This window comes from Pagrus major, chromosome 23 (assembly GCF_040436345.1).
Source record: "Pagrus major chromosome 23, Pma_NU_1.0".
NCBI lineage: Eukaryota > Metazoa > Chordata > Actinopteri > Spariformes > Sparidae > Pagrus > Pagrus major.
In genome coordinates, this window is record NC_133237.1 from 19,826,243 (window position 1) to 19,969,975 (window position 143,733).

The 143,733-nt window shown below is 41.2% G+C and overlaps 8 protein-coding genes across 14 annotated transcripts in view; 1 reads left to right on the top strand and 7 right to left on the bottom strand.

Annotated features, from left to right (window-relative positions):
* Window positions 1-31,762: 31,762 nt before the first annotated feature.
* On the bottom strand, window positions 31,763-60,550 carry mrc2 (mannose receptor, C-type 2). Its single transcript, XM_073494597.1, has 29 exons — window positions 60,378-60,550; window positions 53,546-53,956; window positions 50,985-51,158; window positions 50,665-50,829; window positions 49,129-49,242; window positions 48,726-48,869; window positions 48,422-48,613; window positions 46,322-46,476; window positions 46,059-46,163; window positions 43,594-43,709; window positions 43,358-43,506; window positions 41,400-41,617; window positions 39,822-39,964; window positions 39,646-39,742; window positions 39,425-39,554; window positions 39,166-39,198; window positions 38,872-39,038; window positions 38,496-38,664; window positions 38,268-38,410; window positions 37,691-37,799; window positions 37,254-37,420; window positions 37,058-37,166; window positions 36,732-36,970; window positions 36,446-36,608; window positions 36,163-36,312; window positions 35,791-35,904; window positions 35,137-35,316; window positions 34,293-34,316; window positions 31,763-34,195 (listed from the first exon to the last, which is right to left on the bottom strand). The coding sequence occupies exons 1-29, from the start codon at window positions 60,508-60,510 to the stop codon at window positions 33,975-33,977; spliced, it is 4,434 nt and encodes a 1,477-aa protein (XP_073350698.1). The 5' UTR covers window positions 60,511-60,550; the 3' UTR covers window positions 31,763-33,974.
* A 2,888-nt stretch (window positions 60,551-63,438) lies between these two features.
* On the bottom strand, window positions 63,439-75,066 carry tlk2 (tousled-like kinase 2). Of its 4 annotated transcripts, XM_073494316.1 has the most exons (21): window positions 74,325-75,066; window positions 73,143-73,225; window positions 71,547-71,624; window positions 71,381-71,450; window positions 71,254-71,297; window positions 70,975-71,073; window positions 70,275-70,376; window positions 70,013-70,105; window positions 69,707-69,817; window positions 69,416-69,552; window positions 68,835-68,987; window positions 68,663-68,729; window positions 68,464-68,561; window positions 68,282-68,363; window positions 67,757-67,848; window positions 67,547-67,636; window positions 67,221-67,390; window positions 66,611-66,749; window positions 65,406-65,517; window positions 64,959-65,066; window positions 63,439-64,697 (listed from the first exon to the last, which is right to left on the bottom strand). In XM_073494316.1, the coding sequence occupies exons 2-21, from the start codon at window positions 73,221-73,223 to the stop codon at window positions 64,524-64,526; spliced, it is 2,100 nt and encodes a 699-aa protein (XP_073350417.1). In that variant the 5' UTR covers window positions 73,224-73,225; window positions 74,325-75,066; the 3' UTR covers window positions 63,439-64,523. The 4 variants fall into 4 exon arrangements, with proteins under 4 accessions (XP_073350417.1, XP_073350418.1, XP_073350415.1 ...); XM_073494317.1 differs by lacking the exon at window positions 70,975-71,073 and having other exon boundaries at window positions 74,325-74,979; XM_073494314.1 differs by having other exon boundaries at window positions 64,435-64,697; window positions 68,663-68,987; window positions 74,325-74,415.
* A 227-nt stretch (window positions 75,067-75,293) lies between these two features.
* Window positions 75,294-79,362, bottom strand: mettl2a (methyltransferase 2A, methylcytidine). The gene is made up of 9 exons (XM_073494342.1): window positions 79,192-79,362; window positions 78,237-78,325; window positions 77,615-77,883; window positions 76,798-76,847; window positions 76,652-76,712; window positions 76,415-76,554; window positions 76,207-76,313; window positions 75,899-75,964; window positions 75,294-75,812 (listed from the first exon to the last, which is right to left on the bottom strand). Exons 1-9 carry the CDS (start codon window positions 79,341-79,343, stop codon window positions 75,649-75,651), a joined length of 1,098 nt encoding a protein of 365 aa, XP_073350443.1. The 5' UTR covers window positions 79,344-79,362; the 3' UTR covers window positions 75,294-75,648.
* A 3,302-nt stretch (window positions 79,363-82,664) lies between these two features.
* Window positions 82,665-94,898, bottom strand: itgb3a (integrin beta 3a). Its single transcript, XM_073495350.1, has 15 exons — window positions 94,832-94,898; window positions 93,170-93,255; window positions 92,614-92,818; window positions 91,470-91,722; window positions 91,186-91,348; window positions 90,918-91,079; window positions 90,710-90,805; window positions 90,526-90,615; window positions 90,289-90,423; window positions 89,781-90,210; window positions 85,788-86,016; window positions 84,304-84,404; window positions 84,039-84,158; window positions 83,494-83,660; window positions 82,665-83,281 (listed from the first exon to the last, which is right to left on the bottom strand). The coding sequence occupies exons 1-15, from the start codon at window positions 94,896-94,898 to the stop codon at window positions 83,216-83,218; spliced, it is 2,370 nt and encodes a 789-aa protein (XP_073351451.1). The 3' UTR covers window positions 82,665-83,215.
* A 7,360-nt stretch (window positions 94,899-102,258) lies between these two features.
* On the top strand, window positions 102,259-102,594 carry rprml (reprimo-like). The gene has a single exon (XM_073495352.1). It carries the CDS (start codon window positions 102,259-102,261, stop codon window positions 102,592-102,594), a length of 336 nt encoding a protein of 111 aa, XP_073351453.1.
* Window positions 102,595-124,107: 21,513 nt separating this feature from the next.
* Window positions 124,108-124,864, bottom strand: tcap (titin-cap (telethonin)). The gene is made up of 2 exons (XM_073493753.1): window positions 124,716-124,864; window positions 124,108-124,495 (listed from the first exon to the last, which is right to left on the bottom strand). Exons 1-2 carry the CDS (start codon window positions 124,862-124,864, stop codon window positions 124,108-124,110), a joined length of 537 nt encoding a protein of 178 aa, XP_073349854.1.
* Window positions 124,865-129,901: 5,037 nt separating this feature from the next.
* On the bottom strand, window positions 129,902-132,986 carry mreg (melanoregulin). Its single transcript, XM_073495009.1, has 5 exons — window positions 132,892-132,986; window positions 132,540-132,702; window positions 132,193-132,283; window positions 131,943-132,106; window positions 129,902-130,117 (listed from the first exon to the last, which is right to left on the bottom strand). Exons 1-5 carry the CDS (start codon window positions 132,984-132,986, stop codon window positions 129,902-129,904), a joined length of 729 nt encoding a protein of 242 aa, XP_073351110.1.
* Window positions 132,987-134,604: 1,618 nt separating this feature from the next.
* The window catches only part of stard3 (StAR related lipid transfer domain containing 3), a 10,083-nt gene continuing 954 nt past the window's right edge, over window positions 134,605-143,733 (bottom strand). For 3 of the 4 annotated variants that reach the window (XM_073494479.1, XM_073494481.1, XM_073494482.1), the window contains exons 2-15: window positions 142,448-142,686; window positions 142,262-142,339; window positions 141,026-141,103; window positions 140,852-140,905; window positions 140,438-140,555; window positions 140,250-140,351; window positions 140,067-140,122; window positions 139,878-139,970; window positions 139,002-139,064; window positions 137,835-137,930; window positions 137,661-137,740; window positions 137,416-137,520; window positions 137,179-137,272; window positions 134,605-136,661 (exon numbers count right to left, since the gene is read on the bottom strand). In XM_073494479.1, the coding sequence (XP_073350580.1) occupies window positions 136,539-136,661; window positions 137,179-137,272; window positions 137,416-137,520; window positions 137,661-137,740; window positions 137,835-137,930; window positions 139,002-139,064; window positions 139,878-139,970; window positions 140,067-140,122; window positions 140,250-140,351; window positions 140,438-140,555; window positions 140,852-140,905; window positions 141,026-141,103; window positions 142,262-142,339; window positions 142,448-142,660 (1,353 nt within the window). In that variant the 5' untranslated portion in view covers window positions 142,661-142,686 and the 3' untranslated portion in view covers window positions 134,605-136,538. Of the gene's footprint in view, window positions 136,662-137,178; window positions 137,273-137,415; window positions 137,521-137,660; window positions 137,741-137,834; window positions 137,931-139,001; window positions 139,065-139,877; window positions 139,971-140,066; window positions 140,123-140,249; window positions 140,352-140,437; window positions 140,556-140,851; window positions 140,906-141,025; window positions 141,104-142,261; window positions 142,340-142,447; window positions 142,687-143,241; window positions 143,468-143,733 lie in introns of those variants that run through there. The other variant, XM_073494480.1, reaches the window with a different exon arrangement.

Sequence of the window (143,733 nt, forward strand, 5' to 3'; positions counted from 1 at the left end):
AAATTATTGTACAAATACGATAAGGCAACAGATCCGGGCTCAGCAGCCTCCCACTGAAAGCCAGATCAGGAGCAAACACTGCCAAATACCAGTTTGATGACATGGAATACAGCACTGAGAGGAATTACAGTGATTTTCAGCCTATTTGATGAAGCTGGCAAACCAACCACCTGCCAGCAGCCAGCCAAATAATGTGCTAAATAACTACAGTGGAAAGTTTTAGGTGAAATACTTTGTCACCTTGCAAGCAGCTGTTCAGTATTGGGGGACAACTGAGCAGACTGCTTGAGTTTTCTTGTTTACGCCACTCAAGTTTGAGGCGGAGAGGTGATCAGTCTGCTGTGCCGCATGTTGTATAACATCACCATGGAAACTGACGCAGCTGATCTGATGGACGTGTTTATGTGGCTCCTTATAGACTGAAAATTAAATAATGATAAATTAAAGTGCTTTACATAGTTATACCAAGAACATTTCAGGGCTGCAATAATTCAAATGTCAGAATATTAATTAAATTCACAAAGATAATAATAACAGTAAACAGATGAGAAATGTTGGAAATAAAACAGTGAACTAGTGTTTATGCAAAGCTTTTATAGGGTTTTGAGAGGTTGTCACTGATTCTGCAAGTCTCTCAATCTGTTATAATTGAAATGTAGCAGATTAATGGTTTATTTAAACAGTCTCTCATCTTTTTGTGTTGCTCGGGGTCAGTCAATAAATCCCAACATCACCCACCCAGCCGCTCAGCCACTTGGGTTGGACTTCTCATAATTGCTGCAGGGCGTCTGCCATTTACATAGTCACACATTAGGGAGATACCCTTTAAGTTGTTCACTGTTTGGCCGCCGAGCAGCTCGACTGGAGCAGTCGGGGGTTTAGTGCCTTAATAAAGGGCACGTCACTGTCAGCCACAGAGGGAGGGGAGAATATTATCTATTCGCTGCTGCCAGCCGGGTGAGATCATTTCACCTATTGCTGTTACAGTTTGACCTGCTGTGAGAACGCTTTTAAAATCATTTTCAAAGAAAATTCATATCTTGAAGTATGTCAGGGAACCAAGGTAAATGTCATTTGGTTAAAAAAAGATAAAGTTCATTTCCATTAGAAACCTGAAATGATTACTTTTGAGGAAAAAAGACTAATTTTTTATTTTTTCCAGTTTTACCCTGTGCATTGTGGAGCTATTTTGTGGTTCATAGATAGGATTGGATAATAATTGGATAGATAATTGGGTGGAACTGAATTTAAATACCTACCTGATCAATTACATTCTCTTAACATACTTATCTAGAGCAGAAGCAATTATAGTAAGTTGGAGGGTTGCAATACTACATGAAGAGTGTCTCAACTTCAACTTGAACTTTGTTGTCCTGAAGGGAAATTGGTCTTGCACCAGAGGACACATGGACCAGAATCTACAATAAATAAGACAAAAGAAAACACATGAAACGTATAATAAAAAGCTGATATTAAATCAAACCGGTGTCGTCAATCTGTGCATAATTTTTATCCATAGGCTTTGGACGCATCTTTTGCCACAGAACTTAAAGGTCACGTTGATAATATTTTTATGCCAGCAAATTCTTTAAAAGAAAATAATACACCTACATAGCTTGTGGAAAGGTGCACATAAAAGTATCTGCTTTCCTTATTATGATTGTTAATCAATACATTTACAATGTTTGTCGAGTCCAAAATGACTTTTTAGTTTATCTCTGTGTAAGAATTCTGACTGTTGACTCCAGCTTCTAACAACGTTTGTCAGCCAATAGTATAACACCATTAGCTAGCTCGCATTAGCAATGTTAATCTTAGCTAGCTAGCGATGGCAACGTAAGGTATTACAACAAACTGGCAACCACTTGAGGGGTACATGATTTGAACAACAGCGGTGTTGTGGCCTGAAGGCAATGAAGGAGATGGAATGCCACATTTATGACGATTAAATAATGTTCATCAAGTTACAGCATGAACAGTACATCCTGCCATCAACATCTAACCTAATTAAACATCACCACCATCACCACCCATCAATGGTGGTCTTCTGGAAGAGTGATCGTCAGCTGGCTCACCATGAGCATAGATGTTGCAGTCATCTAGCTAAATAAAAACGTTCTCGGTCAACCGGATAGCAGTTGTTTGCTATAGTGATAAACTTACACATTAAGAGAACATTATGTATGAGGTAGAAAAATAAGCTCAGAGGATCTTTTACAACATTACTGTTGTAAGTTGTTGTCAGCCAAAAGCTACCCAGAGCAATATGAAGCTGAGCAGGCAGCAGTTCCCACCACAGTAAATTTGCCAGTTTGAACACTCAACAAATGCAGATAAAATTACCATATTTTTAACCAAACAGTCGCAGATCTCAGGCTGAAGACGCTGTAATTGACATAATTGGGCGCTTTAAACAATAAACAACTTATCACGCTGCTTTGTGTAATGCAATCACTCAGCTTGATATCGAAATTGTGTAATTTCTTGCATGTAACACCATGTACCATGAGCATGAGGACAGCACTTTAGATAATTATAATCTTGCTCCACCACTAGATATGAGAATAAGCAACCCCGACTGTCCAAATATAATGTCAGCGAGGAGACGGGCTCATCATCCCTCGTCTCTCTGGGGAGGAAAGTGTCTCAGCCTCTCGCCGGCTCAGTCGAGGTGATTATAGAGTAATAAAACCCATGTCCACTTGTGTATATCGCAGAGCAGGTTTGTCAGGCTGCTAATCTCATGCTGAAAATCCTCCTCCTGCTCACATGAGCTAGCAGGCGTTCTGATACAATATGACTCCGGTTTGGACAATTAAACACACATTAGGGAGCCAGTCAGGTGTTTTGTCACCTTGCACTGCAGTCGGATTTTCTTCCCATACTTGTTCCCTGCAGGTGTTGCAGAATATTCATCACCAACAGCACAGGACAACAATTCTGCTTATTATGAGAATATATCAAGAATTATTCAGAGTGTGATGTCTGACAAGCTGACGGGATGAATGGTAACGTGATCGTGGCAGAATGTGAATTTGACCCTGATCCCCGAATGAGTTTCCACAGAGACACTGACGTCACGGCAGCCGTGGCAGTGATGCCTCTGAATCTTAATGAGCTCACTGAAGTCCAAGGCATGTTGTCAGTCACCAGGTGGAGGTGAGTCACCCCAAAGTACACAGAGCCCAAACACGGCAGGAAAACAAAAAGTACAGCGTGTTTGGAGGAAATAGCCAAAGAGGTGGCCGGAGAAATACAAGAGTGAGGGAGAAGGAGAGAGAGGGGGAGGAAACGTTGATGCGGGTGGTTTATTGGTACAGAAAGAGCCACTGAGCCGTTCTTAATCAGACCTGTGTAGCCCTGAGCACACACTCCAGGATGACGCAAAGGGTGGAGTGTGTTAAGCTGGCTGCCCACCTCCTCTCCCCTCATCCTGCCTTGTCTGGCTCTGCATTATGAAAGGTCACTAATGTTGTTGGTTGCTCAGGACATGATTGCATCCACCAAAACTCCACAGACTTTGAAAAGTTTTTCACAATTTCTATTTTTTGTTTTGACCTTAATGCCTGTTTTTGTTCTTTTCATATGCTAGCCATTTCCCCCAGCCTTTTAGTCTGGAGCCAGTTCCTCGTAATGGCCAAGGAAACTAAAAAAGAAGGAAGGGTCATTGCGTCACTGAATCGTGCTTTGGTGCCAGACTGGGGTGCCAGCTGTATTGAAGTCTATGGGAGATGCATGGAGAAACACACTAAAACCCAATGTATGACTTCTGATGAAGAAATGCCTCCAGAAACTGAAAGAACACACTTCAGAGAGTAGGTTAACAAATATTTTTTTTTATCGACACATTGTTTGTTCCTTGATTTCATTTGGGAAAGGCTCCTGTTCTCAGTGTTTCTTCATGATTGATTATTATAAGCCCTGTCAATCATTTGAGAAAAAAAAAATCAGTAGTTAATCTCTGAAGTGTGTTCTTTCACTTTCTGAAGGCATTTCATCACAAGTCATACGACGTAGATACGTTGAGTTTTGGTGTGTTTCTCTGACTTTCTTTTCAGTTGCAAGAAGGATCAAGACCAGGTATTGGTCTCCTACATGCACAGTTCCTCCCAAAAGTCCCAGGTATAAGACAAGATCGAGATTAATTTTTAATTGTCCACTTAATGTGTGCACACTGGCTTGCCTCTTCTTTCTGTTTACCAGCAATGTTATCTGCTTTCTTTGTCAGCAGTTGTCAGCAACTCTTCATTCAGTTGTCTTTCACATTAAGACTTGCAAAACTTTTCCACTTTAAGCAGAGATGCATCGCCGCTCCGAGACAGGCTTCGGTCATTTGCTGTCGTCTGTGTGGATTTACACGTGTGTGCCCTGTGGCCACAAACATATGCTTACTGTTCACACATACTTGTCTCTGTATATTATACTGAGCTTTGCATTGGCTTTGCAAGCACAGCTGTGTATTATTCTGTGAGCATGTGTAGTTTATAGGAGGGGGGGATATATTGGCTGCGGTCCAGCCCTAGCCTTCATCGTTGCCAGTTTTGGATGGCATATCACCAAGTTGGCAGCAACTGCTCTAACACTCAGAGGCCAGAGCAAGAAACAGAGTGGCAACTTTGTTATGTGAACTGCTGCTGTGGACTTGGCTGTTGTATGTTGTCTGTGCAGTTAAATGGCTGCAGTATGAAGCTCGCCGGCTCTGACTTGCCGCTGGTGAGATTGACACCTCAAGACCATGACCACAAATTTATGCATGTTGTTATCGTGCTCTTACATGCATAAAATCAGCACTGTTATTTCCAGTTCTGCTCCACTTTGTCATGAACAACAATTGCATCCATCAGTCTGTGTCTTTCAGATAAGATAAGGAACATAGACCTCATTAATTCAAAAGAAACATATTGTTGAGAAACAATCTGCTTAAAAATAAAAACTAATTAGTATGTTTCCTCATAGCATACTGCACATAGGGTTGCTAATCTTTATAAACTCCGGGGCCATTTCTGTTTGCTTGTGTGAGTGTGTTTAAATATGCTTATTTACAGTGTGATCTGGTTCGCTTGTTTTGCACTGCATGTGTATGTGTGGATGTGTGTGTCCATGTTTATTTATGCTCCGTGGCAATGCATACATTTCTTGCTGGGCGAAGAGGAACAGATGAACAAACAGCGAGCGAAGGAGGGCCGGCCCGGAGGCTTTTGTGTGTGTGTGTTTGTGTGCGTATACCAGAGAGTGAGAGGTAATAACAAAAGCGTACTTTATGTCCTGTTTTGGTCCACCTTCAGAGTTTGCTTTGTGGTTTTGGGTGGACGTAACTCCTCTTGATGGCTTGAGTTGTGTCAGCAAGATGTGTAGCCTCCCTCCTGCACGACACATAAATCACTGCCTCCCCCACTGAGTGACTTTACACCACACAAACCCATCACCCAGAAACAGCACCGCGCCCTGCAAAGAAACATCCAACAAAGTATTTCCTTACCCAACCTTTTACATACTTCTTTGAAATCTATAACAGAATAAATATTCACGAAACATCCTGTATTTACTCTGTGGTGTGAAACAACGATCATCCCACAGAGTGTTGAAGCTCTCTGAATACAAATGACACCCCTATACTCCTTATTACGTACTTTGAAATCATGTATATTTAGGCACTTACAATATATTCCCCACCCTTATGCTGCAGTAAATGTGTTTGTTCCATCCCTAGCTCTTTGATATTCTCTCCTCTCCCCTCTTGAACCACAGAGGGTTGATACGCCTTTCTCTATTCTCATTCCTGTAACATGCAAGCTGCAGCTGGTGGCTTTTCTAATGAAATTTTCAAACTTCTCAGAAACCAACCGAGCTGGTAACAAGAAGGCATCCAACACCAGAATGTCATCCTGGCTCATAAATGAGTGCCGCGCCCCCGGGGCAGCCCTGGAGCCAGGGTCAGGGTCTGGCACCTCGGAGGGAAGTTATAGCTCGTCAGAGTCAGGAGACCTCGCTGAATGCTCAGAGCTGGCCGCTGCAGCCACGCAAGCGTAAACGCATCGCACACCGGGGAGATTTCCTGCGGCGAAACAAGTGCACGTTAAGCTTTGTTGACTTGGCGAAAGCTGGCAGCCACGAGGATGTGTGATTTTGTTCGAAGTGCAGGTACACAGCCGACAACTGGTTGGCTGAAAGAAATACTCATGACTTTTTTACCTCAGTGGTTTATTTCCCTTGCTGCACTGGTGTTTTCCATTTTGCACAAACCATTTCTCCATATGGCTTTCTTGTAGAGACAGGCTCTTTTTGTGAAGTAATAACAACGCCGTCTCTGAAAATCTACTGTTAGCAGCTTAATGCCTTTCTCTTCATATTCTCTCGGAGTGAAATAAAAGTGTACAGTCACCACTCTCAACAAAAACAGCATTTTTATGAAATATTTTCCAGCCAGGAGCTTCACATCCAGTGTTTTTTCTTCAATAAACAAGAATATTAATTTCAGCAAATAAAGCAAACACTTCATGTTGATGGATGGTGCTTATCTTTCAATGTTTGAAGCGGTTTGACGTCTGCATATGCTAAGATGTATAGCTTGACTGCCTGTGAAGAAGAAAAATGAAAGAGATAACACAAAAACAAAGAAAGCTTCAAAACATGTAAATATTAACACCGAGCCTCCCAGAAACAAAGACAACTTCAGATTATTTTCAGTGTGATGTTTTCAAGTACAGACGTGTCCATGATTGACAAAGCTTCACTAGGACATTACAGTAATGGCTTTAGTGCCTCCAGCTCTCCTCAATGTCTTAGCTTGACAGCGAATGGTAGTGAAGAAAGAGCACAGAGAGTACCCGCCAAGGAAAATGGCAGTATTTAAAAATAGATTGCCTGTTTAAACAGCATGTAAAATTAAGCAGATTATAGATGTATACATCTAACCACTTGCAGTCACAGAGAGCCTCTCTGTATTTCTCCATCAGCCTCCCATTCTCTCCACCTCTCTTTTTTCCCTCTTCTCTCCTACTATGATTCAGTTTTTATCTCTCTCACGCTGATTACTTCTTTTGCTAAGACAATGACACAGGCTCACTCTAAATGGCCAGTTATGAGGAGAGATGTGCTCACACCGTGCCATCACCAAGGAAATTAGCCTGTGTTTGTGATTTAATTTCAGATTTTCAAGACTTAATTACTTGTGTGTGTGTTGCTGGATGTGTGCTTGCAGATATTTGTATGTGTGACATTGTGTGGCAGTGGTGTGTACAGTAGAGCACACGCGTGGGCACCAGTAACAATGGCACCGTAACGACGAAGCTGAAAATTTAAGACAGCTTGACTTAGGTCTGTCTCCTGGAAACAAGAAACGAGAGCTTTCTGGAATTAGCATCTTTGAAATGAATTCTTGTGTAGGTAAATGAAAAAAAGTCGTGACAGACAAGTCTGAACAGAAGAGAAGATCATAAGAACATTTCGTTTTTGCTCACCTCCAGGGGTTTAACTTCAGCGTGCTGTAGTGGTGTGAAATTGTACTTCAGGGTGCTGCATGGTGTGGTTACTTCAAACCTCACTTAGACAGGTCAGTGAAAGAAACAATTTCATTAAGTTACTGTTTAGTGTTAGAGGAACATTTGGTTAAGGCGTGTCCACCTTGCTACATAAAGTGCAATTGTCCAATTGTGACCTTTTCATTTTGGGCTAAGCACAATGTGCATGTAGGAGTGTTCCTTAAAGGGCTTAAACGATCCCGTGAGTAGGAGCCATGTGTCTTTATCTTCATACTAACATGCGCACGGGGGCTTTAACGCTGGTTTGCTTTGAATTGTTGTTGAAATCTGTAAAAATAAATAAATAAATAAATAAATTTTATTTAAAGATTCTCTATGTGACATTCAATGCCACCATCTCAGAACAAAACACGTTAAAGACACCTTATTCAAATTCGACAGAAACAAGATACAAATCATCAAAACCATCTTGCTCATTCGTCCCATTGTTCCAAAAATCACTAACTCTGGTTTGGTGGAACTGAACCCTCAAAATATTCTGGCTCCACAAGCTGTTTTCCCTCACTGTACATTTGTAACGTCTGCCGAGTGACCTGTTGCTAGCTGTCCTGCTAACACAAGCTACCTAAATTGTCTCGTAAATTTTCTTTAGGTAGCAGAAGCATAATGGTTCCAATTGAATGTGAATGCTTTCTGCTAAATGCTTCAAATCACACCGATCCATCTCACTTTTACACTGACTCGTTTTGCTACCAAGACAAAGAGTAGAGAAGCTCAGACACACACACAGTCTGACTTTTAAACTGGACGCCATTACTCTGCTTTATCCTTACACAGATAAATAGATGTTTGCTGCCGTATTGATGTACAAAATGTCATATATTCAACACAAAAACAGAAGATACCCTGTGCACAGCAGTACTTCTCTCCTGGGTGCTGCTGGTACAGGGCAAACCACAGTAGACCAAAAAAATCAATATTTCAGTGCAACACAAGATGTGATGGACACTAGTTTATCAACAAATACATTTTCTGTGACAGAGCGAGTCTGATAAAGAAAATTGCACTGTTGTTTTGATTGTAATTGTTAATAAAATAGTCCTGGTGTGCACTGCAATACTGATTTTATTTTGGTCATATTTTGAACCTTTAACCCATTTTTATGAATTTTAAAAAAACATACACACACCAAACATACGCACACAAACACACACTCTGTCTCTCTGTGTCATTCACAGCCTCAACACTAATTATTTACAGAGGTGAATGATGGACATGGTGCTGAGCACAGGACTGTCCTTCCACCATCTGCTCAGGGCTCAGCAGCAGCAGGCACGCACGCACACACACACACACACACACACACACACACACACACACACACACACACACACACGTATGCTCCTCCAGAATGAGGATTAGGTCACTGAATTTCACAGAGGAGGTCACAGCAGCAGTCGAAGACTCAGCCGGTCTCTTGGTGACACTGAGGATTGTCTTGAGTGACAGGCGAGTGTTTTACATCAAACATTGCCAAGCTGAAATAATTCTGTTGCCATACAAAGAAGAATAATAGCGAAAATCCTGATCTGTGCAACTCCATCGTGGGTAAACGCGATTCTTTAAGCTTTCCCAAAACACTTACTCTTACGTCACCGTCAGAAAAGGAAAGACACACACACTTGACACACAAATCTGCGTCAACACACACTTTCAAAATCACTTTTCAGAAACAGAGTGAGAGAGATGACAAAGCATTTACGATACAAGTGAGCCTACAGCTCAACATCAATATCTCCTATTGATTTCCCTATTGTCCTGACACAGACAAACGCACAATTTCACAACAATAGACTGTCCCGTTCAGTCCCCTGCTCTTATCTCTCTTCATTTTCCTCTACAGACTTTTATTGCCAGGGCTGGAAATAATGACATATTGTTGTAGTGCTTCTTTGCGGGCTGCAGATCAGGATCAGTGGCAGTCAGAGGTGGAGGGGATTTCTATTTCCTCTGGGTGATTTCCTCTTCCTGGGTCATCGCCCTCCGGAGTCAGGGGTCATTCAGGGTAAAGGAGAAAAGTCTAAGAGAGGAGAACCGAGGAGGGAACGGGGCATTGAGTGAATCACTCCTCCCTGTTGACTGAGTCAGTTCTCTCTGGTAGAAAGGAAAAACATGCATTAATAAAGACATAACTTCATAACCCTTGGATATATATTAATGAAAGTGTAATCTCACTGTGACCTCAGGCACGTGGTCAAAAGCCACAGTAACAAGGCTATTAAATATGCATTTGCACTTTAGCTCTTGCTTTTTCTTTACAAATGAGGCCGGCTCTGGTGTTTTGACAACACTAGCTTTTCTGACTTATCCTTATCCTTTATTTACTTCGACCGATCCTTCAAAAACACGTGAGTATGATATACATGGGCAGAAGCAGCAGTCTGTCCAGATGGCTCTGCTGGCCTACAAGTGTACACTTGAAAGACACAAGATGAGGAGGCGGACGCTCTTGGCTCGGGGTTTTATGAGTGTTTAGTCTGTACTGGTGGGTGTTTGATTGGTATTCTAACAGCAAAGGCTCGACACTGACCGGCCACCCCTAGAGAGATGAGAGATGTGTGAATAAAATCAAATCAGCGAAAAAACAAAGAGACATCCGCTGAAAAGCAGCCACGGCTATGGCGACTGGCAAGCGGACAAAACCACTCCCACCGGCTCTCCTGAGAGGAAGAGCCAAGCCCCCCTCTCCCCATGTGGTCACAACACAAACAAGCCAGAACCAAAGACTTCAAAGCAGCCACACACAAACGCCACACACAGGGTCTGTCTCAGACATCTCCGGTCATGTGACTCAAGGCCAGGTGCACTCAGACTGGGTCCTTGGCAAAGTAACGTGGTCCCTACCCCTGTCAGTTTTGATCGGCAGCCAATCAGAGGCTCCCCCTCCTTTGAGGTGGCCATTTTGGGGGCTCAGACCACCTCCCAGATTGGCTGAGCACCTGCTGCTCTCCAATATGCCCACCCGCTCCCCACAGTGTCACAACAGGCCTCTCATTCACACTCCTGCAACCCCTCCTCCCTCTATCTCCCCCTGCCAGGTGGGACCAAACACATGCCCGCTGTCTCGTAAACACAAAGACGTGCCAGCGTTGCCCGGTTAGCTGCGAGGACTCCTGAGAGACGTCCAACTATCGCACAGACTTGTGGCAGAGCCAGACAGGCAATAAAAGGAACAAATCCCACAAAACTTTAAAACACAGCAGCACAAAAGCAGCTGACAGATGAGCAGCACACACACACATTCAAAATTAATCAGACAATAGAAAGAACAAGGCAACAAAAGCGAAGGAAGACAGAAAAATGGCAAACAGTCGTCTTCAAAGCAAAGGCCTAATAAAAGATTTTCAGCATGAATAAACACAATATAGCAAATCTTCACAGCACATTTATAGGATGGAAGAAGGAAAGGGAAGCCAAATAAGAAATTGCCTTTCCCCCTCTGTTCGTTCATTTCCTCCAAAGAGGCAATGATGACCAATATGGCTGACCATCAAACCACAGTGCTTTCCTGCAAATAGCCATGTAATGTAGGCAGGAGTTGCATTAGGAGCTGGAGCCGAGCTCCTGGCCGGCTGATAGAGCCAGACCTGCTCCCCAATGATGACAGGCACACAGGGGAAATCAAGCCAATCACTCCTCCACCCTCACACATCCGCATGCTCCTCTCCCTCCCTTTACCTCTAAATAACCACACTCCTGCTCTTTTCTTTTCTCTCTGCCCGTATCGCTCTCTCAGCCTCCTCCACCGTTGATCTATTAACCCGCCCCCCTCAGCAGAGGAACCGGGGCAATCTCAGTCTGGCAAAACCAATTCAACAGACAGTGTAATGCTCTCCACTTCAGCTAAGCTCCGATTGGAGCTCTTGAACTGGAAATTACATTTTCACAGCTTGCTAACACCGAATTAATGCCAATTATAACGGGTGTTTGAGATGACAACGTGGTGAAAACAGCGGCTATTTTTTAAGCCCGAGGAGCGAGTTTGTCTGAAATGTTAATATCACTTGGTTTAAGTTTTTAAGAGCTGCAATTTGTATTCAAAGCAACGGACAACACTTGCAGCGTATTCCCACCTCTTCTCTTTAACACTCTCACTTTCTCTATCCCTGTCTTCTCATCCCGGTGAAGTGGTGTTGGATATAGTCAGAACGGCAGCCAATAATAATGGAGATCAGGGGCAACAGCAACATTACCTGCACATCCTTTTCAAAATGAGAGACTTTAAACAGCGGGGGGAAGACTAAAGAAGACAGAGGAGCAGGAAGACAGAGTGCTCTTGTGTCTAGAACAGAGAGAGACAATAAATGGAGAAAAAATGATGGCACTTGGGAGGGAAGTTAATAGTGATAAAGTACTCCGCTAGAAGAAAGTCCCCTCAAATCCATACAACTTTAGCTGCTCAACTGCCATGAAGAGATGCGAATCTAAACTGTTATTTTGCCAGAGTTGACAGACAACACAGCTTTTGAAAACGACCCATAGTCACACACACACACACAAACAAAGCATTTGTCAGACTTAATGCTTTGAACACAGTCTCAATGTTTCCTAATCAAAAGGAAAAACGACTTTCAAACATTCAGCTGCAAAATTCTAAACAAAGCATTGAAACTCCGAGATAGCGAACATGCATTAACAGTAGGGAAGTCCAAAAATGCAAATATATTATTTTTATGTGTGCATAATATATGAAAAGCTCCAAATTTTAAAAGCTGATTTTGTTCCAATGTTTATGTTTGTATGTAGCCCACTGTGTTGCTTTGTTAGCATCTTTTATTTTTCATTCTTTTAATTTAATTTGTTTATTTGATAAGAACAGAACAAGTTAATGAACATCAGTGTAAAATACACAATGTAAAAATGCCAGATTTGGCAAGAATGCCAGTCTACATCTGTAGTCTCCAGGCAGGAAACAGAAACAGTAACATTTCAATGTACATACATCCAATACACAATACAAAAATACATGAAATACATTAAACATGTCCATGGTCTCCAAACTAACGTAAATGAAAGTGTTGCTATTAATGAGATATTAATGAGATGTATACACCTTCAAATAACATCATGGAAAATGGAATTGTATGTAAGCTAGTGCGTGATGCCAGAAGTTATTGTAAACAAACATGGTTTCTGATTTTATAAATGTTTATGTTCTCAATAGCATAAGACTGCCATTCTGATCATGAGATTAAATGTCAAATGGGCATTTCATTTTCAGATTGGCACAGATGTGTAACCTAAACAATGATGTGCACATTTGCAACTTGAAATACATTCTCATTATAGCTGATTTGCAGTGAAAATGAAGTGTAAGTGGCCTCTTCATGCTTATTTGAGTAATGAAAGGATTCTCGAAGGCCTCTTTTGTGAAATTAACCATCAGTGATTCCAATTGGCACTAATCAGACAACATCATTCCACTGATTTAGTTCCTGACCTGGGTTGCCATGTCTGCCTCACAGACATAAAGTTGGGCTTGTTTTTCCAAGCCCATTTCAAGAGTGCAATGTAATATTGACAGCTTTGAGATTTAGTTTGCAGCCATTTTCAATGGTTTAAAAGAAATATCTGAAAATATGAAATAAAGGAAGCTGGCAGCATTTAATTCCCACGTTTACAAAGATGATTTAAATAATTTAAAAAATGTGAATTTGAAGAATCCTTAATTTTTCATTTAACAAGCTGATGTTTTTTATGCTTTAAATCGCAGTATTTTCAGCCCATCTACGGTACAAAAGTTGGCTGCCTGCGAACTTATGTTGCTCCTGTCGGCTTCAAAAGCCATTCATGTTCGAGGCTCCACTTTTCATGTGGTGTGATGTGTAGCTGAAATTAGAGCTGAAATATCACACATCGTGCAGTCAGAGTATCACAAGAGTAGCGTAATTCCCAATGATGATCACACCTGTCACTGACACCATCTGGAGCTTCGACGTTTCTCTCTCAGATGCAACGCTCGCTTTCGTTCCTCTCTCCCTGCTTGCATCTCTCTGTGTCCACAACCCGTACCTCACTGATTGTGTGTGCTTTTGATAAATCATTTATCAACCGAGTCAAGCAGGTCATGCATCATAGCCTTCTCTGATGATGGAGACGCCGCATATTTCGCCTGCAAAATATCCAGCTGGTGTATGCTGATCGAATGGCAATGGAGCAGATATGGTGTTGCCATGAAGCCCTTAGGTTGCTATGAATGATGTGATAAAAAAGCTTTCTGCGAACAGTGCCTGACATAGTAACATTAATTGTCATGGCCCAAACTTAGCAGATTTACAAAAATAATGTTGTTTTATTTAAAGACATTACCAGGGCATTAGAGAACACTGGAGAAAATGAGGCCTTGTTGTGTGATGGCTCATCTCTGGAGGCTGTGCTGTGGATGTACACAGCTCATTAAAATGAGCCGCGATAATGGGAACAAGCTTGATTATCTAGCTAATGACATGTTGTCTCATAAAGAAACCAGGGAACTACAGCACAGGGATTATCTAGCTAGTGTACAACACTGCATAGCCTAAAATATTTTAGTTATGCTGTCAGATCCTGAGTGTTGCACTGTGAGCAGATGACCGGTGCTAATATACTGTATGTAGAGTAAACAGAAGCCAGGGTCAGAGGTGGGTTAAAGTGTCAGTACACCAGTGCTTCATTTGTAAATCAGGAGGTCTCTGAGCACAGAGAGGGTGCTTTTCCAGCGGGAGACACCGAACACATCAAAAATCCACAGTGCCTCAGGCACATTAGACAACATAAGCTGCTAAAACTAACCCAAAATTGTCGTCACAAACAAAGCTTCATTTGTTTTTAAACTTATTAATTACAATAATCACTCAAAATCAGCAGGGAGAGGCGCATAGAAACAGCTGTTTACAGTTAGTCTATGTAGAGTGCGACAATGGGGAAAATGTAATTAGGACTGAAAGTTTTATTAACCACAAAAGCAAACAGGCTGAGAAACTGAACTAAGTGACAAATGCTTTCTGTCTGTCTGTCTGTCTGTCTGTCTGTCTGTCTGTCTCCTCAGCTCTCTTTGCAATAATATGAACAGCTCCGCACCTACGTATGCCCACTCTGAGCCATTCACTCATTTCACAACACAAACGTCCACTTGTGTGTGCGGTTTACAGTCATCATATGCAAAAATATATAGACACCAAAAAGTATCAAGCCACATACATTAAGCCCTGCAGTTCACCCAAATCACTCAAAAACTGGATTCTCTCAGTGATATTTTCACTTGCACATGGTCTTTTGAGTTATCCAAAATAATGGAGGTGAGTGGGACTCCATTTGTGGTGCTCACAGCATCACTTATCAAGTTATAACAATTCATCCTGTGCCAAATTTCATGAGAACCCATCTATCATTGCTGAGATATTTCACTAAAAATGAAAAAAGTCAAACTTCTGGTAGCACTAGAGGGAATCTCCAAAACCAATGGGCTTCATCCTCTTGGGACAATGAAATTTGATGCAATCGATCCCATACTTGCTGAGATAGCGTGGCTACAAACAGCGAATCTTTCCTGAAACAATGTCCTGGATAATCCTTGCAGCACAGGAAAAGTCTCCTGCTGACTTTGTGTTGACTGTGTAAAAAACTTGCTGACTCAAAATGGTGTTTTTTGGGAGGTAATTTGAACAACTCTTAAAAAAAAAGAGAAAAACAGGGCTGTATCTCACGCAACCTTTGGCTAATTTTGCTTTGGCCTGCATGTGGAACAGTAACAGGTTTCTGCAGCAGGTTCCTGTTGGAGGAGGCACAATGCCCGTCTATTGAGTGAGAGGCTGCAGTGGGCCAGTCAGTGGCTGTCTGCCCAGGAGCAGAGGGATGTTTTTGTGTGTGTTTTTGTGTGAGTGTGTGCGCCCATTTGCTCTTTTCCTCACACACAGAACCTCTATTGTGATGTTTCTGGCACTGTGCAGTAACATTTGACTGGGGGCCTCTGCCAGTTCCCCCGTCTGGCTCTCTCTCTTGGGAGCTAAAGAAGAAAGACAGGTGAGAAAACCTGAATTATTTTTCCTGTAAAGGGTGAAACAGAATGATAGTCTGAGGAGGGCAAAATCTACAAAAATGTAGGGATTCACATTATGGCAAATCTGATTTTTCCCCCAGATTTGCACACCTTAAAGCATTTAAGGCATTAATAACCAGGCATTTCCGATGTGATGCCATCTTATCTGAAAGTCTCCAAATGCCTTTAAAATGTCAGATTTTTCTGCTTTCTTTTTGAACTGCAGCATCAGCAAGCAGAAGTCTCGTTGTCATCATCACATCAGTGGTGCGATAGAGCTGTTGACATTTGGGACGCTTCAGCCGTCAGACTATTTTGTTTGGAGGGCGCTGAGCTGTGGGATCAAGTGTCAGGCCAGGTGACTGCCTCCCCCTTTCCTCTCTGTGGTTCACCCATCTCCTGCCCAGCACAGGAGCCCTCCTCACCTGCCAGTCATCCTCCTTCCCGCTGAGTGACAGCTCTGTCAGCTAGTGGGGAGAGAGGGGAGACTGAGCGAGTCCAGCCACATCTGTTGTTTTACAGGCAGCCTGCGTTCAGCCCCAGGGATCTCATTATAACCCGGCCTGTCGAGAGAATCGCTCATGAAGCACTCAGCCTCGCAATGATACATACACGCAAACAAGACGACATGCTTATAGAGAAAATGCAGGCATATGTCGCTCATGTTCGCTCAATACGAGCATGTAAGCTTAACCAACCTGCCCACCCACATGGACATATAGAGGCAAATTGCATCAAAGGATGATGATGTTTCAGTGAAGCACACGACATGCAAAACAGTAAGTGACACTCTCAGTATTCAGTGCTTGTGTTCAGCTGCACAGCTGTCGATCTGGGATTAAACTCTGCCTGCAAACAGACACTAAAGGTGAGCAAACGCAGCCTTCAAAGTCAAAAAGGTGGCACTCATGAGGCGGAGGGGGGGCTGCTGCAGACTGCCCACTGGCTCAGCGTCGTCCCTTGATGAGACAGGAGGCTGATTTGCGTCACGTTCCTGATTCTCACTGGCATGACGGACACAGTGCTCCATGCACCGTTGGTGTCTGTTTGTGTGTGTGTGTGTGTGTGTGTGTGTGTGTGTGTGCATGGCTTGTGTGTGTGGAAGAGGAAGGAGAAAAGAGTGAGCGAGTGATGAGAGAGTGGGGAAAGGGGGAGGAGGAGTGTGAGGGATAGCATGGATAAAAAACAGCGTGCATGCTGGGATATGTATGTAGATGCAAGCCATCGTGTCACTCCTGCTCTCTGTGAAGGCAGGTCGCCCATTTACTCCCCACTGTTAATTACATCCTCCACACACACACATACACACACACACACACACACACACACACACACACACACACACACACACACACACACACACACACACTGCCCTGTCAGTAGCTGCGCCCTTCATTCAAATAACTACTATGGTGCTTTTTTCCTGTTTAACAAAATAACAATAACAATTTATGGGACATTTCCAGTTTCTTCAAAATGTCACCGTGTTTACTGGTTTTTATAGGACTGTACTCACCAAGGTAATTGCTGAGATTTGGGAACATAAATGCAGCATCATTGTAATTTATTTGGAGGTAAAACCAAGACTGATTTACATAATCTTGGTAATAATCCTGCATTACACAATAACAAAATGTGCGTCCAGCTACAGTAGATCAAAGATAAAGCCACAATTTGTTTTCAAAGTCTGGTCTGTATGACTGTTTGTGCGAGCTGACATGTTTCCAGTAGAGCATCGATACCCGACCTGAACCCATCGAGACCCGAAGGGTGGTTCGGACAAAATCATTTCTGGGTTTGGTCAGATCAGTTGACTAAAGTTATATGGTGCATTCAAGTTCTTTTCGGATTAATAGTATGAAAATAACTAAATAAAGTGTAAAAACAAGTGAAAACTGATAAGAAGTGATGGTCCTACCGACTGTAGGGGCTATGTTATATATACTTAAAACTCACAAGAAAACTCCTCGACACAGACCTCAAGAAACAAAAGTGTAGTAAAGTAGTTTGACTCCCTGACGAAGGCTTGATGCCCGAACTTGTTTGTTTTAAAGAACTAACATGACAATACCATGACAATGAAATGAAACACATTTCTTTAGTACAACCTTTTTAAGTCCACATTTATCTCTATCCAAAGAGCACCTCCAACAAACTCAATATGAGTCTGGGAAGCCCTCCTACTCTTTTATTTTTTGATGTCCCTTTCTGTGCTGTGGTTTGTTATTTTTTTTCAACGCTTTGAATGCAACATAGAGGCTTTTTGTTAGTTTCCAGGTGGCAAACATTCATGTGGGATTCAGTGCTTCAGCTTACAATAACTGTGTCAGGCTGGAGCCAGGTTCTGATTTATAAAAACTGAACGCCTGTCAAGTCGGGGTCGGGCTTGGTTACTACTCTCTTGGACTCAGTAGCGGCAGGACAGAAAAAAGCACTCTAGTTCCCAGATCAATGCAATTCATTTGGTGACTGCATCCTTATTATAATGGCCAAAAAAAAAATCTAAATATACGACTCAATTTTCATTAAACCAGATCTATCCTTACAGATAAGTGGAAGGGAATATGTAACTTGTAAAATAGCTTTTCTTTTTTTTACTGAGCGACGAACCAGAAACCTTGAAAATAATCCATATGTCCATTTTACTGAGAAGCAAACTCACCACACATACAATCTCAGCTTCTCTGACTCCATCCTCTTTTACCACTCTCCCTCTCAATGTCCATTTAATAATTTAGGACGCTCCTCACTTTTAGTGAACACCACCGACCCATGATCCCATGTCTCTGTTTTACTGGGACACCGTGCCCATGCTGTGAAAGTATGTCAGTTTTTTCTAGCGTTTGAGCTTTTCGGTCTAGCTGGTGGGTCAAGATCAGGAGTGCACATTAAAATTCATAAAGGAGGGTTTTAAAACCAAAGGCACATCGGTGGTCCAGGGTGGGGATGAGATGATAAACACACAGGCCTAGGGTTGACATGCACAGACAACAAGCCCCAGGCCAAAGCAAGGCCATCATCTTCTGAGTCAACTCACCTGGGCTCGCCAGGGGCACTTCTGTCCACACGGACTAGTCGACCTGCATTGCAGAAGACTTAAAATGAGACATCTCACAACATTGAAGCTACTCAGGGTGATGCAGACAGTCCTAGGATTGGTTTGGTTTTGATGTTCTGCATCATAAAGGCAGAGAGCAGTTTCTGATGGCTGTTGTGCTCCAGCTACAACATGATTACTCTGCTTGTCCAAGTGGAGAGGAAAAGAAACTTCAAACAAAAAAAAATCCTACTTTAAAAGAATTTTATTCCAGAAGCTCTCTTAATAGTGTACAGGCTGAAACTGTCCTTGATCTGATGCATAGCTGCGAGGCGAGCTCCACCACAGTTTCCTATTTATAATATAATCTCTCGCCAAAGGCTACTCACCAGCTTAGACAATCCTTTCTAACCAGCGTCTTATCCCACTTCTTGTCCACCCTGCTCTCTCCGTACTCCGCTCATAAGGAAATTTTCTGTATTTTTTGCTGCCTTTAGGGAAAATATTACCTCCATTTATAGGGACAGAGATGATTTTTACGGTATGTGCATGCAGAATCCAAGAGAAGTACGTAGAAGGATTACTGTAAGATGAAACGTTATCTATATCCGTCAGAAAATTTCAGAAAAGAAGTGTTTTCGTATGATTAATAATCTCCCATAGAGGGTTCTTACGTACAGAAGTGATCTGTATTTGTGTAAATGTATGCTGTGACTTCACATATTCAAATTAAAGATGCAGATAAAATGTACATAGTTTTTTTATATTTCGATATGAGTGCTGCTACATGTTCAACTCCAGATGGAGGAGACATATTTACATAAAATGTGACAGTGTGTGCATTGATGTATGCTATCATTATCTCAGTTGCAATCAACTGTGCAAGAAGAAAGAAATGTTGGAACACATATAAAGTCACATATATATATATAGTAATATAGTGTGTATATACAGTGATCAGTGGAAAAACACAGCGCAGGCACAGAATATACTCAGTCAGGAGCAAAGATGTGAGGACCGAGACAGAGAATATTATGTGTTGATGTGCTGCTGTAGAGATGACAGTGAAACGCCTGATCAGTTCAATTCATATTCACCTTCATATTCTCAAACTTTCAGAAAAAGAGGGGCAAGAGTGCTGCGCTATCTGCCGCACTAAACAAGCTATTCGATTGAAAATTTCTGCTTCAATCAAATCTTAAAATAAAGCCTTCACCTTTCTCTTTCCCAATCTTCTTTTGAAAGTTTTAATGGCCCGTGAATCGATCGCTCATGCATTTTTGCAACAAATTGAACAGTGCAGAAGGATACAATAAGTGGAGAAATAAGCCGGGTACTTTGGCGCCGCGTGAGGCAGGGCTGTGGAGAAATTACCTTTATTAAGTCTACAACGACCCTATTGATTTTGTGTTGTGTGCCTGCCATAATAATGAAGATGGCTGATGTCAATGCAGCCACAGTGTAATCAGTGTATGCTCTGACAGCTTCTCCCCCAAGTGATGAAGAGGAGAAAGGCCAAGCTGTGACATGTAGCTGCCTGGCAGGCCCCAAAAGATTACCACTGATGTGACCACTGAGTGAAACAAATTAGTTTTTAATGTGGAAATACAGATCGAATGATCTTTAAAGTGCACATTTGAACACATACACAGCATCTGTTGTTGAAGATTAAAGGCCAAATCATTGTTTTTCTTACATGTAAATCTGAGATGCATACATATATAATTACATTATAACTAAGGATTTTTCTAAATGAACATTGTGTGTGTTTCTCAGCTAATCATAACTAAACTCATGGACTTGTTTTCCAGTTTCCATGTGACATTATATTATTTTCACTTGTTAAATTTTTAGTTAATGTGAAATGATAATGTACTTTGTGTGATTCCATGTGCCATGTTTTGATCCTAATCCACATTTGAAGAAAAAGGCAGACCACTTATGAATTTATGTAGTTAACACGTGAATATGTAGATCGACAGATTGCCCTGATAATATGTGAAATTATTTTTTTTCCATATGCTAAAATGACATTTTAGCAAGGGCAGTTATGAAAACATTTTACTCTCCAGGGTAATTTATTGACATTGCTACAGCAAACTCTGTAAACAAGCCATCTGTTTAAACAGATTATCTTAACCTCTTTATTTGAAGGTAAAAACTAGTGATATGAGCACATTCTGAAATGTGTGGACAGGAAAATTGTTTGCTTGCACGACAACTACCATAAAGTTCAACCAGGAACTCAGTCTGTGTGGGTTATGCATCAAAAGCCTGTTTGATCATCCGACTGCTTATGTTTTCGCCCTTGCCCTGTTTGACACGTTCCCATATCTCAGCCACTGCACATATTTCTTCCCTTTTTTCAGACGTTTTCAGGGAAATCTTGTTGATAGTGTGATCATACCTCTGCCTGCCTATGGTACCACTACGGACAGAGTATTTAACTAATTTATTAATTCCCTTTGTTCAGATGAAGTGATGAACAATCTAAGAGGGACTGACTTTGCTTGTCTAACTAAAAGCAAACATCAAGCCGAGTCACAGCAACATCATTTGGCTAATGCTAAGCTAACTTAGCTTGTGACTGCTATCTGTGGCCTCTTCTTTAGGATCTCCTCTCATCCTTTGGTAGTATATTCAGTTGTTTGTTTCATCGTTCCTGTTTGTTTCTTGGGTTTTTTTTGTGTCGATTTATTTAATTACTTAATCACAATTAAGTCTAAGGCTTTGATTTACCACAACTGATCCTAAATAAACAATAAATTAAGAAAGATATAGGCCACAGGTATAAACACATTTTCCCATCAAAGCAAGGTATCATGGGCCTCTGTAACTTCACCCTCAGACTTTCCAGTAATGGAAAAAAAATCCTCAAAAACATTCGAATAAAAGTGATGTGGTGAGAATAGCATTCATCTTTTCTCATACATGCGCCCACATGTGTGCTACCTACTCATACCCGAACACATTCAGAGGCGACGAGTGTCAGGCAGACACAGATACATGCCCACACAATCCCAAATTGTAGGCTCTGATTTGACTCCTTACACATTCATATCTGGGGCCATTTCTATGTAAATTGGCAGCTCTTCTGTATCCCTTGACGTTGTCATTCACCGCTCAGGCAACACTAGCCACAGGACAAATTTTGGAGCAGCGGAGGAGACTTTGATCCTGCTGAATACAAATGATGACACGGCTCAACAAAGAGGCCTTTCACACGCACTCCTCTGTCATGCCAGGCCGTTGCCTTGAAGGCACGTGGTGGTCAGATTAGCCACACTTGAACCTGCTAAACCACTAAGAGATGCTCAGCCATGGAAAGATATGCAGCAGTACTGTCTGTCAGCCTTCAGCGATGAAACGATCAGACGTTGGATCGATTTGTTGACGGTCACACATTTAACCAAACAAAATTGTGTCTGACTTTGCGTGACTAGTTTATCATATACATTTCAAACATTTGCTGCTTTTATGTTCTCCAGAATGAGAATTTGCTGCTTTCTTCAATTACAAAAATATTGTAAATTCAATATATTTTGCATTTGTGCTGTTGATCAGATGAAACAAGACATTTGAGGATGTGACATTGCTCTCTTGGAAATTGTGAAGGCTGTTTGCTGACTTGAAAATTAAACTTTAATAGATCAATCAGCGACTGACAAATAGACGGATTATTTCATAACGACAGTGGTGAAAATAAATAACAGTTGCAGCCCTACTTGCCTCCAGCTTTGCTATTCTTTCAGTAGCAGATGGAAGAGAGTTAGCACCTCTAAGGGAGATAAAAACAGTGACCTGTTCTTAGAGAGAGAAAAGTTGTCATACATCATCTTTAAACTTAATCAACAGTGCACTCTGTCCTTTGTCTCAAAGTTCCCTGCAGATAAGGGATGAGACGGGCAGACTTATAGAGGCCGGTTGGACACAGCGTGTGAAGGTTCAGAGAGGGGTGATATATATTCGCTGAGATGTTGGCTCTCTGTAACTTATTGCTCCTCTAAAGCCTTTTTTATGTAGCGAGAAATCTTCATGTCTTCCACCTTGATGTGCAGAGTGCCGGCTCTCTGCGAGATGATGGACAGTCAGTCTGTGCACTACAGGCAGTCCTCTCTGTTCTGTCTCAGCTTCTCGGTTTCATTATTCGCCTCTTCAGCTCTCTGCAAGATGGAAGTAACCTTGCTCTCACTGTTACCTTCCTCGCTGGTGCCGGCTGAGCATGCAGGATTTTTTGTGCGGTTGCTCTCAGTGTGTTGAGCATCCAGAAATTTAGATTTGTTTACTTAGATTGATTACGTATTTAGACCCACTTTGTATTTCTTCAGTATTTTCATTAGATTAAACCCAATAGTCATTCTTCTTTTAGCTTTGTTTTGGTGTTACATCTCCTGAGGGAAAAACTGTCTTTCTTAGCCAGACTCTAACTTTTCTTTCAATAAACAGTTGCAAACTGTCGGTTTTTAGAGCTAAAAACAGTAGGATGCCACCAAAAATAATGCTGTTAGAGTGGTAAGAGTGAACTAAACAATAAAGTTACAGGCTAGAAGACAAAAGAAATGAGCTAAATGTTGCTAAAAAGCTCCATGGAAACAGTAAGGTGATAATTCATCACTAGGCGCAGCTCTTTTCACATGAAAGTGGTCATTTAAAGTAATATTAGGTCATTTTGCATATTTGGATCACCAATTATCTCTCTCACTTTCCAATAGATTTATAGCTGAAACTATGTCAGTCAGTCCTCTAGCTGATGAACTGAAAATGATCTGATCGAAGTTTGTTGATAAATTACTTTTTGAATTTAGAAATATCGACTAAAAATGAATTATTTGCTTGTTTACCTCCAAAACCATGAATACTTTCTTGTTTTTTTGTTGTTTAATCGGTGTGGGCTTTGGGATATGTTGATTTCTATCATTATTTTAAAAAAACAAAACATTTTATGAGCTAAAAGGAACATTTCACCCAGAAATAAAACCTCAGTCATTATCTAATCACCCCTATGCCCATGGAAACGCTAGTTAAGTTTTGTAATCCTCAAAACATTTCAGGTGATTAAACACTAATAAACTAATTTTTGCCAATGGATCCTCCTAAATTCCCCTTAATCCTAACCACTGGAGAAGAAAAAGAAGTAAAAGATAAGTTCTTGTAATCGTTAATGTACACAATTGTTCCAGATGGATCTAGATGGGTCATATTTCTCCACATACTGCGGCAGCTTACTCCATTGTGCAGTGTCGTATCCGGTGGAGTGCGAGCCGATGTTCTTTCACCCCATCGGAGAACATCAACTCATGAGTGTAATCTGCTGTCAGATCATAGCCTGATAACTTTGTGCCTGTGTGTAACTCGAATCACTACCAACACCATGAGTAAGCCCCGTTTTTCCACCTCCTCTCACTCACTCTCCTCTCCACCTCACGGCCCGGCCCACCCCTCACTCTCAGACAGAGAAACTCATTATAGCTAAGGATTAGATTGATCAGCATGAGGGGGGAGATGCCCAGTGGAGAGGCAGCATGCCTGGGCCAAGCAATTTATGCCAACAATGGAGCTCATCTCTGCATATCCTGGCTGCTTCACAGAGGAAAACACTCAGTGGCAAACCACTGGCTGAAGCACACAAACACAAACTCATCCACAGTAAGACACAATCATACGTGCTGGTCATTTATTTTAACTCAGCTTATTTCAAGCAGTTTTAAGGTTTATAATTAATAGCAGAAATTACAAAAATCTGCCGATGGTTACTGAGATGTGACTAAGAGTAAGCCTAGAAACTTGTGTCACACACACACGCACACACACATATGCAGTCTATACAGTTGCATTCTGCTGCACAGAGAGAAAAAGCTCCCAGTAATGGAACATTTCCCCCCCACACAACAATTCATTTTCAAGGCCAAAATTTCCTCCTCTAAGTGGGTTTGCCTCTACAGGAAAGAGAGAGCCTCTTGCCATTGCCCTGGAAACCAGAGAGAGTAAATACAAGTGGGATTGGGTTGGTGCTCTGCTGCACGTCTTCACAGTAGCCTCATCTCGCTCCTTCTGCACCCTTGGCCTATCTATATTTCCCAGCGGGGGAAATATTGGCTTCAGTACCTGCCTCCCCTGACTCAGGAATCCTCAGCTGCTCAAGGTATGTGTTCATGAGTAAGCGTACATGTTCATGTGTGTGCGCCTAATGTTGCGGAGGTTAATAACGGATTAAGCATCAAAGTGGTGAGCGCTGGAACCACCGAGTATTTCCATAAATTAACTTCACCTTTTGTCTCTATTTCTTCCTTATTTGTACCTCCTTATCATTATTTTGGGGTGGAAATCCATGCAAATGAGACTATGTCTAATCCTGTCCCTGGTTAGGGGTGATAATGGATCCTTTTGTTGTTTACAGTAAGGAATTATCAACAGGCAGGTGGAGAAGTGGGCACCTCATGGAGATCCTGTCACTGCTATTTCACTTCATTTTGTGTTTTTCTGGCTGAAGTGTGCTCCTGTTGAAGCTCCATAATAGCTCAGAAAATTGTGTCTCAGCTGTGGAAAATGGGAATACACACAAGAGATCAAGAATCTTAACATTATGGAAACAAATGAGGGTTGTTTTTCGGTGAGACACATTTTCTCGCCATATCTCAGCTCCCTTATCGATTTGTCATCTGTACATAAAAGCTTTTGAAATGAGCCCAAACTGTGCAGGCCCTAATTAGACCCATTAAGGATGCTAATTACATACCTGAAAAATGGTCAACAAATAAAGACAACCAAGTGCAGATCCCGGCTTCCCCGAAGGCAGACACTGGGAACAGTGTGCCCATAATCCCTTTCACCACACAGATGCTGTCCTTGGCCTGAGACAGAGCAGCATCCCGCAGGCAAAGACTTGTTCTATCTGCACAGAGGAGATAACTGCACCACACCCAGCCTCGAGTCTTCCAACGCCCCCACTCCACCACCACCAACCTGCTTCTGCACACCATCCATCCTCTTGGCCTTCCAAATTTCCTCACTGTCCATTGCAGCACACACACACACGCTCAAACTGAAACACAATGCGACTGCAAACTCACTAGAAAGAAGAAAGACTGGAGTTAAAAATGAGTTTGAACAGCAAAGTGAAGGCAAAGCTTTTTTTATTCCCCTCTCCTCCTGCTCTGTTGTTGGCAGTCTGTATCTCCGCTGATCCAGTCACTTTGAAGTGAGCAGCCTTTGATTTGGACAAAGATTAGGGAATTTGATCCCCATTTTAAAGACGCTGGCACACAGGGGTTGTTTTCATGGCCATGAAAAAAAATCATTTTGACTAAAAATCAATGGCCGATTCCAGATGGGGCCTTCTTGCCTGTGAGTGGAGTGCATCCCTGGGTGTGTCAGTGTGTCTGCAAAGTGTTATCAGGCAACCCACTGGCAAAGGAGATTATTATATTGACTCCACGCTCACAGTTCAGTGGTGCTCGCCAATGACAAGTATCTAGCTGCGACAACAGGTGGATAGAGAGCTGTCATACTGCACGATGACACACCAGAAGCAATCTCAGCCAAGAGCCCTTACCAGCGTAGATAACAGGGACATCATCATCTCTGTGGTGCTTCGATATAAAATGAAGCAGCGTACTCATGCTGCAACCACTTAAAAAGCATCATAGTTGAACTACTCCTCTTGTAAAAGAGTCCCAGTGTTCAGATAGATTAGAGGTTGTTTTCAGGCAAATGATGAGGTTTTGACAGATCTGTCACTGAGATTTTAAGTCTTTGTTTGGTAGGTAGTAGACTTCACAAACGTCATCTTGCAATGCTTTGAGCACTATCAGCAACATTTCATTCACTTTTATAATTCTGTATGAAGTTTCACCAGAAAAAGTGTTGGCAATGTACATTTCTGCAAACTCTGGATGATATGTTTAAATTTTACATTTCTTTCAGTTAAATTTTCTATTCTATTTGTGACACAGTGCCTATGATCTGCTAAGGTTTAGGCACAAAAACCATTTGGCTAGGGTTAGGAAACCATCATGTTTTGCCTGAAAGTACCTTGTTTTGTGGCCACAAACACGGCTGGAAAGTCTTGAACCGCGGCAGCGTTCTTGCCTGTAACTCCACCACCGTCCCCTCCGTCTCCCCTGGTCATAGACATGTGATGTTAGCATTATATGACACGTTTTGTAGAAATGTCATGATGGTACATAGCCTACGACATGTACAAACATGAATATATCAGTGATTTGCAGCAATGTTAACTGCCAACATTTTTATCATGGTGATTGGGCTGCGATCCCTTTAATGTCTCTTGTTGTATTAGGCCACTGTGAGCATTGTTGGAAAGCAGGACTGATTTATAGCAATATTGGATTAAAAAGAATATTTCATAAATGTGATGAATTAACTTGACAGGGAGTCAATTTACTGGATTAGCCAAAAACAGACCTCCCCATCTGGTTGTTTGACTTTGAGACTGCTTCTCTATTAAATCTCCACAAAAATGATACATTGTATTTCGATATTGAGAAATGAAGACATACATTGTGAAAGATCTTCTTCAATATTTCCGACCTACACGTACTACCGAAACTATCTGCATGACTATGTTTACCTCTAGGAGCCATCGTTAAGGCTTAATTGAACAGAGAATTGAACAGAGAACTGACCTGATGAAGACTCATCATAAGGTCAGTCTTCCCTCACTATTTATTGTCACAAAGATGATGATACAGAGTGACAAGTACCTGAAAACTAACACCTGCAGGTGGTTAAGATTACATCTATGTCCACTTTCATTACTGGTATTAAACTACATTTTTGTTGCATCCCGTGGACCTTAATCAGAACACATTGCTTCGTAAATGGGAACTTAATGAAAGTACCATGTGGGTGTCAGCATGAGCTATAAGCTGTGTAGTCAGTCTCATTGGACGGGAAGCATTAAATGCAATTGATTATATGAGCCCCTGGCAATTGTGAGTGCAGAGCAAGTTTTTATTATGCAGCTTCCTTTCAAAAGAGCCCATTCCACTGCTGGTGTTCAGAGAGAAGAGTGCACGATCCTATTCCTTTCAAAACTCTTTATCTCTCTTTCTGAATTCACTGTTTTCCTCTCCTCTCTGTCTCTCACTCCCTGTGTCTCGCTCTCTGTCTCTCTCCTCCATTGCCAGTCCAACAGCTGCTTCTCCTCTGGCCAGCCTCCAAATGGATGACTGAGGAGAGTGAATGGGTTTTTAATTTCACTTGTTAATGCTGGTTTCCCTCCCTCGACCTGCGGTGCCAACACCGCCAGATAGGAAGAAAACTTGGAGTGGGAGAAGGGGGAATAAAACAGCAGTCTGAGAACAACACGATCTGAACGTCAAACCTTCAAATTAAGAGTCTATTGATTAGACACGAGTCAAGCTATCTGAAGAGTTTCATTCTCCTTTCTCTACTATTTTGTTGGTTAATTAATCATGAAAGGTTTTAATCAAGTATCTCAGAGGAGACGTGGAGGAACAGTGACATTGTTGCGTTACTCCCAGAGCAGAGACGTCTGTCACTGCCGCCTGTCTGTTTTTAAAACTCTGAATGAAACCCCAGACAGGTGCATACAGATGCCTCAGGCAAGATGGCTGCTGCACATGTGCAGAGAGACGACCACAAACCACCGTGAAATCCACTTCATGATTCGACACTTTTCACCTCATACCAACACTTTTACACTGCCCACATGACCTGTCAGTGAACCGTTTCTGCGTCATCAAATGAATAAGTAAATCAGAATCAGAATCAGAAATACTTTATTGATCCCTGAGGGGAAATTGCTTGTGTTACAGCTGCTCCCAGAAAAATAAAACTATATAGGGGCCAAATGTGGAAAGTTGAAAAACATCTCAGGTGGATAGTTCTGATCTTCTCAGGATGACACACAGTAGACACAAACATACTTTAACTTTTTGGGATGTTTTTGAGCAGTTACAGAGACTTATATTAATTTATTGGAAAACTAACCCTAATCCTCACCAAGGTCCAATTTGTAAGAGAGTTGATTATTGAGTTTCATTCTCAACTCATCAAAGACTGATGCACAAATTGGCCGGCCCAATCTACTGGCAGTGCAACCTACAAATTAGACCTTTAAACCCGAGTAGATCTCCGCAGACTTTATTCTCAGTCAATGACATGAATGGCTTGAGTGTATTTATTTCTGGCCTTTTAAATTTAACCCTTTACTGAAGACCTCTCAGTAGGCTTTAAGTTGTATGAGCTTGGGTTGTCTCAATTCGATGCCACTTTCATGCCGCTTTCCAAGTCCTTGGACTATGATTTGTTGCTCTGAAGAGCCAGAGAAACAAATCTATGATGCTATGATGTCATGAGTTTTGTTTGTGTTAAGTACCTACATTACATCTGAGGGATTTGTATGTGTGACAGTGGTGTTGCACACCAAATCGCACAAAATGCCAATTTCTACATAATGTCCTTGTCTTCTTTCGCAGCCCTAACCTTCAGACTTTATATTGCCTGAACTTAACCTTGGTCTTAGATGAGTATTTCCCTTCTCCTCCCCCTGTCCTCTTTCTTTTATTAGTTTTGTTCTTTTGGTTTGGGCTTCAGTGCATTAGGGAGTTGCCACCAATACAAGAAAGAACAAGTATAATGTGGACAAAAGTTCCGAGCAAGTACAAGTTCATCACTCATAGAGTGCTGATGTTAGTCCCTTATCCAAACCTTAACCCAATTGGATTGGCCTCCGTCTCAAATTGCACCATCCGTCCCCAATTAAAGAGGCTGAGATGTGCTCCTGAAAGTAGCCTAAGACTCCCTCTGTCTCTCTCTCTCTCTCTCTCTCTCTCTCTCTTTCTCTCTCTCTCACACACACACTCACACATCAAACTGCTGTACATAACACTTTAAACTTCCTCCAGCTGTTGCCAGGGAAACATTTCAATTAAATGTGTTCCTCTGCCGTCTTGGCACCTAGCGAGTCTCATGATAACTGGTGAAGACAATAAAGTACTAAAACATAAAGTTACAATGATCAATACAATGTGACAATGTATTTAGACTACGAGTTGCAGGTTCAGCATGCAAATAAGGCGAATGTCAGAGATGTTAAACACAGCTGGAGCTGAGTCTGAATTCAACAGACAGAAAAAATGTATCGTGTTTAAAGAGTAAACAAAGGTTCCATACACCAGAGACACATTCGAAATGACAGGTGACGCGGCTGTGAAACTTATAAACAGTACATAACCCCTTTAAACCTAGTGCCTGTGGCATGCAGCTGGATGAGTTGTGACATTGGTCCTAAGTGAGATGGATTACAGAGAGCCTGTTTGATTTGAATAACAAGCAATTTAGTGGCTCAGATGTGATGCTGCAGAGGGGCAGGTCTTTGGCAGGAGGAGGCCACAAGCTCCCAGTACAGCAGGTGCTGGGTTTAAAAGATCCACTTGTCTTGTGTTGGTCTACCTGTTGCAGCGTACTCCAGCTGGGGGATAGAAGGGTGGAGTATGGTTTACAGCGGCTACTCTTTACTCTTTAACTAACTACCCCAGCAGCTTGTTAGCAAGCAGACTCACCATCACATAATTGCAAGAAAGAGGTGGGAAGAAACAAAGCACAAATACGTTGTTACTGTACTTAAGTCGATTTTTCTTGAGTATTTATTTTTCTGACCACTTTTTACTTTTACTCCCTACATTTTTACACAAATATCTGTACTTTTGACACCTTACATTTTCAAAACAGGTTTAGGCTACTTTAGTTTTAATGCATTTGAAGAGGATTATCAATTATTTTTATTTTTGCATCACTGCACACTGCATTTCCAGCATCACAAGGATGATTTCAACCTATCAGTGCATCACTCAGGGCAGACGTAGCGAGACAAAACCGTAGCAAGGCGGAAACAGACATAGAGGGAGACTCGAATGGGGAGAAAACTTGTGTAAGTGTCTCGAATCTGCAGAGACCCTGCAGCCTTCTGCCTGGATTTACTTATTTTCTCAGTAAGTTCCTGTGCTTTGGGCGCTTTACCAGCCCAAAATGTCAGTATTTGACGTCCTGGAATGAGACTCAACAGTCAAATGTGTTTCTGGTGCGTTTATGATCAGCTTGGATGAATCCTACTGATCTGCCTTTATGTTTATATTAATATGTCGAGGTTCAGTTGACTACTTGTCACAGACAGGGCCAGTAGAAATGTCCTTCAGAGGGAGAGACATGTTTTCTTAGTTTTTTGACTTTATCACTTTTACTTGAGTGAAGACATCTGTTTTTATACAAGTATCTGTACTACTTGAGTGAAGAATGTGTGCTTTTACCTCCTCTGCACAAAGCAAAAGACATTCAACACAAAAATGCTAATTGTAGCTCTGTAGAGGCATGATGATATAGAAAAGACACAATGAAAGACCATCAGTGAATAAAGTGACAAAATGATTACACAACAAAAAAAGAGAGCTAAAAATAAAAAAGGAAAAAAGATAATTTCACTTGCAAAGAAACACTGAAGTTGGTCATGTCTTGAAGAAAGTCAGCTCTGATAATGTTTTAAGGTTTGAAATAAGTTTCTGGATCAACTTACTTGAGATCAGACTATTTAGTGAAATACATTTAATATTATCCAAATAATTCTTCATTTATTTGCGTTCTTGATTTTCAGCACACTGAACAAAAGGAGGGCAAATGTTGTTTCTTGAAACAGTTTTTTCTTCAGTGAAAGAAGTAACTTCACTCCTTCTAATGTAGCTTTTCTTGACTAATTGAGACATAAAAGACAAATTCATGAACAATTTAAGAAGACACCAGGAATTCAAAGATACAAACTAGCAAATATCTTGTAAAACAAGCCAAGTAACTTTTAAATGTAAGATTTTAATTCTTGGCATGCACAGAACTTTTTGCAGTGTGGGAGGACGTGTCCCATGCAGCAGGCAAGGTGTGCCCTCTTGTGGAAAAAACTCAACATCGCAGTCAGCAATGTAATAATCAATTCCTTGATTAATTTACCAGCTCAGTGACTTGCAAAGCTCACAGCAGGGATATGTATGAACAGGTTAGAGACACATGGAGAGAATACTTCTTCAATCCATTTCTGAGAGTAAACTGGTCACAATTTCACATGAGGATTTTCTCCATAATGACACTAATCCATAAAAATCAACAAAAAATAATAAAATAACCAAAAGCAGAAGCTTTGAGAACATAGACTTTATTCATTTCATATAAAAATGACACAAAAACTCAATGAAAGTTGAACAGGTGCTTCAGGTAATCTTCACAGGGACAAGAGCCAGCCTGCATCATAAACATGATCTGATGGGGAACACACACACGCGGAGGGTCGTCGCACCTTCACATCGTCACCTCAATCGCTTCACATCGACTGCTTATGAAGACAAACCTGTACAGTAAACCACCAGCAGAGGCCGGGGTAAGCCTGGGACAAACCGCTGCATCCTTCCCAATCCTCTTTCCCTGCTTTCCTCTCTTCCTACATCCCCGACTCCTCCTCACACTCCCCCTTTTTTCCCCTTTTTCTCCTTCGCCTAGTTTTCCTTTTTTCACTCTTCTTTCTGACCCTTCATGTCCCTGAGCCCTCCTTCTCTGATTGGTTCCAGACGTACCACTGAGCTCTTCTTGCCGACTCAACATTCCACAGCTGGAGACTGCACACACACACACCACACACACACACACACACACACACACACACACACATACACACTTCAACTTACTCCCTCTCCTCCTCCCTTCCCCCTCTATCTTAGTCCAACTCATGGAGCTGCTGTTTTTTTTTTCACAGCAGCTCAGTGAAACACCAAAAGCCTCAGACTGAAACTGCTCCAAAGCATTCCTCCGAGCTAGAAGACAGAAATGCACTCAGAGGCAAGAGCTGAGGGCAAAAGAAAAATGTTTGAGGAGTCAAAGGAAACTCTGAAAAATGTGATCACCGCGCTGCATAAATGTAAAATCTCAGAATGACGCAGAAAGGAGGTTTTCTCATGTAGGGAATTCACTTTTAAAACATTCTTTGGCTCTCATATATACAAAGGTGTCATTCACAAGAGGGATGTTTTCCTTTGTGGGGCAATGAGAGGTTCAAGTGTTGGCAATCATCCAATAAAAGTTTGAAAGTTCCCAAATGTCTTAGACAGTCGTACATGTACTGAAGTCAAAACACTCATTTAAACCTGCATCCTAAAAAAGAAAAACAGCGGAAAACAACCTTGTGATAAAACATACAGAAAAGTGAACTGTGGTCCGTAAACATGATGAATCAGACAAATATCAAATTGCAAACCCTTTATCATGGTGCATACAAAGAGAATTATGTCCTTCAAAGTTGCCGAATCCAGATGGTGGCATGAGGAGCCAAAACATACAGAAGTTTGGAATCACAGAGCAGCAGCCGTGATTTAAGGATAATGAATAATAAAGGCAAGTGGATGACTAATATTTGAATTAGCTGAAGGTAAAAGCAGAAAGTGCCAAAATGTACACAGAGCAACGGAAACTGAAAGTCTGGTCATTCGATGACAACCTTTAGTCCCGCAGTAACAAAAAGACAACGTAGTCTATTTAAGTTCTCCACAGAACTTTAGTAATGTGCACAAATCGAGTGACGGTTTGAGGTCACCAACAATAATGGTCCCTGTCACCTTCCACACATTCACATTTGGACTTCTCCCTCCTCGGCTCATCGGACAGCTGGTGCTGACGTGTCAGATCAGAGAGGAGGCGAGAGGCAGGCTCACGAAAAAACCACACACGCATCATCAGTGACAGTTCTCTACAGCTGCACGGATAATGACAAATCAATGGAAAGGACATGAACGCAATGAAACAACGAAAACACACGTCAAGTTCAGGTAAATACTGTCATGGCAGAAGAGAAAAAAAACTCAAAATAAAAAAATGAATTTGGTCCTGAAGAAGACTGTGGCTGTGAGACAACGGTTTCATTTAAGAGTCGATCTGTGGCTGTGATTTTTTCGCTTTGTTTTCAATCGAAATGGGAACAAGAAAGGAAATATACACAGAGCAAAAACTGACTTTGGCACCAAGGAGGACAGCGAGGAGTCATTTCATAAAACCGATTTTCCAGCTGCGACCAAACTTGACTCCCAGTAGATTCATTTATGGCCTTCATGAATGCTGTACACATGGAGGGATCTGATTTGTCTGGAGAGAAATTGCTCAAACTGTTAAGTCTTGGCAAAAGAGGATTGATGAGGCGGGGGTTCAATTTAAAAAAAATTAAACATCTGCTGCGCTCTACACAGCCTTTCAGCACTTTAAAAATCTTTTTTGGTTTCAAAAGAGGCGACAAAAAAAGCATAAATGCCACATTGAAATCAGCCTGTCCAGTTTCAGGTTGGGTCCAGTCCTGGGTGGTGCGGCTCTGCTACTCTGGCTGCTCGTTCAGCTCCATGTCGGACACCAGGATGTTCTTCTCCGTCTGCTCCGCCAGGCTGGAGTTGGTGCGGCTGTAGCGGGCGCCTTCATAGGACCCGTGGGACCCAACAACTCGCCGACGGTACAAGTAGATCACACCGACAATCAGCGCCACCAGCACCAGGCCCGTCACCATGACAACAATCAGAGTGGGCAGATGGTCACCATCCGCTAGAGTCGAGGTAGAAGATGGAGGTCAGGATTAGTATAAATAATTCACTTTCTGATGTAAAAGTCACATGCTAAGTGACATGGCAGATGTACTTACATTGCACATGTGAGTCTTCAGCACCTGCAAATGGAAGAGTGGACAGTTAGTAAAAATGTGCTTCTTCAGTATTTGGCACTCAACTCAACTCGTTTGACTACTACTGGCTGATTTCTAAGGTTGTTCCACCGTAACTACAAACTTAGAAACATTGATTATTTTTTTTCCAGCTGCTGCTTCATTGTTCATTAATTCTCGCTCCTCACTACAACCAATTAAAGAGATGGCACTTCACAGAGTTTATGCAGCTTTCAAAAAGGTAAATTTAGACTTCTTAAGACCACTATGAAGGCGACGAAGGCTGACTCGGCCAAAAACCTGCACTTGAATGCACCGCAAAGACTACGACCAACAGGCAACTAGCTGGTACGCTTCTTTTTAACCTTTCTCTCCTCGTGCCCTGATTAACTTAGCTGAACAGCCAATCAGAGTGATTCCTCTCATCAATGCCTCTGCCGCTGATTCAACACGCTCAATCAGCCAAAAAGCCTCTGACAAAGGCTGACCAGTGCCAACAGGGCAAGGGCAAACTGATGGGGGCCACAGATGCTCACCAACGTCAGGGCCCTGATGTGTGTGTACAGAAGAAGCTAGATCTCACTGAACTTGCACAGATTTCTGACCTATTACTTCTGGAAATAGCTAATATTTTGATGGGAGGAGACGCCCACACACCACATTTATTGGTTTTACTGGCTGGTTTGATGTTACAGAACACTGTTAAATTTAAAATGATTCAATTTGCTCTGATCTGATTTGCTTTGATCTCGCACTCAACTGACTCAACTCGACCTGGTTCTGAGAGTGACTTCCCCTTGGCTGAAGTGTTCTTGTGTGTGCTTACTGCGAGGCTGCTTGCAGATGACTCCGTGTGTGCGGTTTCTGCAGGAGCCCGGCTTCCACAGGCCACTGTTGCTCTGGATCCAGAAGCAGGAGTTTGGAGAGAGAACAGAGAAGGCGACATCATGGGCCTCCCAGTTGGTGTACGACATCTCTGTGTCCTCGCTCCACACTAGACCTCTACCTGCAGCAGGGACACATATACACACACTCAGAGGAGCTTCAAACACACTCAAGCAGAACTTAAGGAGAGCTAATTTTTCATATCACGTTTCGTCTGACAACTCTGTTCAGTCACAGAGCTTCTTCCCATTAGCTTAACAAGCATATTTCAGGGCATTTCACTCAAATTATATAATTGCACTGACAGATAATGATGCAGTAACTTTCCCAAGGTAATTCACCTTGCTTTAGCGTATTTATTTGACATGAGAGAACCTAATCAGGTTTCTTCTAGCTAATTAATTGTTTCATAATTATTTTACTAGAGACATCCTAATCAATCAGATAAAATTATCTGCAAGCAGAGTAGGAAATCATGACTAAAAGTAGTCTAAAATTAATAAACTTGGATTTAAATAACTTTTAGAAAATGTGAAGGTTAACAAGTCCACTGCGGTAGAGCTGGAAGAGGCTATTTGAGGTAACATTGCTCGACCTTTCACGCTGATGCCCAGCCAAGCGCCATGTGCCTGTTCTGCATAGCCCTGGATGTGTTCCGATATGAATCCATTCTCTGTCTCATCCAGGATAGAGAGAAGTTCTGCTCCCACTAGAGGAGAGAAAAAGGGAGAAAGACACAGAGATGAAAACAACAGAGAAAAGGGAATCGATCATGTTTGGAGATTTAACATTGGTGCAGCCGGCTCAATGGATTACACTTCTAAATTTAGACATATCGATGCATTTTGTCAATTATGTTTGCAGCGGAGAAGGTCAGACGAGTTGCACTTCAATTCAGTATCATGAGCAATAGAGTGTGAGCAGCACAGCAGGAGTCAGGATGGTGGAGATGTGAGGGGTTCCCTACCTTTTTTACAGGACATGCGTGCATCCTGCTGCAGTCTAAGACTTTGCAAGTTGAAGGCGTAACAGTGGTTTCTGAAGGGCACCCACGCCCACGCTCCCAGAGAGTGGGGGCACTTGCCGGGGTAGACCCACTGGTGGCTCACAGGCTCATCTGGCAAGAAGAAAAACAAAGATTTGAATTTAAAGTTAGTTCATGCTTATTCATTCCTGGAAAATGACAGGTAAGGCATAATTCTGGTGATTTGTTGATGGATATTTATTGCTGTTACATTACACACACACACCACTTATTTGACATATAGCAGCCTCCAGTTTAGCGTCACAAGGTGTCGTAATCCAGTGCCCAGTAGTGGACATGTGACCGCATCCACCAATCTGATTGGGCTCCCCGTCTTTCCAGTTTGAATATGTAGCTTCTTCTTCACCCAGCCAGGTGTAGCTCCGTCCCTGAGAACATAAAAGAGTACGTTGCAGTTCACAGCAGCTTCCCTCAGCGTGGAAAACATGGTTGTACTTGTGTGACTCCAGTGATGTTTTATAATAAGATATAAAGTAGGTTTATAGGCTCACCCCATAGCCGTAGAGAGCGATCCAGGCCGGCCGGCGCAGGCTGTTGATCAGCAACGTGAGGTAACCCTGCTGGTAGGGATCCTTCACTGTGGCCAGGGTCCCATTCAAAGATTCACAGATGTGCAGAGCACCGGTCCAGTCCAAACGCTTCTCCACGACCCGATAAGTCACTCCACCAAGCTCCACAGGCTTTGACAGGGAGACAGGAATAAGAGCCGGGGCCGGAGAAATATCTGAATCTGAAGAAACAACAAGGACACACAGGGTTATTTAAGTCGACACACTTCTATCTGTGGTGCAAATATTATTATTACTCGATATCATACCTTGTGGCCTTTGACAGATGAAGCCATTACTTTCCATCTCACAGGCTCGGGAAGCCCACATGCCGCTGTTCTTCGGTGGGTTCCCATGAATCATCACCACACAACTTCCCTGAGGGTTGACAGTAAAAACTCAGAGCAGGAACACACCGGGGACAAAACCAAGACATGTGTTCTGATAGGTGAGTGTTGTGAGTACCGGCGTCCTGTTGTGGTGCGGTCCGCTGTTGTCGAGGGGCTCTCCAGGACCCCAGTTGGTGTAGCTGAGCAGGCCGGCCTTGGGCCACTGGAAATGACCTTTAGAGTCTGAAGTTAGACCCACCCAAAGGTCAACACTGGCATTGTTAAGTAGGGTGGTGACGAAGGCTGTGAGGGGGAGGATCGATTGCATCAGTGTATGTGTGTGATGAAACTCGTATGAGAGATTTACGATCCAAACAGTGATAAATATTTGGATAAACACACAAAGGAATATCTTAACAGGCAGTTGATTCCTCTGAAATGGATTCTTATAATGTATAAAACACTTCTGCTCAGAATGAAAAAGTGAATAATCTACATTCAGGTAGGGAGGTAAGTTTATTAACTTCAGTCCCTGCTTGTTCATTAAAGGCGGTTATATTCTGCTGTGATTACCTTGCTCCAAATGGTTGGTCACCATGGCCAGTACACCTCTCTGCGTTTCACATTTCAACTTGGCTGCAGACCATGTGACTCGGGGTGACTGATCAAATACTCTGAAACACTACAGAAACACCAGGTGTAAATGCACACAATAAAGAGAAGGATTGCTTAGATTAGGTTTGGTTGGGCTGAGTGAGGAGAGGAGCAGGTGCATGAAACATTTGGCACAACCCCGCTTCCAAAAAAGTTGGGATGCTGTGTAAAACATAAATAAAAGAGAATGTAACAATTTGTTAATCCTTTATGAAATATGACCAATTGAAAAGAGCACAAAGACAATATATCTAATGTTTTACCCAATCAACTTTATAGATTTATGTAAATATATGCTTATTCTGCTGCAGCAATGTGTTTTAAACAAGTTGAGACAGGGGCAACAAAAGACTGAGAAAGTTTGGGATTCAAAAACCACCGTTAATCATCAGCTGTTAAGCAGGTTAATTGGTAACAGGTGGTATCATGACTGGGACCCCTTTGTGAAACATACGATTGTCTCAAGAATATTACTACATAGACTCAAGAGCTCTACCTTATGCTGATAGGAAGACCATCCGTCAGGACAGCCAGCAGGTGGGTGGGGAGTTGACGGAGTTGGAGGAATGGTGCCTGTGACATTCACTCTCTTACAGATGTAGGGCAGGTCAGAGTGGCACTTCTGATCGGCCCAGTTCGCTATTCAGGGACAAAAAACACAAGCTCATGTATGTGTACTGATTTTGATTTAGTGTCTCGAGGTCTTTCACTCTCACTGTCTTACATTTAGTGGCGGACATGTAGACGCATCTGCGATCACGGCTCAGTGGGTATGGCCTCCCAAGGGCCCAGGACACATAATTGAGCACAGAGTGGTCAGACCAGCGGAAACGGCCATCGTATTCGTAGGTGTGGAGCCCCAGCCACCAGTTGTCTCCCTCCACTTTCGACATCTGAAGGTGAAGAGAATAGAGTAGTGAAAAGGCATGTCGAGGCCATTGAGAATATGAATCATCATGCAGAAGTAATTACACAGGCTTGTACTTGTACAAAGTACTTCTCAGGTTTTTTACCCTGCCTGCTAAAAGACTAGTAATAGATTGCATATTTGGATCAACTCATAGAAACAGTGATGAACTTTTTGATAAAGTGAGCAGTGCCTTGGCTAAAGTGTCGGACAGAAAAGCTTCTTCCTCAAATGAGTGGATGGAAGCCAGTGAGGAGTCAAACCAGGAGCAAATCCTCCGGGCTTGGTCCCAAGTGGTCCGGTGGTCAAAAAATTTATACTCAGCCTCCTGGAAGCCAATCCACTCTGGAGAACTAGTGCCTGACAGATGAGGGAAGAGAGAAGAAGGAAAGACAGGCATGAAACAGAAAAGGGAAGAGAAATAAGCCCCTGAGGAAGTAATTTCAGTATGCTGGGAGAAGTTCAAAGCTAAGAAAATAAGACTGACCTTCAGAGACTTCTGGTTCCTTCTCAATGCTACCTAAAAACACACACACACACACACACAAGGGAAAAGTTTATTCATGACATACAAAATGTCAGAGGCCCAAAAGGCAATGAATAAAAAGAGGGAAGAAATCTTGAGACATTCAAGTCAGAGAGTGATGCCGCCACAATAGGAGCTGAAGGTGGAAAAAGGTATTCCTAAAGATGAATAAAAAATGTGCAACATGAAAGAGAATACAGACAGTCCGGTGCTGTTGTACCTCTGGGGATCTTACAGATCCAGTCTAACTCAGAGTCACAGTGCATGGCCAGCCAGGTCATAGAGCCCAAGTCTGCAGCAGCACATTGTCGGATGTTGTAATAGTATCGGCCGAAGTTCTGGTACGTAAACTGAGACACAAGAAAAGAGTAAACAGATTGTGTTTTAAACATTTTTTTACTTAGCAACTGTTTAGTTTAGTTGCATCTTGTCTTCACTCACAGCGAGCCCATCGCTCCATTTCCAGCTGCCGTTGTCCATGGGGTTTCTGCGGTTCAGTCCGATCCAAAACCAGTGCTGCTCATGTTCCTCTGACTCCCTGTGGGCCACATCATCGTCACCATCACCATTATCATCACATTACATCACATGTAACCTGGTCAGAGGTGCACACCCACCCGAAGGCCTCGTGGAGGACCTGCAGAACGAACTGCTCCTCCTCAGGGCTGCCGATACTCAGCAGGTTGGCTCCGTGTCTCCGGCAGTGCAGGTGAGCCTGCAGCCAGCTCAGCTTCTGCTCCAGCTGGGAGGAGTGAAACACCTGCAAACAAGTGATAAAGGTCAAATTACAGTTTAATTAAAACGCAATACTGATGTAAAACAAGAAGTCAGCAGTAGTATTACTTCGACTCCTAATGTAACCACTCCTTCCTATGGCTGGTATCTACAAACTTGTTGATGAGGACTGACTGATTTGTTTTCATACGACTTTACAGTAAAAACTGTGAAGAACTGAAAGTTGTTACTGGTCATTGGTCAGATTCTCAGTGCTGTTTACTTACATTTCATTAAAAACTGTAATGATATGAAATATAGTTTTGGTTGTACAGTTTCAAACACCATTAACCAATAATGCATTGTAAAGACATGCAGTTTTTTGTTATGGTCATAGCTAAGTGGGATTGTTTTGGTATTGGCACTGACTCACAACTCAGTGATCATATCAGCAACACAAATGAAAATACTGTAAAAGTAATAGATCTATACATATGTTTGGTGAATGTTATATACATACTATAATTGATGTAAAAATACATTTTCAGATATGCTAAATGTTCTAAAAATCCAGTTTCCTCTAGACTTTTGTACATCTAAGATATGTGTATTCATTCCAGTTATGAGCTACAGCATTTTGTTTTGTTTTAGCATTTCATGCCAAAGGGGTTTTCACCCATGTCTGTTTGTTGTTTGTTGGTTGCTGGTTGTTGGTTGGTTTGTCAGCAGGATTACACAAAAACTATTGAAGGGGTTTTCCCAAAACATGGATAGAGGATGGGTTTCAGCCATTAACTTTTGGTGCAGATCTGGATAAAGGCACGGATCCAAGGACAGGGACAGGAACATTGCAGGATAGGGCGTTTTTTGACATTTTCATTAAATTTTCAGGGAATAATGCATGGATCATGATGAAAAAAAAATCAGGTGTATTTAGGTAGCTGGTATCTATGAGTGACTACAAAAGATGGACTGTGGTGGAGGTATGCACTCCACTTAGTGCCATTCTAGAGAAAAAATTAGTTCAGAGTTATGATTAAACACAAACTCACTGACATGGCAACAATGGTAATAGGAGAACACACAATAAATCCTAAAGTCTATGGATGTGTAGGTCTCTAGATGTCTAGATTAATCTAATCTATATGAAATACAATTTAAATGCTATTATTTTGGGTATACTGGACAAGACACTTGAAAAGCACACAGCTAATTTTCTTTTACTCTAAAGAAGTCCAGCTTGTGTTTCTAAATCACCTTGAAAACATTTGTCATCCTACTTTGATCATATCAAAATCTACAAGGACACATAACACACTCAGAGGCCTCAGCATTGAAATGAGAAAAAATGTTATTAATTATTCAAATATTAGCCGAGGCCATATCAGTCCAAGGCAGAATGAAACTAATTAACGAAACCCAAAGTGTGACTGAAATTAAAACACTTCAAGGAGAGTACTGATGGTGTAACAGTACTGAACCTTGTAACAGTAGCGCAGGTTGCTGTTGCTCTTCCAGCCGCTGGGACAGGAGCCGCTGAGGCTCGGGGTGGGCTGAGGGACCGGGGGCTCAGGGCTCAGAGACGTGTCCTGGTTCTGGCGGCAGATGAATTTCGCCTTCGATGACGCACACTCCCTCACCTCCCACAGACCTGTTGCGAAGCCCGTCGCCATGGAAACGCAGCCGCCGCGGACGTTGACTGAAATAGATACAGGGTGAAACGTAGGTGAGAGAAGAGGGTGTGATGATGAAACATGTGGAAATAGAGGGATGATTTGGAGGAAAAAAAAACTGAGTGGAAAATGTGAATATACATTTATTATAAGACCATTATGAGTGTTGATGCTGCATTAAACTTTACTCAAAACGAGGGTGACATTTCCTGTAAACCGCGTCTCTCTGCCTGGGCTCTATCTCTTTATTCACCCTTACGGATCATCCTTGCATGTAGGAACTTCAGATCCTTTAATAATTTACTTCTACTTTTTTTATTGGTGAGCATTGTTTTGTTTTCCTAACATGAATTTCTGCACACCATCATATGTGATACTCTCTGTGTCACATAAAAAATCCTTTTACCCGCCGAGTCTAGTAAAGCAACAGATTGCAGCTCTAGTCAGTGCAAAGGTCAGACAGTTCGTATCACTGGATCGCTCAGTGACTCTAAAGCCAGAGATCTCGCCCACGCTTGTGTTTTGCGCCTCCAGGTCTGGTTTAGAAATTATGGCCGTGGTGAATCCACAATCCATCATAGCCTTAATTTTACAAGCAGAATTCCGCCCTGTTTTAGGGCTGCGATGATGCAAACAACGTTTAAGATTTCATCAGCAAACCGAACTGGACCAATTTTGATACATTAAATTTAAATCAGAACATACGCCTGCTGGCTGGTAGTAACTGCTGATGATAATCGTCTTAGATAGGCAGATTGTAAGGTCGTCATTGCTGGACGTAGTTCTGAATTTGTATTTTGTCTAAAGAAAGAACACCTGGGAACAATCCAGTCTTCTTTGTAGATTAAATTCAAAATTGGCTCTGGTAGAGAATGGAGCTTGTGTTTAGGCAGCTGAAAATCTCCAGATATACTGTGGATCAGATGGAAAGTTGATGAACCCCCCCAGGAAAGTGAACCCAACACAGCAACCGAAAAAAAGGGTAGAAAAAAGGAAAGCTGTTGGACTGTACTAGCTGATTCTTAAGATGGACATTCGCTCCAGTGCATCAGTCAGAATGTATTTGTCACGTACATGCACTCTATTAACTCGATTTCAAGGAACAGGAAAGGCGTAGGGCTTATCCAGAATGGGGAACTTAGGAAAGCGATGTGAGCCTGTGTCTCTGTAAACAGAAATGACATTACAGATCTGACAGCACTGTAACAACTCCCCCATTCTTGCCACAAGAAAAACACAATGAAAATATAAAATCAGATATAAAAGACTAGAGCTGAAACAATTAGTTGATAAAAAAGAAAATTAATTTGCAATTCATTTCTGGAATTAATTTTTTTGATGACCGATTATCATTCCAGTCATCTTTAAACGGAATTTCCAATAACTCTTCTCACATCCTCTTTTCTTTATTTCACATCGAGCTAAAATTAACTAAAAATTTCCAAAGAAATATGTAAGACTTTTAGAGGTTTAGAAATTAGTTTTACATTAAAGGATAGACCAAAGAAAAACAAAGTCCATGTGCACAGAACCTGTATGCAAAATAAAATATGCATTAAGACCTATTAAGAAGTAAAATAGATCCACCTGCAATAATATGTCTTTTAGCAATGCAGCATGAAAACTGATTTCTTTCGAACATCACTTAATCTTTAATTATTTAAATCTCTGCTTCATTACGTTCTATTTTCGACCAGTAAGATATTATCCAATGTCTGTAAATCATTCACACGCTCATTCAACATGACATACTGTATGTGACCTACCTGGCTGGTCTCGATTCCAGTTGGTGAAGGACACTTCATCCCCGCTGAGCCAGTGGAAGGAGCCGGGGCTGCCCTGGTCATGGAGGCCGATCCAGAAGGAATCACCAGAGCGACCGTACACCAGGCTGTTGGCGAAGGCCTGCTCGAACCTTTGAAGATACAGGGGGAATCGGCACTGACGAAACATACTGTGATGTCCTTTAAATCACTGTGAGGGAGTATGCCGCCGTACGTACCTATTGGTAATGGTAACAAGGGCGGCTCCGTTGTCCTCACAAGACTTCCTTGCCTCATCAAAAGTAAGCAGATCTTCTCCCACCCAGTAACAAGCTGGACTGTGCCACTTCCAGCCCTGAGAGGAAAGAAGAGGAGAGGAGAGTTAAAATGGGACCTTTAAATCCAGAAATAACAAAAAGCCATGTGAGTCATTCCAAAGAGCACAAACATCTTGCTGTGCAACTCTGCATCATTAACATCTGGTTCTGGATGTGCATCAAAATACACATGAACACAGTCACTGAGTCAGAATCACGACTAAGACTGTCAATGTGTGTTTTTTCAATAGCACCTACAACTTAGACAAAAGTGTCTGAAGGCATATTAGACTAGTAAATGACAAACTGGAGCAAAGGAAAGATTATTGTCGAATAACACAGAACTGACATGGAGGGGGTAAAATAGATGTTTTAGACCAAGAAACTCACAAACGGATGTCAAGTAAACCAGATCTAAAACATATCCTCCTTTGCGGAAGTAAAAAAAATATATGATGTAATAATTTTAACAGTGAAAGCAGAAATGGCTCCACTTATACCAGTCAAGTGTATCCCAAATTAAGAACATAAAGAACAAGTCTGTAGTTGTGGACGTGTACAGATGCAGAGTGCAGCCAACTCGCAGGAGGTGAAAAGAGGTGACATCTTGGGCGAGATTGATAGTGAGGGACAGTTTGTAGACAGCTATGCGTGAAAAAGCCCAACCTCAGGCTCTTTTCTCAACCACATTTGGCATCTGGACCCAAACCCCAAAGATTATAGCTTCAGAGAGGCTTGATCTGTTGAAGCTCATGTCTCCTTTACACTCATTCCTTTCATTCCTTTCCATGTCTTACAGTAACAACACGCATGTATACACAGCTGCTTACTGTGGCTAAAACAAAGTTATGGGAGCGGTGAGAGTGATCCAAAACAGTAAACAGTACACAGTTGAAACTTGTTATGAAGCTCTGTGTAGCCGAGAGGAGCTGCAGATTCAGGTGATAATTCTTTCTCACTACGAGCGACCCCCTTCACATCGTCATTTAATAATTTATGGTCTCTGTAAGATGAATTTTCTGATTTTGCTGTCATACCTCCAGAATTTATTTGCTATAATTTATGCTAACTGTCAAATAATCAGAAAAAATGGACCAAAAGACCTCAGATTTCAATTATTATAGGACCCCCTGGTGACTGATGGGCCCTAAGCAGCTGCTTACGAGTCATCCCGATAATAAAGTCACTATCTTTGGAAGTATAAAGTAGAAATGCAACGCTAGTGTAACAACTGAGTAAGTAAAACAGCACCATTACAGTAATGAGCAATCCATTTGAGTAATGAGCCCAGAGCTAGTTGGGGTATATGGTTTGAGGCTCATGTGGTGTAATGCTGCTGAAGCGATCAGCAGGCTTTCTGTCATTGTTGTTTCACATGTTGCGTGAAGTGAGCTCATCTGCTGGAGACAAACGGCATCACCGCGGGGCTTGTGCCATGCCAAATGACCCCCGTCACATTACCACCCATGATGACTTGCTCCCCAGGGAGAGGAGTGAAGATCTATTACAGCGAATAAATAGTCCATCCACAGAAAGATCTTTGTTGAATATAACAGCTGAAAAACAGCACGGCTCTCGACTTCAAGATCGCTTACATCGTAAATCAACACTTAGCAGAAATATAACATCGCTGGAGGGCAGGAAGATACACAAATGCTCACTTTTATATCTCATTGTGCTGAGCCGCTATGTTGCACATTACTGAAAAACGCAAAAAAACTACGTACGCAGCAGTGGTCAGGTAGGGGAAGTCAGGTATGAGAGGCTTAACGTCTCATATGGAGAGAATTATGGACTATGAAATCAAAGACAGATGTACACGGACACTCCAGATGGGATTTAATTCACCATGTGGGAACAAGTGGTGGGCATGAATCTGTTGTGTGCACGTACAAACAACATGTCCCAATTTCAATGACTTAAAAACTGTATGTATTATGATTAGATTTTTTTGGGTCAATGTAAAAGTTAAGTATGTGTTAAGCCAAGGGGAGAGTGTGTGTGGCTGGGGTTTAGTATGTCTGGGTAAACTTAACAAAAGTAGTGGTTTATACTACAGTTACAGACTGGGGGCGGACTAATCAACCAGTGGAAGGGCGAGAGATGGAAAGGAACTCTGGGGAAAAGGGTCAAAGGTGAAGGAAAGGCTGAAATATTCAGAATAATAATCATGCTGCCAGCAACCCTGCTGGAATCAGAGCACTGACACGCTGCAGAAGAGTCTTTAAGGAGTAAAACTGAGAGACAACAGCAAAGACAACAAACAGAAAGTTCTTATCTAGTCCAGAACGGGAAAAAACTTTCAATAATCTGAAGCATAAACAGTAAATGTCATGCGGAAAATGAAAAATGTAGCACCGAATGCAGAGAGAGTAAAAGAGCAATACTTGTTTGCAGTCTTGGTGCTGTGGCTTCCCATCAGTCTTTGTTCCCAGTTTCTTACAGATGGAGGGCAGAGTCAGATTACAAGGGCTGTCATCCCAGCGGCCCTCCTGCACACGCAAGCAAGACACAAACAGGGAGAGAGAGAACACAGCTGTTCAGTATATACAAACGGAGGACACTCGCTGACAGTGAGAGTCCGTTTCTTTGAGGATGATTAAGGCCCCAGACTTCGGGGGTCAGCGTGAGGGCGGAAGGGGTCACTCACAGCTCCCCAGATGGAGACGCAATCTTCTTGAGTGTTGCGGAAGTTGTTGGGTTCAAACGGGTGCCAGTAGGTGAAGATGACGGGCGTGTGGTCAGTCCATTGGAAGTCCATTTGCATATCAGTGTCATGGAGGCCGATCCACAGCTGGTCAATGTCTGGCAGAAGACACAGACAAATCATTGAGTTATAAAGACAATTGAAGGGGAATTCCGGTGTGTGCAAATGATTTCATACTTACCAAAATATTTGGTTTTGGTTCAGTAGATTGCTTCAGTTGGCTGCTCCTCCGACTATCAGAGTTAAGTCCACTAACAGGCTGACATAGTTTCTCTGAGTGTCTGACAACATTACCGAAATGATCCCTTCAGAGAGAGACCTTTCTTTTAAAGAATAACATGTTTTTTGTAACCAGAAGCACAAGTCTCACTCAAAAACAAGTCTTGCTCTGAAATCTTGCGAGAGGTGAGTTGTTGCAGGAAGATGTTAGAAGTGATGGTAGAAATGTTGGTTGAAGAGATGAGTTTGGAGTTTATCTACAGGTATTCTTCCCAAAACCCCAGATTCTCCTGAGAGACTTGTGTTTTTATTGCCCTCTCCTGCTTTCCTCCAGGGTCACAATTTCTCCCAATTTCTGACAATTTTTCACACTTTTTTACCCTTTTAGTTAAAATAACCTCTTTCTGGCACTGTACAACGTGAAGTCTGCTGCCCTGGAGAGAAGAATTCCTGTTTTTTACATAAACTTTTAAAGGAAAGGGACTGTAAAATCTGCCTCATAAATTTTTCCCTCAATCACACCACGTCAATCCCCATCGAGAGGCTGACTAACATAGGGCAGTGGTGTGCACAGATTCTCTAAAGGGCGGGGGCAAAAAATGAATGAAAGAATGAAATATTTACACAAGTTAACACTTGATAATTATTCTGCGTTGACTTCTGAGATTTAAATCTAAAATCTAAATTATTTGACATAAAAATGCAGGAGACACAGTCCTTCGACCTCAAATGTTTCAAACTCCTCCCTATTTTTGAGGACTCAAGTTTGGCAAGTATGCTTTACTGCCAGCCAAAATATTTAGCTTGTTTTGACAATATAGATGAGGCGACAACTGTAACAACTGACCATGCGAGGTGAACAAGACTTCTGTTTGAGCGAGACTTGTGTTTCTGGTTAAAAAAAGAAAACTGTCTCTGTCGGGATTGTTCCCGTAATGTCAGACAGTGCCACAATGACTGGCAAAAACAAGCACTTTCAGAGGACGTTAATTTGATGGTCTGAGTTGCCCCTAAGGATTTTGTCGGTGCCATTGTGTCGTGCGGCCAGCTGAAGCGATTTACTGGACCAGTTCCGAAACTTTTGGAAAGTTTTAATCATTTACATGCAAAAATATGTAAACGTAGGGCTCAGGTTTAAAAAATACCGGAATTACCCTTTAAGAAGCAGAGAACTAGGGTTAAAAAACAGGACTATGGTTCCAACAATGACTTTCATATGAAACTTTTCCATTGGAGCAATTCCATGACCTAAAAATTTGATTCCTTTTTTTCATGTGCTGTTTTTCATCTCAGGGTAAGAAACGAGCTGCCTGCTTTCCACTAGATCTGAGCTCGCTCTGGGCATACATTGTAGGAAAACAGCTGAAAGAATGCCACTGAATAGAGTTAATATTTTAATAACTTTTATAATTATATTTTTCAGATCGCACACCGAAGAAGGCTCAGCTGAAATGTCAGTGCATTTTCCCTCCCCTGTGCTTAAAATAGAGACTGAAGAAAAGAGTTTAAAGAGCGTTCAGATAGATTTGAGTGTGTGAACTCTTTGTGAACCCGCAGCACTTCAACAATAGTTACACGCAGTCCTCTACTTTCTTTTTGTCCTTGTTTTTTCCTCCTACATTCATAGCGAAAAAATATCTAAATCCCTGATTTCCCCTGGCTATAATAGAGTGTTTATCATATTTCTTTAAGCCAACTACTTCTAGGTACCCTGCGGTATAGATATTGACCCCCGACTTGACAGAATGTCATTTAATTTCTGGCTCCCAAAAGAAATGAAACTCAGAGGAAAAAGCACAATACAATTAAATATTGATAAATCACCTTTCTTCAAGTTGCGCAAGATGAACTCTAACTCAGGCAGGGTGTGGATGCTGACCAGATTGGCCTCCATCTTCTGACAAGTTTTCTGTGATGTATCCCAGTCAAGCTTCTCTGAAGTCAGCTTGTAGCAGCCAGCCTGAAAGGCCTGCCAGCCCACATCACACTCATATTTCGCATCATCTGCCCACGAGTCTGTGGGAGCAAAAAGATAAAAAACCGTCAAATTCTGCACTTTGACACTTTGGCAGGAGTGTAGCTACTGTATTTCACTTTAATGGACTAATCCAAATGCCTATACGCTCACCAGTGGTGAAGGGGTCCAGCGTGGCATTTGGCCTTTTCTTGCAGACGTATGGCAGAGCGACAGAACAATCACGATTCTGCCAACGACCTGATGACTCAGTTCTGATAACAGCGCAGTTCTCCTCCTCAGCGTGGTTTGGCTGGTCTGAAGGATGAGATTAAGAAAAAGTCAAGCAGCCCTTGCTTAAGACACTTAACCCCCAAACACTCTAGCAGTCAATGCTAGAAGACTGTGGTTGAACTGTGTGTGTGTGTGTGTGTGTGTGTGTGTGTGTGTGTGTGTATTTGAACTCCAAAATGTGTTGCTAAAAATGAGCAAGCAGCAAATGAATGTTTAAAAAAAGATCACAGACCCTTTAAGCTTAAAAAAGAGAGAAAATGTTGAGCTGTATTTACAGTCTAACCTGTCTCCCAGTTGAGATATTTGAGCGGTGACGAGTCGGCCCACTGCCAGCCTCCATGGATGTCCAGGTCATTGAGGCCGATCCACAAAGCAGCACTGTAACCTGTCAGTAAACCTACAACAGCAAATGTTATTAGATATGACCAGAGAAAACCCCCCTCTGTGTACACAATAAAAGAAAACACTCAATAAAGTTATTCCACTTAGGCCTGACAATCTCTCCAGTTATCCCTGATAACACTGTATTGGATTGATGACAGGATTGTTATGTAAGAAGACTGGATGCATTGCCTAATACTGGCAACAGGGTCGCAACATCCCCAAAAATCAATTCTTCCAGTTAAGAGAGTGGATGTGCACAGCATATGAATGAAAAATTAAGCTTCACAGCCAATTTCAACGTACCAACTCCTCCGTGCTTATTTATATTTTTTAATGTTTATGTCAGGAAGAAACAAAGGCCTGACAGACATGATTACACAGCTTCCTTGTGGAAAGCCATATGGTGATAATTACGTTTATTATTATGATTGCTGCTTTGAGCAGGGGTGCAAAAGGTGACACTGCATGCATACAGGTCAAAAAGGAACACAAACAATCCTACAATTCATAACGATCTTCGACTTTATTCTAATTTTTGGTATGCGATATGGACATCAGTAGTTAATGGGTCTGACTTTTTGTTCAGTGTTGATTTATTTGTAATTTTAGCTGCTGATAAAATAAACTGCTATTTTCTGTTCAATAGCTTAATTAATGAATCCACTGTTCCCGAATGGTGTGCAGTGGGACTCTGTTACAACCATAGATTATCATTGCAACATACAACTATACAACAAGTAATTCATTATTTCTAATCTACTATTTCAGTACTTTGTATACACATATTTCCTAATACAGAGGCAAATTTTATACCCTCAAGAAGTACTTTGAAAAACTTCCAGGGAACCAAAACTAGACATGTACAGAGAAATTAGATAACATCTGTTATAGAGGCTATTTTGCAAAGATAAAAATACAGGTGGGGCTTGAGGGTTTGACTTGTCCTTGCATGTGCCTTGGGCACAAACAGTTTGAAAACAACTGGATAGGTTGATAGAAAAAATGAATTGCAAACTATTTTTATAATTGATTAATCGTTTCAGTCATTTTTCAAGCCAAAATGTTAGAGCTTCTTAAATTAAAGGATTTGCTGCTTTACTTCATTATTTATGATAGTAAATGAAGAGTCTTCAGGTTTGGGACTGCTGGTTGGACAAAAGAAGCATTATGAAGATGTCACTTTGGGTTTTGAGAAATTGTGATGAACATTTTTCACACTTTAATCATGAAAATAATTTTTAGGTCCAGCCCAAGTGACTACCCACGATAATGATGTGTTATGTGATTTACTGGTTCATACATACAGCCAGTCTTGGTGATTTCATGCTTTACTGCTGTGTCACAGAGGTTGGTGTAAAAACATCATGTACACTTCAAACATTAGCTGCGACATGAGCGGATGCCTTTGCACACAAAATGTGTACATTGACTTTACCGTTGATGTAGGTCTGCTCATGCAGCTTGGTGATGCTTAGCAGGTCTGCCCCCTGCTGCTGGCAACTGATCCGAGCCTCGCTCCATGACAGCGTAGCCTGGAAGTTAAACTGGTAACAGCTGTCTGTCAGCGGGTCAGTATCCCAGAATGTCTCACAGCCACTGCCTGACAGTGAGGGAAGGAGATAAGAAGTTCGTTAGACCATGGGGAGAAAGGAAGAAGAACAGTAAAGGGACTGTTGGGGGAGAGGAAATTGTGGTTCAGTCTCACCAGAGTGAGCTGAATGATTTACAGTCCTGAACAAGCAAAGTGAAACTCACTCTTTACGGGACAGAAGCCCCAACGCTCGTCCTTGCCATAGTCGTAGGTGGTGGAACACCACAGGTGACCGTCCTCACGCCCGATACTTGTGCAGCTGTGGAACCACTGGCCATCATACAGGAAGGGCAGATAGCAGGGGCGGCCGTGAGAGTTCCCCTGGATTGTGTAGATCTCTGTGGAGCAAGGACAGACTTCAAATCCCTGCATGTGGCAGGAGAGACAGGCCAACGTTATGGCTGTGAACTGTGCTGAACTGAAAAACCTCATTTGTTTTCTCAGCAACTTGTACAATCAAACACACGGTCAAAACAGAGGATTTTGTTACAGTCAAATAATGGTCAGCAGAACAAAGCGTAAACAAACAAAAGCTGGCAGGTTATTAGGAAAATTTGGTATCATGAGCTTGATGTGAAAATAGAATCAACAGCTAGGAGAGAATAGAAAATAGAAAAAAAGCCTGAAGCAAAATCTTTACATGAAGTGTCTCAGCTAGTTTAACTTATAATCCATTTCTGATTTCTGCAGTTTGACAAAATACCCGGAGGTTGCCGTTCTACATTCCAACAGTGTGGTATGGTAGGAAGAAAAGGGCAACACAGAGGGAGGAAGAAAGGCTGGAACTGTAGTGTTACCAAAACAAGCCAGGCCAATGGAAAGTAGGGCAGACATGTTAAACGAGGGAGGAAAGATTTCTGAAGCTCCCTCCCTGACTTCCCTCTCTGCTCCACCACTGGCTGGCTGGCTGGCTGCAGTGGAGCTGCTTCTCGGCTGACTAATGTCAGAGGCATTCCTCTCCAGCAGCGAGTTGACTTCACAGAGAAACTTGTGAAGATCGGAGCTTGAAAGTTACAAGTCAATGCACCCGATTCCCTTGCCACAAAAAAGTAAAAGAGATTTAAGAGGATAGGATAGAGACGAAAGTAAAGGGAGATTTTCCGGTCTTACGTTTACTGCAGATCTGGTTTTAATTGCAGGAGAGAAGAGCCCGTTAGCCGTAAACTCGCATGGCTGACTGAGCCTTGCTGTATGGTTTGTTGATGAACGACTGTGACATATGATATTGGTAAGAATGGCACTGACAGTGGAAATGAGGCTTAGCTGTGAACTGCCATGGTTAGATTTAATCTAGACTGAAAACTATATATAAATACACATATACTTGAGGGCAAGGGGCGACTCTGTGTGTGTTTACTGGAGTTTACAAACACCAGCAATGTTTTCCTTGGCTTTCTGATTGGCAGGCAGCCACTTGTCCTCAACGATTCCCTTAAAGCAACATTTTACTATATCCGTTTGATCAGATACAGCTGTGGTATTCACAACAGTAAGTCTGTCTGCCGCACTGAGGCATCACAACATACAGTGAAGCAGCTGCTCACTGGGCCATGTATCGCTGAGGGAAGTGAGGATCTACAGTCCATTCATGAGATGAGTGCATATTAAGATCAACTGAAGAGGATCATTCACTGTAAAATCTGACGAAGTGACTTGACTTTAAAAAATCAAGGGACCTGATTACCTCAAAATTATTAAGTAATGTAGACTAATATTTTTAAGCTGTTTAAACCTTTGAGCTCATGCAACTTAAATTTAATATTTGACTGCGCTTGGTATTTCTGAGGTAATCTGTCAACTTTTAATATTTACACTGTAGAAGGAAATGTTATTCTTAATTCTAATTCTAATTAATTTAGCGAATGCACACACTTAAATATAAATACACACAGTATTTATACTATACTAAGACTGAAAACGCTGCTCAAATAATGTTCAATTTAAGATCATTTATAGGTTTAAGAAAGAATAATGGGACAATATGAACTTAATGAGTAACATTTACATTAAGATGGCTGTTACTGATACTAAGTATAGTTGAACTTTTTTATGCTCTGTGAAAGGAAACAAATGTAAATAAAAAAAAAGGAAGGCCATCCGTTTCTACAGTACGTTATGTTATTTTAAGTAAGGGGCAGGTAATAAAAGTGTCCCTCGTACACCTGTATTATGTGAATTATACAATGATATGAGCAAAATAAAACAAATACTGTATTTCTAATATTATTAGTAATATTCTGAGTTGCTCAGGATTAAAGCTTTTTAAAAATGAAGGTATTTTAAAGGTCCAGTGTGTAGGATTTAGTGGGATTTAGGGACAGGAATGGAATATGATATTAATAATTATGTTTACATTAGTGTTTAATTACCGGAAACTAAGAATAGTGTATTTCCATTGCCTTAGAATGAGCCTTCTATATCAGAGGGGACATGTCCTCTTCAACAGAGTCCGCCGTGTTGCACCTGTTTCTACAGTAGCCCACAAAGGACAAACTAAACACTGGCTCTAAAGAGAGCCTTAGCGACCATCGTAGGGGAGGGTGAGATCAGGGGGGTCCTGTTGGTTGCAATCTGTGCCCACACTGCTGAAGGCTACTAAATCCTGGACCTTTAAAAGGAACCTGGATTTAGTCAAACTTTACTGAAGAAATATTTTGGTCCGGCCACCACCCTGTAGAATCATTTCTGTGCAAGTCTGAACTTGTTTGATTAAAATCATGCTTACCACGATATGTTTTAGAGCACACGTCCTGCGAATCACTGCGCAGTGTCCATTTGAACCCTGAAGGAGTCGAGGACGAGGAGGACGAGGAGTTCCAAAATGAGGGTGAGGGAAGGTAGGTGTTGAGGTTGTCCAACACCTGGGCACAGTTCCAGGTCCACCGTACTCTGGGAGGCTCGCGGTCACAGGTGTACACACCCAGAGGAGACCTGTCCCCTCTGGAGCTGACGTTGCCAGTGGTCAGGCCCAGGCACAGTGAAGAGCCCAGGTTGAACAGGCGAGCCCGGGTCACCCACTTCCAGCGCTGGTTGGGTTCCTCACAGGAGGTTGACAGGACGAGGGAGTGATCCCGCACCCCCAGGCACCCCTGGGCGCCCTCATGGAAGAAAGCAAACTCATCAGAGTCCAGCGGCGCTGTGCAGAGAGAGGGAAACAATGGCATCAGTCAATAATGCTGATGAAAACAGGACTCCGTGTTAGCAGCTAATGTGGCAAGAGAACAGGTCAGGGGCTGGATCAATATCTCCATTAGTGGATGCAGAGCTGGGTTAGAACTAGTTTGAGTTCTGCAATAACACACTTCAGTGTTATTAATCCTCTAAATATCCTGTTATAACCAGAAAATCCAGTGTACGCATTATATGACAGAGCTCTCAGCGGGACGTAATTGCAGAAAAGTCATGCAATAAACTGTGAAAAGTGGTTGCACATGTTTTCATGCAATGTGAGCAATCTCAGTTAAAGTATTTCAATGTGCTCCAGGTCTCATTCACCCAGTTCCCAAAGACTGACCTGGAATTACCTCTTGCCATGTTCACTACATTTTGTGACTATTTATGCTGAGTTTGACTATGAGGAGAGCTCCAGTGGTGGTTTTGGGGGAGAGAGTTATTAGGATCTTTATCACGAGAACGTGTAGGGTGACTCTTATACATTTAACTCAAATAACTGAATGTTTTCACGGGCCAGAATTTGATAAATTTCATAAACTGACTGAAATGGGTGGCTGTTTTCAGTCTGCAGATTTCTCACTGCTATACACTGAAGCCTTTATTGGCATTACCTCAGTGTGATTCTCTGAGGAGCTATAGCTGCCTGCAAGGTGTTACCCACAAAGCTTTGCAGTATTCTCATATACACTTATACCATACAAAGTTATCATAAATGTTAACAAAGAAAGGAGTTAGTGAAAAAAAGTGTTGAAGCTAACACATTCAGAGCAGTGGCTCTAAGCCAGCCACAGTGACGGGAATTTCAGGAACAAAACCAACAACCTTTCTCAAAAAAATATGTGGTTTTTCCTTCAGTCCTTTTTTTCTTTGCTATTTTTTAGTGGAGGATTTAGATTGGCAACCAGGACTGTGAATATAATGCTGTGTGGTTGTGAGTCTGTGTGAAGGTGGGAGAAGAATAGACAAAGAAATATAAGTCAGGAGTGTAGGAGTGAGTCTAAATTAAGGTGCTGGTAAATTTACTTCAAAAAAATATCCCCAAAACACACATAAAATCCCTTCTTTCTCTCAGAAGTGAGACTCAGGGGCGAAAAAGTGAGACCCACAGCATTCCTACTCGGCGGGCTCCTGTGAGAGGCCAGGAAGTGGGGTAGGTGGGAAAAGATCACTGGGCATTTGGTTGAAAAACACGACTCTCCTACGTGGATACTTCAGTCGGCTCAGTCTGAGGCAATCCCTCGTTTCCTACCTCTCAGCTAAAACACTTCAGACCTCCTCTGCTGCTTTTATAGACACAAAGACAATAGAGTCTCATCAAGAGCTCCATAAAATTCCCTGTAATCTGGAGAAGATGACCGACACGCCCCTTTCCTTGCACTCAGGCTTGTGGTTGAGTTTCTCAGAAGCTGTTTTAGCTCATTCGGTCGGTAGCAAACATGGTGACAGTGCAGTGGCAGCATGAGTTTATATATACTCTGTACAGTGCAATCAGATATAATCACCACCCTGCTCTTTTTATAAAGTCATCCATCTAAGAGTAACACCCAGCTGTCAGGCTTGTTTACTTCCAATACATTGTTTTAATCGTGAAAGATTCAAATCAGAGAAAGTGTGCTCCCCGACAAGGACACAAAACCTCTTAAATCATCTCAGGGAGTTGAATAAGTTTTAACTTATCCACACACTGCTCCAAATAACACAAAACACCTCAAGTGCTTCTGGAACGAGACTATCTTTCCATGAGGCTGTTACTCTACTCACTGCTGTTAATGCAACATAATCCGGAGATGGATCAAATGTAAAAGAAATGCAAGCAAAGACCTGTTTCTGTGGAAAATCCCTTTCTGGAGTATCAATCAAGTCTTGTGCTAAAAAGGAAAACCATTACTGACTTCTGCTTATTAATTTCTTAATGAATTTAATAATCGTTTGGATTGTAACACCAGAATATAGTGAAAAATATCCATCACAATTTTCTAAAGCCCGAGATGACCTATTTAAATTGTCTAGTCCAAAATTGATATATTTAATTTTATGATCACAGAAACACAATCACAATTTAGAAGGTAGAACTGCCGAATTTAATCATTTTTTTAAATTAAAAAATGACTAAAATGCACATTATGTAACTTCTGCCACTAGGGGTTCCTCAATAAAAACAATGACATCAAAAGACGTAGTTTGGTGACGTCATGAAGTACGGCAAGATCATGGAAGTTGTTTTCTTCATTGTTAAACAACAACCACTGCCAATTCAAATCGATCTGACGTGACTCAGTCAGAAATGTTCAAGGACAAGGCATTATTTTAAAGTTTTATACAAGTTATGTTTAGTCACATTCGCCGACTTCCTCCCTCACACTCTGACATATCATACGGCGTTTATCTGGAAGTTGTAGCAGCCAGTGATAACTCAAGTACTGTTCTTACGTACAAATTGAAGGTACTTGAGTATTTTCATTTTCTGTGACTTAGTACTTCCACTAAACTACATTTTGGAGAAAAATATTGCACTTTATCATCACTACATTTATTTGATAACTTAAGTTACTAGTTCCTTTGCAGAGCCAAAGCAATGCATTTTAAATTAACTAATTTCATCAGCATGACTTTTCAGGTACTTTTTACAACACTGGCAGCGACAGGTGAACAAATGAAACACACCGTTACCTTGATCAAAGTAACAGATTTTCTGGGTTTGAACATCGTTGGAAACATTTGGGATAATGCAAATACACAACTTAACAAAAATATAACAACTGTCTAGTCGTTTCAACACAATTTAATACAAAAATGTTACTCATTTCATCTTAAAATTATTAACCCATCATCAAAACAGTTTGATTAATGACTTAATCAATCACCTCATTGTTTCAGCACTAAAACACAAATCAAGCCCTCAGAATAGCATTAAATCTTCTGTGATAGACTTATCATCAGTTCTCTGTCATAATTCATCTCTACTCTGCAATTACAGTGTGACGTCTACCACAACAGACAATAAAATGTCGATACACCATAATCTTAGCTGAGCGTTTAGTTACACTTCTCATTGCAAGTTAAAACCTTAGGGATATTTGAGTAGCTGGACTTACACAACACTGACTTGTTAACGAGGCGAGTCATCCGTGACAATAAATCAGTCTGATGCAACTTTGTCATTTTCACAAAGGGAATTACAGCCATTTTTTTTTTTTAAATAGACCACGTTGCCTGTGGAAAGACTTTCACATCAAAACCAGCCCAGTAAAAACACATTATATTGTGTGTTGAATTCACTTCAGCATGTGAATGTAAGCTCACAATGACAATATGAGACGTTGCTGGCAAAAAAGGCTTTTGAAGCACCAGACAACCTGAAGCTGAGGTTCCAGACAGCAAGAAGCAAATTCAAAAAGAAGTTTTAATTCCAGTCTGGAGGGGACACAACTGGATGTTTGATGTGAGAAAACTCCAGGGCAATCAGAGAGAGCGCAGAATTCCAGATTAACTTTAAGCCATTGAGCCCTGTGAACGCTAAGCCACAACAGCTCTCCTGCTGTGATCTCATCCTCCTCTTTGCCCTGTCACCCCTTTTTTCAACGCTGAAGACAGTTTCCTGCTAGAGAAGGAGGCTGAAATCCACAGCCAAGAACAGCCAGCAACACTCGCCAAGAGAGGCAGATATTCCCAGAACTTCCACCTCCTCAATACAGTCATGTGTTGGACCAGGTTTGCGGACAATACTTTAAAGCGTGGGTAACTAATCAATAGCAAGTCTTGGCTTGAAATGTTGACTTCAACAAACTTCTTGATCTCACACTCTTTGTTGAATTGTGTGTGACTCATGGATGCTGCCGTATAATTATAACTGACTGGACTGTTATTTTGCTCACTCGTCTATCTTATATATCAAATCTGAAGATCTAGATTGAGGTTTGAGCCGAATACTGTTCCCGTAACCTCTCCTTATTTTGACAGATGTCCGAGATTACAAAAACAGGCCTCCAGTGTGATAAAATGGCAAGCAACAAATAGACAGGAAATTCCAGCCTGCTGTGTTTGTTTCTTTGGTGTTTTATGGTGGTCTGGCCTCTGAAGCAACCAAAACCGTGGATAGGTTTTACCTCATCTGAGAAGCATGGGAGCGGAGAGAGAAGGGGGCTATCAACAGAGGAGGCGTATTTGCACTTTGCAGCCACACTAAGACACAGAGCTAACAGGAAGCTTTGTGAAAGTATCAGATTTAGAAACCAAAGTGAGAATAAGTGCAGTGTTGATGCTTTCCAGCATTTCCACACTCATAAATAGTAAGTAACAGCTTATCTCTGTGTAGGTTTAGCTGTTAAATCATAGTTATTAGAGATATATACAACTATGTAAAGGAGGACAATGCTTAAATTAATTCTGATGGGGATTTTGTGTGAGATCATGAACAATTTTGCTGGCTTGGCACAAGAGCTGGAGCTGTCTTCATGGATAACGAAATAGGAAACGTATTTTGAAATTGCACCATGTTAGTGGGAACTTTCGTGCCAAAATAAACTGTTCTGCCAGTCATAAATCAGGGAAAATATCTTCATTTCCCAAAAAATCAGGGCCAAATTTGACCAAACACAATACAGTACAGTACAATAGGTGCTTGCTTTTGGCCCTTGGCCCATCATTGAGTCTCAGTTTTGGCCCTCTAAGTTAAAAAGGGTTGCCCCCCCCCTGCTAGAAATCATCTAATGTCATCATTGTCACACTTTTTTCTTTAGCACATGAAAGTTTTAACAGGCAGAGCTGTCCCTAATTAATATTTTCAGTGTTAAACTGTCATGTGAATCAATTTACATAACAAATCCAAAGTGTCAACATTTCATAAACAAAATCAACAATCCTTATTCTCCCCTTAGAGCCTCCCTGCATCTCATCCATTTGGTCACAAAAGTGATTGACAAGGGATTTCCAACTTTGGCAACAGGGGAATTTGATGGCAGATGGGGTGCAAGTCATTTCAAAATTAAGAAACTAAGCCTCATCCAAAAAGAGCTCCAGATTATTGAGGATGTGTGTCTAGCAGTGTTTTCCTCGGGATAATAGTGTGAAGAGTGGGAGTGTAAACCCACATAATCTCAGTATTTTGATACAGCTTGATCAAACAAGAAATTAACTTTAAAAAAAAGCAATATAATGTCCTGAGCCTGGCATGATGATAGAGACTAGGGCTGCAACTAACGATTACTTTCATTATTGATTACTTAATTAGTCATTTAGTCAATAAAATGTCAGAAACTTTGTAAAATGCTCATCTAAAGCTCAAAGTGACATCTTCAAATTGCTTCTTCTGTTTGACGAACAATCCAAAACCCAAAGACTCTTCATTTACTATCATAAATGTCAAAGAAAAGCAGGTAATCCGGAAATTTAAGAGGCTGAAACCTGGAAACGTTTGAGATTTTTCCTTGAAAAATGATTGAAACGATTAATCATAGTAGCTGGCAACTTACTTTCTCTGAATTGCCAAATAATTGCAGCTCCACGTGTGACTCTAAACCCCTTTTTGTAATATGAAATTAATTAAATGAAAATGTGTTGTGATTCATTATGGTAGCAGCCATTATTAATAACTTGTTAGTGACAATATCTTCTCTGTATAGCTAAGAAAGATGGGCCAAAAAAGAGATCTTGTTGCCGTTGCAGTCTACTTCATCATCTCTTTCGCTCACTTTGCTATAGAAAAGTCACCGACAGTGGGCCTAAAGTCGAATTAGCAAACTCAGAATTTCTGTTTCCAAGAAAAAACAACATGTCATATAACAAATAGATATTCTACTGCTATAATGCTATAAATGTCCAATCTTCACTGGCAGACAAGGTGGGTTTACCCTCCACAGCGTCCCATAAAGGTCTAGTATCTGCTCAGGACTGGACTGAATGTGTTAATTGCAGGCTGTAACAGGATGTAAAGGTCACATCTGCCCGCAGGGTGCCGAACGAAGCGTCGCTGCGTGTCGGTTTTACAATGTAGGCTATCCGGAACCCAAACAGAACCAAAAAAAGAACCGAAAAAGTGCGTTGCTTGGCAGCTTTACATCATCTTAAAACATAAACTCAAATCACAATAGAGACACTAAGCCAGCAGCTCCTTCTCTCCCTCCTCCCTCCTCCTCCTCCTCCCCAGTTTTTTTCTCCACATCTGGTTCCACTCACCGCTCGGACTTTTGGTTCGTGGCATACCGAGGCACCAAACTCACAATACGCAGAAAATATCACTCGGGAGCTGCTTTCTCGTGCAATTTTCGCACTTGAAGCGGTTATCAAAACAAAAGCATGCACCCTCCGCGAAATGTCCGCCCGCTTTCTCGACTTTTTTTACATGAATGACATGAAGCCAAAGTTGAGATTTGTGTCTTGCTCACCCGCACCGCCGCTCTTCAGTTCCAGACTAAAGACGAGGAATAAATATAAAGTGCATTTGTAAAACAGAAGTTGCCCATTTGTCCATGCTCTCCTTGATTCCTTGTTTCGGTGACGGTCGTTATTGCCTTGCATGCTCACAACTAACAACACACTCACACACTCACTCACACACACACACGCTGCAAAAAAAAAAAGAGGAGAGGGAAAAAAAAAAAGTGAACCCGGAGCAGCAACAGCCCCAGCGCTTTACTCTGAGGACGGCTGATGCAGATTTGGTGAGTTTGACCGCTAGAGCTCCGTCTGCCTCTCAGTCAGATGAGACTCCAATGAATGGAGCAACGTCAACAATGTGTGTGTGTGTGTGCGTGTGTGTTTGTATGGTTTCCAACATGAGGTCCGGGGACCTCCAGGCGCCTGCTGGAGGAAACCCAACAGCGACCGAGTGAACTCCTGACAACTCTTAACACGTATCTCACAATAAGTATCACATCTAACGAGGAAAGGTTATTTGTAGCGCACAATTCAGACACAAGGCAACTCAAAGTGCTTCACAGGGGCGTGTATTACATTAAAATACATTAAAAAACAAGGAGGAAGACATCAAGAGACAAAATAGGAAAATAAGCTGGAAAAGAAAAGGTTTAAAAGAGACGAGATTTAAGAATAAACGTCACAGTGCAGTTCAAAAAGAGAGTTGGATCTGACCTGCAGTTTTCTGGGAGTTTGTTCCAGATATGTGGCGCATAATAATAACTTCTCCATGTTTAGTTTTGACTCTAGAAGACTGAACAGTAATGTTTTGCACCAAAATCTACAGGCTTTACACTTTTTTCCCTTGTTTTTTCTGTTATTTTCTGCTTTCAGTTGAGTTTTTTTGTTGTTGGGGGTTTTTTTTGGGTTATTTTTAGTCTAGCTGCAATTCTGTTAAAAGGTAATGGGGAGGAAATGTTTTTATATATATTTTTGTAATATGTAAGTAATAGACAGAAATAAGCTTTTATAGTTATTAGTGTTTTTACATGTATTTAATTGAATACCAATAATTATATTACAAAGTCATTCTCATACTGTTTGAACAGGTTAGATAAATTGGCCGGAAAAAGGCTGGATACTGCAGATAAGACTGCAGGATTTTTGGGTAGGGAAAAAGTTATTTCACTTACCTTTCGGGAGAATGAAAACTTCCACTCAGCTAATGATGGGGGTTCTTTGAAACCATTTAGATTAAAGTTGAAATCATGCCACAGTTTAAAGGTGCACTATGTAGTTTTGGGAAAGACATTTTAATTTTAAAAAGAGAAAGGTCTTCATTGACTGATTTTTGTAATGCCTAAACAAACTAAAATAAACAAACTCTCTTCGTTATCATGACTGAAAAACTGCATTAACTAACTGACCTTAAAGGACAACACAACTTCATATTGTTTCATTTTGTTTATATTTGGCGGACCCTGCCGCCTTTCTAGCTTCAAACAGTGTTTGGGGACACCAACACTGTCATGCTGACCTTGCACATCAGAGACTGTCAAGGGATGAGGAATGTACGCTCACTCACAGGGCAATGATGGAGAATCCTGGAAGGCCGCGATTGAAAGGAATGTCCTGCTCTATCGGAGTCATGGATTGGCCAGAACAAACAACATGTTTCAGCATAGATTATGAGTCATACCTTGATACAGGAAAACCAAAGACTGATGGCTGACTTGTCTCATCAGGCAGATAGACAAACAGATTTTTAGTGGGTGTTAGGCTCTGCTGGGATTGTCCATTGTCATTGATCCTGTTTGTAATTTACATTGATTGTATTTCAAGGCGATCTGGGGGAGGTCAGCGTTTGATTAGGGGACCTCAGAGTTGACTCTCTGCTTTTAGCAGATGGTTCTGTTGGCCTCATCAGACTGTGACTTTCAGAATGCACTGGCCAGGTTTGCAGTTGGATGCAAAGAGGACAGGATAAGTCTGAGGCCAAGGCTTTCAGTGGGAAAATGCTCTGGTGCAGGAATTCAGTTAACTTGGGGTGTTGGTGAGGGTAAAATGGTCGATCGACTGGCAGTTTGGTGTGATGTAAGCAGTAATGCAGGCGTACCGCACTGTTCTGATGAAGCAGGAGCTGAGCTGGAAAGCAAAGCTTTTGATTTACCAGTTCATCTATGCTCCAACCTTACCTCACCTATGTGCATTAACTATGGGTAGTGACAGAAAGAATGAGATTGTGAATAAAAGCAACCAAAATGGGTTTCCTCCATAGGATGGCTGGTCTTACAGCCGAAAGGAGCTTGGAGTAGAGGTGCTGCTGCTCCTCCGCATCAAATAGAGCCAGTTGAACTGACTCCGGCATGTGCCCTTGGAGGTTTTCCGGGCTTGTCCAACTAGTAGAGGCCCCAAGGTAGACCCAGGACACACTGGGGAGATTATTCATTTTATCTGGCAATATATGCCTGTGGATCCTCCGGGAAGAGCTAGACTTCCTTGCTTTGCCCCCTGGATAAGTAGCAAAAACAGAACTGACGCGACTACCACGAGCATTAGTATACCATTCAATAAACATGTCTGTGTAAAGAGCGGGAAAAATTCTATGCAATTTGTGGCCCATGGAGTTTCACATGTATACCAGTTGGTGTACTAAGTCTGATTTATTCAATATGTCACCACAGAGAGACAACAAATGAGAACCCACCGAATATCGGCGACTCAAGACCAGCACTGGAATTATGAATGAGACAGCAAACACCATGATGCTTAGTCATTTGTCAGCTGCACTACAATAACATTTGTATTAATCCATAAAGTTAGCTCTTTCTAGATCAAAATTGACAATGTGGCATTACTAAGTTTACAGTATTGTTATCCAGTAATGAACAAGTTGTTTGTTCCATTTAGTCACTAATCAGAGAACAGAACTAAAATGTATTTACTGTTTGATTTATAATCTGTGAAGCTAATTTTACTCTAAAAGTGAAGAACAATGCTCATGTAACATACAATACATGTAAAAATAAGTTATTCCTTCCAAGAAAGCAGTGATGTAAGCCCAGTCAATAAGAAGCAAAAAACAAAATACACATTTTAACCAATAGTATTTAATGGTTTATGCAACTCTCTGCTAAGGCCCAATCTCCCCCCAACAGTACTATTAGGTAGACCAGTCCCTTGCATTTTATTGGCCAAAAATAAATTCAAACATACCTAAATAAATATGTGTTTATGGTAGGGGGTCAATCAAAACAGTAACAGTTCTAATTAAAGGCAACTTGAAAAACACAACAGTTTTCTCCATAAAACTGGTTAAATTGAAAAGTTTTTTAAAAAAATGTAAAAGGGGTCGTTTCTCAACAGCTTCCACTCCATATCAAGTAACACGACTCTAAAACCATTCAATATAAAAACTGAGGTGGAACACTGCCACCAGCTGGAAGTTATAAGCTTTGGTCACAGGAGTTTGACGAGGAGATGGGAAAGGGTAAAGGGGTTATAGCTTATATCCCTCCTCGTCACAAACTATCTGGGTCTGGAATTTAAGCAGGGCAGGGGATCCCAGAACAGCGGATTGGATGACATAGTGCCATAGATATTTAGGGTTCAATACAATAACAGGCCAGACTGGTTCTCTCAGTAAAGTTCAGGGAGATGAGAACAAACAAATTGTTTGAGCTTGGGGAGTTCAGACTACCTCGGACCAGAATGGCTCATGCATGTGTGTATGTGTGAGTGCGTATGGATATGAGGCCTTCTGCAGTCCTTTCCATCTGGCCAAGCTGAAGCAGTTCTATACTTCTTTTTATTTTCTCTTTTTTAAGCAGAAAAAGAAAATCCCAAACACTGAACCCCACGTTTCACCAACACAGTGCCAAACCTCGCCCCTTGCTGTGTAAGTCGTCCAGGGCTTTGACCCCCAGAACAATGCCACCCTTTTGAGAAAGGAGGACATGTAGGCTGGGGTGGGTGGACATTAGACGGATGAAGGGTGACGCGGGTCTCCCTTCACAACCCATCCATGACTTCTCACCCACCCCTTGCCGTCGTCTGACCAGTTTCTCTCGGGTTCTTCGTGGCAAGGTGGGAGGCTGATGGGAGGGGGGACCGTACGGTGTCGCCCGCACCTCACTCTTTCAAATGTTTCCATCAGTCAGTTAAGGGGTGTGGGCTCAGTTTGAGGCGCTGCTGTTGGAGGAGCTGGATGTGGAGGCCACGGCCATTCCCGAAGTGCCCGAGGAGGCAACCGACTTGCGGATGTGGGGCATGAGGAAGGGGTCACTGGCCAGCTGGTGCACATCGATGCGGTCCTCCTTACGGTAGACTAGACAGCGCCTTATAAAGGCCTGGAGGGACACAGAATGAGAATGGAATGACTGAGAAAATAAAAAATCCTAAGTGCAGACATCAGCCTTTACAATGTTTTTGTAAAAAGATAAGGACTAAACAAATATATATACATACAAAAATACTCCCCTTCACTTAAATACATTAGGTGAACATGTGTTGGTATGAGCGAATACAAGGAGGGTATTGTGGGAATTGAAATCCAAATCCAAACATTAAAACAGACACAACAAAAGCAGTGAGGTAAGAGAGTTCAGTACCTTAGCTTCAGGTGTGACTACTGGTTTAGGGGGAAACTGCACATCTGTTGCCTTCAGTATGGTGTTCTCCTGCAGGATGTCCTGCTGGGACTGGTTGTGGCCGAAGGGCTAGAGAGCAAAGAGAAGAAGTGTTACTGACTCACAACAAAACATGAACTCAAATAAATAAAAGCAAAAAGAAAGAATTAAAGTGTGTTGAGCATAAGTACACTATGCATCATAAAAAGTACCTTAATCTTCTTTTGTCTAAAAATCTAATCTAAGCGTTGAAAACATTACGTTAACAACCTTAATTATGCTAATAACATTTTAAATTAAACCTATGTGACTCAGGGAAAGTGTCCACGTTGCATTTTTTGCTCTTCTGTGACAAAAATATTACTTTAAAACTCAATGATTGCTCAAATGTCGTGTTACAATATATTTTATCCAGTGTGTGTTTCTTACCTTGCGGCCGTACAAACACTGGTAGAAAATGACTCCCACAGACCACACGTCCACCTTGTTGGAGATTTTTGGTGGTTCCTTCCCGACAACAAAGCACTCAGGGGGCAGATACCTGATGTGTAAAAGAAGAGCAATGTTAAAATGAATCAGTTTCAGTTTCAACAGATTCAATTATGCTGTCCAGATTCAATGTAAATTTTGTAGACTGAAGAGTTGAGTGTTGTGGAAGGATTGTTTTTTTCACAGTGATGTCAGCTCTCTGCCTCATTAATTAACATTACAATAATTTTAGTCAACACTGTACGATAGGTGGTCCTCAACCCAATAAGAACTCTGTACCGGCGTACATCAGGCAGCATACAAGCATCAACAAACAGAAGCTGAAGCTTTGTATATCCATATACCAAGACATACCTCTGAAATACTACAACTACAGAGAGTAAAGCACCACAGAACACAATGATCTTGTGCAGCAATGTCTTGAAGTCTTTTAACCAAAACAAGCAAACAATTTAACTTACTGTACATAAAGGCAATGTACAGGGATACTTTTTAACACTGAATCAATTTTGAAAATGCTGAGGTATATAGTGTTACGTAATTATGGTTTGATAAGACTTTCTGTTCAATAAGTCAGGTCTGCAACTTACATTATTTCATGACACAAGATCTACTCTTTGCCATGTATTTATCATCTCTTCCATCGCTGCTGCAAAAAAATCCCCTGAGCCACAAAAACCGTTTAGCCGGGAGTGCTGCATCTGACAAACTACAATCAATCATGTGTGCTGTCAGACGTAGTAACCGTTTAGGACACTGCTCTATGTGCCAAGTGTAAAACTCACAGCTTCAGTATTTTTTAAGTGATCCGAAGGGAATTCACCAACGTGTGTGTGTGTGTACAGATGTAAGACAGCCATTTCAGACATTAAATGTTGGTTTGGTGGCGTGAAGTGAGGTTGAAAGCATTCAAATAGCATAAAACACATAAAATAAAAATGCATCCAGACACCAAAATGATGACTTTTACTTCCCAATACACTGCACTGTGTGAAACCACTGGGGCAAAGAGGAATATTTCCACGCAGACATAAATTTACCCTTTGAGGACCAAGGTTCAGTTGTAAAAATAAATAGCAGAATTTATTATATCACAGATGATGGCACCACTGCGGCAGTGTGTCATCTTCCAGTGTAAATCTTACCAGTAAGTCCCTGCTCCCTGTGACGTCAGCTCCATCCCGTCCACTGAGTTGTAGCTGTCGTCATCCATGATCTTCGACAAGCCAAAGTCTGTGATCTTGATCTCCCCGCATGCAGTGCCGTTCACCAAAAGGATGTTACCTGATTAGGAAGAGGAAAGGATTTATAGGCGTATTAGAATCTGTCTGCATTGTTCAGATTTATATCAACTATTAACATTAAAAATGATGAAATCAATCTCGATGAATCAATGGGCAGCCAAACCATTAAACTGTTTGATTTCATCTTTTCACTGTCAACAACTTCTGGCCCAAATTTCCTACTCAGTCCGATTGGTTCAGTCAGCTGTGATGACCAAATCATAGCTATAATCGGCCCAACAATTGTATTCTGTGCCTCTGCATTTAGCTGCTTGCAAATAACCAGTGTTGGGTACCATGTAAACCAGGATAAAATCTATCAACACAAATATAGCTGTAGAAGCGTGTCAAGTGCTTAATTAAATGATATTTTTACTGATGATTTAATTTTAAGTAGAACTGTGCCATGAACTCTGAAACAAGATCAAGCAACCTGTTGGAGTGTATGGCCTATTGTAGCGAGGAGACCCACCAGGTTTAAGGTCGTAGTGGATAATGGGCGGTCTGATCTCATTGAGGTACTTGAGGGCGTTAACAATCTGCATGATGATGGAGCGGCCCTCTTTCTCTGACATAAGCTTGTGCTGCTTCAGGTAGAAGTCCAAGTCGTTGCCCTCACAGTACTCCAGGACTGTGCAGAACCTGCTCCAAAACAAGGGAGAAATGGTACATCCAATCAAGACAAAGTTATGGCTCTGAATATTGAAAGTTCTTGGATTTGGCTCAAAATGGACAAAACTGCATAAATGTCAGTATGTTATGGGAGGGACACATTTGTTTAAAAATGGAATGACTTACGAGTCAGTGTCAAGCGAAAAGTAGTCGTAGAGTTTAACTATTCGTGGGTGGTCCAGCTCTTTATGGATTCTATATTCTCTGCACGCATGTCTGAAACAAAGAGAATTCTCAATATTTGCACCAATCATTTTAATTGTGATTTTTATGTACAGTGACTGTGGTTAATGAAGGATGAACAGAACATCATTCATAGCCAAAATTTGCACTCACTTGTGATAATTTTCCTTCTTCTCGTCCCTCCAGTTCTTGTTTAACTGGTGGATTTTGACCGCAACATACCTTTGCTCTGTTAAGTCAAAGGCCTGGAAAATAAATGTCTCCGGTTAGTTAGGAACTGCATTTGGCATTACTTTGTTAAAGCTGCAGTGAGACTCTTGCTTCACATTAAGAGCCTGTGATCATTCATCATTTTTATAGTGACGACAGCAGATTCTTGGAACAACTCTCACATTCTGGCACAATCATTTACTTCGAAATGTTGATGATGTCAGCTTAGTGTAATGTAATGAAACATAAATCCTCAAATATTTTCCAAAGTATGTGCAGCCACTGTGTTCACTTAAATAATACAAGTACGTTTTTACCAGTTTAGCATCACAATCTCTGACCTAAAAAATTAAATAACTTAAATAACTCTTTTAAGTGGCAAAAAAAACACCACTATTTATTGCAAACCTACTCTATAAGATTGCAAAACCGTGCATCGTGCACCTAACTGGGAAAGATTTCTCTCACCTTGTAAACTTCACTGAAACCTCCCCTTCCAAGTAAATGGAGTAGCAGGTATCGGTCATTTAACGTAGGGTGATCTTTGAATCTGCACAGGATGAGAATCAAATTCAATTGTATAAATAAAAGAGCAGAGGGTCACATCAGTAGACAAACTATCAAAAGGGCCATTTAAGAAGAGATCATACTGAGAATTATCCTCATTGTGGATCCTTTTTAGCTCGCGAATGTGCAGGTTCCGCACTCGCTCCAACCTCTCCAGCTCCGCCTGGATCTCTGCCTCCTCCTGCAAGGGGCAATAAAATAATATCAAAACCCATTAACAAATAATAAAAGACAACAATACGCATGTTGTTGTCATCTTAAACAAAACACATTATAAATTACCTTCTTAAGATGGCCTAGTCTTAGCTTAAAGATTTCCTCTTGCTCATGGTACTCTGCCTGTGATAACCTGCAAGCACACAGAACCAACATCAGTGCAACTCCAAATATGCGTGCATGGGAAAAAATCAGTTGGTTTAAAATAGAAGCCGAATAATAAACAAAAGCATCGTACGCTTCACTTTCAGTTCCATTGGTCTTGCTTTTGCGTTTGTTTTGCTCCAAGCTTGGTGGTGGAGTCTGGGCCATGGAGGGCGGCTTGCGTTTGGCCAGCAGCTTCCTCTGTCTTTCAATGTCCTCTCGCTGGGAGTTGATCCTTTCTTGTTGTCTGAAAACAGATTAAATATTGCAGTGAAATACAGACCTAATGTATTTATGACCAAGCCCTCTGGTTCCCTGGTTGAGATGCTGCATTTGTATCTGCTATTAAGGGTGTGCTTAAGTTAAATCACTGACAAACAGATTTAAGTCTCTGTATTCACACATGTAAGAACTTCAATCATTTCATGTACAGTATAATGCAAATGATTTACTATTCACTGCCACAATTTGTTGTCTTACATTAATGTGTAAACTTGTTGCTAAGATGCAAAGATTTATCATTTAAGTTCCAAGAAAAGGATTTTCACGTACATTAATAACAACCCAGTTTGAAATAGACTTATTATTATGTGGTTCTCTCTGGTTGAAGCAGTTTTGCCTCTTGAACTAGCACAGCTACTTAAAAATGATTAAAAGTTCAAACAAAGTCCTCACTTGATAAGGTTTTGGAAGGCATATCCGTCTGTCCACTGCTCAGTAAAAGACGCTCCATGTCTCACTGTGGTGAAGTGACCCAGTCGAAGCCTGTCCTGCATGCTTTTGTCCCGGCACGCCATCTTCTCCTGTTTGGACTGGAGGAAGGGCAGAGAAATGCAGACATCAAACCACTGCTGGTGATTTCATGTGGTTTCTAAAACTAATTCACGTCAAAAACCCACAAAATGACCAACTGACTTTAGACTTTAATAGCTGAGAATAAGTCACAGTGCTATTAGGTGAACATACTTTTTCAATCAACAGCTTCTTGGACATGGTGACACACTTATTTAGACGTTCCTTGTATCGTTCCAGCATCCTTTGCTGTTCATCGATCTGTCTCCTCAGATCACAGTTTGCCTGGAGTAGAGTGGACAATCAAGCAGGAAAAGGTCAGGTAAAAAAGTATTAACACAATTTTAATTTGTTTATACATATACGGACAGACAGAGCGTCATCTCTAACATGCCCCGAGTGAAAACCACGACACAGAACATCAAAAATATTGAAAATGGCAAGTAGAGTAGCAGGGATGAAATGTAACGAGATTAGTACCCGCAGCAAATCGTCTATTCGTCCCTCCTTCTTCTCCAGGTCGGAGTTCTTGTTGTTCTCCATTGCTGTTAGTTTCTCTATAGTAAGGTCAGACTACAGGGTACAGTGAGCACAAAAACAGAGTTTATGTTAATAATGCATTCTGTATCAGTGAAAACTCTAGTACAACAGGTAGTCCAAGCTAACAAACTCTTTCAGTTTCTGACAATTCTTGTAATTTATTGGTGCGTATCCCAACCAGCTCTGATCCCAATGCAAGTACCTGTGTGGCTTTGTGGAGCATGTGAAGAGCAGCAGGCTTCAGTGAACACGACGAGTGCTCAGTGTTGACCGAGCTTATGGAGGAGGGGCTTCCCTGCTGCACCTGGGAGGCAGAAACAATCATCCAATAAAAATCTTGCGCATACAGAGGGGTATCTGGATGTGTACATTTCATCATATTTAAGAATTTATTCAGTCACGATAAAACATGAGACCAACCATTCGAAGGATGTAAGACTGGGTTAATTTCTCACGGAAAAAGCACTCTACAACTCTCAAATTCATTTCAAGGCTTTGAGTGATTCATTTAACTTGAAAATATGTTAAAGCCCCAGGTCTCAAAAAGAGAATCAAACATCAAAAGGCATGAGCAAAGGGTTCATCTCAACTCTACAGTCATTTGACTGCAGTATGTGTGTACGTGTGGGTCCATTTGCATCACTAATCATTTTCTACAATACGTCCCTCGTCATTTTTGCTTTCCTTGGTTTTTCTTTTCTGGGCCGAAGATGATACATTTAATGCAATTACACTGATTCCGTGCTAACACTGTTTACAGACCACATCAGATTCTTCCCACCTGTAAAGAAGTTTGACCTCTTGGTGTTAATAACAAGCGTGAATGTCAGAATGACAGGACAGAGTGTTAAGTGATTAAAAAAAGAAGAGCACAAGACAGACCATAGAGCAAACAAGCTCACCGTGACAGGGGGGTTGGAGAGGGAGTGTTGTGGGGAAGAGCGGACTACTGGTGGAATTCCCCTGGCAGGGCTGGTACCAGGACCGCTACCTCCCGCAAACTGACAGACATGAAAAGAGAGAAAAGGAGGAAAGTAGCTTAATTGAGACGAAGGTGGCCAAAAAAGGGGGTTAGAAAGTAAGCATGAAAAAGCTACCCAAATACTGAAGCATTTTTATAAAACATGAGCTCTGTTGGATCCCCACTCGGTACAACAAAGAACAAATTTTCTTCCACTCACCTCAAAATAATCACTAATTTTATGTCCCCTTGCTCCTGCTTTACCTAGAAGACAGAGGCCGAGAGTTCAGAGAGAGGATGATATGTGGTGTAAAGACAAGAGGATCACACCAGCGGGACAATCCTACCTTGACTGCTGTCAAAATGGTCTGCTTTCCGTTTTCTTACTCTCTGGTCATTCGCTTTTTTCTCAGGAGTCTGTCAGGAAAGGTAGTGCGAATAAATCACATGTATAATGAAGTAACACAGAGAGATGGTTGGCATAAAAATCCTGCTCATATGTTGGAGACAAACCTCTAGCTCCTTGTCACTAAGCGAGCCCACACTGCATAGACTCTGATTGGATGACTCATTCTGATTCTGACCCGAGCCCTGTTAAGAGGAGGTGAAAAGAACCAAAAATGAAGCACATGGGGCAATTAAATACAAAAATGCATAAAACATGCACGAGATATTTATTTGAGAAATAGTTTTTCCAAAATGTGTGCACATGCAATTGTTGTGTATGTGTACACGTGATAGAGAGTGCACATAGCTTTGGAGAGCCGACAAAAATGGGTGAGAAATGGGAAAAGGGAAAGAATGCGGAGGTTTGGCGAAACACCATCACCATTAACTTCCCACTGAATCTAGACCGGCATCAGTCCTAATGCCGGTTCCCTAGGTGATGCCTGTCACTCAAATGAATCACATCAGAATTCAGCAGGCACTGTCCAATCAGGGGGAGATACTTAGTCATTCAGAGCACACTAGAGCTCTCTTGCTGAACCCTCCTAAAATGGCTGAACATTAGGCATGCTGCTGAGGAAATATTCCTCTCTCTGTCTGTCACCTTTAGATAATGTCATCCAGTTTTCTCCTGTTCACCGTGGTCTTAACCATTCTTTTCTTCTCTCTCTGGAGAAAACCGGTGAAAGATGCTCAGCTTGATCTAAGAGCGACAGCTTGTTTTTACCCCTCCTTCCTGAGATACCTCGGTTTGTTTGATCAGACTTTTTCAAAAGGAAACATACTTTTTCAACAATTTTAGAGAGCCCTCTCTGTTCCATTATCAAAAGGTGTTCTCACTCTTTGCCCTTAAAGGATAGCAATTTATCCCTTTGTCTTATATACCATCTTGGTGATGACAGAGAGAGCAGCAGTGGCACAGGGATGTTCAAGGTCAAGAAAAAAACCTCTAAGCTGCTCTGTGACATTGAAGGGCTTTTAGACCACCAACCCATATTTCTTCATAGCCATTTGTTGACGCACTTCTCTCTCACTTCGCCCCCTACCAACATTGCATCCCTCGTCATACAGGGTGGCTGTGGCATAATGCCTTACCGAGAGCCGCCATTTTCTCTGCGGCAGCAGCCATGCCATGCTCTGGGCTCAGCTCTGCCTATGGCTGGCACGGGGCCCACTCCTGGCGCTGACTCTCGCTCCCTAACTGTTCCAAGATCACCTTCCACAAAGACAGCTCCATCCGTGTAGCGAGCAAGAGGCTGGAAGGCTAAATGCTGCCTCCGCTCACACCTGGTCAAGAACTATTTCTGCATTCCTCCTCTGCCTTCACTCCTCCTCCCCCTACCACCCCTGTCCTGTCTGTGGCCTTTTTGGCAGGCATCGCTACTTGCATATACAGCCACTACATCATGAGCCAGGGAGAGATGCCATATCACACCAGCCAAAAAACACAGACATAGCTCAACCTTCTCCAGAGACAGACAAAGAAAAGGAGTGGGGCCAAGCTTGTCCAGGCCAAAACGGCAGAATGATACTGAGGCGGAGTGAGACAAAGACGGGAAGACATTTACAAAAATGTGTAATCAAGAAAATCTGTGATTATTAGCACTTTGACAGGAGAGTGTCCTCATGCTCCACCTCAGTGACATCTGCTGTAACACAAACCTTTGCAACACCGACCCCAGTGAAGCGAGCCTCCAACAGCTCCTGCCGTCGGGGGTCCAGGCTATGCAGTTCTTCCATCATGGCTGCAGAGACAAGAGCACAGATTAAGGAAGGCATTTTTGGGGTCTGGTATATTCAAGTGGGAGTGACGGATCACTGTTTCAAAAGCATTGGTTGTGATGAGTCATGGCTGTTTTTAGCTATATGGATGTGGAAAATTCCTGTTCTGAGTCATCAATAAGCCTGACAATAATGTTTTCCACTATCATGTGTGTTCAACAAGCACCAGCCATGAAACCTGAGTACTCCAGGTAAATACAGTACTAAAATCAACAATCTGGCCCAGAACTTAGCCAATAAGAGATATATCAAATATGCATTAAAGACGTAGGCCAGATGTGTAGAGTCATTGTCTAGAAAATTACAGCATCATGTGATAACACCCTGGCATTATAGGCCTAAGCTACATGGCGCTGGAGTTATGAAAGGTCACTAATGGAGGGACTGCCAAGTATACTCACAGCAATGGAAAAGGCCGTTACAGACAATAAGTGCACAGCTTGTTAGCTTGTGGAAAGGTTAAGGTCTAAGTTACACACCCAACACTGACTGCCATGTCTGTCATCTATGGCTTGCATACGTTAAATTAATAGTGTACATTTCGAGATGCACACTTGTCCTTATTCCTGTGTAACTTTACGCTGAATTTGGTTTATTGGCTCAATTAATATTATAACTACCCAGCAAAACACTTCTCGACAGCATCAGTGAATTATCAGCGAGGTGGGCTTGCTAACATTTGGGTACACGAGCTAACAAGACAGCCGATCTTGGCCATCACTTAGCATTGCAATCAGAGCTAACGGTTAGCGTTAGCTAGCAACATTAGACCAGATTTTGTGAAGTAACGTACCCAAAACAAGGCAAAAGGTAAATGATGTTGGCTCCTTCGCACGTGTCTAATTAGGTGGCGACATAAGCTGTCACTCGAAGCAGTAAATTATTATACAAACACACGCTAGCCTCAGGTAGCTAACAGGCTAACGTGAACTCGTCCATCAAAAAGAAGCATCTTCTCGGTTCTGTGTTGTCAGGTGCTCCTGCCACGACGCTCGCACCCACTGAAACAAGACCGCTGTCCACAGATATCCCATTTATTCGACAACCTAACGGGATACTTACTGCAATTCAATATTTTCTCGGTCCTCCGGAGGGCCTGTTGTTAACCCTGAAACCGTCCCCGTTGTTTCCCCGGCGCTCGGCAGACCCTCCCAGGCTAGGCCACATCAACAGCCGCGTCCCTCGCGTGTTGATTGTTAGCGACCAAGGCACGGGAGCGGGCGGTGCGGCTGAAGGCAGACGACGGAGGATTCCCTCGGAGGCCTCGACAACTCCGGGTAACCCAAAGCCGCCTTGCTCTACTCCTTAAACGGGGATCCCCATCACATCCCTCTCTCCACGGACCATAGCGTGCCTATGTCGGGTGTCTCCTTCCACACAATGGCGACCCTCGAGGTTCTGCTTTTTTTTTTTTTTTACCCCACCAGGTATAAATATATGCCGTCTTCAGGCTAGCGGTAGTTAACGTTACCCCTATCTTTTTCTCCCCCGGTGGTGAGATGAATTTCGGGTCCTGGCTCTCAGCTCGATCAAAACAAAGTTCGGCCCCAGTCGTCTTCCTCGCCGCAGGGGAGAAAGCCAGTCTGTTTCGGAAGTTGTGCCGTTGCGAGCGTTTCAGTTGAATCCGGATCGATTCGGTTCGGTTCTCATGTTTTTGCAATGTAAACAATAATCAGTAAAATCTCATGTTTTCTCGTGAGATTGTTCAAGTATTTTTCACCTTCGTTCAGTCCACGCCTGCCCCAAATCTCTTGTCTGGACCAATGGCAAATCCCTCTGTACACAATACAATTTAACAGCGCCCACCCACACAACCACCAAAATCATCACTTATCACAAAGTGGCTATTTCCATGATGTTCACGCCCACATACTGTACTTATATAATATTAACAAATGACCAAATGCATGTTTTTTTGTTTGTTTGTTTTCTAAAGTTACCCACTGAAGCACAAATGAGACTGTGATTGAAAGCAAGAAAGAGCTTATGAAGTAAGTAAATCCTTATTTACCTGAGAACATAAAAAAGATGCAGATTTCAGATTTTTATTAATTTTGCATGTACAAAAATGTCATGAAGTCATCTTAAAAATCATGCCATTTATTTCAAAACATCCGCTCTTTAAAAACAGCATCAGGCAGAATAGAAACATTTCTTCAGGGGTCACCAGCCCTTTCTCAGATTACTGAACTCATCAGCGCTAAATGAGAAACTGTCACTTGGGTCGATCAGTGTAAGGCTTTTACAGCATTTAACTATCCAATTGTGTCCCCTTTATCCCGACCACAGTGGAGATTCTCAAGTCCATACATCCTCAGAAACCAGCACGGCCTGGATCTGAGCTCCTGGTCTCAGTGGGGTGGAAGGTCAGGTTCTGTCCTGTGCCTCAGCCCTCCGTCTCCGGTGGCTGAACTGGAGCCTTGCGGTACTTGCACTGGATCCACACCCTGTACATGGTGAGCTGTTTGCCTCTGTTCACCTGTAGCCGTCTGTCCACAAGGTTCTGCACTTTCTCGAGCCCGGCCTCGGTGAACATCTCATGGAGCTCATCTGAGGAAAAAAAGCGCAGAAATATTTTCATATAGAGAATTAAAGAACAAAATCCCAATAAATAATAGGATGGCTTTATTTTTTACCTTGAGTGAAGAAATATACTCTTGTTCCATCACCCCGGACGTAAAAGTTTTCTGAGAGACACCTTCCTAAAAGAAATGAAAGACACAATGACGTATTATTCTACAACAAAGTGCAAACTTTTAATAAACATGCATTCATTAATGCTGTGCAATTTAAATTAGCAGAATACCATTAGAAATATGACACATTGAACCAAAGTCTGACAAGTCTTGTGCAGTCTTGTGCAGCATACTTAAATCGTCATGAATCGTGGACATTCTGAACAGCTATTGGGCGTGGAGCCTCACTGGACCTCATCCCGACTAACCTTTCTTGAAGCGAAGCTGTGCCATATCGTAGCGCCCATAGTCCCTAAGCAGCATCACTCCCCCAGGCTTCAGCAGCCGTGCTAATCTCCTGATGGATGCCTGCATCCTGAAACAGGGTGAAACTTTAAGACAACCAGCGATACATTCAATGATCCACACTCAGTGAAAACCAAAGAGGAGAAGAAAGAAAGAGAAAGAAGTTCTTACTTATCGGGATGCAACGCTGATAAGACAAAGATTAGCACTATAACATCAAGGCTTCCATCGGGGACAGGATAATTGGCTTCCACATCACTCAAGTCATGAACAAAGGCGAAGCAGCGCCCAGAGTCGTATTCTGGATTAGTCTGATGAAACGAAGGCAATTCATCAGTTAGCCCACAACCTTAATGATGAATACATTAATCAACACATGATGCTTTCCCTTCATCACCGTCATCTCACCTTGACTAACTCCACAGCAGTGCTGGAGAAATCACAGCAGTAAACAAAGAGTCCCGGGTCACTGCAAAAAGAAACACCGCTGTTACACCTTTAAGTGCTCATGAGTAGAGAGCAGTATTTGTCAAACATGCCTTGACTGCACTTACTTGTTGGTCTTCAGTATTGGAAAAACTGTGTTGCCTACGCCACAGCCAACCTGTCCGATGAACAAGAATTCAAATGGCATTTATTTTGTTTACTTCGATTTGCACTCAATGTCTAGCAGAAACACCAGTAGTGGCAAAGTTTGTTCCAAGAAAATGAATCCTGACAAAATCCAGAGACTGCAACAAATGACTAGAAAATGTATTTCTCCACCAAGGCTGCACAAACCTTCAATTTATTTCAACAGGAAATGTTTAGAAGTGTTTAATTTGGCAAAATAATAAGGGATACCACAATATGATCCATGCGAATTTAGCAGGAAAGCAAGAGGCCACGCGCCAAAAATTAAGCTCAAGACATAACAAATCAGTGTTTTGGCCATCTGTTTTGGTGTTGCAGCCATTCAGCCTTCATCAGTGAGATATGATCATTTGAGGGCTGGAAACATTTTACTTTAGTAAACAACTAAAGAGGATTTATTGTGTCAGACCCTTCACTTTTCCACTAGAAATACTTTATCTCTATTTGGAAATAGATTTGTGGAAGTCAATCATTGGACATGTGCCAGGTTCTTTTTTTTTTCTAAAAGCAGAATTTCATCAGAGATTTAGCCATTTTTATCAATTCTTCAAGACATTCTTTATAAAATTCATCAAACATTTCACTTTGTAGAAGATTTCACTGAAATCTGTCAACATTTTTTTTTAGATATCTAATCAGATAGACAACCGAAAAAAAAGACATCAGCAAAGATTTTGCTTCATCATTTAATGTGTATGGTTAAAGTTTAGCTGACTTGCTTTTAAATGAGTCTCTCACCTCCAGAATGCGATATGTAGCAGAGGAGCCAGGGGTGTCATCATCAGTAAGAGACAGCGCTGCAACGTCTCTTCTTTGTTCTCTATCCAGACTATCCTGCTGACTGTCGTCTGCGCCAGACACCTCGGGATGGGAGTCATGGTTGAGGCTGCACTGTGGAGCCAGCTCTGGAAACTCTGTGAAGAGCCAGTGACGGTCTTTGAAGAAACGATTCTCGTGGATTGTGTAAAAATCGTTCCAGTACTCGTTTGCCCGGCCTTCGTATTCCTCTGCAAAAAAGGTATGACAATAACGCCAGAGTTAAGTCATTATCTAGCACACCTTGTGATGATTACAAACCACCACAAAAAAGCTTAATACAGCATAATAAGACATGCACTATGCATAAGCAAAGCATAAAATTGATTACATGTTATTATGGTACTAAAGTGTAAGTCATCCTATGTTATTTAAGAGGTTTTAAGTGGTCTTCTTAATCCTTACACACAGTGACCACATAAAACTCAAATTAAGTGATAAAGAATGCATATATATCACACAGGAATGCTGTCCTGATTACAAGCAGTTCTACTCATGTCTCATACACATAAACAGGAGTCTTGACAATAAACATCAACGCAACCTTGTTTCTCTGAAGGTAGTGGCTGATTGTTTTCTAAGACTTTCTTCTTAGCAGACGCTTCTTGTTCCTCAGTCCACTCCACATTGTCCCTGTTGACAACATAACCTTAATATCCAGTGTGGTAGATGAAGTGTGGTAAATAACAGAAGAGAAACACTTTCAGAGTATCACATTCATGTGATACTCCTGATAGGGCTGGGAAATAGGGACAAAATGAAACTCAGCATGGTGATAATTCAAATAGTTCAAATAATAAGAAGATGATGTTCATCGGATGAACTGCATGAACACATTCAGTTTTCACACACTATTGAAATATTAAAATCTGGATGCATATCCTACTCAGAATGGCATGTCTGTCTTATTTCTGTAGCTCAAAATCACAAATTTGCCTCTAAAGTCATTTCTAACTGTATGGCATATAAAACCGAGTATATTTAAAGCCTCAATAAAGATAAAACAAACAAAATAATACAAAACAAAATAAAGGAACAAAAAACCTTTAACAGAAAAAGGAAGAAACCTGCAGCTATGTTTTTAATTTAGACAACAGAATGGAGTAATACTACAGGATATCATCAAAGTATGATTCATTGGAATTCAATTATCTCATTATTTAATGAAACGTTGTCTGATCAGACAATATAATAGATAATATATTATATTTTCAGCTTAAATAATCATTAACTTTGCATGGAAATGGTAGCCTCAGACCTGTCCTTAGGTAAACCCCCTCTCAAAACAACAAACAATCTGTAAATCAACCAATCAGTTATCACTATTAAAACTTGCCTTTACACATGCTTATTATTAGACAATTAGACAATCAATCCAACTAATGTACTTGTCACGTGGGTACGTTAATGATAATGTCCCAGCCTGGAGACACAGGCTCTGACAGGGATGCACACCAACATCTGTCTTCGCTTCTGGATTTTTGGGACAAGTTACCGACCATGCGTTGTGCTGGAAGACCTGCCGCGGGTCTGTGAGGAAACGTGTCCCGAACTGAGGTCTCTTCACCTCCCCGGTGGCTGGATCTGACGCGGGCAGCTCTGTTTCTCTGCTGCCTCCCTCCACTCCGGCCACAGCATGGGGCGCCGCCATGTTCGAACTGACGCGGCGGAAGAAGGGCCGTGCCTTTAATAGTGCTGCGTTCAGGGTCTGTCGGACATATTGGTATTGAGATCACTACTATAAATACAGTTCGGTGAGTCGTATTTTGTCTGATATAAAAGTTGGACCGCAGCTTTTAGAAGATGGAGGATGGTCGTGTTGATATATTTTTTACTGGCTCCAAATATGTGCAATTGACATGTTTCCCCCCGTTATCTTTTCCTTTAAATAACTGATATTATACATTGAAGTAGCCTATCAAACGTACTTTTGGGCAATACATATACTTAAGTATGAATATATATATATATATATATATATATATATATATATATATATATATATATATATATATATATATATATATATATATGTGTGTGTGTGTGTGTGTGTGTGTGTGTGTGTATACATACATATATATATTCTTTGTGTGTCTAAATACAGCATTTTTAAAAAATCTTAACGAGTGTTTTTTAATCCGATTATAGATTTATAGATCAAATTAATTAATTTACAAATACTTTGGCTCTGGTGCAGTATGCAGTCTGCAAAGTAATTAGTTATTAGAGTTATCAAATAAATGTAGTTGAGTAAAAAGTGCAATATTTTCCAAAATGTAATGGAGTAGAAGTATAAAGTAGCAGAAAATGAAAATACGAAAATACAACTATCCCAAAATTTAAGTACAGTACTTGAGTAAATCTACTTAGTTACATTCTATCTAAGTCTGCCTACAGGCATGACATAACATCACAACTAATATGTTACGCAGGGCACGTGAAAGAGACATGCTTAATACAAGTGACATCATAATGCTTTAATCATATCCAGCTCTGTGTACTCTTCTACAGGCTGCTTTACAATAAAACTATCTGTACAAAACTTCCAGGCTGCGTCTCCACAGGTGTGCTGCAGTATGTGATCAGTGCAGTGTTTTTACACTAGAGGGAGACATATGCCAAGATTATCTGTGCTATGATCCACTGGTGTCAGTCTGGCCCACATGTATGAGGAACATGTCTGGACTGAAGTTGCACGGATCAGCAGTGATCTCATGAGCTGAGTCTGAAGCCTGCACTATCATGCTTTTACCAGCCCAAACAAACAAACAAACCAACCAACAAACAACAGCTCTTCATGTATGACTTCCGTAGAGATGATAAATGTTATACGTTAAATGTGGATTGATTTTTGTGACCTTTCACAATCGTCAGTTTTCAGATTCAAAGTGTGATGTACTTTAGGTACAGCAGCCATTTTCTGGCTCTCTGGAGGTCTATTTCAAGCCTACAACAGCAACTTTTTATCTTAAGCCTAGAGGTGGAGATTTACTGATAAATACTTTCGACTTTCAAAATGCCTTGTGTTAAAGGCCATTGAGTAAAATCTAACTTCAGTGGGAGGAATTAAGATTTTTCTTCATGTTTATGCACATCTCAAATTATAGTTTTTGCATGTGCTGGATTTGAGATCGAGAACAATGATTGTAGTAGACATGGCTGTTTTGGTGAATTTCAAGTCAGGAGGTAGTCAACACCTGAACTGAGCTATTAGATTCATGAAGACCCCCCAGTATGGATGTTCATCAGAAGACAGCATACTCTCCTCATCCAAATGATCATACATGTTATATTGCAGTTTGTTGTACTGTTGTGAACAGGATGTGCTGTATTGACAAAGATATGATGTGGGATTTCGCAACAGGAAATATCCTCTGATGGTGCAAATACTCTTTTAAGTATTTTTCAAACACCAACATGGTGTCAACTTGTTTGAATTGTGTGCAAGACCTTGATTGTTTCTTTGATACTCTAGAATTAATAACTCAAAGAAGATATAAATTAAAAATCTCAAATGTCAGAGGATCCCCAAATATAATATTTGAACATGTTGAACTCTGCTTGTGTTGAGCGATTGTGGGATTTTTTTCCCCTATTTTTCTGTGGTCAACACAAAGCTTATGTTCAGTGTTTTGTGACTTAAGTAGACCTAAATCTCTCCTGCTCACCTGCTTCTGGAGGCACTACACTATAACTCATTTTGCTTGTTTAACAATTTTCAAAATTTGCATGGAGGTATTTCGAGTGTTTGTGTAATAACTTGCTCTTTGTTTGAATAAAGCTGAGAAGCAAAATGAAAAATTCAGCTCCTCACTGAATTCACACAGGGCATCTGTGATATTTATTATAAAGTTCATTCAAAATGTAATGTCAACCAACATTGCAGAGTGAATACAGAAAGAGTTAAACATCTTTTTCTATTTCAGAAACTTTAGAAAACGTATTATTATTGATCTCTAATATAATTTTCAAGTAACTTGCCTTTTTACGCTTTTGTAAGTCTGTGCTCCCTCTGTAGATCTTAAGGGCTCAATATTAGGTAACGTAAACACAATTGTTCATAGTTTCAGCTGATTGTACACTAATGAAAACATAATTCTGAATATTATATTAGATTTCTGACAATAGATCCCTCTAAATCCTGCACACTGCATCTTTAAAAGAACCCAAATGTCATGCATAACAGCAATGTTGGTGAAGTCATTTGTAATGTATCTTTATGCCTTCCCCCTGTGAAACAAACCGCAGACATCTTTAAAAACTGTGCAAAAAACAGACAACTATGTAATGAGCTTACAGCCCATGACATACCACACACTGTACTCTCTTCTCCCATATAGAGGTTACAAAAGAGCAAGAGAAAGTTCCTTTGTTATTACCAATCACATGGCATTACGGCCAATGTCATTTGATGTGCAATAAAATTTGCTCATATACACAAATACTGTATAGAATAAGGCATTTCAGTGTAACACCATATCAGTCAGTAGAAAATTGAAATAAGACAAAGAATTTGTAATTCAGCCATGGCAAGACTGATGACAATTTTTTTCATACAATTTTACAAACCAAATGAACAACAAGCAAAAAAACATGTGATTGTGCAGGGAGAAGAAACATGTTAGAGCATGTATAAACCTACCACTGCAGATAATACATTTAAGAACCCAAACAGAACAAAAACATAACTGTAAACCAAGTCAGCCTAGAGCCTGTAGTTAAGGGTTTTTACTCTTTTTTACAGTTAACTGTAACCCCAGAGTGCTGCATTTGTGTCAGAACCATTAGGCTACTACAACAAACACATTTGTTTTAGAAAAAAGGGAATCTGTAATGTACATGAAAACCCTTCAAGCATGTTTTAATAATTTACTACAATTCTATATTACACACTGTGCATGTACTGATAAACTTTGCTGTGATATGTGTAAAATTGCCCACTTCAAGTTAGTTAAAAGGGGACTTTAAAATCAAAAGACAATATTTTCAAAAACAAGACTGGTGTACATAATACATCAAACATGGTGGAAGACATTGAAAATGACCAGAAAATGTCCATTCATTATTATTGTTCTTTTCTGTACCGACTATTATAAGGGCATGGTGATTCCTATTTTAAAATGTGTGGAAACTAAAAAGTAATATTGAAAAATCCTAAGCAACAAATATTGTAATGGTAGCCTCTTAAAAAGACCAGGAACATGACAGAATTTCATCAGTAGTTCCCCTTACTGTAAACTGACAATATGAAGTAGCTGTTTATGTTAACAAACTCCTATCTGATTGCAAATAGGCTACTAAAGACATCACATAGTCAGGCAACCGTCTATGGCTTCCAATAACAGCTTTAGTTATCTTTACAATATGTACAATTATTACATCATGTTGTTGGCAGCGATATCCACTTTTCAGCTACAGTAGCCGGTCACATGACAGTGTAAGGATCTCCTTTTCGTCCATTTCTCTGATACTACATTCCATTTCGGTCGTTGACCCCTGAGTTGTTCTCCTGACATTCGGTTGTTAGTTGCCTCGGTATGCTACATTGGTGAAGGTGGAGGTGGCTCCTTTATACAAAGGATTGTTAGCCTGTGAAATGAAAACAGAGGAAACAGAGGAAGCAGAGGAAACAGAGGAAACGCTGTTTAAGTCAGTCCCATACTGATATCCAACTATTTGAAGGACAGTTTAGACTTTCCCCTTTAGAGAGCAGCCATATGTTGTAACTGTATTTGCAGTGATCCCTAAATGAAAAGCTGTTAGTGTATGCAGTTAGTGTTTTAATTATAATTATTTCTCACCGTGTCCCATTTGGCTTTGGATCTCTCCTCCTCAAACTTGGCAAACTCTCTGCGGTCGTGGATGGTGACCAGCAGCTTCCAGATGAGCAGGCCAATAAGGCCCAGTAGCAGAATGGCTCCGGCTACCGCCAGGAGCACCACCAAGATGTCTGCACCCTCAGGACAATCTGAACAGATAGACAGGAAGGCGGGCAGACAGAGAAAAGGAGCTCATTTCAATGTTGATTTCCATGATGCTTGTTAAGCAATGGATTACACTCATGAAGTGAAGCAACCACTGCAGTCAAGTGTGAGAAAATCCATTGCACAGTGATCATGTGCATCACCTCTAAGTATCTTGGTTTCTGTGGGTTGGCAGAGTGCAGCTGTGGTTGATTGGCTGATGATGTGTTCTTTAGAAAATAACACATCACTCGCTACACACTCTGTTCCACTGTTGCTCTTGCCTGCCAGCCACAGACTGGCCTACTAATGTACCAAAATTATAATTCTCAGTTTCCTGTCAGTTTAAATGTCTCATACATACACACAAACTCTCCCAGTACCTGGCTCTTTCACCACAAACAGAATGGATTTGCCACTTTCATCTTCGTAATACTGGAAGTGCTCCACGCAGTCATTCTCATCTTTGTATGAGCAATTCACTGCATTTCTAGCATGGAAAGCTGTGGGATGAACAGGATAAGAAAAAGAAACATTGTAATCAAAAAATTATTTCAAGATATTAGCTGTTATCTTTCAAAATGAATTCATCAGTGCATCATATTTTAAGATCACAGTATGTAGTTAGGAGGTCAAAGATGTTCTCACCCAGTTGATCCACTACTTTGATTTCATCTTTGCAGATTCTATTGCAGCTGTCGTCTTGAAAGTACGGTCCTCTCTTGAAGTGTTGACACTCAACGCACCGCCTGCAAGCAGAGTATTGGCGCTCTTTGTAGATATGATATGTAAGGGGTGGATAAATTAAAAGTAAAGTAAGAGTGCAGCTACATCAAGCTTAACTTGTGAAGTGTTGATATCCTCTGACTGTTGTGGCTTCGAGAGAAGTTTAACCTTTCTCTGCTGCGCATGAAACCACACCTGAGTTTGTTCAAAATGTGTGTAGGAGAAGTTTGTTCTTATCCTGGAATTTTGGTGAGATTTGTTAAAGGGGACATGAAATGTACTTTGCATGTTCATGGTCCTCAGGAGTTTTAAAATCCTAACCAATTTTGAAATTGGGTTGCATCACACACATAACGAGAATCCTCACAGATATTCTTCATTTTAATTTCAAGCATGGACACATTGCAAGACTTGGTGCATCACACACTACAGGATATCATTAAGCTTATCGTGCCAGAGGGAGGGATGCAACACCACACGTGATTTGATGGGGAAGCAGATATAAACAAGGTAGAGACTGTGGAGCAACAAATAGCTGTAGTAACGTTATTAGTTTGCAGTGAGGCGTTACGAGTCTGGATTAGAAGGTGTTTGGGGAGACACGGTCGACATGGATTGTCTCTTCTTCAGCAAGAAGTGGAGGTTTAACTGACAGTTTTAGTATCTGTCAACAGTAGTATGCTAGCTAAAGTTAGCCCTAAGGGCTAATGGAAGCGAATGTTTACTGTTGCTTAGCAGCACTGTCTGATGCTCTGGGATATCTCTTTCATTGGTTTTTGTGGTCCTGCTCAGAAAGTACTGACGTAATCATCCAGATTTTAAATCCTAGATATCAAACATGTTTGATATTTCAAGGGCAGCCCTAATGAGACTGAGTCTGTGAGCAGTTTGGGAGGTTTAAGACTGAATCTGTACACCCCTCACATTGCCGGATAAACTGGGCAAAACTTCGGTATGGACAAAGCTCCCAGAACAGATTTCTCCTCTGATTGTTTGCAGGGGCAAATCGGGCTTAAATCTGCCCAGAACTCCTGTAGTGTGATCCCGGCCTAGAAGGATAAACCCTTTCTATCTGTGGAGCTCCATGAGCTTTCCTCTACCACCACCCTAAGGCCAAAATGTGACTTTGGATATGAGATGGCTCAGAAACTAATTTTGATGAAAGACTGCGAGAAATTTACTGAGCACATTCATGGTTTCAAGGGAATAGAACAAAACAATTGCTTTAAGCCCCACAAGGCTTAACAATGTTTGTTCTGTCTAAAACATGACTGTTGCAGGATCCAAGGGGTGGGACTTTATTCACCTGTTTTAGTGGTTTAGTTACATCCAGAGTGTGTTTTATCTGTTATTTTGTCTATTCCCTCCTCTCTGTTGTCAGCTCAAACAGCAAGTTTGGAACTTACTCTTTTAAGGTACAGGAATCGGGACAGGTGGGGCATTTATCACAGGTAGCTCCGTAGGCACCAGGTGTAGTGCACTGACAAACCCCACATTGGCAGTAACCCCGCCCACTGCACAGCAGGCTGTTGCTGGCAACGGACACACAGGTCTCTTTTACGGTGGTGCAGTTACAGTTTTCTCCTTCCCAGCCAACGTCACACTTGCAGGATCCACAGTCACACTTCCCATGATCTGAAAGAATCAAAAAGGATGAGATGGTTAATGCTACGACAGTTCAAATATAACATCTTCATAGTCACATGGGAGGGGCCACATGAACAAATCTACATAATCCAAATAACACAATTGCAAAATAAACCTGCATATTTTTTTAAACATGTTGGATGCTTGGGCAAGTGTAGGCTTCCCCTGAACACGTTTGTCGATTCTGCAACCATGTAATTACTAGTAGTAGGTGTAACCTGTTACAATGTGTTATTTGTTATTTCTGTACATAACATAACCAAAGCAATAACTTTGGGTAGGATGCCAACCAACAGTGTCAGTATTTGATGACCTGAGGATGACACTCAATAATCAACTTCTCCAGGAAGTTACTTTTTTATTTTGCTTTGAAATAATGATCAACATCTGACAGCAGTGGCCTTAAATGTATGGTATTTCAAGAAGGGAATCCTACATTAAAGAGTTGCTTTAATTACTACTAGTAGTAAGCTTGGAGTGCAGCTCTGTTTGTCTTTACATAACAAATCTAGATTAATAAGTCCTGGTCGCACATTAAGTAATTGCTCGTAAATGTTACTCAGCAAGGGACATTACGCATATCCCTTATTCATCGCTCTTCTCACAAAGACAGGAAATGTCCTATTGGGAAAGCATACTCTTATGATTCCCCATGTCCTTACAGGCAGACACACACACACACACACACACACACACACACACACACACACACACACACACACACAGAGAGAGAGAGAGATAGAGAGAGAGAGAGAGAGAGAGACTTTCTCGAACTCTGCTCAAGAGTAGGAAGCACAAAAGCCAGGCCACTCTAGGAACAGTGTTCGAATGACGCAACCCTTTGCTGACAGGATCTTTAGCGAGCTTTTCTCCCTGGATTACAGAGACACCCTGCATCGGCACATTAAACCACCTTAGAAACAAAGACAGAGCCTTCGAGACTTTAGCGTTCTCAGCAGGAAAGCAAACAGGATTTGGCACTGGATGACTAAGACCAAAGTGAGTGAGTCACAGCCCAGTTGGGTCAGACTGGGGGAGTGACTGGTAATAAAATATCACAGAGGGTCCAAGGGTCCCTAACTCCGGAGCTCAAAACAAATCATCTGCTCTTGTAAACTTGAGAAAACAATTCCCCAGTCTCCACCATGTCAACTGCTGCTTCACTTTTAGATTGTGATTATAGTTGTTATGGGAGCAGACGTTGTCACTGGTGGTTAATCATTAACAGTCTCACCAAAAAGGTGTAGCAGTGCAATCGCTGAGTAATCTCTCTTACTCCATCAACAAGATAAGACAAAAACTTTGTAAATCTGTGATACTTTTTGTTAAAAACATCTAAAGACTAATGGATATTTTCTGCAGTGTAGTTACTTAAACTTGACAAAAGTGAGAAGCTGTCTTGTTCTTATTAGTTGTAAAGCTGATTCATAGACATAAAAGCAAGTTAGTAGGTTTACATCATCCTGCTGTCTCTGTGAGACTGCACAGTAATCCGGCCCATTAATCACATGTCTGAGCTTCAGACAAGGTTAACATGGCCTCCATGGTAAAAGGACAAACACAGGGAAAACGACAGAAGAGTAAAACAGAACATAACTGTGTTAGTTACAAGAAGAGAGGGAACAGAATCGAGTGCAGTTGGGGCAGAGACATACTGGAGAGAAAAGAGGTTGGGCAAATTGCCAGCGGAGGAATGCAAACTTTCCTGTTCTCTCTTCACTCATATTTATGGGCCCTGGGGCTGTGCTTGCTGACTCCTGCTCTCTGGCCCTGCACCGGTCCCACAGCCCCTCAGCGGAGGAAGAAATACACAGCTGAAGGGAATATCACAGACATGGAGCTTTTAGGAGACCTGGGTCGCGGTAGCTCCAATTGAGCTGGGGCCGAGGGACGCTCATTCTTGAAAGACAATAACATCATGACTCTGTTGAGACACAGCAACTTAGCGCTCCCAAATTGAGCTCTGCAGACTGTGTTACACCAGTTATGGATTTGTGTGTGGAGCTGTGTGTGTGGGCGGGTAAGGTGAGTGTCTGCGCCCAAACCCTAGGTGTCATCACTGAATGTCTTAATAGCTGTTACTCAGATAAACATCCTCCCTTAAGAAAGACTTCACACTCCTCCTTGCTGATATAAATAACATTATGTTCCAGGAGAATGTCTTGCCAACACATGCATGACTCCCCATCTTCTCCTTAGGTCATGGTGCACCCTCCCAGCCCAGAGTATGTTCTGTTTAGTTTTAGTTTTAGTTTTAGTTTTCGAACAGCAAAGAGGACAGGAAGTTGGCTAAAACCACGACGAGGTGTACAGCAGCCTCAATTTAAAAGAGCAATTCTGCGATTTAGCATTGCACCTCACATGAGACAGATTGAGAACCCTGATTTCTAGCACCAAAAAAAGCTTCTTCCTTTGTTTCCAACAATGCAACCTGATAGCATCTTTTAATCACACCCTCCCTGCATGATAAAAACATGTTTTTAAAACTCTACAAATGTTATATATAACACAGATACTTTGATGGCATCACTCACACTTGGACTTGACAAAGCTCCGTCAGAGCCACAGAAAACAGGCAACAAGTACTACCCCAAATTGTTGAAGTTCCCTTTTGACATACGTGAGATTTTCTTATTTCCTTTCAATCAGTTAGTATACCAGTTAGTTTGTTCTGCTTAATGTACATAAAGATAAAAGAGCAGTTTTCTATTCTGCTATTGCTCAGCCCCCGTCCTTACAGTCACAGGCCCAAACTGCCGGTAAATGAAAATACCCAATGACAAAGCCTATTAAAATTTTATCAGTGCGATTGAGTAACTGTGCACTGAACTGTGCAGACTTGTAATGGGGAGTGATAGCGCATCGTGCCACACTGCTGTGAGCGATAAGAGCACAAGTCAAATTCAGTACACACATCAAGTATACAGGCCCAGCAGAGGATCGTTCATTTGTAAGCATTACTAAGCAATTATTTACATGTCCTTTACAAACAAGCAAGGACTGTCATAACAATTGCACATTCGTTTTTGAAAAGAATATGGATTCTTGATTTGTCAAGCTAAGTATCAGAACACTATGTAAACTGACTAAGGTGTGTTTACAGATGGAGAGTGGCTGGAAACAAGCAGAGTACGTTCCAGTGAAGTCAGAGGAGGCCTTAGAGCAGGGAAAAGGAAGGGAAGGGCATCTTCATCCTTCCTGCTAACACTGATATTAAGTAAAACCTTTGCTTTTTTAAAGTTATAAATCTAGCCATGCAGAAAGATTTGACTTTATGTGCCCAGCTTGTGAGATTTCTGCCAGTTGAGGTAAATGATGTTCAGTTTGTGCTCACAGTCATGAAGATTTTCATTTAAACAAGACCGAGAGTCACACCAGCATGGCAACATGCTCACATAACTTTCTGCATGGCTAATAAGTTAAATTGTAACTTGGGTGAATCAACCCTTTAAAAGCACAGTATGTTATTCTTGCTACTATGGGTCTCTCAATCAAAACAGAACAAAGGATGTAAGTACAGTGAGATCATGGGAGTTGTTACACTACCACCACTGCTAATGAAAACCACTCTACCTCTAGCCTGACTCTGATTTTAAAGAAATTAAACAGGAGCACCTGTTTTGTGTCTCATCGCTTTCAGATCCATTACACTGTTCCTCATTTAGTTTTTTTAGCCAAATGTGATATTGGTGCTGGCGAAACAGCTGAGAGAGCTGACACTGATCACAGCAGAAAGAAGCGCATCTACTCACCTGAACACAGTTTCCCTTTGAAGCGCAAGCAGTTGAAGTCGTCACATTCGCAGTATTTGCCCCACACCTGACCGAACTCATTTGAATGGCAGGAGCACTGTCCACACAAACAGTCGCCTCTACCGCTGCAGATTGGGCTCCCTGGCTTTGGGATGCAGTTGACATCATCTGATGGACTGTAGTCGCCCACTGAACACTCACATCGCGGGCCCAGATGACCCGGGTGACACTGACACACACCGCACTCGTAGGTCCCGTTGCCGTTGCTACAGAGGGAGCTGTTGGCTTCAGCCTTTGCCTCACAGTCACAGCCACAGGCAAAATTCACTGTGACCTCCAGCGAATCCTTAAAGCCTCGAGGTTTGATGGTAAAGGTGCGGCTCTTCTCTTTGGGGCAGCCACGCAACTGAGCCTCCACGTTGAATGACACCTGAAGCAGAGGAAATGTCTCATGACAATCTGTGTTTACATACCAGATGTGCATGTCAGTATCTAAACTGATACGTACTGTGTCTCCAATCTTGAGGCCAGAGCAGGACTTAAGTCCTCGGACGACCTCTCCATTTAGGCAAGAGGCATTGAAGGCCAGATTCAACTCCTCTGGGACACCCAGTACCTCCAGCTCCACTTTAGAGCGGATTTTCTGCTCAACACAAAGTTGTTACAAGAGGTCACTTTTTTACATGGAATTGATGACATCAATTTACATTTTATACTTATTGTCCTAAGTTTTGGATATCCTTACCTCATAAGCCTCCTTAATGAGCTCAATAACATTTCCAGAGTCATCGGACAGCGTTCCCACAGTTGTGCCTGGAATGAGACGACTGTAATCCTGAGAAGACAGACGTGACAGCAGGATGATGACCCAGTTGTTTGGTTTGTTTTTATATCAGTAAGTCAGTGCACAAGCCATTTAGTTTGTTTACCGTGTAGATATCCAACACATAGCTGGTGACAGCAAAAATTAAATTTATGTTGTTTTCAGACATTTTCTCCGTCATGAGCCCCAAAGAGGGATAGTCCTGGGAAACAAAGAAGTAAATTGTATTCAATGGAAACTGGTTTTGTTCAACAACTCCAAAAACTATTGAAAACCAAAGTGAATTACTGATGTACTGAAATGTTTGCCTGTACCAGAATGGTAGATTTGTTATAAATGTTGTCATCATCAAGGTGACATTGACCATCATTAGGCTGGACAATTCCAGCTATACGTCCATCCAGAGCAATGTGAGTTTTGGCATCAGTGGTGTACACCAAAAGGTGTGAGGCATCTGGACGCCAGCCAATCTTGTCCTAGTGATGATGGACACAGAAATATGACGAGTAAAGACTTAACTTGTATGTATGTATGTGAACACTCACCAGTGAGCATGCGTATGTATATCTGACTTGTTCATACCTTGCACACCACAGCCTGCATGACAGCATCAAATCCACCCTCTGGAGCATCTCTGTTTCTAGACACCTGCTGTTTGTCCACCTCCTCATTAAAGCGAGCGACCGTCTCTGTCAGTGACAGCACATGCTTGAACCCGAACTGAGCCTGGCATTGCTCGCCAATTCTGTTGGCATAGGCAGATCAGATAAGGAGAGATAAGATAAGAAGTTGTTTTAAACATAGCTGGACAGAGCTTCTCCTTCTGAAATGTAACACCAATCACACCAATCATCTTCCCCACCTACCCATAGCAAGGGTTTTCCACTGCCTCTGGAGGAAACATTAACATGTAAGGGGACGTGGTCTTGTCAACAAAGGCTCCAAACCCCATGCGTAGTTTGCTTGTGGTGCTGCCCATGGTCTTGGCGAGCTCGTTGCCTAAGGTGCGAAGGCGAGCCAAGTCATCCTTCATTGAGAAGGAAAGATCCATCAGATAGTAGAGGTCCACTGGGTAATCCTCCACCTGTTTCACAGACACGGTGAACCTCTTTGCATCACCTGGGAGGGAAAAAGCGAGGGCCAGCAGAGATAGAGAGGTGCATTATAGATTGAATTCATGTGTTAATCAGTTGGTGTCCCTATACCTTTAAATATGAAATTGAAATCACTTTGTTAAAGATGTTCACCCAGCTCTGGTGTATAAGGCTATAAGTGAATGTACAACAGTGGTAATGGTCCTTGGTGTCTGGCCCCTTTATGGTATCTATCCACAGGAGCATTATTTGATGTGAGGACCCACAACGCTTCCCAGCGTTGGACAGATACACCCTTTGACGACCACGCACTTACTGGCTACACCTGATTGGAAGAATACCACTAATGGGCTATCTGCTCCCGGATTTCAAACTGGACCAACAGGGCGGGTCATTTGGAAACGTTCTCCTATATTACAAAAATGGTTCTGAAGACAGTTTAGACAAGAAATCTACCATACAGTTGCTGTATCTGGCTTCATCTTAACTCTACAACGGTTCGTTTTTAGTGTTTTTCCAGAGTTTCCAGAGGCGGCGAGTTGCATTGGATGCCCTTGATTTACATAAAGTAGCTTAGACCTCTACTTCATGCAAAGGAGGTCTAAGCACTCTTCTCTCTACTGGCTTGAGATTGATTTACCAACTGCCTCTGCTTGCAGCACTCTCCTACTCTGTCATATGGTTCATTGATCTGATTAGTCGAATTGATAAACAGTGATAGTCAGATTGTTTGTCTCATCACCTGCCAAATACTTTTTGAAAGGGCCTGCCCTTTTCTAAATAGCTTCTAAGGGCAAGTTCCCAGATGGTCCTGTGCAACAAGCCATCAGGTTAATTGCGAGCATCTGGTCCTGTAGGATTTTGAGCATCTGGTTTTACACTGTGATATGTGATGTCTGGTTGGGTGTAAAAGTACCTGGTCTTAGTGTCATACTGAGTTTCTGAGGCTTTATCTGAGTGACATCATCAGCAGTCCCAGAGGCCTTATCACTGAGCGGTGCGTCCTCATGAATAGTCAGGGTGCTGGAAGGAAACTCCACATCTGCACCAGTGCATCCTCCATCCAGCAGATTCTGCCTCAGGTCGCAGCGGGAAGCACTGGATCCCCCCTTCCCAAACTCCTGAAACAATCCCATCAGATCTGTTAGGCACTCAAGCAAGTTAATAAACTACCATTACATAAAAGAAAATCAGTTAAAGAGAAAGCTTTTAGGTGATAAGATGATGTTGATTTATCCATCCTCTAGCAGGCCCAGGTATCTCTCAAGTATGGCCAACACCCATTTCCTGCTATTTTTAATTTCCTCACTTCAGAGGCTACAGTGTATCAGCATGTTGAAGAAGAACCACCAGAGGATGACAACAACAAGAAAGCTGTTGGGAAATGAGGTTTCTGTTCTAACTTGTTGCACTTAGTGATGAATGGGAGGCGCTACTTGACATGGTGTGTATGTATCTGTTGGTGTTTTTACCTCCTGAGAGCACCACGCACAGGTGGGGTCAACAGCCAAGCACTGTTGACATGTTGTAACTCCTCGTGATGTGCAGATGTTGGAACCTGGGATAATCACAGTGACAGATATGTTACACAAAATATATTTCCTCACTGAGGAACTGACATAGGTGGATAATACTGCTAATTACATTTTAAAAGACTTATCAGTGCCATGCAGCTCTGTTCGACTGCCACAAATGCAGACACCGCAGTCATCAGGCAGTCTTCCAAAAGGGAAGCCTACTGTGCAAACATTCAAGTGCTTGATAAAGCCTCCGTGCAGTTTAGTCAAAACATGAATGATGCTAGTCCTCATTATGTTTTCCAAGAGTCATTTGTTGGCAAATTGCACAAAATGTTTCTTTCAATACAATCAGTTTCAAAACTGTTTCTATTTCTTATCTGGCAAGACCCGTGGGTGTGGCTCACTGCAGTTACACACAGAAGCCCGATCAGAGACCAATGTCATCTAACCTCTGTAAAAAGTGCTACATTTGAGTTAAAAACAGCATTGTGACTTGAATAAGTGCCTGAAATCCTATCAAGTCCTATATTTAGTGACGTGGTGAAGGGCCCCTGAAGTATAGACACAAACGATGTATTTCATAAGAATTAATTAACAGCAGCACACATGGTGTTTCTTACGCTGGTAAAAATAATTCTGATGGTGTAGACTTTATAGAAAAGTCTGTCATAGTGTTTTATTTAGTTAGTTAGATAGTTTGCTCAGTGGTGGAATGTAACTAAGTACATTGGCTCAAGTACAGTACAATTTCTAGGTGACGTACTTTACTTGAGTTATCTCCATTTTCTGCTACCTTATACTTACAAATATTGCACTATTTACTCTCTACATGTATTTGATAACTTTGGTTACTAGTTTCTTTGCAGTTTAAATGATGTATCAGATCCAAAGCAACACATTTATTTCAATGTATCTATTCCATTTGCAAAAATCTGATTCCGATAATCAGAGAAACGCTGAATATTTGATCAGATAATGGGCCAGGCGGGTAATCGATTGACCCATAGTGTACATAGGTGGTACATTATAAACTTGAGTTTGAGAAGTACATTTAGAATCAGATACTTTAAGACTTTTACTCAAGTACCAGGCCTTTTCAGATTGGTGACTTCTTTTAAAAGGATATCTTTACTTTTACTCAAGTATGGCTTTTGGATACTTTTTACCACACTTCGTGAAGTACATTGAGGAAAAATAAAACCACAAAGCACACCTTTGTACTGTATGTACATTTTCTATTATTTGCTGATAATGAAGGCATTGATTAATTGAGCTAAGGAGACCCAGAGAGCCTGTGGAGGACCCCTGGTCTTCACTGGAGCCACATCCCGACTGTTTCACTCCCTTATAAGGCAAGCTCCAGCACAGCAGCACAATCACACCCAACTGTATCCCCCCATTCAAGTCAGCTAACAGTGAATTATTCCTTTATCCGTTTGAGAACATTATGCTCAATAACTGTGATCATCAGCACATACATGCTGCTGTGAACAGTTTGCGGTTCCTTCAAAAAAAAAAAAAAAAACCCCGCACAGGTCGGGCGGAAACACCCCCAGGTCGCCTTTAAGCAGGTGAAACTTTTAAAAGTAGCCCAAAGAATAAAAGTCGTCTTACCGGAAACGTTTGATGCCGATGATAAAAAGAGAAACAGTATCACCAGACGGTGTAGAAAAGAGCCCATGGCCGGAGAGTAACGGAGCCGACTTGACATGAGTCGTCTGCTCCCCGCGGACTTGTTCACTTTGAAACAAGAACGCCTTTCCTCATTCTTGACTTGACTCAGCGCGTGTTGGGTCATAGAGCTTCGCCTCGCGCATCAGTCAGTGCGCGTGAAATAAATCGGGGAACCGCTTCGTTTATGGCATGCTGGCACTCGTTTCTTAGTGGTTTGATGACATTTGATCAGTTCAGGGGGAAATCAAAGCCTAAGGAGACTGCTGCCATGCACTGTGTTGGCATTGCTACACAGGAAATTACTTTATTTTATGTGTTTTAGTTCATTTTTTTATAGATGCGGCCTCAGTGATATAAAGTTGGCCTAAATCAGCAAAACTGAAACCTCTGACCACCATGTCACACTAAAAGAAATAGGCTATCTATCTATAGGCTAGTATACAGTAGCATATCAATAAATACATTTGTATTGTTATTGTTTTTTATCTTCTGCACTGTTATTAGACCGTTTGCATCACTGCATTCACAAATGATCACCTTTCCCAACTCATAATAATAATAATAATAATAATTATTATTATTATAATACATTTTATTTGTATAGCACTTTTCAAGAGACCCAAAGACACGTTATTATTATTTCCCCAGGTCCTAATGGGCATAAATGTATGTTATTCTGTCATTTGTAAGTGTGAACCAGTTAAAAACTCAAATATGGTTAGAATTAGCAATGTTGAGCTGAATTTGTAGTGATAGAATTTGAACTTAAATTTAATGTGGCAGAGTTAAGCAACATTTGGACACTTGCATATGCTGTGCAGAGGTGTTTGGAGTTTGCAGTTTGTGATTTGATGCTTTGCATGAGGTTTATTTTACATATACCTTTTATTTGAAATTATTAAAGTAACTTCCATGCAGGTAAACATTATTTTTTTCTATGTTGCCTTGCCTTTTACTGGACTGAAAACAGTCCAGCATGTAACAGTTCATAAATAAATAATTATTCATTAATTGTTTTCTTTCATCTTCTGCATTGTCACAAATTCTCACCTTTCCCCAGCTGTGAGCAACTCCTGCTTTTCAATTGTGAGTTGGAAAAACGTTGGCCATCAACCCCAATAGGCATTAATGTATATTATTTTTTATCAGTTAATACATAAACTGTACAAAATATGTGCAAAATGTAAAGCAACCTGGAAAACCTGCCATGAAATCCTGAATATCCATTTAGAACTAACAAAAATGAATTACCTCAAAGACTTGAAGCAGTCAACAACAAGTTGTTTAGTTGTGGCAGAAGGACCCCTAGTGGGAAAATATATTACAGTTTATATTGGTGATTGTGATCAGCATTCATTTGTTGATTTTTTAGGGTCTAAAATGACTGACTTTGCCTCAAGCTATTGCTGTGTAAAATCCATTCCCGAGAAACAGTCTATTCCGCACTAAATTCATGAATCTGATAAGTGCCTTCCACAGAAAGCCTCTTCCCAATTCCACTGGATGATGGAGGATGCATGAATTTGCCAGCTTCTCAAACAAGAAAGGAAAGAAATAAAAAGAAAATGAGGCAGAAAATGGGATAAAAGCTAAGATTGCCCTAAAGAAATGAACTTTGGTAGGCATGTGGTGGTGTCTGTGTGTGGTGGCGCTTGTAGAGGCAGACAATGCTTCTTATCTCTGCACTTGTCCATTTATTGAATCTTTATCCCCGTGCCCTGCTCTTATTCTCCGGCTGGTTGCTAAGTTACTGCCACCCGTGTCCAAGAATTGCCGCTAGAAGAAATGACAGAAATAGAGAAATAAGTAGAAAAGCTATAATAGTCAACTGTTCCTCTGGCATTAAGCTCTCAGTGTGGGTGGATGGTGCAGGTAATACACTGTGGGCAATCAAACCCCATCTCCACTATTGACTGATTTGGATCTATTGGCGCCAAAGCCTTCTTTGGCTGTGACCACCCCCAGAGATGAATGGTATTTTGGGAAGAGCACAGCGCCAGTTGTCCTTACTGAAAAGCCAGAGACTGGGTCAGAAGGCAGCCAATTAAGACTGAACAAGAAGTGAGGAGGGGGGTGAGAGGAGGAAAGGAGGATGGAGGGGTCCTGACCTGTGTTACAGATCAATCTGGAGCCCTTTTAGCTTTTCACTGAGTCTGAGAGTGCCATGGCAGAGAGCCAATATCAAAAACGCAATCGCACTCAGACAAAATCATTGTTTGGTTAACTACAAACGGCTTACTCGCTCCTGCGTCGCTGGGTTAACTGGTGAGTGTGAGGGTCAAGTGGGGGGATATGGGTTTTTCTCAGGTGAAGGGCTGGCCAGCTTATGAAATGTGCCCCGGAGTCGGTGACGAGGGACAATGTGTATTTGTGTTATGATGTTTTGCTATCTGATCTGCCTCAGACTCCTCTGGGCCCTCCAGATCTGCGGCTTACATTTCCTTCTCAGGGGATTACAGCTTATATGTGGAAATATGAAAATAAATAGATAAATAAACCTAAAACTGAGGATATATCAGGGAGGGAGAAGTGCATGAGGGTATTTCTGTACTTGTGTATTTGTATTGTGACTTCAAAGTCTAGTAATGCTGTTTAAAAAAAGAGAGACAGCTGGAAAAAAAGAATTGTGCTTTTTCGTTTTTTTTTCTGTCCTTCAGCTTGTTATTTCGCTTTTTGTGCATGTAAAAGGTCTTGACAGTTAAAAAGCCAAAAGTCTGCACCAACAGGAGCTCCTCTCTCCTACAGAAAACACGGCTCCTGAAACGCCTTATCAGTAGTCTCGCCTTTAATTCCGTGACTTTGTGACATCACATTATGTCACCATGGTCGCATATTAGCATAATTTCGTGCTTTATTCACGGTAGAGGTGAAGCTAACTGGAAGCTGAAAACATGACAAAGCCGACCGGGGATGTGGTGAACGGTGCTGGCTCAGGCATGTGTGAGCTGACCAATCAGAACAGACGGGGTATTCAGGAGGGGGTCCTTAAAGAGACGGGAGCTAACAGAGCATATAGTGATACAGTAATGCAGCACTGGACAGTATCAGAAAACTGATGCATTTTTTGAGCACCAAAGAATGTAAACCTATTCTAGTAGTAACCCAAAAATAAAATTATGTACTTAATGTGTCTCCTTTAAAGGAAGAAAGGAGACAAACTGGCTGAATGTGGCAAATAAAGGGACAGAAAAGACAGACAGATCATGGCAGCCTGCATTACTGACGCGTACAGTTGTGTCTAAATGGAAATGAGGTTAATGGGTAGCTGCTGGTGGAGTGCCTGAGATGTCTGCACTGGAGAGACAGAGCAGGGATTTCTTCAATTAGATTCATGAAATCTGTAATCTGTTTCTCAAACAAACAGATTTTCAACAGCCAGTCAAACAAACAGGCTGCATTTGAAACACTCAGACACAGACACACAGTCAGAGAGGCTAATATCCCCCTGCAAATCAAAGCAATGGAGTCATTATCTCCTTAAAATAACTTTAATGACTGATGGGGACTTAGTGTGGGGTTGATGTGGGGCAGCACTCTGCTGTGGCACTTCGCCCCTGCAATCTGTATCAGTGTGTAATTAATGACTGTATTTACCTCTGCGTGATTTAAAGTCCCAAAGGTGGCAAACCGCTTCAGATCAAAACATTGCCTCTAACACCTTTCTTTGGTCTTGTGATACCTCCATAATAAATCTCCAAAACACACTTTTTAATGCATACTCTACTCACCGTAGTGTTTCCGGGCCTTTAATTGCGCGCTTTCCAGCACACACAGAGACACAGCAGCTTCCTGTGTGTGCTTTGATTAGCTAATGAAGGGGCATCGTAGGAGGAATCTGTTAATTGGAAAGAAGGAAGTCTGTTCTCTCCGGGGCGGAGGGGCTTGAGAGGGTGTGTCCATCCTGTGGCAGCACCACTAACACAAATGATGCAGGGGTAATCCGGAGATAGGAGGTAGGTGGGGTCAAACGCCACCTCCTTGTTGCTAGGGATGTCTTCACTTAGTTTGTGTTGCTAGGCTGCCAATTCCCTCATGTTAAGTGGAAACGTCCCCCCCACCATCTCCTCCGTCCAGGCACCTCGTCGCTCCCTCCCTCTACTTCTCCTCTAAACCAAAATAACTTCACCAACCATCTGTCACTGGGCTCACAGGTCTACTGTTGCTTAGGAACAAGTCAGACACTCACATTCATGTCTATATGCATCCTCATATGAATATATCTTCATAGTTATGCTAACAATAACCACGGGTTAGAAACATATCTCTGCCTGTGATCACTTGGTACGTCAATGAAATGTTCAGCATTCACTGCAAATCTGACGCGCCGAAGAGTTTGAAGTTATAGATCAGCTACAGGTTCTTCCCTTCATTAAGCTTTTAGAGGTCAAAACTTCTTGAAATTGTGACATAATACATTTTTCAAAGAAATCTGATAATTACTTCTAAAGAGGGACATGTTCATTGAAGTGTCCTCCTCCTTGACTTTGCAAAAAAACTTTCTTCTCATTTGTTAATCCTTTGAAGGTTTGCACTTTAAAGCCTCAGAGAGGCATTGTTAGGTTTCAACTGTAGCAGAGGATTTACATATTGACAGAGAGATGAAGTGTAAGTACAAGCTACTTTCCATAATCACACTGCGATGAATAATAGAACAGAATCAAATTGCCCAGCATTGATTTACACGTGGCCAATTAATTCCCTGCAACCAAATCCAACGGCTAATGAGATTATTTGATCTTATTGTACACGAAAAATACCCCTTGTTCTTTTGTTATCAGCCATTAATAAATGATCTGAAAGTAAACCACCTCCAGGCTTATGAAAGGTATTTGTGGCTGCAGCTAATCATTGTTTGTACACATGCTTGTCTGTTGGTCGCTGAAAGCTGCTTACAGACATCAGGAGCATCCTAAATTGAATTTCATGGCCTTTGTTTTTAGACAAACAGCAGATTAATTTGACAGGCTCGGCAGGCAAGTCTGCGGGAGTCGTTTAAAATGTTTGAGGCAGTTTTTTTATTAACCTGTTGCAGTACATCACTGCAAATGTTCAGTTTCACATCAGTATAAGTACAAGTGCTGTATATTTTAATGAATTTGATTTTTTTATGAATAAGCATTTTCTAATTTGGTTATAGTACCTCATTTCAATGATTTATCTTTTCTCATCACAGCAGTTAGATTTACATAAAAATTTGCACAGATATTCAGAAATGTATGTGTTTAAAAAATTCCAAGAGCACAGAGTAGGTGGAAATCTAATCTGTGAACTGGCATCTTTGGGTAACTTTTAAACCTACTGGGCAACTATATATTCATCCCGTAACAATCATGCAGATGTCCTGTGCATAGGGAGAGTCTTGAGACACAGTTTTGTGTATGGATGAAAAGCTGATTATATTACATAATTTATAGGTAATCTAATAGGGCTGCACAGTTAATTGAATATTGTCAAAATGGCAATGTGGACAAGTGTAATATCCAATTTGCAGAAGCTGCAATTTGCAATAAAACAGCATTATAATTAAGTGCTATAGTGTTGCAGAAATGCCCTGGTCTACAAATCTTGATCTCCAGATGTAAGAAAACATGCTTCTTTGGTACGGAGCCCAACAAATCATCATGATTGTATTCTTTTTTTCAGTGAAAATGAAAAATTTTATGTGAAAATTACACTTCCCCAGTCACCATATCGTGCAGCCCTATCATCGGGAATAATAAAATCACTGGAGTTATTTTAAATCACAGGTAGAATGACATTTAGACTAATTAATCACTGACCGTAAGAGAGAGAACTATTTTTGAGCATTTCATCCCAAACTCATTGCTCTTTCTTTAAAGTCTTATAATGTATTGGTTAGAGAAACAAAAGGTAATTCAAAGGGAAATACCGCATTATGGCACTCTATGTATTAGCATATTTTCCACAAAAAACTGCAGCCTGTCAATACAGTATCTACTTCAGAAAATGAAACCTCCCATTATGATGCAGAAGGAGGCGAGTGATGAGACAGCATACCATTAGCGTCTCAGAGACAGAAGAATACTCTCATAAGAATCAATAAGAATTCGAAACTTCAATTTTTGTTTTTACTTAATCAATATTTGCATTCAAACATGCTCTCCCAAGGCTCATATTTCTTAACAGATCAGGTTGCTGGTTTCACGTTCACTTTAGCAAGCTGGAGTCCCAGGCACACACCACTTGAGAGACAAAGTGATATTTGAATAACACATTCCAATAAAAACAGAAAGAGCTGTCGGCTGTTCTTGGGCTTCATTTCAGCTGCCGTCTAGAAAAGGAAACAGCAGGCACAGTGAAAGCAGGGGAGCCAATATTTCTGATAAATATTTGCCGAGGTTCAATCATAGCTTATTAATTCATTTCTTCATTTCTAACTTATAGCTCACTGTGCCTTTATTGGTCTCTGCAGGCCTCTAAGTTACAGTGACAGTTTCCTCAGCAACAGGCATTAAACTCTATAAATACCTCCCAAAGAGGCTAATGACAACCTGCTACTCATTTTGATTCTAGCAGAAACTGAATGTTTTCAGCTTTAAAATTATTTTTTAATAATTCATGAGACACCCCCAAAGTTAATGTATGTCTGGATCAATATTTGTGAGGCTTTCATGTCTTACTAATGTGCATAATGACTGCTATAGAAGCAAATACTATATATCCATGTCTATTAGTCAATCTCCCTCATTCTTGAATTGTCTCGAATTAAGAGTGACAGGAAGTACTGTTTGTTTGGAAAAGAAATCTGGCTGCTAAAATGTAGATCTAATGAGAGATGAGATAAACATCTCACTTGACAAATTGAGATTTGTTTTTTGTTTTTTTTTGTACATGAGAGGAGCAGCGCATTATCTGAGGCCATCTGACTACCTCCCCTAGTGAGGAGTGGTGGTGTGGTCCACGGGGAACTCATCATCACTTTAAAACGCACCAGAGACTTGGCACAAAAGAAGCGCTCGCAGGCGAGTACAGGTGCAAAGGGACTGTCTCTTATTACACCGAAGGGAAACCCGGTTTGCACTTTGCGCACTGTCTAAGAAGACTCGCTTAAAGTCAGAGAACGCGGACTTTGAGTTGAAGAAACTTACTTTTGGCTGCAACCTGATGCGACGCCGTTTAACTGCAGCAACACTCTGGTGATGTGGATGTGGTCATTACGCACGAGCTCGATGTTTTCCCGTAGATCTGGACTCTAAAAAGCGTATTATTGTTTTGTTGTCTCCCTCTTACCTTTGTCTGAACAAGCACATGACGCAAACTGTTGCTTGGAGTTCGGATTTTGTGGTGAGACTCTGTGCCTGCCAAGTGGAGCCGCGTGTCTATTTGCCGAAAACCAGCTAGGAAACATGAACGTCTCTTTCTTCGATGTGACCCAGGGCGCGCTGTTTAACGGGAGTCAGACCCTCGCTGGGACTCTGGCTTCATACTCCAGCAATGGCACCGACAACGTGGTGACCGGCGACGGCGGAGGCTCCCTGGTGCTTGTCCAAGACGAGCGCAAACTCTTCGTCATGCGTGTGGTGCAAATCGCGGTGCTGTGCGTTTTGTCGCTCACCGTCGTGTTCGGTATATTTTTCCTCGGGTGCAACTTGATGATCAAATCGGAGAGCATGATAAACTTCCTGGTGAAGGACCGGAGACCCTCCAAAGACGTGGAGACGGTTATGATCGGGCTCAGCTAGAGCATGGAGAGCAGGGACTGTGGAAAACTGGAGCCGAGACCTGGAACGAGGATCCGGTACGCGTCTCCTGCCGTAGGTCAAGATCGGCATCTGCATGTACTTCTCACAGACACTCTCTGATTGTCCTAGTGAGGAAAGATATGCAAAAACTTTAAATATTCTTCCGAAAATGACTACAGGAAAGTAGTCCAGCGACCAATGTTTGTGCGTAAAGTTTGTGCGTAAAACACGGGCAATTGTTTACACGTGGGCCGATCTGTTGAATCTTTTGAGTGAATTTAATGTTGCCAACTTGAACAAAGTGACGAAAATGTTTACAAGCTGTTACCTCATTTTTTGTTCAGTTATTTATTTATTTTTTTTTGTAAATTTGAAATGATTGTTAGTGAATGTTTTTAAAACTGTCAAAAAGCATGATTGTGAATTCTTATAGTTCCACTTCTGCCAGTGTACCGTGTGGACGTGGTGGATATGTGGGTATTCTCTATACAAAGTATTTTTCTTGGTCTTGTTTGGTAAAAACACTCTGATTACTGAAATCTTGCACGTTTTTCAACAAACTCCGTCACATCTTTATGGAGTGATTCTTGGTCCTGTTTGGCATGCTCGCTAATTGATCTGTAAAGTGATTTTTGGACCCGTTTTGCACTTTTGAAATCACTGATGCTGCATGAATTATTTTGTACCAAAAAAAACAAAACAAAAAAAAACTTGAAATTGCAGCATGCAATTAAAACACTGAAATGACCATATTAAGCTTTGTCATCTTTTAATCAGCATATCATCATATCATATCATGCTATTATGTTTACAGAGATGTTTTTCTTCCAGTCTATCAACTTAGAACCGAATCATCACTATACCAAAAAGAAACAATATTTCACTTTTCAATCAAATCAAATCAAACTTGTGAAATGTTCTCTGATCCATCTCTCCCTTCACTGCTAATCGGCTTCTAATCAGATGTGATCTTTACTTATGCACAAGATGAAAGCATTATGTGAATAAATTAAAAGAAAAGAAAACAAGTACATCAAAAATAATATTTTACATAATTCTAGATTAAAATTAAGATAAAAACTTGAAAGCAGTAAGATCATGGCACAATCGCACTTAACCGTTAAGTATTTAGTAAAGGCAGTGTGGCATTTATAACAGCTTTATACATGATGAGAGGCCAGGCTGAGTCTTGTATTGGCTTCACAGTATTTAATCTCATCTCTCTGAAAAGTGACCATCTGACTCAGACCCGCCCTGACTGCTCAACTTCCCAGCAGCGTTCACTGCACCTCAAGAGTATGGCATCCAGAGAGGTTCGTGTTCGCCCTCTTTTGTGCCATCAAAAAGTGTGTAAAAGGGAGCAGACATGTGAATAAGCTAACAGTGAGGGAGGTTTTTACAACAAGAGGCCATGTAGGGACATCCAACTGTCATTGTGCTTTAAGATATCAATTTTCTTCCTGCCCCCAAACACATTTCCTTTCTCAAGATAACCAAAAAAAAAAACCATCCTAACTATTTCTATTTCAGACAGACAGAACACCCACAGACAGTGTCATTCTAGGTGTCTGATATTAGGTTTCCCTTGTATCGAGCTGAGCATTTTGGTTCAATTGAACTTCTATTTCGTCTCTATCTCTATCTGCGCCCCCCTCCTCCTCATCCTCCTCTCTCATGTGCTCCACTCAGAAGCAACCAATGTTCTCATTATTATTTCAGTACTTGTTAGGAGAGCTGGGGTAGATGAATCCTTACAAACACACCCATGCATCCACACATGTGCCCATTCACCATGCACACATTGGACACTGATGTGCAACAGACCAGCAAAATTCTGACCTCAACCAAAAGTATCTCAGGAAAACAACATGAATAAATAAAACTTATACTTTAATGACCGAGAACAACTCTACAGTCTTTCTCAGACACAACACAGAGCATGCACGCATATGAAACATGCAGTTTTTTTAAACTGGTTGACGTGGTAACTTCTACGATATATGTTAAGTGCATTATTGTTGCTTTTATAGTTTTTGGAGCATGACAGAGAGCAGTTAAGTGTAAGCATTAATGATTATTCACCCTTACAAAGATCAGTAGTTAAAGCCTGAATATCATATTATCTTTTGAAGAAGGACACTATGAGTATTTGTGTTAGTTTTCACACAGTAGACGCAGTAAATGTAATAAAAGTACGTAATTTATAAGTAAGAAGATAGTTAAACCAACAAAATGTAACTTCCTGGAGAAAGATGATGATTGTTGAGTCTCATTGGCTTATCGTCAAATACTGAAGCTTTGGGTTGGCAGCTCAGCTCAGCTCACTAAACTAAGTTTAAAGGGGACAGTGGTATCTTTAGGGTTAGAGAAGCAAGCTTGTGATCGGAGGGTTGCTAGTTGAAATCCAGGTGGGGAAAGTAAAAGGCAGGCCTTGAGCAAGACCCATGACCCCAACTGCTGCAGTGGAGCCGATAAATCAACCTGTAGTTGTACTGAGCAGCTTCCAGGTGTGAATGTGCAACTGTGTGAATGTTTCAGGGCGTGCCTAAATAAAAAGTGAACTCCTGAATAAATAAAACAAAAAAGGAATAAAACAAACAAACAAAAAAAAAACACGTAATGGCGGTTGAATGATTTGGAGGGCCCACTGACAGTGGTCAATTGGCATGCATTTATTTCAGCTAGAGTTGTGCTCATTGAGGCCAGATTCCCAGGTAAGAAAAGCAACTGAGCTGACAAGAGCTCTGTCTCTCTGTGCCGGAACCAGAAAAATGCAAAGACAAATGGTGACGAGGGTGGACAAGATCAACACAGCTACAATGGTTGTTGTAAGTTGACTTACCAAAAAAACAACTCTTGAATTAGGATATTTCTTCGACTAACATAATAAGTTAATTGCCGCTACCAGCTGAACATAACATTGACAGGATGGATTTGTCACTCACTGACATTTTAGTAAGACTGCAGCCATAGAAACAGCAGCTGACATCCATCACTATCATCCCCTGTAGCAGAACAGTGGCTACATCAGTGTAAACAAAACTGGAGAGATGGTTATTTGACCTTTATTGGGCACGAAAACAAGTTGTGTTCTCTGAAACTCCAAAACTAAAACTATAGAGTTTCTGAAAAATCTGTGTTTCAGTGCAGTGGCTGAAGGGCAAAATGCTACATGACTATGAACTGGTTATATATGGCACATATGGTCTATGTACAACTAGAATGTCACTTAAAATATATAATCAGGATTTGGCATTTTAGCAACTTGGCATTAATATGAGACAGAAACTAGACATAGAGATATTGCTAAAGCAAAAGCCTGATATGCAAAACTACAAATAAAACATCACACAACCATTATCATCATTGGCAGTGAACGTTGCAGATGAACAGTTTTAAACTGAACAAAAAATTGAATATCACAATCAAAAATGAGCAAATAAGCCTTTGTTTCTTTGAGAACTGATGCACTGAGAAGTTTAAAATACTCCTCTGTGTTAGACTTTCTTACACTTTGTTTTGACTTGGCTGAAATTCAGTTCAAATTACTCACCATCTTGCCGATGATCCACTCAAAGTGCTTACTTTCTCACTTTTGAGGCACTCTGAGTCGCCCACGGCCACTGAACATATGCTAAAGAGTTAACATGGAGCACCAACCATGTGTCCACGACAGATTGTGAAACACATGAACCATTATGATGCTTCCCTTTCATTGCAACAATCATTTTGAGAAAGAGACATTAAGTATTACGGGCCTACAGGTTGTTAAGATGAGTCAGATTGCACCAGCAAAGGTTGGGATATTTAATTACAATAAGTGCATTAAGAAGATATTAATGGGCTTATGTTGCAGTTTCAATGCAGGAACAACACGTTAACATGTTAACCCTTCACCCTAATTAACATGTGCGCAGCTCTGCAGGTTTAGTGTGTTTCAAGCTCTCCCTCCATCGACCCGCTGTACATTTTCTTGTCAGGAAGCGTCACCACTGACCTTTTACAACAGACACCTCACAGAAAAATAATGAACCATGCACTAGCCATGAAATCATGACAGAAATAATGGTGATTAAACCAGCAGTGGCATTCAGCACTTAACTGCAGTAAAAATAACTCTCCCATGAAGCTTGGCTTTGAGTGAAAAAACCTAATGTATCATAGTGGAGGTCTCTTGTAGTTCTTCTCTTTTCACAGAAAAGTTTGACACAATACAGATTTGTCAGCGTAGGCGACACTGTGGGAAAAGCCATTTTTAATCCCCTCAGTATTTTTGATTAGAGGGCAAGAAACACAAAAGATCTGTTTTCTATGCCGACACAGGTCCCACAAGGATGAGGTGGCCTTTCTCAGCCCCATTCAATCTGTTTCTAATGGGATGTATTGCATTCAAAGGAGGAAGCAATAACAATACTTGCAATGAAGTTGAGGAATGGAAACGGTGTCTCATATCTCACACAGGTGAGTGGATGTAAACACTTTTCTGTCCTTCCCTTGGTTACACATGCAGACACACACACACACACACACACACACACAAAAGAAAGTGGTATGACTTGGCAATCATTTCAAACATTATCGCTAATGCCCCCACCTGGCATTTACACTCAAATCCTGATCCTATTTTGCCTTTATTTCCCTTGAACACAAGCTGTTATAGTTGCATTACATTATGCATTACATTTTTTCCTTAAAGCAAGTATATTAATATTTTTAGTTGTTGTGAGACCTCTCACTGGCTTCAACTGCACAATCTGATATCGCTGTGTTGGTGTTGTTCCTGGTGTAAAGATGCTTGTTTTTGAGATTGTTATAAGAAGTGTCAGATAACATTAGGGAAAAAAATTCCTACCCACGGAGACCTTTTTGTTAAATCACAAGGTCCTTCTTGTAACAAGAAACACAAATCTCATTCAAGGAGAAATCTCACTCTGAAATCTTGTGAAATGAGTTGTTGCAGGATGACGACGGTGGAAAGAGTTGGAGAAAGGAGAGGACCTGCATATCAAGGATTTCTTTGTAAAATCATGGCTGATTATTTACCTAATTTGGACAATCTAGATGAGGCAACAACTAATCTCACGAGATTTCAGACTTTCAAGGATCTCGTTATTTAACAAAAAAACTATCTCCACGGGAATTGATTTGTACTTTAAGTGGACTTAATTTTGCAGATATGTTGCAGCTGCCAGGTAAATATAAGGCCCAGGTTTACAAATACAGGAATTCCCATTTAATGTTGCTCCAGGACCATCATTGCAACTGCCCAATTATGTTTTTGTCATGTTACAGCTTTGTGACTGTAAAGTAAATGCACATGGGAGAAGCTATCCTTTGTAACAGGTTAAACGTTGTGGAACATTGTTTTCCTAAACCTAACCAAGTATTTTTGTTGCCTAAACCTAACCAAAGAGCAACAAATAAACAGAAAATAAACAGAATATGATAAGTGTAAGTGTAAAAAAGTGTAAAAAAAATAAAAAAATGTACCAATCGAGACACAAACCACAGTCTCCTGGGGGTTAGTTCTATACTTACTGTAACCCATGAAGCCACAATGGCTTGCTTGCAAGGACGACTTTGTTGCTTTCTCATAATAAGAAATATTGGTCCTGGAGCAACATTAATTATCATGCTCCAGTAATAATACCAACATGATTTGCAAGTTATTACATCACAACAGTGTGATTGGTCAGTTGCAATCAAAGTCCTGGAACAACATTATTTATGAAGTTCCAGGAATAACAACACCCCCGCAGTATCAGATGGACTGGCATGAACCTGTTGAAACTAGTGGAATTTCCCACAATAGTAAAAAAATAAGCGTTGCAAAGATACAGGCATCCACACACAAATGCACACGCATCCATAAAGTACAGACAAACACACACCTTTCCTCCACATCACCCTCGGCAAATAGTGCCGCATCCACTTCAGCAGGGAACCAACAGTCCTTGCATTCAAAATCATGAAATTTTAAACAAATCTATTATGTGCAGGCAAATGAACAACAAACAATAAAATTGCCTCATTCTTTCAATTCCCCACAACACATGAAGTTGAAAAGTTGGCGATTAAGCACACACATGAACACACGCACGCACGCACACACACACACACTCACAAACATAAACACTTAACTCAATTAACACATTTTGAACCATCCGCAAAATGATACACCCACATCATTTCACACCCACAAATGTGTTTCTATGCTGCGCATATTCTCTGCGTGAATGTGAGCATCATTTGCCAATGATTCTGTTGTTGATTTCATAATAACACTGTGCTGTCAGCTATAACCCCCAAGACATTTTCAGTTTTTCGGTGATGTGATGTGTCACTGTGCTTTCCTGAAGTTGGCCTGCCAATGTGTCAGTGTGTTCTCACTCCAGCAGCTCTGTCTGTCCTTTCCTCTCCTGATGCTTCCTGTCAGTCTGCACTCTCACAAATGTATCTTTCTCAGACACACCAGCAATACAGTGAATTCATACATGTTGTCATGTAATAATGGATGAAACGAAGGGACAAGAAGGTGGGAGTGATAATACCTTGTTGTTTGGTGGTAAAAATAAATTAAGAGGAAATGTGGCTCTGGGACATGAAAGGAAAAGGAATTTGCCAGTGAAAAGAAGGAACATCAAATGCTTTATAGTTAAAAGAAATTAATTATCCTCCTCGTGTTAACTTCTTCTTCTCATGAGGACACTTATTTTATTTATGTGCACAACATTAATTGTTACCTTAATCTCAAGGAAATAGTGTTTTAACACTTTTAAAAGGTGGGACCAGGTAGTCCATTTTGTGTGAGTCATTGCAAACAATATGCAAATCAATACTTAGTATTCACAGGTTTGGCTCTCACATGTGCTATTTTGTGTAAAGAGCTTAATCATATTCAGAAGGAACAGATGTCTGCATTAAAATGAAACAAAAAGAGAGAGAGAGTGTCGGTGGTAGTGTGATCTTTAGCAGCACCGGCGGCCGCTGCTTTTATGCATTGAGAGAAAAAGAGGCAGCACAGGTACATCAGTCTGGGACTTACTGTTATTAAGAATGACATGTTCTTGCCCCGGCGCCCAAGCTCTCATTGAGGAAATCATAAACTATTCTAAATTAAATTATCTAATGAGCCTCCAACCCGAAGGAAAGTTTTAGATGGAGCATAATACCGCAAAGGCTCATTGTCTGTGCAGGCCTTCGGCAGTAAGGTTAAATCTAATTCTCATGAGGGATGGAGAGTCATACATTGCACCGAACTATCTTTCATTTCTGTTTCTGTATTTAACCGAGGATCACGTCCAGGTCAATCCTGCATCTGGTTACACACAGACCCAGTCGGTGAGAGGAGACAGCTCGGCACTGGGGATGTCAGCTCAAAACAGAGGAAAGCAGCTTGGCACAGGTTTTGTCTGATTAAGAGAGGAGCTCTGGAGAGAAGGAGCTGAGACACAATGACACCACCTTGCCTGCCTTTGATGGAGATGATCATCATGGGACTAATCAACCCCCACAATAAACAAAAAGCAAACATCCAACAGAATGGGAAATTATTCTGACCAAGGCGAGTGCCATTAATATGCTTTTCCCTAATGACCGTGTCCCCTTGAGAGGGTGCCGGGTGTCTTATCCCATTGATTTCCATTGAAAATCACTTGTATTGACCATAAACTGGTGCCCTGTTCTGCAGCATCGCTACAAACCCTTCTGACACACCTCCTCCAACCACTTACATTTAAATGGCCGAATGCAAGCTAATTAGTGACTGTGTCTAGCTAGTTTATTATGTATTAATAAACTCAGAGTGTGCATGTAAACGTGCTAATTGGCTCGAGTTGGTGGAGGCACTAAACAAAGCTTGCCCACAGCCGAGGGAGGAGGTGGTGGTGATGGGGAGCGTCCGTCAGTCAGCCGTCCTCCTTAGGGAGAAGAGAAAAGGAGGAGAGTGAGAGGAGATGTATTCAAAGCCTTATCTCACACTGCTTGTCTGGCTCTCTTCCCTACATGCCAGACAGTGGACCCCCAAAGAGAGAATAACATCCACCCTCTCTGTCCTGTCCTTCACTCTATTTCGGCTATGTCATGTCACGCTTGTGCTCTCGTCGTCTCTGGATATCATCTCTTTTCATCTCTTCTATTTGATTCACCATTACAGTGTTACTGCGGAGGCGCCAAACTTCTGCTTCCCTGAAGGGGGTTGTGGTGACATTGGATTGCTGCTGATGAGACAGAGCACTGAGCCAGTCTGACTGTCTAGTTGTTCTAATCAGAGATTTACTAATCACCGGCCGCAGGGATCAATCAGAAAGAATTACAACACATCAGGAAACTTATTACAAACCCATGAACATGCGCTAAACTTTGGATTTGTATTGTTGAATGGTGCACTTACAGACAGTGTGAGGAGGAGGACATAGAAAAATGATCATACTCTTCGCTGACATTATCTAAACAAACTCAGCGCATGATGCACATGCACACACACGTGATTGTGAAACACACACATACACACAGTGCCTCCACCACATAAGGGCTGCAGGGTGGTGTTGCCATAGGAACGGGGAAAGGTAATGGCCATGTTCTTGAGCTGATGCCGCAGGGGGTGAGGGGCAAAAGAGGGGTGTGTGTGTGTGTGTGTGTGTGTATGTGTGTGTGTGTGGTGGGGGGGTTAAAGTGAGTCAGAGTCATGGACTAATGATAAGAGCTTTAATTTCAAATCTGCCATCTTACTGTCACCATCATCTGTCAACCAGCGGCGGCGACAACTCCCGAGAACGCCAGCATACTATGAGGATAACATTTGAAGAAATACATGCAATAACTTTCAGGCAACAGTGATGCTATGCGACTTGTTTTTAATACGTTCAGCAGAACATCCAGCTAATGTGGTTAATTCTGTCAGCTTTGATGCAGAAAGAACTGCTGGGCATCTGCATGCATGACCCTCCCCTCTCCACCCCTTGGGTATGAATAAATAATCCCTAATGCAATGAGCCAACCCTTTAACCAACACTGATGACCATTTCTGTGTGTGTGTGTGTGTGTGATTAAATATTACTGAGAAGTGCAAATAATTTAATCATACCTCAGCAGCCTAGTCCCTATAGAGAGCTGTTTAAGTGTCAGCAGGCTCCAGGGTCTCATTCATATTTGACGTAATGATATATGCATAATATAGTTCCAGAGATGTTCTAATAATAACCTGTAGACACTCAGTGAGTTTGTATCATGACCTTTTGTCGACTCACTATACTTCACTTTCGGGCTGGGTGATATGGTTTAAATCGTTATATAATGAAGAATAACGAGCCCGATGCTGATCTTAGGATAGCAGTGATTGTATGTAATCAAGTAAATGTATTCTACTTTAAGTACAAGCGCAGTTTTGAGATACATGTATCTTACTTGAATATTCTCCTTTTATGCTCTACTTTTACTCCAATACATTTCAGAGGGAAATTATGCACTTTTTGATACATTTGATTATGTTTGTACAAATAAAACAATATCAGTGTCATAAAAAGTACCCAAAAGTCACACTTTAAAGGACACATATTATATTAAACTATTACTTTAGTAAAAGCGAAAGTTACGCATGTGAATATTATTTGAGTAAAACTCTAATAGTGTCTTATATTAAATGTACTTAAGTATCAAAAGTACAAGTAAAGTAGGCCTAACTAGTAACTAAAGGTATCAAGTAAATGTAGTGGAGTTTTGTACAAATGTACACCTTAAAATCTGACAAAGTGATCCTACTTTTAGCTCATACAACTTAAATATAATAGTCTACTTTTCTTAGTAATTCTGTAGTGCAGTATTTGAGTAAATATACTCAGTTACATTCCATCACTGCTTAATATATATGATGCATTGATAAGGATTAAACCAACAGGATGTTAAGTAGTAAAGATTAGCTTAACATCAACCAGCTCATCATCAAAGTGCTACTTACACATTAATACATCAACAATAATAACCCAATAACAGTCTAACACACTGACATTCTACATTAAGAGTACTTTTACTTTACAGTACAGTTTGTTGCTAATACTTACTTACCAGTCTACATACCTCTAGTTAAAAGGGGTTTAGGGAAATAATTTTAATAATTAATCTCACCACTGGAATATGGCTTTGATATGCATAATCACACATAAAATAATCAAATTGGCTTCAAATCAAGAAACTTTGTTTTGCATTTATATAATAGATGTGACAAAAACTCTTTAAATTGCTTCAGTGGCCCATTATATGATCATCACAATATGATTCCAGTGAAAGATGATAAAATATGATATTGAAGTATTGCCCATGTCTCACTTTATGTTGTTAAAGTTGTCCTCGGATGATTTTATTTAAATCTTCACATGATGTCTGGATTTCATTTCTTGGGTGGTATTTTTGGAGCACTTTTCTCTCTTTTCTTTATCTTCCTATATAAAAAAAAAAAATCTGTTATTCCAAAGAAGTTGATGTGAGGTGTGTGGGCTGCTGGATAACAGGATGAGAATTATCTTCAGGCCACTCTGCCAATTAATCATAGTTTGTTAGTTTCCTCATCTCTCACAGAGTTGGTCATCACCTGCTGCTGCGGTTGTTCCTATCTCCCCCCCTTCTTCTTCTTCCTCCTCCTCCTCCTTCTCTTTCACCGCTTGATGGCTCCCTTTGTGTCACTTTACCCACACGATGACAGGGGGCTTTTAAAAATAGAAACGATCCACCCAGATTACAGCGTTTTAATTACACAGCTAGAGATGCAATGGGGGTGTAGAGGCCCCTTCCACTGACAGGGAGTGGGGAGGGAAGGAGGGTTGGAAAGCAGAGTGGTACAGTGAATGTAAACTGTGTGTGCTAATTAGTGTCGTCTGCCATAGTGAAGCTCAGGCTGTAACCGCCTATTGTACATGAATTGTTGGCAGTGTCGCATTCTGAGCACTCCATAAACGCACACCTGTGGCCACATCACCATTAGTTTAAATATTAATGCTTAAAGATAATCTGTGGGCAGACTTGGGCAAAAAAAAAAAAACAAGGCACCTGTATCACACTCATGACACCTATTCTGCATGTGCACAGTGGTGTTCTCTGTCAACGGCTTAACAGTTTGACTATAAAAGTTTTACCTATTTATCTGTAGGAGGAGCAAAAGTTTATAACAGAAACAAATTTAACAATATATGTAAACTAAAAAATAAATGTACTGTATATCTCCACATAACTTCACTTATGTTCTGTAAGCGTTTTATTAACTATTTTTATACAGCTAATAAAGGCTAAATAATAAACAGTGCCACCTGATTTAGATCTTATCCGAACGTATCTGTACAATCTCTAGGTTGTTGATTAAGGTTGTAGTCTATGTTATCACCTGTTGTAATAGTGTAGCCATTAGGGAGCATGTAAATATTTTATCATGTAACTGAGCTACATGCCATAATGTCAGCAGCACTCTCTCTGTCTGTGTTCACATACCTGGATACAAAGAAATGTGATGTGCTTTAGTTGTTGTTTTTTTTTGTTTATTCTAAATGAAAAGCACTACAAACAATTTTGTGTGTGTGTGCGCACGCGCGTGTATGCATGTGTGTGTGTGTTGATGGACACTAATGTCCAGCACTTACATGCAGTGGTGCATCAGCTCCAGCGACAGAACACAAAACTAATTGGTTGTTGATTAGTTGTTGACTCATACAATTGCGTCAATGAAGTCTGAACCCATTTCAGACAATAACAGTTTCCACTGAGTAACTTCTTCAAAACTGTTCAGCTTTCTTTACCTAACAACAGTTAGCATTATAATATGTATCAGTGTTATCTTTAAAGTATCTTTTATTTCTTTTACGCATTAACCAAGATTCCATGACAGTAGGCCTGTGTCAAAGCAATGAATCAAACATTTCTTCAACATGCTTCAACATACTTTATTGTTTTACCATTTTGTATAGAGTAATTCCAAGTGCACAATAATGAAACTAAAGTCATTCAGTCATGCAATAAAAAAACTATACAAATCCACTACATAGGAGAGCTACAGATACAGAAAAGTGATAATGGCAACCCTCTCTACTTCATTTTGCCATAACATTTTATCCTTGCGACTGGACTGGTAAATACACAGAGTTTTGGTGATGGTTGAGTTTGAGCAAAAGGACAGATGATGAATCACGGAAGATGTGGTCACTGAATGCATTTTATGTTAAAGCAATAAAAACTGATGCATAGTTTAAATAGTTTTTAAATGGTGAACTGAAGTGAACTGAGAAATGTGAGTTGCAATTGTAAAAGAAAAATGTAATATTTAGTCCGGCTATCAAGGTTTTAACTCAAATGAAACTGTATTTTTACTTTGACATTTAAGAGAAAAAAAGTTTTCATCAGCGTCATAAAAAATTAATTGCATCCACACTGTTTAAAATAGTAAAGTATAAAAAGAGTGGGTGAAAACTGTGATAGGCATTCTAATATAGTTTTGGTTCTTCGAGTCACCAGCTGCTCTGCTTTGGCTTCCAAAGTGAGCTTAATTACACAAAGAGCCTGCATACTGCAGGTCAATGTAGTGATCACAGACGGAGGCAGTGTGTGTGTGTGTGTGTGTGTACGTGTTGTGTGGGTGAGCATGTGTGCATATGGGTGTGCAGAGTGTTTTGGCACCTTGGCAACCTGCTACTGTGTGCCTCTGCATCTCAGCAAACAGGTTAGAATTACATACTGAGCATCGTGTAAATAATATCAGCTGAAGCTCCCACATATGGCGTGGACAGAAGATATTTATCCACACTTTGCGCCGAATGAGCCGCATGCTTTTCAGATATTGCCTGTAAGTGTGAATTCATTTAACTCTTTCTCTTCTAAAGCTCTTTATCTTAGCAACAACCAACCTACCGCTCTCTGTGTAGCTCAAATACCAGACAACAAAAGCTATCTCTTATCTTGCGTCATAATATAATCATTTCTAATATTAGAAGAAGTGATGTTTTTAATATTGTTTGCATATGAGAAGACAATCATTCGATTTCTTCCCCCTTCCTGTGGAGTGGCGCTTCACCTTCTGTACAGGTAGATACTGCAGTTTATTCTCAGCCACTGCGCCTCCAGGCAGAGAGCCTCATTACGGTCCCATCTCTTCTCCCCAGGCTCCTCAGCAGCCCCCCACGATCCTGCAGCAGCTCCCAGCGACCGTGATGCCTCCTGGCTCCACTGCTTCCATTAGACCTGGTGGTCATGTCAAGGAGGGTATGGCAGATTGTCACCACACACAAACTAAATCTCACGGTTTCACACTCACAGCTGTTCATGCCTGTCTGTCACATTAGCAGCCTGCTAGCATGCACTCAGATATATTATTTATGGTCTCCTCTTGAGCTTGGACAATTGCAGAAAATGTATGTGCATGGGTTTATGTGTCAGAGTGTGTTAAGTTCATGTTCATGCTCTACATAGGGTTTTTTTTTTTTTACCAGCCATGTTAATTATTCAATTACTCAAATCCAGTTTTGTAAGTCAGTGACATGAATCCAGAGATGTAAAGGTTAACAACTGTCAATTGTTTCCTGCCACTTATAATGGCTTACTAAGTACTGTGGCACTTGAGTTTAATCTGAGTTCATTTAACGGTCCAGTGTGTTGGATTTAGGGGAAAATGGAATAAAATATTCATAATTATGCAGTTATTAGTCATATTCCCATGGAACTAAGAATTGCTGTGTTTTTGTTACTTCTGAATGAATCTACAGAGGGAGTGGTTCCTTTGCCATGGAGTCCAGTATGTTGCACCAACGTGTTTCTCTGGTATCCAAGAACAGACAAACCAAACACTAGCTTTAGAAAGGGGCCGTCATCTTTCACCTGTTTAGCTGCCACAATAGGGGAGGGTGACCAACCTCACCACTAGATGCCACTAAATCCTGCGCACTGGACCTTTAAAGCCAAACTTCTGCTTTGGAACATACACTTTACCTTTTTGCAGATATATTTTACTTTTCAGTTTTAATTTGTGTGAATGCAATGATTTGCTAATCCTTTTCAACCTACGCATATTCAATTTAATGCAGTACAAAGACAAGATGTTTAATGTTCAAATAAACTTTATTGTTTTTATTATTGTTATTAGAATGAATTTGAGTCGTTTACAAGCAAAAAATGGCACGAGGCTCATTGCTTTATGAGCAAATACTCCAACAGAATTTAAGAATAACACTTATCAGCTTTGCAAGGAATTTCAGAAGTTCACTATCTTCAAAGCATCTAGGGAAATCTCTGAACCCGAGGGGCAAGGCTGAAAAACAACACTCAGGATCCCTCAGGCTGCACTACATTAAAACCGGCATAATCGTCTAAATTATATTAATATGTGGGTTTCAGAGAACACATCAGAAAACCATTGTGAGTGAACACAGATGCATCCATAAATGCAAGATAAGATTCAAAGTGAAAGCTATATCATCGACAAAATCCAGAAACTCTGCTGACTTCAATGAGCCCAAGGTCGTCTGAGATGGACTGACGCCAAGTTGAAACGTGTGCTATGGTGTGATGAGTTCACATTCAAATTGTTTTTAGAAACCACGGACATTGCGTCCGCGAGGCTAAAGAGGAAAAGGACCATACAGGTTGTTACCAGTGCAAAGTTCAAAAGACAGCATCTGTGATGGTGTGGGGGTGTGTTAGTGCCTATGGCATGGATAACTTGCACATCTGTGAAGGCAACACTGATGCCAAAAGGTACAAACAAGTTTTGAAACAACATATGCTGCCAGCCAGACAAGGTCTTTTTCACAAACATCCCTGCTTGCAATGCCAAGCAACATTCTGCAGGTGTTAGAGCAGGGTGGCTCCGTAGTAAAAGGCTACTAAACTGGCCTGCCTGTAGTCCAGACCTGCCTTCCACTGAAAGTGTGTGATGCATCGTGAAGTGCAAAATACAACAACAGAGACCCCACTGAGCAACTACTACCTTCGACAATTGGTGTCCTCAGTTCCCAAACACATACTGAGTGTTGTAAAAAGAAGAGTTGATATAACACAGTGGTAAAGAGGCCCCTGGTTCCAACTTTTTGGGAGCGTGTTGCAGGCAACAAATTCAGAATGAGTGTTAGAAAAAACAATACAATGTATTAGTCTAAAGATTAAATATTCTGTCTTCTGTTCTATTATTATATGTATTCAATTGAAAATAAGTTGGAAAGGATTTGCATTCTGTTTATATTTATGTGTTACACAGCATTCTGTCTTCATCTGTTAATCAGGGTTGTATTATGTCAAACAATAGCCAGCCACATAAAGTTTTTAAATGACAGATTTCTAGTAACTTGAACTGACTGCTCTAAATCTTGGTCAGAAAGCGTATTTATATTGCTGGGAAGGAGTTTAATAATTTAGCGAGGTGAGCCACTGCCGAACAAATGTTGACTGACAAGGAGGAGAGAAAATTGAGTTTGGCACCTCACATTCACCACCTGGGTTTGACACAATGTGGGTTAATCACCTAGCCACCCTGAGGGAAGAGGACAGAATAGCAGGCAGATATATAAGAAAATCAGAGGTCCCTCACATAGTGCTGATGGTGCTTTGTCTGTCTCTCTCTGTGTGTGTGTGTGTGTGGTTGTGTGTGTGTGGTTGTGTGGGTGGGTGGGTGGGTGTAATATTCTCAATATGCAGACCTTGTAGAGCTGATGATGATCCAGAATGTCCAGATGCACCAGATCATCATGAACAACATGACCATGTCAGCTCTCAACTCGTTCGGATACTCCAGCCCTCCGCCGGGCCATGCGGTGGGTACCAGACACGGTTCAGGATTCACTCAGTTAATAGATTGAGTCGAATTTGATTAAAATGGATCATACATTTTAAACTGGAATTAAAAATAAATTATATAATGTAATATGAAACTGAGTTTGATTGAATTAACCTTATAATGGTATAATAAAATGCAGAGAAAAGTTTCCCTCCAGCACACTGTTGGACTGTGTTAAAGGTACACTATGTAGCTGGCAGTCTGGATTAGGAGGTTGGAGCACCGGGGAAGTGTGGGTGTTTACACCGCTAGCATAGGAGCTCTGGACCAAGATAGGCTTGGGCTAGCTGGTTAGCATGCTAACAACATTCTGTTGATAATTTTAGTCAAATTTTGAATGTTTTCAACTAAAATTCTTAGAGTTTAGAGAGTTGTGGGGCATTATTGGGATTTGAGGGTCCTGTAAGGCATGTTAATTTACTGAGTCAATCTACCTTGTGGTAATACGATAAAACAAGTAAATAAGGAGGTTTTTTTCTTTTCATTTCTTGCAGTGTCACATTACTGAATGAAAACGTAAGCGCTGAAAACGTATAAAGCTGGACTGTTTTTCTCCTTCACTGTGGCAGGCTCATAGAGATATGGTTATACTTCAAGAGAATGAGCCTGACCCGGAGATATACCACCACTATTACCAGCCTGCCCCGGACCTGTTCTACCCTGCATGGCTCCTGCCTCAGGCCACACTGATCTACCAAGACCCCAACAAACCCCCCTCTTCTCCACCTCACAGTGACAGGTGATCAGCTCCTCTACATCCACGGCTTTTCATAAGACACACATTAACTGTCAGATGAAGTAAAAAGTCAGCTGCACACAACACTAAATCATATTATTTTTGTATCAAATCATCACCAGCTGCCAGAGTGAGATCTTTTCAAAACGGGCACCAGAATTTAATTTGGGCAGCCAGCAAATCTATGAGATTTCAATCAATTACAAGGGAAAGGACGCGGTCTGTGCAGGGGCTCCACTGTTTGAGGCAGATTCAGAAAATCATTTCTATCTCAAACCCAGTCATTCTTTGAAGACAAAGCGTGTTAATTTCTGACCTTACTTTAAGTTAATTGGCGTGTTATTTGGAGCGCAAAGATTAAGGACAACTTGCTAAAAAGTACAGTGAGGACAAGCATTTCACATTAGATGAGCTTCCAGGTTAATGGTTTTAGGAGGACAGTCTTTTACTAATTTATCCTCTTGAGGAAACTAATGTTACGAGTAATGAGCAATTGCAGTTGAATATTTGAGAGTAATATTAGCCAAACCTTAAAGATCCCCTCAACACATGTATCCTTGATGTGCCCCCTATTTCTTCTCCCTTGTTAAAAACCCCAGAATATATGAATTTGCAAATATTTTTAATTTCACAAGTTTAACTGCTGGACGCAAGATGACCTTTTTATAGGTTTTTAGTGAGCACAGACAAAACTTTCACCAATGAATGTAAAAACTTCTAGTGTAAAACTCTGCACATGAATTCTTCTACAAGCTCAAATATCCAACTGCAGTAAGAAGAAGAAAAACACATTTTGACTGGAGGGGGACTTCAAGTTAAAGGTAACACCTCCTATAACTTTTGGGGGAGGATGGGAGGACGTGCATCATGTCTACCAAGCTGTGCTTGAACAACTTGTTCTCACCTTTTAGAAACTGTCAGCACTATCGGAAAAGAAAAAGGAGCTAGACAGAGAAGAATTGTGCACATAGCCTTAAAAATCACCGCAACTAACTCTTTTCTTGCACAGAAATTTACGAGACCTGAATGGACCTTTCCATCTCCAGAAAACAATTATTCAAAATCGCTTCAGAAGCTGCATTCTTAATAAATACCGATATCACTACATTTTTATGCCCTATCTTAAAATCATTCCTCTTTAATACCAGTTAGTGAAAAACATCCAAGAGATGTAAACCACTGAAAATGTTTGTGTGATCAGGCCTGCTGTCCCTCCTCCTCCCCCGCCCAACACCACTGGGACTGTGGGAGCCGACGTCACACCCGCAGCAGGTAAAACCAACTACACATCAACACCCAGCCAGCAGCCGGTTAACACAGTCTGCTCCCGTGATGTCATAGGTGCCCCCGAAACAGGGTGACAGGAGAGGCGACAAGCAGCAAGCTTCACGGTAATTATGAGAAGAGTACTGATTGGAGATGCTGCTAATGATTATAGTGCTGTTGATTGTGAATGGCTTAAAAGATGAGTTCATCAGCGCTTTAGATTGGTGTGATGTTTTATCTTTTTTTTTATAGAGAGTGGAGCTGAGGCAGACGCAGAGAAGAAGAGAGAGGGATCATTAATTCACAATATGTTTAAAATGGGCACTGCTCGGGACGAAAAAACAATCTTGCTTTTTCATATTATCTGAAAAATCTGATCTTTTATATAGAATAAACAAATATGTCATAGTGCTAAACATTTATTCTGTTCAAACCTACATTACCCAAATCATCCAGCAGGGAGCAGCAACAGATGTTAAGTGGTACAGCAAATAGACCTCAAGCTGTACATACAGAATGTACATATTTATACAAGATGTATTCCCATATTGACAAGTATTCACGATGACTCTGCATACTATAGTGCTTATGTGGGCCATTGCATACCACCGTGGGCAACATAACAAAAGTGTGACACCACATAAGATCTATTGCTATGTAACACTGTGTGACCTTGTCTTTAAATAAACTGCGATGAGCAGTTAGAAGGATAAGAGGAGGCTCACTACTCAATCCCTTCAGGTGATGACAATACAAGCAGTAAATATTCAGTTGTACCATCCAACAAAGACAAAATTGTTTCTTCATGAGTTGTCTCAGCCAAACCATGAACTAGTCGCTGGCATGAACTAGTGACAGCTCAATAAATACTAATTACTTAATCATTAGTTACTCTTTTTGTTCACCTTCAAGCATCTTGAAACATAATACCCAGTAGTTACCCAACAGATGCATTTAATACTAAATTACTTAATCATTAGTTACTTTCTGTGGACCTTCAAGTGAAATGAAACATAATACTTGAGTAGTTACCCAATAGATTCATCAAATGCTAATTACTTAATCATTAGTTATTCTTTCTGTGGACCTTCAAGCATCTTGAAACATAATATTGAGTAGTTACCAAATAGACTCATTAAAAGCTAATATTTTAAGACTTCTAAGTGCCTATAAATGTGTTAAAATGTAATAATGTGTTTATGATGCTATTACTAACACTTATATATTCTTCTTTACACATAATAATGATAATGAGCATCTTAAATGACTTTTAAGGGCCTTATTACCAGTAACACTCAACACTCAAGTGTTTGAGTGTGCTCCTCCCTGATTCAAATTCAGATGAAGGTAAAGGTTTGAGCTAATGGTTAGAGTCACCCAGCTCTTAAGGTTTGCATTGAATTGCTTGCAGAAGTAGATAAGCTGAGTCTGCTGAATGGTATATTACAAAGAGCACCATGTAGCCGAGACAGCTGAGGCATAGGAAAGAATTTCAAAGTCAATTTACCAGATTTTTGTGTGACAACACATGTCGTCTCAATTCCCACATTCCTTGGCATCCACTGAAAATAGTTTCAGGGTTTGGAGGTTTCACATGGAGTTTGAAAACTTGATTATACTGTAACAGTGCAGGGTGGGGAGCACATGCAGGGTTTTAGCAGCAGTGTGGGTGGGTGATTTCAAAGAGCGGCAGTGAAGGCAGCACCCAAATCTCTCATAAAACACGAGGATTAAGAGCTCAAACAGAAGGAACGTGCCAATACGGCTGTCTTTCCACTGTCTCCAGGGTAATGCCAGTGTTTACCCAGTTATTAATATCAAACCACCACACGCTGCCTATCAGAGAGACACAAGTGAGAGTGACGATAGAGAGAGGCAGAGGAACAGCAGGTCACAGGGGGTTAAGGAGGAAAATATAGCCAGAAGAGGGATGAGATTAGAGAACGCCAGCTACTGGCAGAAGTAATCATTTGTAAGTTAGATTGAGTAAATTGCAGATTTAGAGAGTAAATGAGAAGAGGAGGTGATTCGGCGCATCCATTAAAGCTGTGTACACTAACAAGGGAACAGTGCGCTCTGTGTCGAGAACAAACACAGGAGGTGGAGCATGAAAGATTAACGAGAGATGTAAAGTGGTGAAGTGGGGATTGTTGGAGAACACTGTCACAGTATGTATGTATCCAGTGATGGATGACAGATATCCAGCTATTTATTTCAGCCTGTCTGGCAGCTTTTCTCTATCATGTTGATCCCTAAAGTGCATTTTTTTCCATAAATGATCTGTTGCTTTCAACGTTTTCATTGTTTTTTCTTTTCACATATTTTCTTTTTCCATTCATGTTTAGATTTATTATCATTTTGTATCATTGTTTAGGTTACAAGCCCTTTTTGCTGGAGTAATATTTGTACCATTTTCTATTTGTTGTATCATATTTTGTCCTGTCCACAACCAGCTATCCCCAGGGATCAATAAAGTCTAATTCAATCTGTTACACAGTGTTATACAGTGATGCACCTGCCCAAAGCTGCGAGGTAGTGTTATTAGAGTTATAACACTCGCTTCCAGCTCAGCTTAGCTGTAACTGCCTGGTCAAGTAAGGTTACATAAAGCTTTGATTGCTCACTCAGGTTTATTCGGTCATAAATTTTCACTGTTGCATTCACCTGTTTGATTTTACCAACTGTGAGTGTGTCACAAAGCCTTTCCCATCCGCCGTTAAATATTTTCACAATATGTTCATGTTGCATCAGAAAGAAAACAGTGACAGAGGAGTGAGAAGCAGCTCAACTTTTATTAGTAAAAATAAATATCTAGGAAAAATATTTCAACGTCATTGCACACATTTCATATTCATATACAACACCGTGTATTCTCAGTTAATACAGAGTCTGTTTCTCTAGCAGATATGTGTATATATGAGCTACCACTCATCTAAGGAGGCAGATCAGTTAATACTCGGTAAAGAACAGTTTATTAGTTTTCCTAAGTATCTCATTTGGTGTCAGCTGGCACACACACACATACACACACACACAAAGAGGGAAACACACACTCTCACATATGTACAGCTGCCGTGTGTGATTACGCCAGAGCATTCTGTACTCTTCACAGAGCTCAGAGACTGTCAAGGGCTTGTGGAGGCCTGGAAGTTGACCAACTCCACAGCATGTTCCCTGACCCTTCACCCCTCCTCCTCTCCTCTGACTCTCGCTCTTTCTTTCCCATCCCTCTTTACATTTTTAAAACCTGTCACTTCCTTTGGCACATCGTTTTCCGTCACCGTCACTTTCTGCGTCATCGCACGCAAACAATCATTAAATCTGATAACCTTAAGAACACTTGCATTTACCTTACGAGGATATTTGCAGTTTGTTATATAAAAAATAAAGGCAAAAGTGAAGTGTCCACTGAGAGATCAGCAGACATGGTGAGGACAGCTGGCCAGCACAGGCAGAGATCAGCTGAGAACACACACCCTGCCTCTCCATCACGATGCCTTCAGATAACCATTTCTATGCCACTCATCAACAACAATGACAAAGTGTGACATTTACCTGGTGCTGTGCTCACTAAGAAACACAGATAGTGCTAAAGATCTACAGAATTTATATGTTTTGATGAATGTCACTACAGATAAATCTATATACACCTTGTCATGCTCTTTTCCCGATACACTCTGCTCAGTCCTTTCACCCTCTTCGTTTTGTTTTTTCACCCTCTCTGGGCCTCCAGGGACATGGAGCGACCCAGGGCTTGGGGTTTGGCGAACTCCATGAGGGTTGGCTTGACCGGGGGGAGGTCTCTCGTGATCTCGTCCACCGTCTTCTTGTCGGGACAGGCTCCGTCTGGTTTGGGGAAGGGCCGCAGGTCCTCCTCGGTGTGTGGGGCTCCTCGTCCAAGCCTGACACCAAGTTCTGCAGGGACGAAGATGGGCAAGGGGAGGGTGAATCTCTTTGGCAGCAGCTGGTGCTCCCTCACCCCTCTTTCCACGGTGCCCACTCTGAAGACACCAGAGGGGCAGGTCTGTGTCGGTGAACGGGCCTGCCACTGCCGGGACAGAGTCTCCCTACGAGAGGTGTCATTCATGTTCATTGTCTGCCTGCGGGAATCGGAGAAAAGTTGAATTAAGAAACTATGGGAGCAGTCACTTTTGATTTACCTACTTAATTAGACTTTAAGTGCATTTTAATGTGAGAACAGCTCCATTAGGAGCTGCAGAGTAAATGAGCAAGTACATCTCAAATATAAGATTTTAAATCACAGACAGGATATTATAAGTAGACATAAAACTTTTCTCGTCTTGGTCTGTGAGCTCTTACCTGTCCTGAGGTTGAGTCTTGAGTTTGACACTATGCCAGTCAGCACTGTAGCTCTCCCTCTGAACCTTGTTCTCCTCCCGTACGGTGCAGGCCAGCTCGGCTCCAACCACCACACCGTTACGCTTCTCCATGACGGTACAGATTGGCATCATCTTGGCTTTCGGAAGATCTGTCTCAGATGTATCGCCTCCGATGGGTCTTGTTGATCAGTCTGTGTCTGTGATGAGGCTGTTTGTTCAGGAAACAGAGATGCTCCAGCTGGCTGTATCTCCTGGCTTCCAGTCTCCCTCTTTGTGCTGCTTATGTCTGGGCTTGGATCTGTCCACGACTTTTATAGGCGTTCTGTTGCTATTTCTGATCCATGTTGTCACTCTACAATCAGTGTGCTCTGACATCTGACACCAAGTGCGCTGTGTCTCATTCCCAGAATGCTGGAAGCCATTCAGAGGAGGGGTTAGGGGTAATTGGGAAGAAAATCCCCTGATTCTCAAATTGTATACCCGCTCACCTCTGTAATCACTCAGCCCAATACTTTCCACTTCAGCTGGGGTCTTAGAGGAGAGTGTACCATGGGGGACACTCTGTATCGAGATTATACAAACATGTAGACACACACAAACGGGTTTAGTCGCCAGAGAGGAATCTTAATAAGGTTTTGGTCTTGATGTACACGAAGCAGCAAGACACAGTGCTAATGTGGAAGGATAGCAAAGATGCAGGAGTTTTAAATATGTATGGATCATAAATAACACATCTGTCATTTGGAGATGAAAGGTGATAAGCTAGACAACTTCAGGGAGCATCCTGCTGAGTTTTAAATCAAAATACAGCTCAGAAGGAGCTGCGCTTTGTTATAGCATCAAACCCCCTCATTAAATGCCATTACAGTGTGCTGCCTCGCAGTAGCAGTTGAGCGCCATCCCCAGTGATTCATTAGCTCAGTGACAGAGCGACATGCAAGCCATAATCAACTCAGGTTACAGACCGTAAAACGCACTCACACGGCCGATCCCTGTCTCTGACTCATTCATCCACATCAGGTACTCATCATCAGATAACAGATATCAGATAACACACACACAGCAAACAGCTTCTGACAAGAAGCCTGATCAATCACACTATCTTTAAAGTTTCACGTGTAGTAATGAAGGTAGTGTGTAATCCGCTAAATCTGGACTAAATGATGACATTAAATCTATAGCAGTTTGAAATGACTGGCATTCCTTTCCACTGACGTCTCATGTCTTATTCTGTGCTAATACACTTCTGCCTATCAAGTACGGCCATATTTCAGTTTCCTCACTGTAACTTCTCAGCACGGCGGCATTACGTATGTAAATTATTGCTCAGGGTCACAGAGAGAAAGGAGAACAAGAACACTTTGGGCATCCCTGGGGTCATGCCTTCCTTTATGTTATGACACCATGGAAACCATGAAATGCCATTTCAGAAACCCAGTAAGTCCTTCAGTGTCAAGATCATATCTTTTTAGAATCAGCTTGAGCCTGAGCAAGTTAATTGTAGATAACTAAAGCTAAAATGAATGTAGTTCATGGAAATTAAAATAAAAACCACAGGCTTTAGAAAAAAATAACAACTAACTGAAACGATATTGTGTACTTATACAAAAGACTAAAATAAAATAAGAATATACAAGAAATGTCTTAGTCTGAATAAAGATTGTGAGTTAGTGGCCTCCACAAATGGTTGTTTGTATCGTACTACCTTTCCTGAACTTTTAAAGTCTTACATCCTGTCAAATAACCATGTATCATAATAATAATAATAATAATAATAATAATAATGATAAAAACTAAAACTAATGCTGAAATGAATATAAACTATAACTGAAACAAGCAAACCCACTCTGGAAACTAACTGAAACTAAACTGAATTGAAATTTTTGAAATAAAAATAAAAACTAACTCCTGACTGAGTAATCAAATTGTAAATTAGAGTAGATAGACAGATTGATGCTTTTAATTTTTAGTTTCTGCCCTAATTCAGAGTATTCACCTGCTAAACCTGCCAGAGAACAGCAGATGACTTTCACCTCTTCGCTGTTTTCCGGTGAGTCATACTATAATAATGAAGCCAGGGTTGTGTAGAGTCTGTAAAGGTGAACAGTGATGAGGTGAGCCCTGTCACAGTCCTCATCCCTCCACTGCACCAAGCCAGGCTCGGCCAGGAAGAACTTTGTGTTGCGTAACAACACTGCCACAGCTGCTGGGAAGTGACATTTAAATGAGCTGTCACCGGAAAAGAGACGGGGAGTGGGAGGGAGGGAGGGAGAGAGGGAGGACAAGGGCAATAGCAGGCCTGTCAAGAGGTGGTAAATAAGGCAAAATATTGTGAGAGTGCAAGTTTGAGTCAGTCAGATTTTTTTTTTGTGACAGAGGAATGAATTAAGGAGCGTCCTACACAGGCCACCCTGACATAGTGTCTTTTCTGAGCAGTTGGAAGAATATGAGTGACAGTTAACTTTCTATTGATTCTTGCATTCACAAAATTTCAACTTGACTCTAGTGGAATTCAAAACACCCCCGTTTTTACAACTTTGAACTCGCTCACTGAACATTTACTCAGCTCCAGAATTATTGACACCACGTCTAAGAACCAGAACAAATTGCTACATCGGCCCCTAGCTTCAGAGGAAAGAAGTGAGTGGATCAAATTTATTTTGTGGCCAGCATCTATTACTCCCTCAGGCTGCAGTGATGTTGGAGGTTGAAGGTTGGAAGTGTAATACTGAGTGACAGTCAGGAGAAACTTTGAACATTAAGTCTCATTTGAATCCAACTGAATAAAGAGTACTGTAGTAGGTAACTGTTTTTTCATGTTGCATTTTGTATAACTTTAGATCACTGGTGTGTGTGGGTTGTTGCTGTACGTACATGTAATAGACGTAATAGACATGCCCTGAAGGTAACATTATAGCTATGTGACAAAAAGAAATGACCAAAATGCAGGAATTCAATTGCTTGGCCACGTTGTGTCTTTGATTAGCAGCTATTTTGGCTACCAAGTAAGATGCACTCATCACACTGATGAAGGGAACAGGTTCATTTATTAGTCATCTTACAACACCAGGGTTGAAGAACCAAATTTGAGGTAAAGTCACTTCCTGCTGCATAAGAAAAAAATAAATTTTACAGTGTGGTGATTTAATTCATCCTCAGGTAAGTGCTGTAGGGGTCTAGTCTTGCTATATATAAGTTCTCGCTTCGTTTAAGGTGCAAAGTACACACTGAACGCTACATGGAAACTAGTTTAGTTTCATACTATCCCTTGACCAAGGTACTGGCTTAGATCTGGAGTTGGTCCCCTGGCGCTGTATGTTGGCTGCCCACTGCTCCCTTGGGATGGGTTAAATGCAGATCACCAGTTTCATCATGCTGCATATTATATGATATGTGATATAAATAAAGATTCTTCTTCTAAAAGTTGTGTCAATGTTTGGTTGCACCACAGAGACGGTTCATCTTAACTACTGTGGCATAAAGTCCAAATTAACCAAAATACTTTTGCAGAAAACGACATTTTTAACTTACCGTTGCCAATCAGAGAACAGCGCTATTGTTGATGCAGCTTTATTACTGTGTTGCTCTTGTGCCCAGTTGTCTTTAAACACTTAGCTACACAATAGCGAAGAGGCTGACGGCTAAAAATAGCTAACGTTACCAACAACAAGAGGTGCATAAACAGTTTCAACTTATGCCTCTGCAGGAACCATTTCAGGTGGTGCAACCCTTAAAATGTTAGTAAACTCTATTCTACGTTAGAAATTAGTCTCAACTTGGCTACGTTGACCCTTGTGCATAGCTGGTGCAACCGAGTGCTGAATTAAATTTTCCTATGCTGATTGGTTAAAGAGTAGGTAGAATTTCAGTCTATCAAGATTTTCTTTGGTTGACTGCAGGCCTGCAGACCAGCACCACAGAGTCAAATGTTACCAGCTATGCTATTTGCGTGTGTGCCAGTGTGCCAGCAGGCTGGTGCCGTGTTCGAACATGTGCCCTCAGCAGAGTGTTTCTCTTACATAACAATAACAACAACAAGAAGCAGCTGACCACCAAAACACCATCATCACCATCCATCTTGCAACCCGGCCTGGTCCCAGCGGGATGGTTAGACACCAGACAGGATTTGCAGTATGCCTGCAGATCGGATCGTAAGCCAGCCATGGGTACACAGCCGACGGGCCACGTGAGAGCATAGAAACAGACTGAAGAAGACACTTGTACTTCACTACAAAGGAATGTTGCTCTCGTGCCAGTTTCCGTAGAATCACTGCTCAAATCTCACTTGACTTCAATGCAGCAAATTCTATGTACGTTTCGGTTTGCAGATAGTCATGCAAATCCATCTTTTATTCTTTGTCTTTTGTGTAATGTTGAATAGCTGGAAACTTCTCTTGGGGCAGCTCCAGGGAAAGCTTCACACAAGCATGTGACACTGTACACATAACAGGCATCAGGCTGCAGCTTTATTTCATCATAAACTGGACACCAGAACACACACACATACAAATTGCCATTAGTTTAGAAAACTTTCACATTTTCAATAAAATCCTCACCTGAAAGACACCTCAGACACACACACACACACATACACCACCAATTTAGAAGTTCAAACATACCGTACCAACTGTATTGACTTTCCATCTGCTGTTTTCCAAACATTTTAAAGCCAAATGAAAAGTTTAATGAGTTAAAAGTATCAATTACACAAACACGCACTCGGCTATTTTTTTAGCGTTGATACGATCATGTGATTGAATAAAATGAGTGCTGATAATCATAGGACAAAATATAAAGAGGCTCTGCTCAAAGGAACATCACTACCCTCAAGGTTCACAACAGCTGAACAATGAACAGGGTAAGAACTTGATGAAATTCTATGGTAGACAGGGAAAAAATAGACCTAGACGTTTAAATGTCATTAGACGGTTAACACCTCTGTAACATTTACCTGGAAATCTTAGATTCCGACCACAGAAAACAGAGTAAGACTAAAGCAGAGAAAAGGGAAATCTTTCAGCTAAAAACTCCCAAGAAGCAACAGCAGCACTGTAAGAGACAACAGACACTTAAAGGTAAGAGCAATGCGACGCTGTCATCCAGGTCTCCAGGGTTGATGACTACTGCCCCCTGCCTTGTGTCTATTATTATTGCAGCTGGTAGATCTTAGGATCTGTCACTCAAGTTTCCATCATCTCTATCGCTCTCGTTCTCCTCCTCATCTTCATTGCCTTTTCCGTTCATGGCCTCTACCCTGGCCAGCAGCAGCGGCAGGTTTATGCCAAGGCCTGTGGGATCCTCATCAGAGTCATCCTTTGGAGGATAGAAGCGCTTTGCCTTTGCCACAAAATCATCAGCTATATCAAGGTACAGGAGACGATCCTATGAAGAGGTAGAGAAGGAGCAGAAGAAGTGGTTGAGGCTTGGAAACCAAATGTGATTATTGTCAGAAGGTGGGATTAGATATGTCCCCTATGTCCTGCTGGGGCTGTGATCTGAACCACTGGAAGAATGTTGATTCATTTTTCTCGCTCTGAGGGGCAGGTGAGGAATTTCGTTTTTCTGGTGAAAATTTTCATTTTCTAAGTCTGATTCAAATTTATCCATCTGTGAAAATCTCCTGAAAAAGTTTTTTCTTCACTCACTTTCACACATTTTTTTGTTCTCCTGAAAAATTCGCATATTCACCTAGTTTCACACATGATAAAAAAAATTCTCCTGAAAAAGTTTTACTCTCCTGAATTATTTTTGTTTGTTTGTTTTAAAAAAAGTGATTTTTTTCCCACTCGAGTTTGCACGTGAAAAAAGAAAGCTCTTGAAAAAGTTTTTTGTTTTTTCTTCTGAAAGTTTTTTGTTTTTTCTTCTGAAAGTTTTTTGTTTTTTCTTCTGAAAAAGTTTTTTGTTTTTTCTTCTGAAAAAGTTTTTTTCTCCTGAAAATTATTTTTGCATTGTTTCACACATAAAAATAAAAATTCTCCAGAAATTTTTTTTTTTTAGTTTTTTCTACTGAAAAGGAACTTTTTTTTTTTTTTTTTTCGGAAATTTTATTTTTGTTTTTTGTAAAAAAAAAAAAAAAAAAATTAATTGTTTACTTAATTTTGCACATGGAAAAGAGATTTCTCCTAAAAAAAAAAACATTTTTTCACTCAATTTTACACATGAAAATGGCTTTTGCTCCTGAAAAAAATCTTTTGTTTTTGTCTCATGAAAAAACTTTTTTTGTCCATCTGAATTTTTTTTTTTTTATTTCTCTCTCAAAATTTTTTTTGTGTTTTTGTAAAACCCAGAATTTTATTTCCACCCGGATGAAACAAAAATGTTTCCTGAAAATCTTTTGTTTTTTCTCCAGAACTTTCTTTTTTTGTTTTCACCTGAAGAAAGTGAATTTTCTTTTTCACTCAGTTTTTTCTCCTGAAATGTTCTCTGGAAAAAGCATTGATTTTTCTCATGAGATTTTTTTCTTTTTTAGTTTTTTTTGTAAAATGAGTCAAAAAAAAATTTTGACACATCGATATGGATTTACAGATGAAAGCATATGACAGATGGACCAACAACAAATAAAGTTGAAGTATAGATGTGTGCAAAAATGGCTTTTTAAAACAGTCCTCTTTTTGTCTTATAGCAGCAGAATAATCTGTCCATTATTCACGAGTCTTTAGACCGTGGTGGAAGCGCAGACAACAACATGCTGAATTAACCTTTCAGTTCGTTGAAAAGTTCCTGGGACTAAAAGTTCAGAAGACTTTTGGTGGAAACGTTGCTTTAGGCTACTGATATTTAGCCATGATCGGGGTCACAGATTCTAACTTGAACAAACCTCATTCAGATGAAGGACCACTGAGTCAGACAGACTTGACAAACATATTCAACTAAACAACCTCTCTGCCCCTGAACTCTCTCTGCTCATAGGGAGTGGAGAAGTAGTCTTATCAATACAAGTAAACAAGACAAGTACAAGACTGCCCCAAGGGATTGGGGAAGGTAGCCCTCGTTTTAGCCTGGAGCACTGGGATAGAGTAAGAACGCCCACATTTTGGATAAGGTTATGATATGGTATGACTGATGTGCTTCATAACACCCAAGAGGTGGGTTTTTAACCCTAATCTCCAGGTCACAGCAAGGACACTCACTAAGGGATTAGAGCATTAGTTCATTCAGCTAGAGTTCATTATAACATTGATTCCCTCTGACAAACCCCTGCTCTCACCAGGATGAATAGATATCTTGCCGGTGGTGGTTCTTTGGTGCAGAAGATGGAAGTCTCAGTGTGGAGCATATTAAGCATGGCACGTGCTGCTGGGGCGTTACGCATGCGGTCATGTGAGGCTCCTGCAGACACTGTCAGCAGCGACTCTGCCTCCGCCATAAAACCTAGGAAAGAAGGCAAACCATTTCCGGTTACTCTGTATGTATGCAGAAGAGACAATCTGTCCCACATCTCATCTGTCTGGTGTTACCTAAGTTCTCCAGGATTGTCTGCCATTTGTCTCTGACCTCTCGACGTGTGTCTCTCATGGCCTCAATGTCGACACTTAGACGGCGATAACCCTAAACAAGAGAAGGAAAAAGCTTTAAAGAACAATTGTCTTTCAGGCCATTGTAATTTCTTGTTAAGAGGCGAGGCTCTGCTGGCCCATTCTCTTGTCATTGGATGATTTTCATCATAGTCCTGCTGACTCACAGTTGGTTTGAATAGCTGATGGTAATAACTTTATTATTTTCCACTATTGGTTTCTTTTTTAAACTTTAGGTACATGACCTGAATGAAGATTGTTCTGTATCTAGAAAATCCTCCCTCACATACCGTGGATCCCATGCGGGTCTTGTTCCTGGCCTGCAGCAGGCCGTAAAGGACTCGGTCGTCCTCTCTCTCCGAGTGGCTCGGGTCTCCTGGCGTACTCCACAGGTTGGTCTCCTCATCGCGACGCTTCTGGACTTCACGGTTAAAGTACTCCAACGGATCCTGACTGTGTGGTAGGCCCAGAAGCACAGTTATTACACTTTAATACAGTGATCATATATGCTACAGTTATGAAAGTCCCTTTCTGACACTATAAAAAACATTTTCTGAGGATTATATTCTTCTCTTGGTGATAAGTGTAACTGATATGTGGATGATAGCAATACTCATGTATTAAGGGGAAGAGTCTTCTTACGGTACTAAAGGCTGCTTCTCATCTTCATCGTCTTCGTCACCAGCACAGCAGCAGCAGCAGCAGAACTGCATGAACCTCTTAAAGGCTGAACCCATCTGTTACGAACAGAGTCAATGGGTAATAGGTGTTCACGATGGCAGATAGTCCGGACAGAAGCTGTGTCTCAGTGCTTCGAATGGAGGGAACAACTTCCTTGGTTCTTCAAGCAATAATGAAGTAGAGTCAAGTCGTCGGTCTTGTCTGAAAAGTATGAACACAGCTGGTTTTCTTTAACTCCAATGCTCCACAATGCTGCTGTCCCTGTCGATGCTCAGAGGAGATTCCTTAGAAAGAGGACCTTATTCACAGCCTATATTTCAGAAAAGATGTAAGAAAAGGCAGCTGTCACAACAATCGAGGTCGACTAGAATGACTCTTATTAATCTGCCGTCACTCTCGGAGGAATAGCATCCGATAAAACTGATCACAGAGAACAACAGGTCAAAAAAATTACAAAACACTGATCCCCAAACTCTACCTAATTTTCAGCTTCCTATTTTTCAGGATGGTGCTCCACATCCAATACGTTTGTCCTCCTGATCAGTGGCCTGAGCCTGTCAGGGTAGAGAAACTCAGCCCAAGAACTGGTCCTTCGGCTCAACCCTACATGAAGGACAATGAGAACAGTGAGACGCCTGCTCTCTCATCAGTTTAAAAAGAAAACACACATATTCACACGCCCATAGCCTCAGAAGACAGTCACAGCACAATCATGTGAGCTGCTGCATCTCTTGGCCTTAGCATTGTGTTTTGCCCTGAGGACAACACATCCCCTCCTCTGATTACACACTCTGTATCCAATCTACCATGGCTGTATTGATTCAAGGATTATTTAATTTCACCGTATGTGGTTACTGAGATTTCTTAAGCATGAATCTGCGAGAATGTGTTGAAATGAGAATCTTTGAACGGATTGATTTGAATTTCTGAAGAACTCAGATGACTTCACATCCAAAAAGTTTCAAAAAGGAACTTTGGTAAAGTTATAACGCTATAATACAATATGATCATGATGAGGAGGATGACACCCAAAAGCCAGCCTTATTTCAGATAAGATTTATTTTATTTTAGAGGTCAGGCCCCTTATCATTTTTTTTTTTTTTTACAACAGTAAGGCTGTCACACGTGACATAGGCTCAAGTCACAGGATATCATTGTTCATGACATAACACCCCCAGGATACAATGGTGGAAAATATGCGGGTAGAATCTACCGTGATAAATCTTAAGAGTAAGTCAGCATCACCTGCTCTAGTGCAGTCACAGTGGCGGAAAAACTAAATCATCTGTATGATCGCATAGATTACGTTTATCTCTACCCGACTGGCATCAGGATATACAGCACATACAAAGAGGATATAAAGGAGATCAAATGTTTTGTGGAAACTTCACCTGACTTTCCATCAGAATGGCGGTGAGTTGACCATGGATACGTTTGAATTTTTTGGTGAACTCATCCTTTAAAGATTATTGTTAAATTGTAAAATATCCGGCCTCCATTACGTATCATTGTCACAAACGTTTCATGATCACATTTGAGTGATTAAAAAATGTGTGTATAATTTAATGTAATGGAAGAATTGTTTTATTCCCTAATATCTGTCTGGCTTTATAAAATATTAACAGCTGGTTTCGTCCGTAAGTTAAATGAGGTTTTGAAGCTGGAACACTGTCATGAATTCATATATTTTATTAGACATGAGACACTGGTTAAGACTCAAAAACTGTTGGTCAGTATTCCTGTGACGGCTTTAAATTAACATGTTTGATGAATGATCCATAGACACGTACATTCAAAAACTATTATTAAAGAAAAACAAAGTTCTCAGGCAGGCAGCGTTTGTGTACAGTGTACCTTTGCTGAAGGTATTAAGCATCAAGTTAACAGTATAAAATAAATGCAAAGCAAAGCAAAAGAAAAGAAAAGGCTGATATTTAATGTTACTGTGATAAAGGCACACAATTGTTGATATCATAAATTACCTTCATTTGACATTCCCTCTGTATAGTACGCAGAATCTAAAATCAATGTTAAGCAATGATACAGTTAAATGTCAATAACCGCTTGTAAGAAGGAATAACTCCAGACTATGACCGCGGCATTCACACATATCTGAGCTTACAAAGTAAAATGCCTCAGGGCCATGTGGCCATGTTGTGAGTGTAACGTGGTAAATGATCACATTATAGTCGACACATCAGTCACACCCATAAATGCTCCTTCAAACTGTGAGGAATTAGCCAAAGTTGTTTCATGCCTTATTTCTCATGAGTAAAAAGCACAACGAAGAACTTCCTTTGGTTCAACTCCACAGTGAATTGAACCAATAGCCAGACTTCAGCCTTTTGACAGCTTTCAGTACATATGCAATAACAAATCATGATATTCTGAGGTGCAGTCTTTGAAAACACAACTAAAACTTAAACTTGAAACATTTCCAAATAATTAAAAACCACATAATGCTCCATGATGCGAGAAATTTGATAGAAAAACCTCATGATGGAGCCTGAGGAGAGACCAGCACTTATCAATGGAAATCATATGTGTACAGTAATATCTTGGTGACAAGTAATGAGTTCAGCTATTTCACCACAAGGCTACTTGAGGTGATTGGCACAAAAGATAGCTTTAGGAGGTATACAGCATCCTACTTAATGAACATCATCAGAGTTTGAGCCAAGCTTGATAATGCATTTGCAACACAGACTAACATCCTCCTGATCTGACTCCTGGTTTGACCTCCTTGCTGATCCCAAAGTGCAAAGCAAAATGAAAAAGAGGTGATTAAATGTCAGCTGATAAGATATTTGCACCCTGGGATAGGGAATGATGTAAAACCAAGAGGCTTTCACTCTGTGGTTCAGTGGTGTCTCCCTCTAGTGGTGGTTAGACAGCGAGTGACTTTTCTCATCATCCATCACAGTGTAGTTCAGGAGAATAAACTGTGTAGAAATAGCTTTTTACTCATTCAAATTAAACGCTAAATATGGCTGTGAAGGGATGATTTGTTTTGGGGGCAGGTGCACCAGAAGTCAAAATACAGACACACAAAAGTATTTTTTAAAAAAACAACGTAAAGCAGCAACTCAAAGGCTAACAATGTGTGTAGTTAGATAAGGCTCAGAGAGACAGCTGCTTCATGCCATTGTATTAGTTCATTTGTAACAAGAGAGGCAGATGCCCACACAGTGAGAATCACTAATGTCTTCATCCAGGTTTGCTTGTTTCAGTAATGTCCACCCTGCCACAAGATGACTTGGCAGGCTCAGGAAAAACAGTTCTCATTGCACAGTGAAGGACACAGCAAAACAATTACAGGTCCGCATAAAATTATGTGTGTGACCACGCTTCAAAAATAACATTGAAGTTTGAGAATGAGGAGGAACATTGTCTTTGATAACCGAATTACTCCTCCTCTCCTGTTGCTGAAATGTGGCGAATATGTGGTCACGGTCAGTCTCACATCTCCGCAGTCTTCTCAGTTAGAGTAGCACATCCCTTCAGCTTAGATGCATCACAAGGGTACTGCCACGCCCGTTGGTCCACTCGAAGAAAACAGTAGCGACACCTCTCGACCACCTGTGGCACAGTTAGACGTCTCTCCTGCTTTAAATGTGGTGGTGGGAGCGATGAGAAGGCCGCAGATCGGTGATCCGTTGGCGTAAATGGGACATGAATTCAAACATGGTGGCGGCCAGACTCTGGTGGATGAGGTAGCGGGGCAGCCGGCCCTGATGACACACAAAAAGTGAGTGTTAATTGTGTATTTCTTTTCATGTTTACAGTTTTTCCCTCATCTGTAATAGGTCTTATATTTACGTTAAAGGGGCTCTGTGGAACTTTGTTGTGCTAGAAGCCGGTCGTTAGTTTATGTTATCAGACTCAATTTCTAAACTAACGTTCACTACTGTTGCTCTCTGTTAGCGGAGCGGAGAGAGGAACTGAGAGGAGGCACTCAAGAGTCCTTCGCAAAGAAATGCACATTCCAGCAGCATTATTCCTCAGTGTAGCTAGCTGGCTAATTTTGTTTTTAAGCTTCAGAGGTTGAGAGTTGATCTGCTGCAGAGTTGTCTCAACTAGGTGAGAAAGTTGGAGGTTGCCGTCAGCAACAGTGGAAAGCAGCGGTGACATACAACGATTGTCTTAATACAGACAATTCAGGTTTTTCTGCCCTTCAAGGTTAAGACCATCCCATATTGCCTTAAGCAACTGCAATAACTGGAATAACTGCAGTGGGTTTCTTCTTACCTTCAGGTCTGTGTTGAGGACCCAGATGAAGGTGCAGACGGACGGATTACTGCTGGATTTGAGGACCACAAATCCTCCTGGACCGTTCTCCCCCCTGAGGCCGGCAATAAAGATAAAAGAGAAGCGACAGAGGAGTTAAAAGAAATGAAACTAACAGAACTGCACTTTTATCAAATCGATATGATGTTTTAATTTACTGGATCAGTGAAAGGAGCCCGGCTAGAGGCATGGTCTGACCTGACGTAGCGACCGCATGGAGGTTTGGCTTCATGGTCTGTTGCCATGCCAGCAGACAGATAGCAGTCTCGCTTGCGTTCCACCCGTCGGACATTAACAAAGTCCCTAAAGGAAGACAAATCAATCAGTCAATCAATTTACTTTATTTAGGACCTGCAGTCCAAAATAATTATAAGATAAAAGGGGAAGAAAAGCTGAAAGATAAGAAAAAGAAGAGAAGCCGGCTGTATGCTGTGCTGATGTACCTCGCAGACACAACTCCCCCTGCTGCTCCAGAGGAGACATCATATGATATCATAGTGTTGTCGTCAACCCTCTGAAGGATCTGAGGAGACGGCAGAAAGCGCTGTTAGACTTAAACACAAAACAGCTAAACAAAGGGACAGAAAAGAGAGTAAAAGATATGGGAAATGTGTCACCTGGCAGGCGGAAACAGTTTTGTTCCACTGGACCATCTTCTCTGGTTGCAGAATAACCTCCTGATACACAAGCTCAGCTGGACACTGCATGAAGGCCTGAACAAAAAATAAAGTTACACATCAGAAATATGTCGACTGCTGTGAGTCGACTCTACAAGAAATATGACATTTTTCAGAATAAATCCTGTACAGCATTAATGAGAAAGAAAATAGCTTCGAAAAGGTTGGGCAGGATAAATGTATGTATATATACATATTTCATCCGTCTCCAGACGATTTTCTCCCTTTCTGGCAAAACTGAAATGACACAATCTCGTATTTTTTGTGTTGTTCACATGATCAGAGGTGCAGGTCGGCACTATGGTACTCAAAAATCCTGATGTTAGCTGGTGAGGGTGATTTCAAAACCAGCACTTGTGTGTTTACAGTCATTCTCCTGTTGGAAAAACCCATTGTGTTGTGTTTTCCACCGCATCTTAACAAGACACGCTATGGCTGCAAAATTGTTTGGAGAGATGATCTCAAGCAGTAGTCAAACAAATTCACCAATAACAAGCGTTAAAGATGATGTCAAAAACAAGACTCAAATCATTTCTACAATCACCGAAATAAGCCTGTAGGTCAAGCTTATCATTAACTCATCGACACATTTAAACACAGCAGACGTCTGAAAGTAAAATAAACCTGACACTGTGTAAATAACAGACTTCCTCTCCGGGAAACTACACACACAGATGCAGGAACTGCATCGTGACTCCAATTTCTCTGAAGCCTGTAAAACAGCACCAGGAAGTCTATTTCATATCTGATTAAATTTAACACCCCATTAGTCCCCATTACTTCATCACTACGCCCTTCAGAGGTTGTTTAAATATATACACGCTGCAAAGTGTATTTAATTCAGTTTTGGCGAGGTGACTTAAATGATTGTGAAAGGTGCACTGATATACAGCCTGCTCTACTCTTTACAGCTACAATACTGTAGCACAAAATCAGCCCTGAACATCAAAAAACAACAAGCCTGATTATCAGACAGCTTGAAAAAACACGTCAGGATTAATGTGACAGACTACAGACATCTAAACATGATAAATAAGCACAGTAATGTGGTTCGTCTGGATCCGTGCTGCAGCAGTTTCACTATGAATACACAAAGAGCAGCGGTACCTTGAGAATGAAAGTCTTTCCGTGGTAGGGAATCTCCAGAGTGTGGACAGAGTCGCCCATGTCCTGCCCAGAGACAAAATGTGCTTTCAATTTTATTTCAGTGTGTCGGAGGAAAAGGTTGTGACCATTCTCTCAAGCAGAATACTGTATTACTATTACTTGTAAAATGCACATCAGCTTTTTTTTTTTAAATGAAAAAGATTTGACGCTCAAATAAAGTGAAACCGTCCCTGCAGTGAAAAATGTGGTGTGGCAGGAGTTTTTCACTGGAACTGGTTCCAGGTGGTGAAAATATGTGGATTCACTTTGAAGTTCACGTCTAAAGTACCGAATCTTCTCTCTGCTTTTCCTTTTAGCAAAGAACTGCGTACACAACATCTGATTAACAACACGGCAAACACTGTATGCGATATATCTGGCACTAAGTTACAGTTTTAATAATCTGAATGTTTGTTTTTTAAACTTTAATTTCTTCTCCCACAACAAACTGAGGGGGTTTGAGCAGATTTGGTAACACTTTATAATAATCATGATTAATAAATATCACATTTAGAGTTAATTAAACTTTAGTTAATAATCACATAAAGTACTACTGAAACAAAGGCCACTCAGTCTGACTGTCACTGCAGACAGCTGTATCGTTTAAAGAGGTCATATTATGCTTTTTGGGTTTTTGCCTTTTCTTTATTGTGTTATGTAGCATTTCTGTGCATGTAAAAAGCCTTCAAAGTGAAAAAGCCCAAAGGGAGTTACTCTCTCCCACAGAAAACTCTGCTCCTGCACTGTCTGACACGCTTGGTTTGCAGTCAAGCCTTTAACCCATGCATCACAACTAAAGGAGAGGATGAGACACTTCAAGCTAAATCACAGACTCACGTTGTTTTTCTCAAACTTCCAGTTGTCCTCCTGGGCTAGGATCTGTTCCACCACAGACATGGCCTCACGACCCTGTCTGACATACTCCTTCTCCTGGAATAAGAGGGGGAGGAGGAGCAGAAAATCATCAGTCACAATCAGGTGAGGAGCAGGGCAGGGTAAACAGATTCCTCAGACTGATGCAGCTACCTGTGCAGTGACAGCTCTGCGTCCAAGACCCTCCTCATCCAGATCCTCCTCCGAGCCTGCAGACACAAGTTTAGAGACAAAACTCAATGTGTGGCTCAAATAGTAAATGTAGAAAGACACACACACAGACAGTACTAGAGGCCGATGAACAAGAACACATCCATGGAGACAAGCAGACATCACCTGCGACGGATTCAGGCGGAGAGTAGAACTGTCCGTCTGAAACAGCACGGGGGTAGATCATGGGGGCTCGTTCGCAGGCTGCGTTCACCGCCGCTAGGTAGGCTGAGGTCAAAATGAGAGAAACAGTTCTGAAGAAAAAGTAGATTTTATTCAAGTCGTGCTCAAACTCGTCAGGAACGCTTTCCTACCTCTTTCATCATCGGCCTCCTGAGTGAGCACCTTGAAGTCGAGGAACCAGGTCTCCAACCAGGCCACCACAAAGGAAGTGATGGGCAGCACGTAGCCAAAGGCATTCTGGGTAAGGAGCTGTGAAGGGCCAGAAACTACGTCATCCTGAAGCTAAACTTAGAGGGTGACTGATACTTGAGTTTTAGGGCCACTGTGATACTGATTTTAAACGCAGACAGAGCGTCTTTGATCCTCTCTGCATCATAAAACGATAACATCATAAAACTCAGAACAGCTCGCTGTCTGGTCAGACACACATGAATGCAGAAGTCAAAAAGCTTTCTGTGGTTTTGACTGATATGCTCACACCACCCACACATCAACAACTATGACAGTACATAGGCGATGGTGGTGGGGGGGGGAGGGGGACTCACATTAGATACGATGACCTTAACGACGAGGAAGACGCTGGTCACTAGAGTGGTGACCTGTGGAGGAAGACAGGAGAGTTTAGATTTGTGTTATGATTCATGTCCAGATGTGTTAATAAAGAGATGTTTCATTACTTCATCTGTGTGTGTTTGACTGACTTGAGTTCACACACTCACCGCAATAACCCACCAATGCTTCAAACGGAAGGCAGCGTAACCCACTTGTAGACACAGGAAACGAAACACGGCAAGGAGCTGAGGCGAGGAGGAAGAAGAGAAAAGGAAAATGACCCGTCATGCGTTGCAGAAATGTTGACTCAGGCTTTTCTATTCTTGTGTCAACACAATTTCCTTTCTTGTGCCAATTAAGTCTCTCTTTTTGTGTCAATAAAGTTTCTCTTTTTGTGTCAATAAAGTTTCTCTTCTTGTGTCAATAAACGCAGACATGTGACCTACTACGACGGCTCATTCAGAGACTATAAATCAAGCTATAAAGCAAATATCTGCCTGTGGCGTCACTGAAGAAAGTTTCCTGAATGCTTGACCTATCTCAAGTTTCAACAACAGGGAATGTCCTACACTCTTATTACAGAAGCATTTCCTAAACTCATGGCTGTGTCCCATCTCCGACCTCATATCTTAACTTAAAAAATCCTAACTAGAACCGTGAACTCGATTCTTCAATCGATGTCTATAAAATGTAGATGAGACAGACTGAATGCTTGAAAACGGCTGTCTTACAAGAAAAGAAGCTACTCGATCTGTGTAGCACATGCACAAGCACATCCACCGTCATGGACGGTTAGTTACAGCACACAGTACTGCAGCAACACACTTCATTTGTTCAGTTATTTATGATTACATACATCTCCCAATGAGTTTTTGGGACGGAGGTGCATGGTTGCCTGTCGTGGCATAGCTTTTTTTTTTTTAATTCAAAGGAGTTTTATTGACATGGAAATAACAAGAACAATATTGCAAAAGGAAAAGTGGACATTTTGTCCAAATTTTTGGACAGTACACAGTAAATGTTGTAATCATAAATGAGCTGATTCCTGGTTTCACTGCAGTTCTGCATGGGGTTTTTGCCAGCGATGTTGCAACGTGGGTCGGTGTCATCCCAACTTAGGAAATTCTTCAGTTACGCACGTCTGTAATAGCTAAACTCTTATCCTAAGATAGAATTTTTTCATAACTTCAGTTAGAAAACATCTTTCTGTGATACCAAAAATCCTGACTGTGATCCAAAACTGATAGGATTTCGGACAAGTTTGTGTAGAGCAGGTTTAACATGAGTATCTGCTCATTAATGAGCGGTCATACAGAGGCTTTGATCAGGATCACGCGCTGCAATGCCATTATTCTACTGTGAAATCAAATGAAATGTAAATAGACTGAGATTGAGCCACTTACAAAGATGTCAAAGAAGGAAGATGTGTAGTCATAGTGGATGACCTCTTTTTTTAAGCTGTCCTTGATTGAGCTGGAGATCTGCAGGAGAACATCGCAGTCAGACAGAGTCTCACTGCTGCGTTAAAAGACAGCGAACAGATCAATAAATCACGCCACTGAAACTTAAACTGTCTGTTTAATGCTCACGTTCAGCTCAATGATCCACAGAAGGGAGATGAAGAGCAGGTCGAACGTCACGAAGAGACAGAAGGTGCGTCGGACGTCAGAGATGGCCTTGCGCTCTGCGGGCGGTACAAACAGGTACGGAGAAGGGATGGACAGGGTCGTAGAGTACGAAGCGTTCAAGGAAGCGATGGCAGGGAGGCTGCCATCGAGCTCCCCGTACTCTCCACCCGGCATTCCTGCAGTGAGACAGGAAACTCCCCCTGCAACAAAGTGAATAAGTTGTTGGACTGTTATATTTAGTGCCACTGTCCTTCTGGGGATAATATGCACAGACAGGGCGTGTAACATTCACTAAATATGGATGTAAAAACCCTCAAGTATTAAAGCGGTTTTCACTCAAGCCACTGATTTCCATTGTGGTTTGCTACAGTAGAGACAGACTGACAGAGGAAACAGAAAACAGGCAGCTGGAGCTAACTGGAAATATTCTGTATCTATTAAGATATTAGACCCATGATATCATTTAGTTAAACAATCAGATGGATATTATTACAACATGTCACTCAGCTCTTCTCCAGCTCTTCTCTCTTGCCCTCATAATGTTCAAAATATTATAATAAATGCTCATCATCATCAATTTCCTAGAACATCGTACAAAAGCTTCTTTTATCCAACAGACTCATACAAAGCCAATAACTGCTAATTTACAAAATATCCTCACTTTAAACGAAGCTGGAGCCAGAAAATATTTGACATTATTGCTTGAAAAATTACTTAGTTCTGATTTCGTCGACCCTCCATCTTCTCCTACGTACCTGTCGGTCCACAGGTGTGCGTAATGTTTGCTCTGAGGCGCTTGAAAAATGACGGTAACGATAAAAAAATCATCTAAATATTTGGCAATTAGTTTTCTTCCGACTGACAAATGGATAAATCAACCTAATGAAGGCAAGCTAGCCAAAAAATGTCAGTGACGTTGTACTAAAGAGGAATAACAAAACACTCCTGTGCAGCTTACAGTGTGTGTGTGTGTGTGTGTGTCTGCAAAACCAGATAATAATACAGTTGAACAGCAGAGCATACATATCTTTCACTTCTCCTGCTGATTTGCATGTCGTCTCATGACTTTCCTCACCTCACCACAGGCCTTTTCATCAGGTTCAAGAGCCAAAAATAGATCCATTTATTATACTGATGATATTTTATTGTCAAATTTGTTTCCTATGTTTGTTGCTACGTCATTTATAGACGCAGTTAAGATTAACAGTTTATGACTAAGTATTTAAAAGGTATCATTATCTTATTGC

Excerpts from the sequence above, each read along its gene's own strand:
- itgb3a (XM_073495350.1), bottom strand. The coding sequence starts at position 94,898 with ATGGGCTCTTTTCTACACCGTCTGGTGATACTGTTTCTCTTTTTATCA. Across the intron at positions 90,211-90,288 it reads GCCTCAAGATTGGAGACACA|GTGTCATTCAACGTGGAGGC; the intron begins GTACGTATCAGT and ends CCTCTGCTTCAG. Across the intron at positions 84,405-85,787 it reads GATTCCTGTACCTTAAAAGA|GCGGTGCGTTGAGTGTCAAC; the intron begins GTAAGTTCCAAA and ends CTCTGCTTGCAG.
- mrc2 (XM_073494597.1), bottom strand. The coding sequence starts at position 60,510 with ATGCAAGGCAATAACGACCGTCACCGAAACAAGGAATCAAGGAGAGCA. Across the intron at positions 37,421-37,690 it reads GACCAACCATTTGGAGCAAG|CCTTCGTCACCACCCTACTT; the intron begins GTAATCACAGCA and ends TCCCCCTCACAG. Across the intron at positions 34,196-34,292 it reads TGAAGACTCACATGTGCAAT|CGGATGGTGACCATCTGCCC; the intron begins GTAAGTACATCT and ends CCTCGACTCTAG.
- rprml (XM_073495352.1), top strand. The coding sequence starts at position 102,259 with ATGAACGTCTCTTTCTTCGATGTGACCCAGGGCGCGCTGTTTAACGGG.
- tlk2 (XM_073494314.1), bottom strand. The coding sequence starts at position 73,223 with ATGATGGAAGAACTGCATAGCCTGGACCCCCGACGGCAGGAGCTGTTG. Across the intron at positions 66,750-67,220 it reads CCACTACGACCTTAAACCTG|GTAACATCCTTTTGGTGAAC; the intron begins GTGGGTCTCCTC and ends CTTCCTAATCAG. Across the intron at positions 65,518-66,610 it reads CAGGGAGCAGGGACTTACTG|GTATCTGCCCCCTGAGTGCT; the intron begins GTAAGATTTACA and ends TTTACACATCAG.
- tcap (XM_073493753.1), bottom strand. The coding sequence starts at position 124,864 with ATGCCAATCTGTACCGTCATGGAGAAGCGTAACGGTGTGGTGGTTGGA. Across the intron at positions 124,496-124,715 it reads AAGACTCAACCTCAGGACAG|GCAGACAATGAACATGAATG; the intron begins GTAAGAGCTCAC and ends CGATTCCCGCAG.
- mreg (XM_073495009.1), bottom strand. The coding sequence starts at position 132,986 with ATGGGTTCAGCCTTTAAGAGGTTCATGCAGTTCTGCTGCTGCTGCTGC. Across the intron at positions 132,284-132,539 it reads AGACCCGCATGGGATCCACG|GGTTATCGCCGTCTAAGTGT; the intron begins GTATGTGAGGGA and ends TCTCTTGTTTAG. Across the intron at positions 132,107-132,192 it reads GACAATCCTGGAGAACTTAG|GTTTTATGGCGGAGGCAGAG; the intron begins GTAACACCAGAC and ends CTTCTTTCCTAG.
- mettl2a (XM_073494342.1), bottom strand. The coding sequence starts at position 79,343 with ATGGCGGCGCCCCATGCTGTGGCCGGAGTGGAGGGAGGCAGCAGAGAA. Across the intron at positions 76,713-76,797 it reads CCAATACTGAAGACCAACAA|TGACCCGGGACTCTTTGTTT; the intron begins GTAAGTGCAGTC and ends TTCTTTTTGCAG. Across the intron at positions 76,314-76,414 it reads TCAGCGTTGCATCCCGATAA|GATGCAGGCATCCATCAGGA; the intron begins GTAAGAACTTCT and ends ACCCTGTTTCAG.